The sequence below is a fragment of the Bactrocera oleae genome, chromosome 6 (genome assembly GCF_042242935.1).
Source record: "Bactrocera oleae isolate idBacOlea1 chromosome 6, idBacOlea1, whole genome shotgun sequence".
Taxonomy (NCBI): Eukaryota; Metazoa; Arthropoda; class Insecta; order Diptera; family Tephritidae; genus Bactrocera; species Bactrocera oleae.
Genome location: NC_091540.1, coordinates 5,479,983 through 5,624,161, shown reverse-complemented (window position 1 = coordinate 5,624,161; position 144,179 = coordinate 5,479,983). Strand labels below are relative to the sequence as shown.

At 33.5% G+C, this 144,179-nt stretch overlaps 4 protein-coding genes across 5 annotated transcripts; 1 reads left to right on the top strand and 3 right to left on the bottom strand.

Moving 5' to 3' along the window:
- Positions 1-4,091: 4,091 nt before the first annotated feature.
- Positions 4,092-50,380, bottom strand: sff (sugar-free frosting). Of its 2 annotated transcripts, none has more exons than XM_036358140.2 (16): positions 49,495-50,380; positions 28,259-29,148; positions 27,207-27,301; positions 22,823-23,049; positions 20,553-20,703; positions 11,522-11,737; positions 10,635-10,834; positions 9,264-9,488; positions 8,394-8,941; positions 7,838-7,996; positions 7,613-7,779; positions 7,424-7,528; positions 7,290-7,365; positions 6,999-7,168; positions 6,791-6,927; positions 4,092-6,639 (listed from the first exon to the last, which is right to left on the bottom strand). In XM_036358140.2, the coding sequence occupies exons 2-16, from the start codon at positions 28,344-28,346 to the stop codon at positions 6,555-6,557; spliced, it is 2,649 nt and encodes an 882-aa protein (XP_036214033.2). In that variant the 5' UTR covers positions 28,347-29,148; positions 49,495-50,380; the 3' UTR covers positions 4,092-6,554. The 2 variants fall into 2 exon arrangements, with proteins under 2 accessions (XP_036214033.2, XP_036214034.2); XM_036358141.2 differs by having other exon boundaries at positions 49,786-50,380.
- A 7,007-nt stretch (positions 50,381-57,387) lies between these two features.
- Pka-C3 (Protein kinase, cAMP-dependent, catalytic subunit 3) lies at positions 57,388-107,275 on the bottom strand. The gene is made up of 8 exons (XM_036358204.2): positions 106,949-107,275; positions 92,746-93,371; positions 72,678-72,846; positions 71,143-71,252; positions 70,635-70,880; positions 70,199-70,380; positions 63,235-63,312; positions 57,388-57,641 (listed from the first exon to the last, which is right to left on the bottom strand). Exons 2-8 carry the CDS (start codon positions 93,290-93,292, stop codon positions 57,516-57,518), a joined length of 1,458 nt encoding a protein of 485 aa, XP_036214097.1. The 5' UTR covers positions 93,293-93,371; positions 106,949-107,275; the 3' UTR covers positions 57,388-57,515.
- Positions 107,276-112,978: 5,703 nt separating this feature from the next.
- On the top strand, positions 112,979-114,744 carry GXIVsPLA2 (phospholipase A2 group XII). The gene is made up of 2 exons (XM_014243325.3): positions 112,979-113,338; positions 113,935-114,744. Exons 1-2 carry the CDS (start codon positions 113,089-113,091, stop codon positions 114,396-114,398), a joined length of 714 nt encoding a protein of 237 aa, XP_014098800.2. The 5' UTR covers positions 112,979-113,088; the 3' UTR covers positions 114,399-114,744.
- A 706-nt stretch (positions 114,745-115,450) lies between these two features.
- LOC106623723 (keratin-associated protein 19-3) lies at positions 115,451-116,230 on the bottom strand. Its single transcript, XM_014243326.3, has 2 exons — positions 115,818-116,230; positions 115,451-115,699 (listed from the first exon to the last, which is right to left on the bottom strand). The coding sequence occupies exons 1-2, from the start codon at positions 116,146-116,148 to the stop codon at positions 115,623-115,625; spliced, it is 408 nt and encodes a 135-aa protein (XP_014098801.3). The 5' UTR covers positions 116,149-116,230; the 3' UTR covers positions 115,451-115,622.
- Positions 116,231-144,179: the final 27,949 nt, after the last annotated feature.

The window sequence follows — 144,179 nt, the reverse complement described above, 5'->3', positions numbered from 1 at the left end:
TGCCGTAGGCTTGAAGATCTAATTTTATTTCAGACTTAAATATTTCAAAGTTTTTCAGTTCATTCTGTTCTGCTTATACCCTCCGAGCTGCCTATAACTTTTTGGTTTCTGCTAATATCGCACGCTTTCAAGCCACGAACCTCACCGCACCAAAGCAAAGCGTTTCAATTATTTTATAAATTCTCTGTAGACTAGCAAACGATAACAATTAGTACAATTTCAATTTATAAATAGCTATATATACATATAAATGTGTGTATATATATATATATAATAATAATAATTATATGAGTTTAGACTAAAGGTTTCGGATAAGCTATAACAATGCAATGCTTGATTATGCTGATAATAATGATTGTGTATAATGATTGACAATGACAATGACATTAGCGTAGATGATGATGATAATGAATAAATGGCAATGCTGATATTTCATTATTTGTTTTAATAATTATTATTATATTTTGTTTTTTAATTGTATGCATGATTCGCGTTTGTATATGTATGAATGCATTTATGTATATGGTTATGCTTGTATGTGTATAATTAAATATATATCTTTTATGTATTACAATTTTTATTAGTTGTACGATTGGTTTGCTATATATTATGTATGTATATTTCATATATAAGTAAATATTCTTTAGATGATTTTTTTATTGTTTAATGTTTAATTTTTGGTATAAAGCATAAGATGTGGTCTTTTTTTTGGGTAGCGTTTAGAATGCGGTGAGAGAGAGTTAGTGGAAATTTGTAGCTTTAATACAACAATTTGGTGGCAATTTTCGCAATAACCAAATATTAGTAGAGACGTTAGAATAATAATTTTGTTTTTTGAATTCACAAGGTATATATATTTTTTATTCATATTATATAATACAATTAAATTTGAATTTTATTTTGTATGTTTGTATGCAAATATGTGGTTATGTATAGTCGTTTACAAAATTACACGTATACCAAAATAAAGTGCCAAATTTGCGTACCAAGAATATATATCAAATTTTGCAATTTTTTTTCAATAATTAGTAATAAATATTTCTAGTAATAGTATCTATGTATTTGTATGTTAAATGAATTAAACTATGCTTAAGCGTTAATACTGTACAGTTTAGCTGAATTTTTTTTTAATTTTTATTCCTTTTTTTGTATGTTTTTACATTACAAAACTTTTACAACAAATTTTACGCTTTCATATACAATACAAATTTACTCTCAGATCTCCTACTATTTATGTTAGTGTTGTAAATACTTAATGGACAAATACTGGTATATGTATTTAGTATGTATGTACATGCCTTTTACAATGTTTCGTTTGTGTGTATGAATGAGTATATGACATGACATTGTATATGTAATGTAAATAAAAAATTTATACAATTAGTTTAATGTCATGCAAAACTGTTTGCTTTTATGTATGTATATATGAGTATATGCAAATACCTTTTTTACATGTATTACATTTTTTGTATGTATGTATATGAACACTTACTGCATTTATGTATGAGCATGAACGGTTTGTTTAATGCGAATTAAATATTTATTGCTTAATTATGTAGCATTTGATGCAAGTAAATATGTGAGCTGTTTTGTGACATTCGTTCTTAGACTCGACTATGCATTATGTTTATTATTTGTATGTTTGTAACGCTCTGATCGCTGGGTGAGTTTAATGTAGTTGCACTTTTAGCTTATCGTTGCGGAAATATAAATATAAACATAAATATAAATATAAAAAAGTTTTTGGTAGTAACAAAAGTGTGCTTTATAAAGTTGAGAAGTTTCGAAACACAAAAAATAGGTTTATTTATAATATAGACAAGCTCAAATTTCGAACAAACGTGATCAACTTTCGTTTAATCAGTAACCAGAATGTATCGAATAAATAGCCAAAATTTCATAAAATTCCTACGAGAGGGTCTCAAGTTACCATAGTCGGCTACTCCATAGAAGCGATTTTAGCAAAAAATTTTGCGCAACTATATTGTAATTTTACTACATTTGCATACACAATCGTTTCGAAACCGTTAATGTACATTTAATTTTTTAATTTTGGACAAAAATTCCGAACTACCATTTAATCAATAACAGTATTTTATTGAATAATATGCTTAAATTTGAGGGGCTTCTCGAGTTACCATAGTCAACTTCTCCAAATTGGAAGTTTCGTCAAAAGCTTTTGCACAACTGCGTTATAGTTTTAGTACAGTTAAATAAAAAAATATTTTGTAGGCTGCAAATTAAGAAGAAAGGTTCCGTACTTTCATATAATCAATAAACATAAAATATCGAATACTGTGCTTAAATTTGATACAAGTCCATCGAGGGGTTCTCGAGTTACCACAGTCAGCTACTACAAGGAAGAAATTTCGTCAAAAATTTTTGCACAACTGCAATATTATTTTGCGACAATTGCATACGCAAACGTTTTTGCAACTACATTACATTGCTAAATATTTTCAAGATTTTTTTTTTTCAAAATTAAGAATATTAGAAAGAGACGAACAGCCGAAAGAAAATATGAAAACTTTAAAAATGCTTTCAAATATTCAAAAAGTGTTAAAAAGTATGTATGATAGATTGAGCTGTTAAAATATATGTATATTTTATAGATCTGTGTCGCAATTGAAAAATCATTGCCATATTATTGGAAGATAAATAGAATTAAAAACAGCATAAAGTCGAAAATGTTTTTGGTTTAAAAATAAAAAAAGGAATCATCGCTTGAACGTTTTTGTAAACACTTTACTATCTTGTGCAATTATTTAAAAGTTATTACAATACTATTATGGACACTGCTTAGTTTTTGCTGCATTATTTATTATCATTTGCGTACATTAACTTTATATGTTTTGCAATGATCGCTCACCCAATAGTATTTACATAATATTTTCATTATTATGTATTTTTTTTTATTTCAATATTGGCAATTTGTATTAATTTCTCATTTTTGCAATTGAAATATTTTATTAGTAGTTATTACTTATGATTGTTTATATTAAATTTCATAATTTTCGCAAGCGGATTATCGCTACGCTGACACTCGGCCGCAAAGAATTTTGGCTTGCGCCTTACACTCCGGCATTGCAATCCATATTCGCTTTTGATGGCGTGTTTTCTAATTTTATTTTATGTTTTTTAACTACTTTCTAATTTTTTTGCTGTTTCTATGCATACTTTATGTGGTCTGCTTATAAGATTTTACTTTTGCTTTGCCCTCGCCTCTACTGTTTATACATATTTCGTTTTATTTTTCTGTTTTCCATTCTTAATTGCAAGCGGAAATTCGTAAGTATTGCAGTCTAAAAAATATTTATACCTTCTCGGCAACTGAAATGCTTTTTCGCAATAGATAATTATGTCAATCCATTATTGTTTTTTCTTATGCATTTGGACGGTTTTTTTGTGTTTTTTTGATAATTGGGGGGTTTCAGTTTAGCAGCGCTGAGTTCACAGGTTAAAACATTCACAAATATTAAATTGATAGAAAGCTCTCATTATATAAATAATTGAAGATATACAAAAGATATTTTTATGACGAAAGTTTAAACTATAAATTAGCAAATAAGGCTTTCGTTTTGGTAGACTTAATAACCGACCCGAAAATCCCGCCAATACAAAGCTAGTTGATTTCATTTCGTAATTAATACTGATCTCATTTTTATTCACTAAAGGTGCTAGAAGTAATGTGAGAAAAAGACTACAGTTTTTTTATTTACTAATAAAATATCTAAAACATATTCAAAAAATATATTTTTACCTCCCGTAATCGCTGTTTTTGCTATTCAAATACGTAAAAAAGCTAATAAGTATGTTCGCAGACCGAATGCCGATTTTTCGTTTAATAACTTAAGTAAAAATTGGAGTCTAAAATACGTGAAGAAATATATATGTACGAGGATTTCATTAAAAAAGTTACAGGTTATGATGAGTTCATTTCCTAGAGGTTAAGTATAATCTAGCACTCTAAGAAAGGGATGAAGAACACTTTCGTACTATTAAACTGTCCTGTCCTGTCCTGTCCCCTTTAGAATATTTGATAATAGATCTTCTGGTAGTAGTCTTTCTTATAGTAGGGAACTAGTTTATTCATATAAAGGTAAGAAACATTTAAAATTGCTATTCGAAAATGTTTGTCCAAATTTCTGTTTTTAATGGAATGGTCCATTTAACACCGGCTTCTCTCAATATATATAGTTAGTTGAAAGATAGTTTGTCCAAATTTTGTAAAGCATATTTAAATATGAAATAGGAGCTTCTTTAGAGACATTAGAAATTTCATGAAAATATTTATAAATTTTTATTTTAAATGAAATAATTAAAAGGAAACGAAATTTATATTCACTAGACTAATTTTATTGAAAACTCAGCTCAATTATGCGCTCTTTAATTACACAATCTACAATATGTACGAATTTCGAAAACTATTTCTTAAACAAAAAAAGTTGCCATACAATTTATATGTTTATTTTGTTATTATTTATAGTACAATTTACAAATACATACATGCTTAGGTGGTCTTTAAATTTATTTTGTAAAAAGCTAATCATTTTACATACAACAGTTTGTCGTAAAAATATACATACAATACAGTTTTTTTGTTGCACAAGTCCATACGGAAAGCTCGGAATGAAAATATTTGAACTATCCAAAAATGTTTTGGCAATAAAGCTCTGCAGAGCTTTTGAAATATTTCTTTCGGAATGTAAAAGCTTTTTGGAAATATTATCCATGCGAAATTCGTATACAAAAATTATCACAAGTACGCAAATGAAAAATTAACTGTTTGTAGAGTAAGTGCTTATTTCAAAGTAATACAAGTAGTTCTGTGCTTTTGTCTAATAAAGCTTCACTTGCTTACGTATGCTTTCATCAAAAATATTTTTGTTATTTTTTTATTGACTTGCCTTCGTTTATTTTGAATAACTATGCATTTGGTTTTGGTTTTACTTAATTTATTTTCATCTCAATTTTTCTCTTAAGACTATGTGTAGCTGTATATAAGTACCTACTTTCGTTTGTGTGTGTAACTACTTTGAAGTGTGTTTGCTTGAACTATTTCTAGGCTTCAATCAAGTTTCCTGCTTCAAATAACTTCTACAAAATATCAATTTTTCTTTGCAATTCTTTTAACGCTTTTGTTAGTTTCTCTTTTATGTTGGATTTACCTTTTTCTTATTGCCTTTTAAGCTACAAATTTTACAACAGTTAATGATTTTCTTACGCAATTTGCTTTGAGTTCTCTTCAAATACGATATAGTAAAAATTTTCGGCTCGGCGGCAACAATGTTTGTTTGTGTAACGTTCAGTGTGAAGAAAACGATAAATAAAAGCATACTAACTTAATGGAAGTATTGTTTTTGAGTAAAGCTTTGAGAAGCTTAAAAGACAAAGAAGCTTTTGTGTATTCTCTTTTTTCGGATGACCAGAAATTTTTAAAAAATTTTACTGCTTGAATGCGTAATAAAGCTTAAAATAAGCTTTTGGTGAAAACATATCTTTTTTATTATGGAGCTCTTCTTTATCCACTTTTTTTGAATTACCTAAAATTTTTAAAATTTTTTTTATTATTTTGGTTTAGAGTATAACTTTAAAAAGCTTAAAATGTGAAAGAGCTTCTGTTTTTCCAACTTTTTCGAATTACTTAAATTCAACTAAAGCTTTAAATAAGCTTTTTTGTTTTACTGTGCTTTTCTTTATATTCTGTTGTTCAAATTAACTGCTTTTCTCTTACCAACAAGTAATGCTTTGAAAAAGCTTTTGTTGAAAGCTTACTTTTTTACTACTGCCTTACTTAAGGTGTTTAGTTAGTAACCGAAACTGTTTAAATTAGATTAATTTTCACTTACCACGCAGTAACAGTTATTTACTAGTAAAAGTTTAGTTCTTCTTATAATTTTTGCTGTGGTTAATATTGAAAATATTAAGTTTAGAATATCTCTGAACTCTAATTTTATTAAATTTAATGTGCGCTTTCTCAAAATATTTGAATAAGCAAACAACTTTACTCAAAACTCTCCTGTACATAATTTAAAACAATGAAGGGTTTAGAAAACTAAAAAAATTGTAATTTACTTAAAGGCTTTTTTATGTGAAAGCTTGTCATAACATTTGAAGCTTTTTAAAGTCTTATAACTCATCATAACACATCGATTTGAAACAAGCACACATGAAAGCTTTAAATTATGTAGTGTGCACACATATAATTATGAAAGCTCCAAAAGCTTTAAAGCACATAATAACTCAGTAGTTATTGGTTTACAAGCAACATAATATCATTACAAGCATTCTTTTTTACAACAGAAATTTAATTGATACTTAGCAAATTCTTAGTATTTCTTACACAATTTTTAACCTTATTTATTGTTTACTAAATTTTATAATTTGCTATATGTTACTATTGTTAAGTATAACTCGTAATTGTAAGACTGTAGTTCGATATATTTTTTGTGTATTTTCTTGTTTCTTCTTCTGTTTTTTGTTTTTTTTTTTTGGTTAGTTTTGGAAAAAAATTACTTTTATATAAAAATGTAACTAAATCAGAGAAATAATTCTCATGCTATTGCACTCCCTGACATTGTTGTCGCCTGACGATCACTCTGCAATTCACGATTGCGTTCGTGCTGCTCGGTTTCGGAACTGTGATGAGAGTAGAAAATAGGTATTTACAAATCAAAATATATAATTTGATCGTTTAGGAGAGAAAAAGAGCGCCAAATACACAAAATTTCATAAAGTTATGTTCTCTCTTTCACTCCATCTCTCTTCTATGTAAATTCCTTTTTCTTACTTTGAGCGCACGGCTATTGGACTTGCGGGCACAATATCCGCCGGCGGTGCATTATTATTATTTGTTGTCGATGCACGACGGCCATTGCCCGATTTGAAAACAAATATTGAGTCATTTTCAATTTCATTTTCAATCTGCTGCAGAAATAATAGAAGTTTATATAGTTTGTGAACATAAATATTTTTTATTAAATTTAATTGTAACTTACTTGTCGTTTATAGGATAAACGTTCGCTTGAGACCGAACCACATGACGAACTCTCCGAAACGGCTTGCGTAACGGTAGCCACTGTGGGTGGACTACTCGGTCCGGGGAAACGTTTGGAGCACACTTGTGATTGTATATGCTCACAGATGCGACGGAAACGGCGTATGTTGCCTGAAAAGAAACGAAATTTTTTGGTTAAAGTTTTAGATTTTGTATTTAAGTTCTGCATTTAGCGAAGGTCAGTATTTGAAGTCCCTTATTTTGAGTTTGTTAAAATATAAACTCAGCCTACCTGATAACAAAGTAAATGTCAGTGCAAACAGCATATCCGAGATGTCACCTTGTTTACAAATTGCGCTTATATCCACCTGGAAAAAAAGCCTGATTAGTAAAGGTATTTAAAACAATATATACCGAGTAATATACCTGAAACTTGACATGCCGCTGAAACATGACTGGTCCATTGCCATTGCGTTTGTATTCTACACGGAAGGATGTGGGTGAGACTACGCTATGCGAAAGCTCTGCCATCTGAAAGTGAAGAAAAGCCATAATAAATTAGAAAGTTCTATCCAACTTCTAATTCTATAACACGAAATTTTAACTAAAACTCACCGACAAAAAAGCATGTATCAGATGTGCCTTCACAGTCGCTATTGGCTTGCCTTTCACCAAAATCGTAAAAGTTTCGTCCTTCTCTGTCGTTATTAGATTACCAAACCATGAACGTTTTGTCAACTCGGGCGATGATTCGGGCGTCAAATGCACCTCGTCCGCGGAGACTATTAAAAATTATGACAGATATTAATATTTATTCTGTAAGTGAATTTCTTAACTAACCTTGTAGCTTTCTTCGATGAAAGCGTGGGCTACCCAGAAAACTATTTTTAATATTTGTAAGACGCGTCTTCCACAGCTGACCACCGGGCGCATTACATGGTGAACCGGGCATCACAGGTGAACTGTTGTTCATTAGCGGTGATGTTGTAGGATTCATAACTGTAAGGAGCGATTATAAGTAAATAAATATTCTATTAAAAAGTGGAGGTATAAAATTTCTATTTGGACTCAGCTCTTTCCACTACATTTAACTTAGTTTTTCTAAAAGAATCAAAACTATATTTGGTTGGTTTCAGTTTCATTAAAACTGATTACTGCTTGTTCATAACGGTTTTATGTTTACTCATATTGAAACTGGTTTTTAGCGTTACAAATTCCGGCCAGTCATTTGGTCAAAAACTATAGCTCACATAGGCTCAAAGACCACAATAAAGTGAACTGTAGTATAATTTTAATTATTTGGTCTTAAATCTGACGAAATAGTTCATTTCGATTCCGATTTCTTCTTAAAGCTATCTGACTTGTTATTTTGAACCTCACTCTAACTTCTACTCACCGCTATTCGCTTCCGGATCGTGGAACATGCTAATCGCTATAGTGGGTCCCGAGTTGGCACGATGATGTACTGTTGAGCTACTGCTACCGCCACCGGGACTGCCGGGCACACCACCACAGCCTGCCTGCAGCGCCGCTTGGCGTTCACTGCGTGAGTCTCGACGTTCGCGCGCTTCACGTGCTTCACGCACAGCAACAATATCACTGCTGCCACTACCACCGCCACCTCTATCACCACCACTGCCACCGCTAATAATACCCTCCACGCCGCTTTGCGAAGAATGTGAGGGCGTACGACTTACAGACGGATGATGTTGTGCCGAACCGGAACGCTCGCGGCATTCACTCGAATAGGTAGAGTGACGGGATGAGTGTCCGGCCGATGTGGCCGCTGGCGAGGATGGACGTGAAATGGCATTCACTTGTTGTTGCGCCGAATTGATAGGTGAATTGCAACGTGTGGGACTGTGATATGACGAGGAACGCACCGAGGAAACCGTAGTGGGCGAGCGACGCTGGTGATTACGCGAACTGCTGTAGGACCGGAAGCTGTGGTTGATTCGGTTTTGTTCGAAACGATTTGGAATTTGTAACGAATGAAAGCGCAAGCAATGGTTTGTAATGGATTTTGTCGCATGAAATGTTGCGCAGCGCGTTTATTCGTGGTATTTTTTTTGGTGTTTTTGTGTGTGCGTAGTTAAGCAACGGCAATGCGTAACAGCAAACATGCAAGAAATATATGAATAAGATGACGTAACAATTTAGTAAATGATATAACTTAATATAAGTAATAAATGCAAAATCAGCCGCTAGTTTTGATTGTATATACATATATATGTCTGCAGTTCTGTGGCAACGCGCGAAAACTTACTTGAAAGCTTGCCGTCTAGGCGTTAGTGGTGAACCTTCCGATATCTGTCCATAGCTGGGCGAATTCGTACCATTTATACGACAGGTATCGAGTCGTTTTCTGGGCGGATCCACTGCATCTAATTCACTACGTGATTTTTGAGCGATTTCATCATCATCTTCCAAGGCAGGACGCCTTCGTTTGCGATCCAAGAGTAGAAAATATATAACCTTCTCTGTATTGTGACTGAAAAGCAAAGTGGTTGAAGGAATGCGTGTGTTAGAAAAATGTTCATAATTAAGCAATAATAGTTAGAACTAAAGCAAACAGATGGCAGGAACGAACTGAGCATCTCGAGAACCCAACATTCTTTATGAGAAATATACTAAAACAGCAAACGAATTATATGATATTTTCTGTATGAGATTTGTAATTGAAAGAAGCTGTCTGATTTAAGCTGTAAGGTTCGAACACGAATTCTGAAAAAAACATTCAGTAAAAACTTTAGGTATCAAGAGATTAGAGCCGCGGTATACTGTCTGCTTCTTTTCATTTCCGCTTAATTTATCTACTCGCCTTTTCCCGGTTATTATGGCGCTACAGTGCTTTATTAATCGAAAAAGCGCTACATTTTTTATGAGAACTGATTGCAACGAACCCTGAAAAGTAATAATTACGCAGTAGTTGTAAGACTTTGCTTTTGTCAAATTTGAAGACCTCAGAATTCGAAATAACTGATTTTTTGGTTATCTTCTCGACAGTACAATCACTCGGACTTAAACTTTATTCGACACTTCGGCTACTCGGCTTTGTTTCGGCGTTGGAGCTCTTAGCGTCTCCGGGCAAAAGACCGTACCATGCTATTTGGTTGTCGGTAGACAAAGAGCTCGGCTCAAGGCACGACTGACATAACATAATGACTACCGAAAAAAGTTACAAATAAAGTCATCTGGCGAAATATTGCGAGCGACTAGTTTTACTTTAGTAATTAGATTGCGCTCACTTAACCCTTTATGCCAAAAGCTTGTTGGAGGCTCTTTGTGTTCTACACCTATTCACCTAACAGTTTTCATATACTTGTAATTTCAATGTTTTTAGATTTGCCACCCTTTAGACTCGATATGACGAGTATTATACAAGTATGGAACAATGAGCGCTCCCACACACTGAGGTACATTGTAATTACATTTAATTAATGCGCTTGTATATGCATAAGGAGAACTCCACCGAATGTCTGCGCGAATATGCGCGACGTGGTATCATCATAAACCTAGCTGTCTACAACAAGTACACCGTTAATCACTGTTTACGACGAAGTCCAACAGAGAAGTGTTGTAGCAAGCATAAGAGCGCAAGCTCACATAACCGCACACATACGAATGGAGTACTTACTTCGAACTCAATAGCTCTTGTATGAGTTTATCCTTTTCCTTGAAGCAACCCAGCGAGCAAATCGCATTTAAAACATCCGGATCCACCGCTGAGGCGGACGGTATGACATGCGTTTGCACCACCTCCATCATCGGCAGTTCCAATTCCAATTCACCTTTGCCGCCAGCCGTGACCCATGGATGGCGATTTATTTCCGACAACTGTGTGAGCGAAAACGAGAAAGAATGAGAGGCGGATTAAGAAAAAGAGTATTGTTAGTTGGAGTTCAAATCGAATTCGCATTAGAAAACATTTTTTTTTTATGAGTGTGCAGAAAGTGTGGAAGTGAGAATGTGAAACGAGTGATTTAGGCATGTAAATGCAAATAACGGTAAATCAAATGCACGAACTGTTTGACAAACGAGCGCGTTTTGGGAATTGACTGGTGACACAAACAAACAAAGGGTTCCACAATTTGAGTTGTGTGTATGCAAATTTACACGATGGTGCATATGTACTTGCCAATCGGACGTGAAATTGTCAGCCCAACAAGACAGCAAAAACAACAACACAAAACAGCAAAAATAAGAACACAAACACATATGATTACATGTCACTTGAATAGCTGTAGTAATGCAATCAGTGCTGTTACCGTCAACAATTGTCGCTTTTATGACTGACTGCCTGCAGATTCACTGTTTCTTGTTATTGTTTTTGCATGGTTGGGGATGTGACGGAATGATGTGCCAGAACCACCCTTGGTTATACGCATAACCTTAGAAAGCCATATGCCATTAGACACATACATATGTTTGTGCATATGTATGAGTATACATATGTATAGTTTTGTATGTATATATGTATGCATATGCGTATATTATATGTGTGTGCATTTTTTGATGACTCACCGTCAGTCGTCGATCCGGATTCACCTCAATCATGCCGCGCAATAAACTTTGACAGTCGGGCGGCACAAAGTGCGGTATATGAAACACGCCACGCTTCACTTTCTCCAGCAGCTGGCGTAGGTTGTCGTCATCGAAGGGCAATGCGCCCACCAATAGCGCATACAGTATAACGCCGCAGGACCAAACATCCGCTCTACGTCCATCGTACTTTTCACCCTACAAAAGAAAATCGGTAATGCAATAAAAACTGTGTGACAACGAAATGAAATGAAAATATAAAAAGCAGTTACAAAGATTTGTTGTAAACTCATCACTATTATATAGCTGTCATTGCTGACTGGTAATATATTGCAGCAAAAAGGAAATATATGCGAGTGTATTAGATGGTGGAATTAGATTAGGGCAGAGCGTTTTTTCGACGACAAAAAATTTAATAAATTAAATCAGTAGCCAAACCTTAAATGTTTAAGATGATATACATATAATCATCTAATAATGTGCTTCAATTCAAAAAAACTATAAAAAATATGGTTCAAACCAAACCAGTGAGTTCGAATTCAATTAAAACAGGAAAACACGTTAACTTCTTTAACTTCGAAGCTATAATAACCTTCACTAATAAAAAAGGTTCCTTACAAGCACTTGATTCCGATCGTTCAGTTTCTATGGCAGCTATATGCTATAGTGATTCAATATCGGCGATTAAAACAAATGTGTATGTAATATATTAGCTTGAAATATTAACAGATCTTAGAGATTAATTTCTTGAGAGGCCTTGTCAAGTCGAAGGGTACTTATCTGGAATATGTAAGTTAAAAAGAAAACCAGTCGTTAGTAAAATTATCTTTCTTTCGCTTAAAAATAAATAGAAGGTCAAATTGTCAGTTGAGCTTACAAATTTTACAATACATACGGGATAGCTAACCTGAGTTTCTAAAATTCTTATATCTGAATTTCAGCATAAAACTCAATATCGAAAAACGCAAATATTTTGAACAATTTTCGTCGAAATTTGGTATAACCTCCTTGTATACATTTCTTTTGATATGAAACAATGCGACCCAAGCGTTGAAATTAAAATTGAAGAAGTATTATATCATCGACTTCAAAAAACAAACGTCCTGCTTATTTAACTAAAAGGAGCAACAGACTCTAGTGGGAGCGGGCTCTTCCATTGGTCGCTTTGAGTGGTTATAAGACTCTGAATAAGTTGAAGTTTTAGGCATAGACTATTAAGCCATTAAAGTATCATCATTCGAATATGAGTACCAAGAAAATCAAATAATTTTTTTCCGAATCGGCAAATAAACTTTAACATAATTCTTTAAAAATATGCGAGCTCGCACGCAAACGCAAGACAATTTTCAATAATGGCAATAATTTTCATAAACAGCATCCACAAAAACTATAAATTTTTGAAATGTGTATAAAAATATGCTGCTTGGCAAAAATAATGTATTTATTTAAAAATTCGAAAATTTTCGAATATACGAAAATAACGTAATAGCACTTTAATATATAGTTTTCATTGTTTTTTTTTGTAGGCATAAGCATATTAATCCAAAAGAAAATTCCGCCCCACACTAATGCTCCAAACACTGCGTTGTTGAACTTTATACTATTCCAATTTCGCATTGAACAATAAGATACTTCGCTTTGCTAAATATTATTGTGTGTTGAAATGGACATTAGTAAAGTTTATTCTGTTGTTGATATTTGCAAACGGAATTGCACAAATAATTTCACTATTTCAACTACGCATCGCTGACGTCAGCTATGAGCGACCTTTGGAGCTCAAGTAAATGGCGAGTTTATAATCGAACAAAGAACACAAACATACAAACTGTATGTGAGAAGATGGAGGTATCGCTAATGAAGATGCTTCCGTTTCCAAAAGGCAGCGCTTTCAGCAAATTGGGGGGTTGTTAGCGCTATCAAAGACTTATAACAGTGTATAAATAAATATTTATGTGAGTGGAGTGGGGAATGCATAGGCAGAGACAAATTTGGGGTGCACTACACATCTTCATTTACTGCTTTTACTGGCAAATGTGGTTAGCTTTAAAATACTCGACAATAAATTCTACAAGTTGTTAAAAGCTTTATGTTGTGAGGAGTTTCGGGCAACCCCATTTCGCGCATGACTCATATTTCAAAGCGCATAAAATAAACACAGTTATATGATGCACAATAGTAGTATGTGATTCTTAATTCTCAAAAAATATTTATATGTAAATTTGAGCAAGAATCAGTCTCTCAGTCTGCATTGAAAAACAACTATTCTAAATGAATTTTGTAAAGTCAAGACTATCTGCAATTTTTATAGTTATGTAGCGTCTACCTTTTGTGTTTTCACCTCATAGTTTATAATCTCTAATATAAATCTATACTAAAATACTCTGCTGAAGCAGTTTTTAAACTTCTGTAGAAATTTTATCAGCTTCCAACAGCGCTGCTCAGTTTAACTAGTTCCTTTAGTAATACTAGTGTTATTTAATTTAGCATTAGGACACCATAAAACAAAACTCTCATATCATACAAACCAATAGCAGTTCAGTTGAATTATGTATGTAAAATGAATATAGAAATCTAGGTTTAGACTTCAATTGCTCTAATGAAGAAATATTTTCGCTGTACTGACAAATGTTTTCAAAGTTACTTGGACACTAATAATAACATAGATCGGTAATTAGACTGTTTCCTGAACTTTTTCAACAAAACTAAACTCATTCTATTATCTTTCTGAAATGTGAAATGCCTCTGTCAGTACTTTCGTCTCTGTTTTTTAATACTATGACTAAATGTAGCTATATACTTATACATATTGGGTCTATAACTATATTCGTGTGTTCTCCTTTTTTTATTCGAGCTTTAAAGAAAAAGTTTAATATGTTATTAGTCAAAGTACTACCCATCTGAAAGTATAAAATATTCCTATCTTTCTGGCAATTTGTGGATTCAATCCCGACAGAATAGCGCCGGCTTGGCAGGCATGAATGAATCGAGCCAATTTTTGCTTTGGTGATGGTCAGTGAGAGCCTTCGGGATCGAAAAAAAAATAAGGCAAAACTTCTCAGCCGCTTTGTCCGAATAGTTCTTAAAGGGTCATGCCATTAATTTGACTGGCTGGCTAGGTTTTACATATGATTTTTTACCATTTAGGGTTGTCGTAATGGAATGCTGCTTATTTGTCGGAATCGTCGATATCGGACCACTATAGCATATAGCTGCAATACAAACTAAACGATTGGAATCCAGTTGTTGTATGGGAAACTTTTTTATTTGACGCGATATCGTCACAAAATTGGAATGCCTAATTACCCAAAGCAGCGGTTCAACCCCCAAAAAAATTTTATAGATCGCACAACTATAGCACATAGCTAACATACAAATTGAACGAACGGAATCAAGTTTTTTTTAATTTTGCATTTCATTTTAGACATCAAATCGTTATTTAACATCTGCGATATATGTAATACACAAACTAAACTACATCACTTAAACACTTTATCAACAAAGCTTATATCAATGTCACATAAATTCCATCAATCCTTTCACATATTTCACAATACAGCAATTTTCCCAATTTCGATGTAAATATTCACATTTGAAATGCCATAAATTTATTTCAAATAATTTTAACTGATAAAAATGTCTGTCCTTTATGCCAATCTCCATGCTACAAAGTAAGTTTACGATATTGCCTTGGCATTACCTACATACCATATATCTATCTACATATGCGACTGTCTCCACTTAGTTAGATTGTAGACTCCCATTGCCTCTTCTTATATGCGTGTGTGAAGAATATTTTCTGAACATATTTTGAATACAAAAAAAAAACTTACGCATGTCCTTCAGCATGCTTTAAATGCCCTTGAATACACATAAAATTACATAAAATGACAAAGAGCAGTGAATCTATAGTACAACAACATCAACATTCGACAGCAAGAATGCTTAAGATAGTTTTAAATTTTTATTGCATATCAAAAAACAAAAATGAAAGAGATGAGAGAAAAAATAGTTTTCGGCTGTGATCCTTTTGATTTTCTGCTTGGACAGTGGTAGACATATTTGTAGGTAAAGAGAATGTCACAGCATAAAGTAGAGTTTTAGTTTCTATAGAGTTTTGGTTGGTTGGATTAGTTTAAATCTGACGCTCGCTCGCAAGGGAATTCCCACTTGTGGACACAACTATAGACAGGTACTCTGTGGTACCAGAAACTCGCAAAAGTGAGCAAGACTTGCGTGAATCTACGAAGCGCCTTGGCCTTGTTAATATTCTTTTAAGGTAATTAATTTGGACTTCAACTAGGCCGTCTGAATGTCTGGAAGTATGATTTTGGTTTTGAATATTAATTTTGGGAAAGCTGAACAGTTCAGAAGATCCGGCTGATTGTTAGAGAATAAGCTCTGACAATAAAATAAAAAATTTATTGTACCATGACCTAGCAGTCTGACCGCAGAACTTTCAATAAGAATTCGTAACAATTAACCCAAATCTCGACTTGTAAGCCATTTTAAATAAAATTTCATATAGTTTATTTAATATTGTTCACTTCTCTGTACACGAGTGCATTCTTCGCCGGCTTTCATTATTATTCTGTCATTTGTATTAGAATTTCTCCTGGCAGCAATATGTTCTCGTATGCCAAAAATGCTTTTGATGTTCATCGCTCTACAAACATACATTTACGCTCATTTGTGCATGTTCATACCTCAGCACGCCGCCATCGTCCATCTTTTTCATACAGTTTGAGACTGCCCTAGAATGTCGTTTACATGTTTTGTCCTGGTTGTCAACGCAAGCACAAAATGCAAACCATATGTATGATAACCCAGTAAGCAAACATTTTTTAAACTCGAAACTTTAAGGTTAGGCGGGTTGTCAGGTATTCCGAACCTCGAAGAATATGACTTGTAGCCAAATATTGTCAGATCGAAACGAATACCGATCGATTTTTGTGTCAAAGTAATTCTCGGTGACCAAAAGATCTAAACTCTATTCGAAATTCAATTGTTTAGCATAATTTTAGGCGTCTTCCAATTAGGATTTGAAATCACAGCCTACCGACAGATGGTGCTGATTCTAACAAAGCCGTCTTCGTCTGGAAACCAATGAATGTAATATATGGTTCACATCTTATTCGAAAACGAATAAAGTACTATTTTGTGCTCCGAAAGAAGTAAAAAATTTAGCTTTCTTTAAGCGGCATGTAGCAGTTTTGAAAGCTCTCGAGACTGAACTTTGCCTGGTATATCATAAACGTTTTTGTTTACAATAAGTACGGTAGGCATACTTTAAGAAGAAGATGAACTGATTGAATTCTAGAGATGAAGGCTATGCGGTCACTTTCTTTAGAGACTTGTATGAGTGAGAAGACTTTGGATAATCTAAAAAAAAAAAAAAACCAACAGCTTCAACAAGGACTTCGTATTCGGCTGAATAGCTGGTGTAATTACCTGTAAGAGAGAATCGTTGGTCGAAACATTTTGATTGGGACCACTAATGTACCTTTACCGACTTCGTTAAGATTTGCTTATTTTATCCAAACCTTCGCAATAAGTCTGGATTCTTCAAATATTTCATTTTAATGGCTTAAACCTCACTTTTCGTTGATTGGGTGCATGCATCGCAACAGCATACACAAATCTTGGCAACACCAGCTGCCAACAGCAAGCTAACCAACAACCAACAACCAGCAACCCAACTATTGCTACACTTGTCAGTCGCATGCCATCAATTTGCTATAGAAATACAAGTATGTTGCTATTGCTATTGTAGTTGCTTGCCTGCAGCCGTATTGTCCTCCAGCAGAAATGACCCGCTTGGCCGGCCTCAAAGCATGCGTCTCTGCATGTGTGTGTGTGTGTGTCTGTGCGAACGTGCGTCTTTAGCTCTCAACATATGAAATATGCGCTTGTTGTGTGCCACTTATGTGTCCCCACTTACAACGTTTCGTCGACGACCATGTTTGGCATTTTGCCGTTACACGTCAATGTCAGCGTGGTATACAATACGCTCGTCGCTGGTCCACACTGCCTGCCGCACTTCCTTCCTGCCGGCATGACTTTGTAAATATTTGTGATTTTATACATTTTTTACTCGCAACCGGTGAACAGCGTACGCTATGCTACAAATATTCTGTCGCTTTCGTTTCGCATGCGAATGTCACATGACCACCACACCGCCTGGCTAATGGCGTTCTTTGTCAAAGTTACCCCACTCTTTGCCTCTTGCAAACACATGTTCACTCGCTCCTCAAGTCACAGCTGGCATTCGCGTTTGATTGTTAGTTTTCGATTAGCATATTTTTGTAATTTATAGAGCTATAGGTATATGTATATATGTAGAGTTTTCCTAATATTCCTTCATTTTTTCTTAAATGCCTTGTTTGTGTCAGCTTCAGCTTCTTTTATTTTTCATTTATTTTGAATTTTCTTATCTGCTTATATTTTTTGACATTTATGTAAGATTTATGCGTTCGTCGTATAACTAAGTTATTCAAATCTAAAACGTATTAGGGAACCTGAGAGAAAATGAATATAAAAATGGTATAGTAAGAAAGCCAAAGATGATTTATTAATGTATTTGCAGCAAGCAAGAGTTTTAGTAGTGGTGGACTGCAATCAATTTCTTAATTTTTTTTTACAGCGATTGTTCGCTTGCAAAGTCTCAATCATCTCGTGCTTATCTGCGTACACAAGCGACTTCGTGGGATTTTGTAAGCCCGCAATCCAAGATCCTTTCACAAAATCTTCCATAAAGTGCAGGAAATCTTGCTGCTGCCAGCGTTTGCGTACTTTCTAAGTAGAAATCACCTCATATGGAACTCGCATTACTTACTTAAGCATTACACTAGGCTATATTTTTTCATCTTCAGTCAGGCTTCGTAATAAAAATCTATAGGCAGTGCTCATAGTTTATTCACAAAGCAATATGATTTATTTATGAGGATTATTTTGGGAATTCATACACATACAATTTACTGTGATTCGACCCAGTCAGAGTCAGTGTTATTATGGAGCGGAAGACTATGTAGTCCATCTACTGTAGTCCAACCACTATAAAGTCCAATTACTACATAGTCTTATGCTCTTTCGAAGACATATTCAGCAAAAGAAAGGAAGTGTTTTTTGATACTTCGATTTTCTAGCAGTTAAAATTTTTCTTGTTTATATTATTATCTTCAAAAATATGAGTTAAATATGTATTGCGATATTTTCAATGAAGCCTGAGGTTGTCTAAGATGTCGTATGAAGGTTTTTACATTCTTCTACAATTAAATAGAAATCCCACAAAGTCTTGACAGCGCTGCAGCGAAATTGGAGAAGCCATCACTTTGGCGACACAAATAAAGATGCGCCTCACAAAAAACAAAAAAAAAACAGCACAAGCATGAAATTAAAAAAGGCTGTAGCTCTTAATTTAAGAATAAAGTATGAGTATGAGAGAGACAAGATTGCGACAAGCATTGCTATATACGAGACAAGTTGTCAAGTTTACATAATAATTGTAAATCAGGCCTCCACCTCCTTTCGCTCATGACGTCACACGCCAATGTATTTTTCTGTCAAATACGCGTCAAAGAAACTCAAAAGACAATACTTACATAACCCCAATTTCTATTAATATTTTGTAACTTTAGAGCGAAATTTAATGTTGTCAAGTATTTCCAACCATACGATACAACAATATAACTACTATATATTTAGTTAACATTTACAAAAAAAAAAATTGTTTTTATCATTATTATTGTTATACTCTCAACAGGGTATATTAGGTTTGCCACGAAATTTGTAACACCCAGAGTAAACGCCGGAAAGTCTAATAAAAAAAAAAATATCTATAAATAAAATATATATATATCTAAACAGCGTAACGAGTCGGGTCGGGAGTTAGCGAGCGGAAATTTTACACTTGCCCTTTTATCCCTAAAAAGCTGCTTATTTGGCGGAACTGCTGATATCGGACCACTATAACCTATACCTGCCATATAAGCTGACCGGTTAAAATCAAGTTCTTATATTGATGCTATTTTATTCGTGAAGGGCTATAATACCCGTTTTTTCTTCTTTATTTGATTTTCATTTTAAATTATTATGCAATATCCAACACAAATCCTTTTAAAATTTTAATCGTTTGCGATCTCATTTTTTTATAATATCCGCGTTATGTTACTTTTCCCCATCACCGAGATAATTAACTAATTAACAGCCTAAATAGCAGCATCACACTTCGTAGGTGCACCGTTAGCTAAGTAGGATAGTTGCTTTTGAGCGAACATTGGTAATATTTACCATTAACGTTGATAGGCAGAAGCAGCAGCATGGCATTAGCATCATCACCGGAATTAGTTAGTATGCGAGCATGAAAAACGAAGCTGATTTCAGCTTATATAGGCATATATAGTATATAGCTGACTTCATATATATACAGACATCTCTGTCTCTATATATACGTAGATATGTCAGTATATGCTAAATACATCGTGGCGCTTATTAGCACACATTGAAGCAGGCTGCCATGGCCACTTTTGCTCTCATTTGGCATGCTGCAGTGGCTCCAGCCACTTGTCCTTGCCCAACCAGCACTGCAGTCGCACACATCATAGATATATATATATATATATATATATACAGTTTGTTTCAGCGCCTGGCTGGTGGTAGCTACGTATTTGCACAGCTTTCAGCGCTGTTTTGCCTGCCTGTCCGCCTGCCTGCTTTCAGCAGTTACCAAAAGTGGTGAGCTTATGCGGGACAATATTTGACTTTACATAAAAACGGAAGCTGCAAACAGTACGCATACCCATACCACATACAAACATCAGCGCATCAATTAACACTGCTGCAGAGCTATGTGTGGTTGTTGTTTTTGCTGTGCTTCGCTGGGAAGCTGTTGCTAATCTATATGCCTAAATCTCTGCAGCTTTATGTAGCCAAACACTCAACACGCCGAACTTTGGCGTTGGACACTCGTGTCATCAACCAATCTTTACAGTTAGCTATATAAGTATATTACACTTACCCTTATGACCTCGGGACATGCATAATGCGGCGATCCACATGAGGTTTCCAGCATAGAACCGGCCGGTTGCAGTGAAGCCATACCGAAATCGGCAATTTTGATGTTGTTCTTTTCGTCCAGCAGCAAATTTTCGGGTTTCAAATCTCGATGACTGTAATGTATGAAGTAATAAAAGAGATGATGAAATATTTATGCGCATACATATATTTGAGAGGAAAGATGCAAATGCAGGCATGCATGAGTGTTCACTCTTGTATGTAGATGGTGCTAGAAGATTAGGCGGAAAAGTTATTTAATGTCTGGCGACGCGGCAAATTGGCTAGGCATGAAAGTTTACTTGGCAGCGCCATTAGGCGCTAAAGTTGCACCCGCTTGGGGATTTGTTAGGAAGTAAATTTAAATGAGATTGAAGACAATAAAATGCAATGAAGTCAAAAATTAAATTAAACGACTAAATTTGTGTTCTAAAAAATAAAGGTATTCAAATTGTCTACTAAATAATTCTTAGTTGCCTGATATTTAGAATTAAAAGCATTATCATATATCATATAAATTATAAATTTAGCCCTAAAAATCTGCTATGTTTCATATTTTGTACTAAAACCATTTTTTAAAAGATTCTTAAAAGTAAAAGTACTAAAAAGCTTAGTCTAAACTCTTTAAAATATTACATCATATGTATTATATACATACGAAATTTAGTACTATAAACTTCTATATTTTAATTTTTCGTACCAAAAGTCTTTTTTTTTAAATCATCTAAATAAGAGTACTAAAAATCTTGACCTAAAATATTTAAAATATTATATGAAATGCATTATATGCATACTAAACTAAGTACTAAATTTTTTATATATTTTCCTATTTTGTACTAAAACTAAATCTTATAAAAATTTTCATTTTAAAATCATTTAAACTCTCTTCCAAGCATTTTTTGAGTTGTTTCGAGTAAAGCGAGAATAGTATACTAAACTTTAGTTCTAAAATTATTATACTAAAAATATCATAACTACCTCAAATCCAACATTACAAATAATTTTAGTACAACCATGAAGGTTTTTTGGTTTTAAAATAAACTGTCTTCCAAGCATTTCTTGAGTTGTTTCGAGTACTGTGAGAATTGTGCACTAAAATTTTGTTCTAAAATTATTATACTAAAAATATGATAAACACCTAAAATTTAATATTATTAATATTTTTAGTACAACCATGGGGTTTGCTTGATGTTTAAATGTTTTACTTCACATTTTAAATGTACTAAAAATGTTTATAACGATCTGGTTATTTTAGTATGTTAAAAATATATTATCAAATTAATATTGTTTTGCTGTTTTAATATTTTTTAACTATACTAAAAATATTGTATGAAAATTTGGTTGCTTAGACTATGTAATAGATATGTTAGTTAGTGCTTAAAATTTAGTATCAATGTATGCCAGGGTGAAAATACTGTATATGCGGTTAACTACTAAAAACTATGTGCTTGGAAAACATACAAAAACTAAAACTCTTGAATATTGAAAAACTAAATAACATAAACTGTATATTTTGCTTAATTTGTTATTTATTTCGTACGATAAAACTATAATGCGTAAAAATAGCTACGTTTAATAGGGCATTAAATGTACTAAAAAAGTTAATATTGTATTAAAAATATTTTGACATAAAATGTTTATAAACATTTCGTGCAGGAAACCTTACGACGTTTATAAATGGTACTTTTTCTTATTAAAAATTGCGTACTAAAATTTTTGTTGGTGTAATTGGCTTCTTTAAAATTAGTAAACTAAAATTTGTGATTTTACTTAAGAAAGCTAATATCTAGGACAAAAGATGTTTTAAAGAAATTTAGTACTAAAAACAAAGTAAAATGTAGTACGTTGAACGGAAGTAAAATTTAATGCCAATAATTTACTAAAATTTAGTACAAAAAATTTACTAAAATTTAGGGGTAAAAACTTTACTTAAATTTAGTACAAAGATTTACTTAAATTTTGTACAAAAATTTGTATGAAAATTAGACTAACAGTATTTTGACAAAATGTAGTTAAAAATCTGTCATGAAAGGCTCTGCCAAGAACAACATTTTAATTTATGAATTAAAACTATACAACAAAAGCTAAAAATTTGCAAATAAAAATTCTACTACAATTTATTTAAAGAAGAAAAGCTTTTTCATAATTAAAAAAGATATAATAACACGAAACTATATTTCAATTTTGACCTTACGCTCCAACCGGAGTTAAAGAAAATTTATATATTTCACTTACCATATGGAATGTGAATGACAAAAATCCAGCGCTGATATTATTTGACGGAAAAATTTACGTGCCTCCTTCGGCGTCAGTCGTCCCTTTTTCACCAAGTAATCAAACAATTCACCACCAGAAACATGCTCTAATATTAGATATAAATATTTTTTGTTCTCATAAACATCGCTCAATCCCAGGACATGTGGATGATCAATCAATTTCATAATAGCAATTTCTCGTTCCACCTGAAAAATTGAGAAAGAAAGAAATAAAAAGTGTTATTAGCTACGAAAATTGTTGGCACGGGTAGAAAGTAAGGTATATACTAAAACAATAATAGCTTTAGGCAAACGGCAATTATGTATATTTTTAGAATTAGTTTAGTAAATATATTTGGGTATAATTGCAGGGCCACTAACGGATAAGTTATCTCTGTTGAAATTGATGTACTCTAGTTTATATTATATATACAAAAATTATTGCTCTATGAATAAATACGTTATTTATAGTTTGTCTTTCTATTATACCGCCGGACATTTTACTTTTCTATTTTTGATGATTTATCCGCTATACTTAGGTTATATAATTTTATCATTTTACTCTACCACCATCGAACAACTTTCATTTTATATTGTTATTAAAATATTTTTTCCATAATTTCGTATTTAAAATAGTGATTTTCACCAGGGAGTCATTAAAATGCTTAAACCTCAATTAGCTTCTCGTTTACGTAATTCCACATATCTCTAATGACCAAAAATCCAAATGCTGGTAATTATGAATACTTTTTGCCGCACTTCAGGGAAGCTGCCTATTTTAAGGCTCATTTAAATCAATAGCACTGGCATACAATTGTAATTAAAATGATATTATGTATAACTGTTGTTGTGTTAAAAAACAAACCTAGATTTTTGGTTCATTAGCCTTCTTACATTAAGTTCATTGAACCAGATATCAGTTAATTCAATTATTGAATTAATTTCGTGACGAAAATTAATTGCTACTTATAGTATACATTATAGTATGTCTTTAATTGCATACATTAATTTTAATATATTGATAGGTATTGTAATACGTATAAGTTGTAGGGAGTTGCGAAAATTTTGTTTGTAAAAAACAACATTTAATGGAAAAATTCTAAACAACAGTTTTAAAAATAAATTTATTACAAAGTTATTCGAGTGTTATTTTTCCACAACCTTAAACTACTTAATAATGTTTATGCAGACTGTGTATGGCTAACATATCATAACTGAATACCACTTTCAAACTTGTCATTTACTTGAAACAATTAAGTTGTTAATTAGCTTGTCGATTTTGATGTGCATACAACCTTAATTTAGTTTAAACTATTAGTATATGAGAGCTGTTAAAATAGTCTTTCGAATTTGTTCATAAATATTTAGGCCTAAATAATAGATAAAAATTCAAGCTTTACTTAACAACTAAACTTTGAGTAACAACTCAACTTTGCATAACAATTCAACTTTAACATTACAATGCAACTTTTACATAACAACTCAACTCTTACACAACAACTCAAATTTAACATAATAGTTCAACGTTTAAACAACAACTCAACTTTAACATTACAATGCAACTTTTACACAACAACTCAACTCTTACACAACAACTCAAATTTAACATAATAGTTCAACGTTTAAACAACAACTCAACTTTAACATTACAATGCAACTTTTACATAGCAACTCAACTTAGTATAACAACTCAACTTTTACATAACAATGCAACTTTTACATAACAACTCAACTCTTACACAACAACTCAAATTTAACATTATAGTTCAACGTTTAAATAACAACTCAATTTGGCATACCAACTCAACTTTTATATAGCAACTCAACTTAGTATAACAACTCAACTTAGTATAACAACGCAACTTTGGTTAACCATTCAACTTTCTATAACAACTCAACTTTGAACAAAATAATCGAACTTCTTCGCCAAATACATTTGGATCTGTAATCCAGCAGTATATTGGTCCTTGCAACATTTACCTTTAATGTTGTTTATTCTAGTCACACTTTCATTAAAACCGTGTATTTTTCACTACAGAGACGATTTTCTTTAATAATTGAAGCAATCGAGAGAAATTCTCGAACAGAACTTAACCTAATCTCTGCGGAGATATTTGTCTAAAAAATATATAGACAATTAGCTTTACTGCTGCTTAAGTATATAGCATTTATACACTAAAAATATACTTATTTTCCAGAAAAACTCTTTCAGCGAATATTACTTTATGTTTTGCTTGCTTTCCTTTGCATTCATGTTCAACGTGTAGCTGTGAAAGTAGCTTACGATGTATTTGTTCGTTGTACATACATATATTTTTATATATGCATGCATACAGTCACATATACATATGTACAATGATGCATGCAACTAAATGTAAGGGGTTTCATTAATTTCCAATTTTCCTTACAGTGAAAAGCTTTCAAGTGAAATGAAGTTATCGAAAAGCTGCTTTCGGTTATTGTGTACGCAAAAAAAAAAAATTACGATTCCGTGACCTAAATACTCAATAATCAAAGCGGATAAGGATTTTACGACAAACAAGGTGACATGAAGTTGAACAATGAGTTGAGCAATGTCAATGAAAACCGAAAGAAAATTGCAGCTAGGACAAAAGAATATATAATATTATGATTTCGAATAAATATTTTCAGAATGGATTCGGCTACGAAAGTATTTTACGAGTTTAATTTGCCATTTACTTACTTTCACCGCCAACCAAAATAATTGCATTTAAATTAAAAGTATTAAGCGTGAAGGGTCATTAACCACAAAGCTATGCGCATTACCAGCTGCAAGTAAAAAAGAGCGGTAATAAAGCGCCAACACCCACATATAGTTGTTTGCCGGTGTTTTTTTTAATTTTTTTCCTTGCCCTGCTTTATTATACACAATTTCTGTTAGTCAACTATAGGAAAACACGTGTCACTAATGAAAATTTATATCCGCTTCGCACACAGGCAATCCGCCACAAACAATAGTGTGCGCATTAATAAACAGAAAAAAGAAAAAAACAAAAACAAAAAATGCAGACCGAAAATCGAAAACAAAAGCAAATATTATATAAAAAAACCCAGCGCAAGCAGAAATATATTTATACCCTTGAGAATGGCAACATACGAGTAAGCTCTGGGTTTTCGGCAGCAAATAACAATATCTATATTATATATGTAGTTATACACATATGGCTGTGTGTGTTTGTTGTAAAAAAGGACACAAAAGCGTAGCATACAAGCGATAATCGAAAACTAGCCGAACTAAAAATATTTGTCGAAAGGATTTCACTGCTGAACCGCAGTCAAGCGACTGTGTGTGTGTCTATGTGTACGTATGTGTACGTCAGGGTGTTTGTGTGAACACCAAATATTTAGCTCGCGTGCGGCTGTCGATTTTTCGGCCAACATGCAGGCTAACCATTTAACAGTTAGTAAGCAAACTGGGGGAAGGACACTGCAATTTTATTTTATGTTTTTGTTTTTTTGCTTTTCGTTTTATATAATAGGAAAACATCAAACAATGGAATTGGACATATGTAGTAACCAATTGAATGGATAGTGCTGATGGTTTTGTTATTGTTATTGTTGGTGGCTTGAACCGCTGTAGCGCTTGGCACCAACTTGTGTTTTTATAATTGTAAAGGGTGGCGAGAAAATGTAAAAGTTTATACATGCAGCTCTATGTTGGCGAATTGATTTCAAAAAGTTCTCTATAACGGCAAACAATTTTGAGTTGGTTAGAAAAAATATCGGATAGCTTGCACACTAGGTTTAGCTGATTTGTAGCAGCCTTATTAACTGTAGCAGAAATTTACTATATATTTACGAATTTGCAAGCTCTCATTAGAGTATATACGAGTATAATTATATTTACAAGTATATTACCCTCTAGCATAAATTTAAAAAAATATATATATAAAGAAGAACAAAGAGTCTTCTGATTAATTTCGCAACAATATTATTTCTTAAATAAAAAAAAAACAGTATGCTACTTGTTCGCAGCATGTTTGCAACGTCTTTTGATGTTTCACACTATTATAGCAACCATTGAGCCAACACGGCGTATACGTGACATGAATTTGGCGAACAACGCTCACTATTAAACTACAACGCTAGCACAAAAAAACACAAAAAGCTTTGCTTGCAACTACTTTTGCGTGTCTGGGCTAATGACTTATATCGTTTACACTATCATTCGTGTCGCACACGCTTCCCCGCACGGCGCACATTCAACTTTAAATGAATGCTTACATGTCTGCCTGTCTGCAGCTGTGCTATACATTTGCTAAGAAATTATCTATTTTTTATTACTATTTCTATTTTTTGACTTTTCTTTCACCTCTCTTGCAGTTTTCAAGTTGTGAACTCACCTTCATTAATACCGATTCGCTGAGCTTCTCGCGATTGATTATTTTAATGGCCACCTTACGACCGAGCACACAGTGTACGCCCAACTTAACCAAGCCTAGAAAGAAAGCAATAAACAAAATATAGATAAATTTGCATATCTATATATATATATGTATGGACTTAAGTGCGAGTATAAAGAAAGTGAAGTGCTCGATTTGAAGAAAAATCGAAATATATTCGTGGCTTGTTTATCAAAATGTCACACAAACACACACATACGCACTTGAACATTGTATTGTGGGCAAACCGAATTTATGCAGCAACAACAAACAATTTTTGCCACAATTTTTCAAATACCCGAGCAAACACCAATTCCACACATACGCCGCTGTCTGCGAAGCTCATTCCACAAGCAATTTGCATTCAATGCGCAAGCAGAGTAGCTTGTCTGAAATTGGCATGGTGCTGGGTATTTTTACAGTTCACCGCATAAGTGTTTGCATATGTGCATATTTGTGTGTATTCTTGGATATACATATCCAGAAAAACTTTAGTCTAGCTACACACTCTGCCTACTTGCTGCACTTTTTAACGCTAATTCTGTTTACGCTCACTTCTTATACCCTGCACATGTCGCGAACTAGTCCCTCGGTTTTTGAGATATCGATCTGAAATTTCGCACACCGCCTTTTCTCAACATGAAGCAGATCATTTGTCGGAACCGCTGCTATCGGACCACTATAATATATAGCTGCCATACAAACTGACCGATAAAATTTAAGTCCTTGTATAGAAAACTTTTTTATTTGACAAAATATCTACACGAAATTTGGCATAGACTATTTTCCAAGGCAACGGTACAATTTCGAAAAAAATTGTTCAGCTCGGACCACTATAACATATAGCTACCATACAAACTGAGCGATAAAAATCAAGTGTTTGTATGGAAAGTTTTTATTTGTAAAGCTTATTATAGCTTCGTTGCAACCGAAACTAACGTTTGCTCTTATTTTTTCTTTATTTGTACGTTCGTTTTGTTTTTTTGGTTTTTTTTTTTTGTCAATGAACTCACCCGTCTGTCCTTTGCCCAGCGTCTTCTCCAGACGATATGGCCCCACAAATTGGCAATTTTCCGCTGACGTATTATTTTCCTTCTGCATCTTGTTAGCGTTGCTTGCTGTTGTTGTTGCTGCTGCTGCTGCTGCTCTGCACAGTAAACCAGTTTTCGCTGTTGTTCTTGTTGTTTTTGTTGCTTTTGTGTTCGCTTATGCTGCTTCACTGCCGCTGCTTCTACTACACTACTACACACACAACGATACGCTGCAAGTTCCATACACACACTTATACACTCACAAACACACCGAAAACTACTGCAGCAACTTCTTCAAACACTATAGGCTCTTTCGAAGCACGTTAGCCGCCCTCTAGCGGCTGGTTTCTAGCGCTTTAAGCAAACTCAATGCTTTTCAAAAGTTTGCTAAAACTTTTTTGTTTTTATGTTTTTTTTTTTTTTTGGTTTTGAGTTGTATTTATTTCGCTTTTAAACAAACACTTCTTCGCGTGTGTTCGCTTGTATGTTCGTATGTATGTATATGTGGGTCGTATGTGTGGGCGGTCCGTTTGCGTTGGCGCAGCTGCAGCATAAACACCAACGCTGTAGTTATGTGGGTTAAAGTTCGTTTTTAATTACTTTTTCACTGCAACGCTGATGGCTGTTGTTGCTGTTGTTGTTGTTGTGGATATTGCATATCGTTGGCGCTTTATTGGCTTTTCCTCTTGCGCTTCCGTACTTACAGTTATACAGCAATTGCATTTGTTTTCATCACTTCTTTGAATTCTCGCTTTAGTTGCTGCAGCGTCGAGCGTTCGCAATCGCTGCATTAATTGGTTTTGCGAAAAAAAATTGCTCTCGAATAAAGACTGATTTCGACGCTTTTCATCTCCCCGTTTTCGTTGTTTTATCTGCAAAATATAATTGAAAAATAGTTATTGATTAGCCAAATGGTACAGTCTGTGTACTGTGAGCTTGTTAATTTGATTTTGTGGGGTCGTGAGCGGTTTTATATTTTTTGGTATAAATATTGATATTTTTTGTGGTTTTTCGTTTGAAATTTTCTTTTTATAAAACTACAACTACAACATCTACGATTTTCTGCCGAAACCTTTTCAGTTCTAAAATTTAGGTCGACAATTGTTGGAGTCATAACAAATCTGAGTTATCGATTACATTTCGTCCTTTTTCAGTTTAGATACAAGTTCCACAGTCCAGCACAAAACGCTGCATAGCGGTGGCTCAGAGCCATGGTCGCATTTGAAAAGTATGCCGTCATTTCCCAGAAAAACGACTGCTGTCGATTAAGCCTATGTGAGTCTATAGTGATCTAAAAAATATTAGTCTAAAGTTTGAATCAGTAGGTGGCGCTGTGGGCGGCATTTACGTGCAGTTTAATTTTTACATACCATATGGCTTAACAACTGAAACGTACTTAGTAATACAGAGGAATGTATTGCGTATTAAAAAATGATTTGATGATTTTGTACGCTATAATATACAAAACAAAAATATATTTAAAAAAAAACAGCAAAAAATAAAAGAAATATATATATCTGATATATATATATCAAAGTTAACATAGAATAACTATTTGAAGGTTTTTGGAGTGTATTGAAGATGACATATCTAAGTATAACATATTTGTGAAATTATAACCGTCGCTAAGGCACCAAGGCAGCTCGTTCAATCTTTAGTTATACATACACATTTACCTCCAATTCGCTCATTTTAAAATGATCCATATTGATATACCTTATTTTGTCTCAGAAGCTTATTTTTATGGCGATAATAATGACTTGTTTTAAAATATGTGAAAACTCTTTTTTTTTGACAGTCCGGTTCAAAATTGATCAACTAGTAAGTGAGGTTATAGACGATAAAATTACTTTTCGTTTGGGTAGTCGCCATTTGAAAGGGTATATCTTTTAATAACTATTTAAGTTAATATGTTCGATTCCTTTATAGTATTGAGCCGCTTATCTTAAGAATATACTTCGAGACAATTTTTTTTTTAAGCAACGATATCTATTTGACAGCTTGAAATCATACTTACTTCCTTACCCTAAACAAGAGAACACGTAAAATTCTACTGCACCGAAACCATAATACCCTTAACAAAGTCAAAAATTTTCTTACAAGAATTCTTTCGAGCGGATAGTTTGTATGTCAGCTATATGCTATAGTCACTCGATCTGAAAAATTTCGAACACTTCGGAGATTGCATCATTGACTTAAACAAAAACCTTAACAAATTTTCGTGAAGACATCTCGTCAAATGCAAAAGTTTTCCATACAAGCACTTTATTCCGATCGTTCAGTTAGTATGCTAGCTACCTGTTATAGTAGTCCAGTATCGGCCATTCCGACAAATGAGCAGCTTTTTGGTGAGAAAAGGACGAGTGCCAAATTTTAGATCGATATCGCAGAAACTGAGGGACTAGTTCTTATATATACAGATGGACGGACAGACAAAGGGACATGGCTAAATCGACTCCACTCGCCATGTTGATCATTTAAACATACACATAATTTATATAGTCTCCGACATCTATTTCTAGGTGTTAGAAACTTCATGGCAAACTTTGTATACCCTGTTCTGGGTATAAATATCTTGCAATGTCGTTCTTAAAAAATATTTCTTTTGAAAATTACATCATTTGCCTGAATTCCCACACTCAATTAAATCCACCGAATTACAATCGAAGCAAAAAAAAAAAACAAAAAACAAATGAAAATAATTATAAATGAGCATGCAGAGTGTCAAAACCGTATAATGAATGGCCTTTTTTAATAAATTTAATTAACCGAATTTAATGTGGGACGCCAAATGAACAAGGCCACAAGGAAAGCTATCGAAAATGCGCTAAAACGCTGCAAAAGCTTAAGTGTCTGCTTAAACGATTGGAAGATAAATCAAATACGAATGCAGCAAAGTGAGCTGCCAAGCCAACAAGCGGGCAAAAAATACAGCACGGATTTTGCAAGAAGGACAAAGGAGCATCAAGACGGTATTTTATTTTCATAGAGATTCACTCAACACATGCGCGATTTATACATGTATATGTGTAAGTTATGAAAAACGAGGCGAAGCATAATGATGGCAACGAAATCTGTATGGAAAAACAGCACAAAGCGACGAGTAGCAAATTTAAGATGACGTAGACTTTAAGAAGTTGTGCACAAGTGCGACACAAGTGGCGATAACGGTGAATAAAGAAGCACAAGTGCCAGAAGTGCCCGAGTAGATACCGAAATTGTGTATGGAAATTCATATAATGGCAGAAATTTCGTTTATGAGTAGTAAATAAAAAATGCTTACATGTGTGTGTATGTGTGTGCTTGTTAGTGAGCTGGCGACCATGCGTATGTGTAAGTGTTGCTATTTGTTGGCGCAACTACTTGAAAGAAAGTCAATTTGCGTATATGGAGCAACTAGGTCGCATGTCATAAACATAAGCACACAAACACATACAGGCACACATACACGAGCATACAAACAATTGTAATATATTTATTGCGAGCATATATAAATTCCTTCCACCTCACCAAGCATGTGAGCAGACGCTGACGGCGCACTTCAGCGGAAGGAAGTTGCCAATGGCGGAAGGAAGGCGAAACGTAGCGGTGGTACCTAAAGGCGAGGTGACGGAAATTCGACCGGAAAGACGGAAATAAGAAAGCAGCGCTACGCTGGGAAAAATTAAAAAATACATGCGTGTTTATGTGTGTGCGTGTATACCGTAAATTGAGAGCGAAAATACTGCATACATTAACTGCCAATGAAGGAGTGAAAAATGTAAATTATTGTGGAAGGAGTTGAATGCAGCAATTAAGTTTTGGCGGTGAAAAATTATAGCAAGACAAGTGTGTGGTTGGTTGAAAATTAAAAGAATGTTGGCATAATTGAAAAATAACTATCGGTTGTGTGGATAAGAAAGAAAGAGTGAAGATTAAAGGCGGATTAATTTGTATTTAAAGGAAGTAGTATGTGTGCTAGTAAGGTCAATCAATGTGCTTTTGTGTATGAGTATACAAATCAATATGGATAATCAATATCATATGGTCCGTTGCTTTGGAAAATAATTCATGCCAAGTTTCGTGAAGATATCTATTCGAACAAAAAAGTTTTCCGCACCAGAACTTGATTTTGATAGGTATGTTTATATGACAGCTATAGGCTATAGTGGTCCGATCGAAACAAATACTTTGGTGACTATAGCGTTGCTTTGGAAAATAATGCATGCCCAATTTCATCAAGATATCTTGTCAAATAAAAATGTTTCCATACAATGACTTGATTTTGATCGTTCATTTTGTATGGCAGCAATATGTTAGAGTGAACCGATATCAGCGAATTCAACAAAATAGCAGTTTCTTAGGTAGCAAATCTCGTGCACAAAATTTCAGATTGTTATCTCAAAAACTGTGGGACTATTTGCGTATATACAGACAGACAGACGGCAATCGACTCAGCACGCCACGCTGATCTTTATGTATATATATTTATAGGGTCTTAGTCGTTAACTTCTAGGTGACAAACCTTCTGGCAAACTTAATATTCTTTGTTCAGTCTATAAAAATTAATTTACTTGCATCAACACCTCAACATTTGCCGCCAACTTCAGTGCAAGAAGTTCTAAAGTACCGCTTGGTTTTGAAATATTCCAACATTATCTTGTTAAGAACACATCAACATAAACCAAACATACAAATTCTTATGCCGGTCACTTCACTTCAAAAAGAGAAAAATCAGCAAACAAACGGAATTGCATATTATTAAAAACACCAAAGCAACACACCGCTATCAGCAGTGCAATCAGCGCATAACACGAGAACCAACTCAGCAAATGGCAATCCGACTGAAAAATGAAAAATGTGTTGAGCGCCTAAAACGATGCTTTGAAAAATGTGAAACGGCACATGTGTACAGAAACGCTTACACGACTACAACATGAAGCTCGTGCGCTGTGGTTAGCTTTGAAAATATACTCGTATGCCGCAACGGCACATTCACAATAATAAGTACCTGCCTGCCACACCCCTTTCAACACCATCGCAACGCCGTCGAGTGCGAGCCACACACTGCACATGACATTCAGCAATTTACAACACAGTAGCAACAACAACAACAGTAAGGGTAACGTTAGTGGCAGTGGCAGCATGCCACAAACATTGAAAAGGCAAAATTTCCATTTTCCATTTAGTTAGCTTTAAATGTAAACAGCAACAAAGTAGGCAAGGCTTTGCGTGAGAAAGGAATAAGGACATGCCAGCGCACAACAAGCGAACGCATACATGCATATATACGACTGTATGTGTATGTGTGTGTGTTAAGACAAAGGCGCATGTATGTGCGCTGCATAAATGATGGCGGCTGGTTTGTTGCGAAATTCTCGAAAATTTTCTCAATGCGTAGAAAAGCAAAAGTAAACAACAAAAATGAGCACAAGCAAGCGAGCAGCGATGCAGGCAGCGACGCGCTGACCAGAGGCAGGCGCATAAAATTTTTAATGAAAGAAATTGAGGCAAGTAGACTAAAAGGCTGTGACTGTGGCAGCAACAACAGCAGCAACAGAAGCATTGGCTGCAGCAACAACAACCAACAGCAATAACAACGGCAACAGCAACAACGACGACAACAGCAGTGACGTCCGCAGCGACGCCGGCACAGTGCGGAAGCAAGCCATTACGATTTATGCGAGTCAAGGCAAGTTACTTACGCTCTCGTTTTGCGTAATTTTTCTTTTATCGCTGGCAATCGCCATGCCTTCCCTCCCTTGCAACGTACCAATGCATACTCTAGCACATGCCGTTGCATGTGCGCTGACCTCTTTAAACACATTAATAAGCCATTTTGTTCTAATAAATATACAGTGCTTTATGGTAGGCCAAGCGAGTAATACATGTGCAATTTTTCTTTTTTCAAGCTTCAGCTTTTTGCATGAATTTCAAATTACGAGTTATGTTTATTTGTAGGTGTATGAGTGCCACCATATATGGTATTATATAGCAGTCAGCATATGTTTGTACTCATGTAATTAAAATGTTTTAAATGCAATTAAATTGTGCGTGAATACTTTTAAGTGTGGCGAGCGTACAGTATGCGCTCTACTCTGCACTATTAACTGATGCAATTAGACACACACACACACAGTTTAGCGAGGGTAATACGACCACAAATGCTGCGCTTTTTGATAAACTATTTTGTATAATTGTTATGGATTCTTAAATGACAATTATTTGTGTTGGAAATTGTTTTTATTGAGCTTAAATCATGCGTGCAGGGTTTTTACTACGATAGCAAATACAAATAGATGTTTTAAAATACACTTTTTGCTCTGATGTGCTGATTTTTATAGTATTAAGTGAACCTATATAATTTATTACTAGCACAAAACTACGACAGTAAAAACATTTTTCCAAATAGTCAATAATACCGACAGCTCAAATGCATTGAATGCACTGCTGTCACTCGAAAAAATTTAAATTAATATCTCGATTACTATAAAACTTAAACTATACTATGCATATTATAGGTAAAAACTGTTTAAAATACCGCAGTTTTCCTTTGGCAACCAACTATATTGTATATTTTATGTGAAAAAAATTCAACCAAATATCACTACGTCACTTTTTGACAGCTTAGAACTAAAGTAGATACCACAAATAGTATAAAAAATGAATATTTCAAATCGTTTTGGTTGCCTTTATTTTAGTGGCTTGTCAAAAAATGTAACAGCCTCAATCTGGTACTACTAAAAACTAACTAAATAAACATAGCACATATATATGGATTATCATTATGCTGAAAACCCACTCCACCAGAATCACTATAAACTACCACACTACTTTCATATCAAATTTAAACATCTTAGCATATAAAAATAAAATTAAGCAGCTTTCAAATAGTCACTGACGTATACAACAACTGAGCTTCAATCGTAAACAAAATCATCTATATCAAATACTCATAGTTATACTCCGTTCCACTTGTTCAAAAAGAGTATTTATATCTCGGAAACCGAAAGCAAATATGTAAATTTTTAACAGTTCTTATATATATTTTTTTTTACCATAAACAGGGTAAAAATAGTCGGAGATCCTATTAGGTATGTATATAAAAGTTATGCGTACAACGAGCTTAGTCGATTTGAGCATGTCCGACTGTCTGTCTGCCTGTGCATATATTCTTAGTCCTTCAGTTTTTCAGATATCGATCTGAAATTCTGCACACGTGCTTTAATCTCCAAGCAGGCGGTCATTAGTCGAAAGCGCCGATATTGGACCACTTACAGCTTATAGCTGTCATACAAGCTAAACAATCGAAATCGAGTGCTTGTATGGAAAACTTTTTCGTTTGATGAGATATCTTCACGAAATTTGGCATGGATTATTGTCATAGACAATATGTAATGTACGAAAAAATTTTTCAGATCGAATCACTATAGCATATAGCTGCCATACAAACTGGTCGATCAAAATCAAGTTCCTGTAAGGAATGTTTTGTATTTGTGATGCGTACCGAACTTTTTTTTTCTTGATTTTTGTATGCTTCCGTTAGAAATTTTGACAATCAGCGAAAATGTTCACGTTTCTGAGGTTTTCTAAACACGCATGCAAATTTTCTTGTCCAAAACTCAATATGAGTATAACCGAAGCCCGAGTTACATATACTTGAGTCCAGCTTAGTTAGTGGTCTCATAAACAAAGTGTAAAGATCTGTTTATAGATAATTTTCATTGACTTTTTTGATGGTCGACTAATGGCTAGAAGTCATGTTTGACTAAAGACGAATTGGAAGAATACAACAACTAATCCAAAGCAGTTTCTAAGTCGATATGTGTGTTGCAGAAAGTCAGTTTTTGAATGACGCCACGTCCACAAACAAACCTTTTTCATAGCTCCAACAAGCGCTCAACAAGCTTTTCAAACACATATATAGATATATATAATGCCATAAACGTAGCGAGTATGACGATGAGTAATCAAATTGCGCTACATGCAACATGAGAATGCTATTTTCGCAAGTAACCATCAGAATGGAAGGCACACCTGAGCACCAGTTCTTTCAAATTGATAGCTATATATACTTGTATGTATATATAAGTGGAATATGTGCGCTGCAAAACAATTCAAAAGCGCAATACCGTTATCCAGCGGAGTAGTAACGGTAGCTTGCGGATTCCCAAAATGGTAATCAAACTTTAATGTAATAACGGCGATGAAATGCGAATTTCCATAAAATTTTCTCTTCTTTTTCTCATATTTTTCTCTTATTTTATGAAGGGGACATTACATATTTTTTGCTTACCGCTCGTTTTCGTTCAATTTCAAAATGAGATTGACACGAATTCACGCTAAGTGAACAATAAGTGAGGCGTGAATGTAGGGAGGAGCAAACAGCGGGGCAGCGCTTGTGCTTGAAAATGAGTTGGGAGCCTTGAAACTGTCAATCTATAACAAGCGCTTGCTATTGGCGGCATAGCTTTGATTGCTTCTAACCACGACGACACAGACACGCATAGAAATATGTATGCAAAAGCAATCGTTACATCTGAACTGACAGCTTCTGACAGTTCACAAAGAGCGACCGCCCTCAATGCAGCCATATTTCATGTTAGCAATTTAAATTCTATTTCTTCCTTATCTGCTATGCCAGATCCTCGCTATGCTAAACTTCAAATACCATTTTTTCACAGTGGACAGTTTGAAGTCACATACAACTAACGTGAGTTCACCGCATTCTCAACGCTGCCAATTTCACAGGTCGCTCAACATTAAGCAAATTTACTCGTGTCAGCTGGAAAAAGGGACCAAACACGCTTTAACATTGCATGCTTGCTGCCGCAGTTGCTTTACAATTGTCCATGTACGTGCTCTACGCTGCGTATACGTAACATTTCATTTGCTTTCATACAAACCGGCAAGTGTCTGTGTAGTAATGTGAGTTAATCTTCGGTATAACGTTGAGTACTTTGAAGTTGCTAAAACCCAATTACTGTCGTTGTTGTCTGTTGGTTGACAACAACAACAACAACACCACTTTTATTTACTTGCTGGTTATGCGAAAAATGAAATGGCGGAGAAAAGAATTCATAATCAGCCGTGACTTGTTCAGCGGCTGGGATTTAGAAATATCTTTATTTCTTTAATTTGCTCTTCTTCTTGAATAAAATGCCTTTTTCATACTGTGTTGGAATTCGCACTCAGACATGAGAAGCATTTTTTGAAGGGAGAAAGTGGTGTTTAGTTATTTAAACCTATATAAAATGCGCTAATTTGATTTAATGTATAAGTATTTTGATATTTTTGTACATCATGCTCGTAACTACAGTTAAGAGCTTTTAGCTTAGATATTTAGAGTTGTAAACTTCGAAAAGTGCTAAAAAAAAATTGCCTTTAGCGTTTATTTTAATATATTTCAAGGAAGATTGCCTACATCTAGGCGTATTTTTAGCAATGTCACACTACTATTTTTATTGAAGTTATTTTAAAGCCATCACAATCATAGTGATTGAAAGAATATATAAAGATATAAATAACATATATAATATATTAGAAATACGAGTATATTGTACTTTCCATATCAGTTAAGTTCTATTAGAGTTCTTGTGGGAAAATATTGGCGCTAGTGTCATTATTTTGTTGCCTACCTCTAGGCATATTGAATATATAAGTAATATATATATTTACTATACCAGTAAATTTTAATTTCTACTTCAGTTAAGTTCTGTTACAGTTGTAAGAAACTATTGGCGCTAGTGTCATTATTTTAATGTATTAAAAAATGTTGCCTACCTTTAGGCATATTTTTAGCAAAGTCACACTACTATTTTTATTAAAGTTATTATAAAGTGCTCATAATCATATTAGCTGAATGAAAGAATATTGACAGTAATATATTATCTTCATTTGCCAAAAAGTATACCAAATAAAAACATATGTGTATATTTAAAAATTTATTTACTAAATTTATAAAATTTAAATTGCAAAAGTCCTACAAATTCCAAAAAAAATTGTTATTAGCTACATCCAAAGATGAATATCCTTGAAGTAACCGCATCTTATACTATATGCTTTTCGAAGGTATGTAAATTATTTTGGCTCATAATATCTGCTATGACTTGCTGCCGTTTCGTTTTAATAAGATTCTCTATAATTTTTTCATGATGTAAATAAATGCTTTCATGTTGCATATTCATTCTGCAGAGGCCAGTAGTAGCGTGATATTTATAAAAGCAGTATCAATTCTTAATCTGATATGTCAAATTGTATAGAACTATAGGAGGAAGAGTATTCTTTGAGGAATTCATCGACATTATTTTTACTAAACAACAAGGCATTACATAAGCTTTTCAAGCAAAGGTTGTCTACAGAGGTAGGCTATCTATGGCTTCATAAGCCCAAGCATGAATACAAGAAACTTTTTAAAAGAAAGTTAAAATGATTTAACATAAAATAATTTAAAAATAATAATAAATAATAGTTCAATAAAAGGGAATATGTTTCAAATAGCATATCAATATTCCCAGTTTGGCATACATATATATTCTCTTCAATATTCGCCGCCTCTATACTCCTTGATAAAATCCTACAAATTGTTCGCTGTCGAACCTGCATCTTCTCATTGTTTTAAGTTCTCTGCTTCCACTCTTAAGTAATTCCGCGAGCACAAGCGACTTACTTGTTGTTCGGAATTATTTACTAAAGGAAAGTTAATATATGTTAAAGAGGATTCTGTAGCTGAACTGAAAAGTTTTAGAAACATTTCTTTGTTTGCATTTTAGTAACAAACGCCAATTACGCGCGTAAAATAACGGCTTCTTAAATAATTTCATTACCACATCTCATTCGCATTCATTATTTCACTTATTTAATGGTTTTTTTTTTGCATTTACTGCTGTACTTTTGTTCCATGACGCTCTGGTCTTGTTGTTATTATTGCAAATAAAATTAGTCGTATAATAATTTTGTTTGAAATAAACATATTTGTATACAGTTCAAATGTTAAGTCAGCAAATAATTTCTTTTGACGTGCTCTAACTCAATTAGCTAGTATTTCCTCAACCACAGTCGAGCACAACGGCCCCCAACATGCCGCTTTCATCATTTAGATTTTATTAAATAATGAGTGTACTATATATATATAAATATAGACAAAAATAGTCTACGGCTCTTAGTTAATTAGCACAATATTATTTTTGTTATTAAACATACACACACACACATTTACATATACACACAGTCACAAATTTTTTGAAAAATAATTTCGTACAGGCTGTTTTGTTTCAATATGAAATAGTCGTAAAGCACTAAATTCAACGGATCGTAAAAGTAAGTGAATTGAAAAGGGAAACAAACAGCAGAGTTGTGGTTAACTTTAGGGGAACGAAAGCGACGAGTGGTCAAGGTTATAATGGCGGTAATGACTGCGCTGTTGTGTATATGTGTGTGTTTGTGGGTGCGGTCAGCAGTTAAGTACGAGCGCTGTACGTGTATGTGGCTTCAGGGGGTCACAAAAGCGAATAGATTTAGTTGTTCAATTGGTTGAATGTGCAGCCGTTAGGGTCGTTGAATGCTTTCCGTCGATCGTCGGTTAACTGTGCAGTGCTGGCCAGCTAGTTTACCGGTTCGCTAGTTGGGTAGTTTGTTTTGTGTTGGCTTTTGATTATTATTATTATTTTCAGTTTATGCTTTCAGTTTCTAACCACTATTCCTACATATAAAAAGCCTAAATGAAAACAGGATGGGAAAAGTATATAAAAGGTGTAGTCATATTTATTGATGCTTGCAACTGACGTGCGCCGCATATATTTTGTTAAGCAACTTCTTTTACTCTTACTCTGCAGAAGCCATCAATAAACAGCAGTAAAAAAAGTGGTCTAAAATGATTTTATCGTTTTGAAATGGCGAAAATTTTGTACAGCCACACAGCTGCTAACGGCAGGCCAGCGTGTTAAATCTATATTTTAGCCGAATCATTGCCTAAGTTAAGCATCAGTTTTGCAATCTTACTCGCATGAGCAGACACAATTTTACCGACGTGACGGGTAATCAATAGTTTTATGATAATCGAAAATATGTTTGTATTAGAAGTTCAGTTTGAGCAAAACTTCATAGCCCATTTAAGAAGCAAACACGCATTTCCAGTAGCTGAAGAAATAAGTTAGAAACGACGCCTAAAGTTATACTTTTCTGAGGCATTCTCAAAGTATTCACGTGCCTCTAAAACCAACTGCTCTTGGACACTTCTCATTAACGGAATGTAAAGAAATTACATCACATTATATTTTTGAGTGGCTTAAATTTAACTATTTTCATAGTACGTCAGTTTTTCCTATACCACATAGAAAGAAAATGTATGCCATTTAACATTATAATAAAAAATGTATTGGAAAAATTTATTGAAAAATTTATTTGAAAAATTTGAGAAGTTTTATGAATAATTTTACTAGTATACATGCATTAAAAGTACTGAGGAATAATTATAGTAGTGCTCCTAAAAGTATAATATTCTCAGAAGCTTGTAAAGTGAAATAATTAGGGAATTTAGTAAATGAATTTTTTTGGTTGCTGAAAATTCAGCAATTTAAAAACAATTTTAAGAATTTTCAAACACATTTTTCTTTAAAGTAAAATATGTTGCTCTCTGCGCATTATTAGCAAGTCTTTTAAATAAATTGAAAAGTATACATGCATAACCAGCAACTCAAGAAACAAATATGGAAGTGCGCCTAAAACTATACTTCGCTCAAAAGTTTTCAAAGTTTTAAAACTAATGAATTTTAGCAAAAGATACAATTTCATAACCAAGAATGTTTAAAAAATGAGTAGCAAACTTCTTAATATCATTTAAGCTGCTGCTGAAAGCGCACCTCCAAAAATTTGCTTCATACAATTGGTTATGCATGACATCAGCAAAGACTACAACTGCATTAACTTTATTCGTCTACACTTCTTCAGGTACTTTTTAAGGTCACGTATTTTTGTGACAAGCCAGTATACTAAATATAATTGTTTAATCGATATCAAAGAAGCATCAACATGTCATTAAATATGTGTAGAGTGGTCAAATTGCAGTTACTAAATTATTGCGTAAAACTTTTGGTTTATTATGGATTTTTTTCTTTAGACTTTGGTGTGCTTTAAGTAAAGCGGTGCGGGCTTGCATTATCGTAAACCACTGATCTCCATGATTTATGTATATAAGGATTATAATCAAGTTTAGAACAACTCTTTAATCTAACAAAAGTACTAACATAACCTGATTAATGGCCAAAAATAATAGAAAATTTACTTATCTTTGTAAAATATATAGTTGCCAAGTTGATGTCCAGGTTCCAACTGCAATATTGCTTCAACTCTTTAAAGGTTTTTAATTTGACAGTAGTCATGAAAATTTTTTAAGCAAGGCAGCGCTACAATCTTTAAAATTTTTTTTTAAATGGAAGCACTATATATCTGTCCTCCACGCTAGCTGACTAACATCAAGATAAAGTTCATTTAATACCCTTTTTTGCTATAAAAAATGCACATGTGAATTATAGCTTCGGTGCGCCGAGGTTAAGGTTTTTTTTGCTTATTCAGTAATAAACATATTTTTTCTACCTAAATACTAGCAGAATTCGTAGAAAAATACTATTCAATAATTCGCACAAACACATATATAGGAAAATAACATTAATCGTATATTGGCACATGAATGTCAGGTAATCAATCGCAAATTATAAAAGTCTTGCAAACAGACACTCGTCTGTATGTAGTTATATACATAAATTCGTATCTACAATTGTTTAAAGTTATATATAAATATCTGTGTAAGCAGTTATGTATGTGTCGCTGCGAGCCCATCGATATATCCGTGGCATGTGCAACTTTGCTGTGATGGTCATTAAAACTTGACGACAGCTTTCCTGCCATGTACATCCTGCATGTCCTGTGTTGTACCTGTAATAAGGCAATTAGGCCGCAGGCAAACTGAGACAATTTCATTTTATTTTGCCACACAACATCAACACCAACACAGCTAACATGAGCATGGCTTGCAGTATGTACACACGCTCACACACACATACATACACGCTCAAAGCTTGGTTTTAATGGAGACGCATCGACATCACTCTCATTGTTGCCGCACACTGAGGTCGAAATAAATATTTATGTTATGCAATGAATGCAACTTGCCAGTGGTGTTGGCTAACCAGCGGTTTTAAGGGTATTTGAGGGGCCGCATGGCTTAATACAGCAGTCAAAGTTAAAGTTATAGACGTTAAGATAGCGATAAGTGGCTGCTTAATGTTGGACGCTGTCGCTGATGGCTGTCAAAGTGAAAGCTGACGCGCTGAATTGCGCGCAGTTAAATTGAATTAAAATGTGTCGAATGTGAGGCAACCGCAACAACGCTTACAGCGAACACGTTGCTGTCAGGATGCTGCTGTGTTTGTGGAAAATAACCACAAGTTTGTAAACAGCGCAGAGACCGCAAGCATTTAATTTGCTTACTCGCAGCAGAGACGCTTACACACCTTTGAATTTATAGAAATAATTATATATGCCTTATATGCAATGTTTATACATACATATATATAACGAAAAGATATCTTCAGAAGTTTTATAAATCATATGAGCTGTATATATGCCTCACCAGTAACGGAAGAAACAAATATCGAAATGCGCCTTAAACTATGCTTTCCTCAGCGGATACAAAAGTTTGCAGTTAAAATTTTTTTCGAAAATTGCAAGTTTTTTACGGCCCACCCTAATACCATCGCTAATTGCATCTGCCATACTTGCATGCAATCTGTATGCCAACCTACTATACGTACCATGTGCTCGTGCTACTAAAGGCCTACAATTAATCTGATTTTCCTGCGCGAGCTTGTGGTTATTATATAATATGTGTAATTATGCTTGCCTGCAGTACTGTTTTGAAGAGCAATATGAGTATTTTAAATGCAATTATCTTTGACTATATAAATACATTTGTATTTAAGTATATGTGTGAACATAATCTTATTGATCGGCGCTTTTGACATGATTGCTTTTACTGAATTATGTCAGTATTCCGCTTGTTCAGTTACAACAATATAGTATAATATAATCAAAAATATAATATAATAGAAGCAGAAATCATCGATATCCAGGATGTACAAGATTTTCAGCAACGCGCAAATCCATTTTAAAATACTGGGTAGACTTCTTACCCTATTATTTGGAAATTTCTTCTAGGACATAAAGAAGAGTTAACGTAATTTTGATCGATCCGTTTGTATGGCAGCTATATGTTATAGTAGTCTGATCTGAACAATTCCCTCGGATATTGTACCCTTGCCTAGGACCACAATACTTGCCAAATTTCGTGAAGAAATCTGATCAATTAGAAAACTTTTCAATACAAGGACATGATTTTGATCATTCAGTTTGTATGGCAGCTATATGCTATAATAGTACGATCTGAACAATTTCTTCGAAGAATAATCCATAACAGGTTTCCTTCGTCGGCAAAGTTATAAGCGACAAATTAAAGTGAAATTGCTAAAAATATTGCCACAACGACAAATAAATGGCAACGTCAGCCATTAGAACGTGTTATTAGAAGAAATTCACACAGGATAATAATGTCGTTTACCTTTAAACAACATAAAGAGCAAAAACAAATAATAAATGAACAGCCACAAGACGGCGCGTACGCGAAGGCACAAAGGATAAAGAGAATATATTTATGTACTTGTATGTAAATGTATGTGTGTGTATATGTGTATAAATGCAAATGTCAGCGACTGGGTCGGAATGTTAAGTACTTCAAATAAATATATGTATATATGCATGTAGCATATATTTGTATGTGTTTAGTTGTGCAAATATATTTATATGTTTTTTGTGTGTGTTAATTTTGCCCGCAAGAGTATGCCTCGTTTTCATGTATGTGTAAGTGAGTGCAAAAGCCATTGCATGCAATAATATATGAGCTTGACTGCATGAACCTGAATTTCTATATACTTAACCGCACACACACTTGCATACACAAATGCATACATTTATGCAGAGTTGCATATTTTTAGCTGTGCAACATTTCTATATCGACACTTTTATATAAGCAAATATTTAGAGCATAGTACACCATGTAAATTATGAGCTGAAATTCCCCATTGTACAGCGCAGCTAGACACAATTATTTAGCGCAAAAACGGCAACAGCAACAACAGCAAAATAAATGTGTATAGTCGGTGTGTGGCAAATGTAGTGAACAGACATCAAAGTGCAACAAACTGGAACGTCACAAGTGGCATGCAAACTAGCAAAAATCTAACGCATAAAAGGCATAGACGAGTAGGAGGCGGAAAGCTAGCGGTGAGGCGCGAGGTGGTTGGCATACAGTTGTCACACGTATGCGCTTAATGACAGAGCGAGCATAAGAAGCATTATTGACAAGCCAGCGGCGGCAGAGGGAGCATTGTTGATGCAGTGACAGGAATAAGTGGCGCTGTATGAGTGTGTGTATGCTCGCAAAGACAGCAAAAAGTGCACAATTCTAATGACATTCCGACATATCGTTGCGTGTTTCATACTTAAATGCACGTCAAACATGCCGACAACTACAAAAACAATAACAACAACAGAGGCTGAACAAGTGAGAACTGTGTTGACGTACACATGTATATGAGCTTTGATATGCCTATGAACGGACATATGGTCCGTTTTTGTTACACACATAATATTTTGTTGTTGCCCATACAATTGTTCAACACTTTTTGACTACTGAGGCCAGGCACTTTGCACAAACAAACAAAAACATTTAAAAAGGAATATAAAAAGAAATTGAAATTCACCACTGCGCTTTTCTCCGTCGATTTCTATTAGTTAATGTTGCATATGGCACGCATGCGCGTAGGCGTCACGCCAACAAGCATGCACAAAGAGAAATGTATATTGCTATTGTATGGTAAAAAGAGCAGATGGCATGTCGCAACATGAGAGCGGCGCTAATAAAAAGCAAACACACCCAGTGGGGGATATCATTTACGCTCAAGCGCGTCAAAGTGCAGTCACACACACACACACACGTGCGCGCACTAATAAATGCAATAAAATAATTGCTTGCCACACTCTCTTCGCCTAAGCGATTTTTGCCACAAAAGTTTTCACATGCTCGCACTCACACAGACGCGCGCAAACAAGCAAACCACGACACATGCAGCGCGCCTCGCCCAGCGCTACCTCCCACTATCAACGCCGCCATGAACACACGCTCTCTATCCACAAGCGCTCAAACAATGCGAGCGCGCTTGCTTGTTCACCTTGAAATGGCAGCCAAATAGTTTCAAGACAACGCATACAAACGCAATGCACACCGCTCGCGCCGCTCTTGCGCCAGGCGTCTCCTGCATTCGCGCTATCACAGCCGCTCACATGAAACAGAATTAAATGAAATTAAAGATAACGATGCGTGTATGTGTGTGTGTGTGGGTGTTTGTGTGCGCGCGCGTTTGTTTGCTCTGCTTGGAGAGCAGCTTTTATTTCGCGTTGTGTAGACATTGCACCTTGTGAAGGATTGCAAAGGTGTCTGCGTTGTTTGTACGTGTTGCTGTTGCTATTCGCTGTGGCAGCGCCGCTCTGCTTTGGACTGGGATCATAGTTGAATTGTCTCTATTTATAGTTGCAAATGTTCTTGCTATTGGCAGAGCAATGGTTGGCTATTTATAATTTACAATTTTATTGCTGTTTGTTTTTTGTTTTTGTAAAATTAATATTGAGCAAGTGTTTATTGACATATACTTTATAAAGGAATGTATTGGAAGAATAATTGAAGAGGAGGTGTTATGACGTCGACAGCTTTTCTAGCGTTACAAAAATAATAAACATTCTCGCTCTTAAGATTTCTAACTATATATTAATAGCAATTAATTTTAAGCATTTAAGAGTTATATCCACTTGTGAATTTCAAAAAAAAAACAAAAAAGTTTAAACGCTTATATTTTAGCAAAAAACGACTTTTTTAGGGGTAGCACTCACTTTGTCAAAAATCAAAATTTTGACTAGTCCTTCTAACATTATCTGTATTCAACTATTGTTATAAGTCAATTTTTTTTGGTTTTCTGGTTTTTCGCTTTGAATTAATTTTATGCAAAAAGAAATCGCCCTCACCGCCAAACAGCTATTTTCGGTAATCGTTCTTGAGATCGGCTACGAATTTAAGATTTTAGAAAATTAAACAACGTTTATTGAAATTTAATAAATTCTGTAAATGAACATTACTTTTATTTGAAATCTCTCAACAAAAAAAGAATTAACAAATAACGCGATTTCTGGGACTTGCAAGTGGATATAACTACTTTTTGTAAAGACTTTGTATTTTAGAAACATTTTTAGCATACTTTTAGGCTGTAAGTATAACAATAATACAAAAACAAAGAAAAATGTTAACTTCGGTTGCAGCGATACTATAAAACCCTTCACAAATACAAAAAAATTCCATACAAAAAATTAATTTTGAGCGATCAGTTTGTATGGCAGCTATATGCTAAAGTGATCCGCTATCGGTGGTTCCGACAAATGTGCAGCTTCTTGGGGCGAAAAGGACGTGATTTTGTTAACTTTACGATATGGACAATTGTTCATTTGAACTCTTCGTAATTTTGATGCAAAACTGGTGACAAATGGTTTAAGAAATAATAAGCTAACAACCACGAAATGAAATATAATACTCGGCTTATGTATCTAAGCTGGCAGAGGTAGGGGTTGGACCAAGAGTATAATATTTTTGGGCCAAGTTAACTGGAGATATTTACTAAACAGTTTTGTAGTCTTTAGAACAGAACCTTCCATGCTTCGTATTCTTAATAAAAATTTTATTTTTTGGTGGGCGTGTTTTGTAAATAATCGCTAGATTTTAGATAATGTTTCTTCATTGAATACTATCTATACTCAAACATCCACAAAAGGTCACTGTTTGGTGATAATTTTGTGCTGATAGTTACATTGTTCCATAAGCTTTTAGAATCATTTTGAAAATCATTTTCTGCAAACTCTTTTTTGTCTTTTGGTATCTTGGAACCAAGAACACGTAATAGTAGGCCCTCTAGAAGAGTCGAAATCCTACTCACCGAGCCTTTATCGGCTATTTTTTTTAATGATTTCTGAACTGTAGATGTTGCTTAAAAATCTCTGGTGAGGTTTGCTAACATATTATATAAATGATGACGGTAGGAGCGCAGCTAAACACATGTAGGGTTCGCAATTTTATCTCCCTTTCTGTAACTAAATGTTATCTCAAATTTTGACATTATTCATTATATTTCGAAGCTTCAAATCAAGTGGCAACCCTATAAACTGTTAATTTTTTTTATTCAACTTTTCAAAGTAGCCCTTAATTCATGTCCATATGGCATTTTTTTTAATTTGAAGATTTAGCTCGGTTAAAATTTTAATAGGGGTGGCAACTCTGTTTAAATGTATTTTTAAAATCTAACAAAACTTTTAAGTAAGCATTTCTAATTGTGCTTCGCAGTTCAAAAAGTGGATGGCAAATTTCATAGGTGTGGCAACTCTGTTCAAATGTATACCTAAAAATCGCAAAACTTTTATGTTAGAAATTTTAATATTACTGCTGCAGCTCATTTACTACCTTATTTTATTTTGCTCGTTTGGTAATTAGAAACGGTGGCAACTCTTTTTGAATGTTAGCTTAAGCTCAAGCTTAGCAAACTGTTTAGGCTTTTTTAAATCTATTTTTCCAATTTTTAAACTTAATACTTGAATCTATAAAATATATATGCGGATGGCAACTCCAAAAAATATATTATGTTTAATGATTAATATTACTTTATTACCGATCCTTAGGAGTTTATACTTTATAATTTATCTTATTTCAAACATGCCTTTCTTTTATATTTTTAGCCTTTTAAAACTGAAAATATTAAACGGGTTTGCTTAAAGCTTCATTTAACAAAAATACGTGCCACAATCGATTATTTCATACTCGATACTGATATTTTTATATAAATTGAATACCCAGGTTTTTATATGTATACAATACAATAAAGCATTATTACGTATTAATTATTTTTCATATTGCACATATTAACATTTTTCCAACCAAATTCTGCTAAATCTGCACCCACCCATCACTAAAACAGCAACAAAACTCGAAATAATTAAAAAATTCTCAATCCAAGTGTGAATGCAAGTAACCTAACACCAGCTGTTTCAACCGAATTCAACAAAGCCGATAATAAATCATAATGCAAGCAGCGGAACCGGTATTTTTCAACGCCAACGCCACATAACGCCTGCAGCTATGCTACAAATATGCGAAAAGCGTTTGTGAGAGCAGAGCAGCTAACGCAAATGTAGTTGTAAGCAAAAAAAAAAAGTCAAATTAAGCTGAAGAAGATAAAAATAAATGATTTTTTATTAATTAACATTTTTTTTTAATTAAAAAAATTTTTAAAATTACAATAAATATTTAAAATTAATTAAATAGTTTTTAAAATTGAAAATGATTTAGGGAAATTTCAAAAATAGCTGTAACGACAGCTATTCAAGCTTTTATAAAATGTGGTAGAAGCAAAAAAAAACAATACTTTTTTATGAATCAATAATTTGTTTAATTTAACAGTAAAGGGGAAGAGTGCGAAATGCAACACTGTCACTGCTGAGGCGCTACACACACGATACACACACAAACACTCACGCACATAGCGTAACAGCGGGCGCCGTAAACACCGCTCAATGCATGTGACTTTGCGTTCACGCGTCTGTATTGGTGAACGTGTTCTCTTCTGCTGTCTGTCTGTTTGGCCGCCCATGCACAACAGTTTACAACAACAGTTGGCGCTCACGTTTTGCATTTGTTTGTGTTTGCTGTCTGCTGCTTGCTACTTGCTACTACATTGTGGCAAGCTCACTCTTGTGCTATTGTTGTTATTGATGTTGCCACAGTTAGCGGCAGCGCCACCATATCGTGTTGAGTTTTATACTCGCATACATTTCGGCTTTTGTCTATGAAAGAGGCTGACTAGCTTGGGCCGAAAGGTTGCCTTGCCTCTTTGGCTCGGCCGCTTTGCTTTGCTTTAGTTTGGTTTGGTTTGGCTTGGTTGAAAATCGATATATACAATATGCCGTGTATGTGTGTTAGTATATGTATTTATTTGTAACAGGAGTGCTACTAACTATATTTGTAGCTAGTTAGTTGGCTAGTCAGTTTGGGTTAGTAGTTGAGTATTTAGACGGTTTTTGAGATTTATTGTACCTACTATTTATATATATATATATATTTGCAGAGTAGCTGCTGCAAACGACGGCCACAGCAGTTAAGCGAGTGTTCTTTTGCACACAGTGATCTTATTTTATTATTTTTTTATTTAATACTGTTAAGTAAAATTTTGTTGCACAAGCTGGTGTAATATGTATTTTTGCTTTTGAGTGATTGAAAAAAAAATGTATTTCACCGCACTCGTGCACTTTATGTGTAATATTTTTATACTTTTGCTATTTTTCACTAACCGACATGATGGCTGACCATGTGTAGTATCAGTCGCACTTACCGCACGCACATAGGTATGCAAGCTCAACACGCTTTTGTGTTTGTTGTTGTATATGTGTATGTATGTTTCATATTTTCCTACATTTGCGGCGGCTGGTTATACAATGACTTTTAACTTTTACCCATTGGTGACCGTCAGCGCAACCGTTTTCACATCCGCCGCAAATTGTCGCATAATTTTAAATGCATTTTGTTGTTTTCCGTTTTTTTTTTTTGCTGAAACCACTCGCACTTAATTTCGTTTACGTTACGTTTGCTTTTCACACGCGTAATTGCTTTTACTACAAAGGCTAAGCACAGTGTTTAGCGTAATAATAAAAAAAAATCGCAATTGGAAATTTTCAGCTTTTCCATACAACTTTCTTCGCTTTCTCGCCTCCTTGCGCTGCTGCTATAGCTATCTTTACTTTTTCTGCTTCTTCTTCACACTTCTTGCTACTACACAGCGTTGGCTCGAGCGCAGCAAAAACCACTTCGACACACACACACAGACCCATAAACACTAACACTCCCAGCACTTTCAAGCGTTCGACAGTTGCTTTTTGCTAAACTAAAAACAGCTTTGGCTTAATGCTGATGTCTTGCTCAGCTCGACGCGTAACTGCAACTGGCCAGTGGTGAGCGAGCGCCAATGTGCCAGAGCAAGCAGTCGTGGCAACATATTAAGTTGGCTAAATTGACTCGTGGTAGAAACTAAGCGTACCCACGCACTCTCCGCCCCTTTCGCCTCCACAAACACACTAACTAAGCTGCAAGCATTACCGCTTGTTACTCTCTCATACTCGCTCTCTGCACTTGCGCAGCCATAAGGACACGCTGCAAGCACCAGAAGAGTCACTGATTCACTGAGCGCCCTCGTACTTGGTCGTCTTCACGCTTTGCATTGACATTTCCGTGAAGTGGCTTCACGTCAAAGTCGCGCAATGTTGTTTTTGCAGCAGCTACTGTTGACCGCCTCAAGCGTATTCTGTTGTTGTTGCGTGGTGCGTATGTATGCGTGTTGTTTGTTGCACTTAGTAGCAGGAATTCCCTCAATCAATTCACACACACTTATATGTGAGGTCCGTGCCACCCTCATGCAACCCCTGCCACACGACTGTATTTTCATGAACAGCCCTCAAGTGTGCAAGCGCAACGTAAGCATACGTCACCACCGCGAGCTGCGACGCTCTCGTGCGCTCACCATGCTAAATATAGCAGTTTCAGAAAGGTGCAGTGGCAAAAACCAATTCATTGATGAGTATCGCAGAGCTGAGCAGTTTTGTTAAATGAGAAAGAGAGAGAGAGAGAGAGAGAGAGTATATTAAAAGCAGAATGGCAAATATTGTTGATTAAATGTAATACGAATTAATTCAAAAAAAATTTTTGGTAAACAAAATCACAAAATTTAGTACTAAAAATTCTGTATTATATGTACAAAGTGTCTCTGATACGAAGTATAATTTTAAAAGTGTTTTAAATACTGTCGGAGTACAAAAAATAAAATATATACTTACGGTATTAGAAATAAATAAGACAATTACAAAAAAATGTAGCAGTACTAAAAAAACTAAGCAAGTACTAAACTATATTTTATTATGGAAAACAACGACAAAATGTTTAAAAATATTGAGTACTAAAATTTAAGGGAGTACTAAAATAAAATTTATATATGTACTAAAATTGAGCAATTGTTTGAGTACTAAAAATAAAATTAAATGAGTACTAAAAATTGAGCAAGTGCTCAAAATACTGAGTACTAAAATTATATATTTATATGAGTACTTAGAATTGAGCATGTACTAAAAATAAAATTATTTGAGTACTAAAAATATTTTTATATGAGTACTTAAAATCGAGCGAGTACTAAAAAATAAAGCAGTACTTATAATATGAAAATTGAGAAAAAGTTTCTATAAATTACTAAAACTAATTTAGTACTAATACTGTGAAAAAGAGTTTTAAAAAATATGTGAGTACTGAAAAAAAATATTTTCTAAATTTAATACTGAGGATATAAAAGCACCAAAAATTTCAAAGCTATGTAGAAAGTTTAAAGTGAATTTGAAGATAATATTTTGTTACTAAATTGTTCTGAACGTTGAAGTAAAATTAGCACTTGAATGATACGAAAATTTAATATTATATTATACTCAATGCAAAGTTATGACAAATAATATACTATTGAAACGCGATATAAAAAAGTTAGACTTTCGAATGTTTATGAAACTAGCGGGTAGTACTAAAAATCATTAGAATATAATTCAAAATAGCAGTTAGTACTGAAAATTAGTGGGATTTGTAAATATAATATTAACCCCTTTAAACTAACACTACATAAAAGTTAAACAATAAAATATAAAAGTTTCAAAAATATAAAAATTATATAATATTATAATATATCATAATGTAAATTATTTGCTAAAAAGTACTAAAAAATTATCAATCAAGAATAATACTACCACCCAATAATTTTCGGATCATAAACTGAGAAAAAGAGAAATAAATATGTCAGCAATAAGTCGCTCAGCTAAATCAAATAGGCAATAATGCTGCATTGGCATGCCGAGAGAAATACAGCGTTATAAATTATTAGAATTTCACTTCAAAACTATCATTGTAAAAAGAGGAAGATGATGGTAAATCGTTGAACAATATGCTTATAACATTCAAAGGCTAGAGACTTTCATTTCGCAGGCTTAAGCCAGTAGCATATTCTACAACATCTATGACATATTACTGGCCTCAGATTCCTCGGTTTTCAATAGCCAACTTTGATTGTCCTCTACGCTATTCGTTATATATAAGTCATGCTCAATTGTCAAGAAGAGTTTAGATACATTCAAAAACCATGAAATAGTTATCCAAGGTTATAAATTGGTAGGTAACTCATTAAATTGGTATATTTGCTCAGTTTTCTATCTCAATACGATTATGCCAGTCTTTTATTTTTATGGCAGTTGATTGTTCGATTGGCCATCGTGCAAATTTAGCCAAAATATTCAAATATTAATAATATCTAGGCCCAGATGTTTTTTTGTCACCGGGTTTTTTTTTTTTTAATAGCTGACCTAAAGATGAAATATTGGCAGATAATTACTTGTAATAAGTTTTAATGGATAAGCCTATGAAATCGACTGGAATAAAGGTAGGTAGTAAAAAAGTATTTTAATAATCTAGAAAAAGAATTTTATCGATTAATTTTGCGCAGTTTAAATGGTCCAGTTCGAGTCAAATTTGATCAGATAATATGTTGTAGAAAAGCGATGCTCTCTAAGCTATAACTCTTTTAAAGGCGAGAGATAGTACATAACCACGTTTTGTAAGTTCTGTAAGAGGCGACCGCCATTTAAATAGTAGCATGGTTCTCATGGGATTCAACTTAATTTGGGTTAAGTGAGTGCTGTAAAGCCTGCCACTTTCATTCTGTGCATTTCTATTCACAAAAAAATATTAGCAAAGTGACTAAGCATCCATAAATTTGTACACTTTACTTTAATTTTGTCTTAAAAGCCATACTAACTAACATATGTATGCACTACATTTGCCTTTCCCTTTAACTTTAGCTGTGAATGTCAATTAAGTTTGCAAGAGTAAATAAAATTACAATTAAACTGCGCATCAAAAGTAATTTGCGCTTAAAGGGCGCTTTAAAAGCAAACAATAAACAAAGCATCTACACACACACACAAACACATATAACCCACGTGGCATTACCACAGCCTTCCCCCCACCACGCTTGTCGACGCTGCTAAATTGCCAAAGCATGGACTTGTGGCGGCGACAATTACCGAAAAAAGCCTTGACTTGTGCTTAGCGCTGTCGCCTTACGCCGAAAGATATTTATTACATTTGCACGCCGGTGTAACGGGTCAGACTTCCTCATGTGTTACCTCAATGGCAGTTGTGCCATTTTTATTGTCACCTGCTGGTGCTGCTGCTGACGACAACAACAAACACAGGCAGACACACAAACCTAAATATTGCATGAGCGTTAACGGTACAATACTTTTGCTATGACTACGTAAATATGTATGTATGTATGCATGTGTGCTGGTAGTGAAAATGAAATCAACAACAACAACAATCGACAGCAAAGAACTATTCATATTCACTGTTGTTGTTATTTGTGGTTTCGGTTTGTGTGACAAATAGTGGAAAACCGCAAAAGGTGACAATGTTTGCATTGTGTGCGTGCGTGTATGTAAAGCAAACGAATATATTTGTTTACAAGTAGTAAGCATTTTGGTGACAGTGCCTTACTTTAAGCTTTCGGTTAGTAGAATTTCCTCTTTGCCGCTCAGTCATACACAAAGGGTCCAAAAGTCGACAAAAACATACATATATAAATAATGGTATGTGTGTGTGTGTGTGTGTATGTCTTTACTGCTGCTCGTCAAAGGCAAAAGCATAATTAGTTGCCTGACAGTGCATTAATGAATGAATGCAGTTACAATCAGCAAAGAGAAGAAATAACTAAAAAATATTGTAAGCAATGTATCAGCTAGCACTAGTCCTGTAACTAACTCATGTGAGACTACTCATCAAATTTTTCTCATGATTTGAAATTAATTTACCTTGAGCAGTAATACCGATTTAATAAAGTTAAAGAAGTACATTTTTCACATATCACTAGTCCTGTAACTAGTTCATTAGTATAAGTTACAACATTTTCCTAATGATATGAAATTAACTTACATTAACCAAACACAGTAAGATAACAAAGATTTAAAAGTATATTTTTCATCCATCACTAGTACAGTAGCTAGTTCATTAGTAACTAGTCAACAATTTTTCTCAGGATTCACTTTAACCAGATAAGTGAATTAATATATATAAAGAAGCATATTTTTCACTCACCACTAGTGCTGTAACTAGTTTATAAGTAACTAGTCACACAATTTTTTTACTAATAAATATAATATATATTCATATATTTAAATAAGCGCCCATATTTACACAAAGTACAAAGAATATTTATGCATCTAATTATATTTTATTTTACTACCGCCCTCTCCTACTATTCTACCATTTGTTTACAAAACTCAAATTCAGCTTTAGCCATGCCTCACTTCCTCGTAAGCGGGCATTCCACGGCTGTTTGCGGTTTAGTTCGTGGTTGCTCAAAGTAGCCAATGCGTCAAGATGACGTCAGCAAGCGTCAAAATCACGTTTTTCACACACGCTGTGTTGTTGGCGTTTTGTTTAGCTCTGCGGCATGTAGTAAGTAGCCATCTCCTCCAACCACCGACTCACACATATCGCATTACATGTTGTTTGACTGTGTCGCCGACTTAACGGTTGGCCGCGTGTGTGACGTGGCACGCAGCAAACAACCCCCTTCCAACACAGCGCAAACAAATATTCATTGGTAACAGTAGCCGGCGTTAGCGATGAGCGGTGGATGTTTTTTTGTGCTGTTTACACTTGCAGCGAAACGATTCATTAACAAGATTTTTACTTGCTGAATTATGTTGAGCACATGCTAAGCTTTTGGTGGTTAGTGTCCACTAAACCCTGCTTCAAAGCATTTTTACTCTACCACTGCCCACGAAATGACGTTTTTATAACTAAAAGTATGCAACTTGTCAAAGACACGTTTGCTTTTGTTTGTGGCTGCGAGGAAGCAAACTTTTGTGGATTGTAAAAAGCTTTAAAAGCTTTGTATATGGATGGTATACTTTTTAACGGATAAAAGTTCAAATTTCATACAGAATTTTATACAAGATAGCATAGGCAAATGCCTGCACTTGCACCAATTTTCGAGAATTTTTTTTAATACGTTTATGGTAGCTCCAAAACATACACCTTCTTCAGGAAACTGACACCTTTAGCTATTATTTATTTTTCAAGCTGTGCATAAAAAGAAAATTAGTAGGTGCCAACTCAGTACTTTACTGTTTATACCCAATCAGCTCAAAGCTTTGCTCTAAAAATTTTGTATCAGTACGGGAGTTTGAAAGCTCTGAACATGTTCTTTTCTCTCAAGAAGCTGCTCGTTTGGCGGAACCGTCGATATAGAGTATATAGCTGAAGATCGGTCAAAATAAAAATAACTTCTTTATTTGCAAGATATCTGCACAAAATGTGACATGAATTATTGCCGAAAGCCATCTCCTAATAAATGGTTTTGGTCGGACCACCAGCATATAGAAGCCATCCAAACTGACAGATCAAAATATAGTTTGTTTATGGAAAAGTTTTATATTTGAAAAAATGTCTTCACGAAATATGGTATAGGTTATTGTCCAAGGGAACAACACAATCAGAACAGTATAAAGATTTACATAAAATATCTAGTTTTTTTTATAAAGTAACCTTTGTTTATATCAAACAATTGGACATAAAAAAAAAATAGCAGAAAATGGAAGAGATTGTCAAAGAACGAGATATCTTAAATATCTTTCCAAGTTTTCTTGCAATATTGATTGTATATGCTTTTGAGGAAGTCTGACTATTGATCTTAGCTAATATAAAGATCAGAAGATATTAGTGATCGTCTAACAATCTATCTAATGATTATTAGAACTTTTTTTGTATGTTTCGTAGCAAGAAGTGTTTATTCTTCATGGCAAAGCTATAGTATATTTCTTTAGCAGAAAACGATCAAGCTCATGTAAAGCAAACCTCACCATTATCAAAGATATTATGGTATATAAAATTTTTCGGTAAAATATGGTTTGTTATCAATAACGAGGCTGATCTTTTATACGAGTACGTTTTGTAGAAAAATGTATTACTTCTTCTTCCTAGAGCTATACTATATTTTCTTATGATAAAACTCTTAACCGTGATTCCTCACCAACATCAAATATATTGTGATGCCGCTTATACATATTAAATTTTCGGTAAAATTTTGTTTGTTACATATATTAAAATCGACGGGGTCATTTTTATGATACCTAGTCATCAGAAATTTCTGATTTCGCGAATAGCTGATGACTATAAATATTTATAATAACGCTTTCGGTTTCTTAGCTGCGCGCGTTTTTTATGGTTACAGAGAAGTATGGAGGAAGGAAGGTATAATGATCTACGAAATCGGACATACTGTACTTTGTGCTAAGTAAGTAATATATAGTATTTAAAATAAAAAAGTAATATAAGTATTTAAAACATAGAGCGGTATTAATTAACTGAACAACTCAACCTTGCTGTAGTTGTTTCATTAGAAACAGCAAGCTTCCAAGACCCATAGTTATTCAATCTGTGCAGTTCTATCACAGAACACTGAAAATAAATGTGTTTAAGCCTAGAGTTCTAGCGATTTCACCTATTCCTTTAGATACCTTTAATTAGCGAACACTAAGCACTAACAGAGGTTACTTAGTTTGATGTTTTTTTTTTTAATTTTAAATATGGTATTATATTTGCAAAAGAGAGCATATATTGTACTTAGGTGCAAATTCGCCACAGCTGACGGCAGTCGATCAAAGAAAAAGCACCCATAAATAGTATTATATGGTTGAACTAAAATATATTTTATTTATTTTTAATTTTATTATTATTTTACTTTTTATCTATTTTTTTTATTCATTTCTTTTTAATTCTTTGTTTTATATTACTATTTATTTTTTTTTTTTGGTTTTGGTTTTTTCGATTCGCTGATATTAAAAGAAACTGGTCAGCTGTGATTTATATTTTTATTCTAATTTAATTTTATATATCATTATTTTATTTAATTATATTAATTATCATTAGTAGGTAGGTAATAAATAAATACAGGCTACAAAACTTAAGCAACTAGATATTTTAAAAATCATTAAACAACTGCAAATCTCTTTGGTCTACTGCTCTGGCGGGTTTCCAATCCTTCTCGGGATAATCGTCGAAATTGCTCGTGTCACCATCGGAGCTGACTTCGGGAATTATTGGTGGCTGCAAAGAGGTGAAGAAAAAAAAATAAATTTTATTAGTTGGTAATTTTAGCGTCCGCGTGAAAACTAAAGATAATCGAAATGAAATAAGTATTTTTTCAAAGTGCGAAAAATATACAAACAATGAAATGAGTGCTAACACAAAAAATGTTGCATATGCTGCATTAATTAGGTTATGTACACAGTGTAGGAGCGTTGAAATATTGCAAGCTGTGCGCAATTTCGCAGATCACTTGCGTTCATTTTATACTTTTCGTGAATTTTTTGTTATAATTTTTATTTTATTTTTTCGTTTTTGATAAATGTGTTTATTTTTATTTTTTAATTTTCATGCGTTTTTATTGTAAATTTCATGTATTTAGGTAAGTTTTTGTTTTTGTTGTAATTTTTATGTTTTTTTCTTTTAATTTTAATTGGTTTTGGTTATAATTTTTATGTTTATTATTTGTGTTCGTTATATACTTTTCGTGCTTTTTGTTGTAATTTTTGTGTTTTTTTATTTTTAGTTCTTAGAAATTTCATATTTTTTGTAGTTGTGATTTTAATGTTTTTTTTGGAATTTTCCTTTTGTTTCATGATTTTTTGTTGCAAATTTCATGTTCAGCGTTTTTGTTTTCAATGAAGGTTTTGTGGTGATTTTCATATTTTCTTTGTTTTTTTATATTTTTTGTTGTGATTTTAATGTTTTTTTGTAATTTAATTTTTTTTATTGTAATTTTCATGCTTTTTAATTAAAATTTCTTTATTTCTCTTGTAATTTTCATATTTTTGTTGTCATTTGAATATTTTTAGTTGTAAATTTCATGTTTTATTCGTTGTAATTTTAATTTTTGTTATTGTACATTTTATGTTTTTGTTGTAAATTTAAGTTTTTGTTATAATTTTTATTGTAGTTTTAATGTTTTTTTTTGTTGTTGTTGAAATTCCCATGTTTACTATTTTTGAGATTTTCTTTTGTTGTGATTTTCATGGTTTTTTTGTTGTAATTTTCATTGTATCGCCGACTGTAAAATGCCAACCGACTATGTGCGAACGAGATTTCCCAACTAAAATCGCCATTCATAAAAAAAGCATAACTAGTGTTGACGCACGTGCGCTGCTTCTTCTGACGCCAACAACAACATACAAATTAAACATCAGTTTGTAAGTTTAGCCATACAGTAACAACAATAAAATTCAAAACCATCTATTCTGCGCGCGCCACTCAACAAATTATGGAAATAAATACATTTAATATTTTCTTCAAAAACATTTATTTTTTTTTTTTGAAAACTAATTGTTGCCAAAATTTTACCAAACATTAAATCTACAAAATACATAGAAAGAACAACATTAAGTAGATTTATTTTGCTTTCGCTGCGCCATTGGCAGTGATTTATTGCAGTTGCATTAACAACAGCTTAGCCGCTAATAAACAACAAACAATAGCCAATGCACAGCAGTGAGCAAGTGAGTAGCCGAAAGAGGCGATTAGGTCAAACAGTGCAGCGCCATTTGCCACAACTGTCAAATAGAATAGTAAGAGAGTGATATAGCGTACGCTGTAGTACCCAGTAGGAAAAATTAGAGGCTAGAGAAGATATTGTAGCCAGAGAGCACATACAATATGACAACAGAAGCAACTATATATCACACTCTAGAAAGCCGCACCAAAAATATAGCATTCACGAAAGATATACACAGCATCCAAAAAAAAAAAAATGTATTGCTTATTTTCTTTTTAAAATGTTCACTAATTCATCTTGTATATTTTCATTTGAATTTTATATAATTTTGCAAACTATATTATTGCTCTCTCCGCCATAGAACGCATTGACAAATAGCAAAATTTGAAGAAAACTGCCCGCTGTGCGTGGTGCGTACGAAAAATTACTATTAGCTAACAGATGTTTTCAAAAATATAGGTTTTAAATGTTTATTTATTTTCAAAATGCTATTGAACTTTTAAACTAAGAAGGTTAGTGTCGACTAGAAACAGATTGCAGAAAATATGTACATATTTTTTAGAAATAAAATTGAAACTATAAATGATTTTTATTATCAGCAGTGCTAAAGAGAACATAAGACTAAGCACATAGTGCACCAAAAGTTAAACAATTGAAGTAGGCAGCACTTAATATCAGCTGACTATGATTTGACGAACTTTGACTAGTGGCGAATCAAACAGCTGTTATATATAAAATAGACTGGTATAATCAATTAAGTATAGAAAAACAGGCGTTAAGATCCTTTTTGCAGAGATATATATTTACATACAATCCTGATGATGATGACGAAAACTTCAAGCGCTTTCTTTTATGACATTAATTTGGGCTAACCAAAGGGATCTGTAGATCCCAAGGTTGTCACGTGATTTCTACGGGATCGTTCAATAAAGCACTTGCTAATTGAAACAGGGTTAGATCGCCGATATATAAATACAAACCTTGTATGAATGAGTATGAAGTACGAAGGAACTTGCTAATTTACTACTCTGATCTTTTTGTAAGGGTTTATGAATATACCTAAGTAATAGAACAGTCTATACTTGAGTTAGTTGGTGAAGAAAATACGATTTTTATTCATAACTTATATTTAGCTCTGGGCCTAGCTTAAGTGGGGTCTTTAGGAATATTTGTAACTGTACGCTAGTGTTCCCACGTTGCAATTTTTTGTAGTGACAGAAAATATCAGCCAGGTACATTCCGATTACTTTTCCGACTATCATGGGAACGGTAGTGAGCCCATATGAAAAGATGGTGGTTTCATAAACTCAGTATCTTATAAAGTTCAGAACCTGTAATTATCAGATACCGTTCATAAATCTAAGTGGTAGAAAAATTGAGCTGAAGCTAACATAAGGTTTGGCAGGCTAGTTATGGGAATTCTTAGATCATATATTACATATGTGGTTTGATAATGTTTTCGACAGGATCAGCTGCAAGGCCAGGATAAAGTTTGCAATGGAATCTTATACCGCCTTACTAAAAATTTTTTTTATAAAATTAATTTATAAAAAAATCAGTTCTGACCTTAATTACAACAAAGCAAATTGCTTTTGAAATAAATCTGTTATTTTTTATTTGTTATATATATTTTATTTAAACATAATTCTTTTCTTTTCAAAGCCTGCACATAAATTGAATAAAGATTGATTTCCTAATCGAAGGATTGATTAGTGCTTCGTGAGCAAATTAATCAAAGTGCACACCACCAATGAAGCGTGTGGAAAATTTTTCGAAATACCGCAACAAACCATGAAGAGCGCAACGCGTAAGACACTTAAATGATTTGCAATTAATTAGCGGCACAGCAAGCTGTATTTGTAGAAAAAATATTTTTACTAATTATATATTTAGACGCTTCATGAATTGCGGTACGAATTCGTTTAAATTATGGATTTAGAAAACTGCTATTTTCAATGTCAAATATAGTGATTTATAGCAATTTAATTTGCCTGCATTACGGCTGCAATATAATTCTTATTGAAAATGGGCATGTTGACAACGCAAATGTGAAAATATTTATTATTAGAGGATTGGAAAATTTGCACATTTGTATAGCTAAGTACAGTGGCGTTAAAAGGGATGATAAATTTATTGTTAATAAATGAAAATGAAAAGTGTTGAAAAAAATTTAAGTAATTGTGCTGGGTGATTAAGGGGCGTGATGCTAGATTAATTGTTTACAGTGTAGGCGCCACACTAATATGGAAAGTATTGAAATGTTATTTATCAAATTATGTTTATTGTGTAAATTATACTAATTGACTCAATAAAGAGTGTCTGAAACAGCTGTTGAAATTGAAGTGAAATATATTTTTTGCAGTTAGTGTAGTTCTCTTTAACTCTATCAAAATATTTTCATCAAATTTTTTAGAACCATTTTTATTCAAAATCCTGTAATGGCTTTTTAAAATAATATATTTCTAAGTAGAACATTTATATATAATATAAACTTACACCTATGAAGGCCTTAACCCGAATGATACGATACCCTTCATCTTTTTCTCATACACAACCAGCCTCGGTTCAGTTCTTTAAAACCTTAAGAAAAACCTAACGCTTTACAAATTCTAAAACTTTTGTTCCTCAATCTCTATGTATTATTCCAAGTCTTCAGGAGCTTATCTATCTTGATCTACGTTATTTCATTCAGTATTAATTTTTTCAGACGGATTAGTGTGTATGAAACACCCTTGTATTTGCTAACGCAGTTTTGTTTTTCCTTTTTGACTAAAAATATTTTATATATTTACAAAAACGAATTCCAATTGGAAATGTTAAACTCGGAGTTAATAGTTAAAAACTGATGTGTTGCCGTAAAATTACATAATTTTGTGCTCCTGGAACCTAGAAGGGTTGTAATATCCATAATCGTACATTATCGTTCCGCCATAAACTCGAGTTTATCGATACTTTTGGTGTTTATCACTAAACACGTTTTTGTTTTTTTTGGTGTTTCGCACTAAACACTACTCACGGGCACGAAGTTTTCCACATCACAATTTTTAACTCCCCTTAAACACCATTTTTTTGGCTTGATGGAAAACTTTATATTATTGTACAAAAATAAACCAAATTTTTCAAAGACTTGTTTAACATCATTTGAGTACAAAAAATGTCAAATTATTTAAAAAAAATTTTAACACTGCTATAAGAATACTTTATAGTTGCTTGTAACAGCTCAAACATTAAACTCGAGTTTGTTAACGAAATATAAATCGCTGGGGAAAGCCCAAATTAGCTGCCAATTTTAGTATAGCTGCAAAAACTCGAGTTTATTTAAGTGTTTAGTGCTAGAAATTGTTTGTATACAAAATTTTTTTAACTCGCCTTAAACACCTATTTTTGTGTTGACAGAGTTAGTAACCGAAATTTCAAATCAAATTTTTTTGTACTTCTGAAGTTATAGAACCCAAATTTTAGAGAGAAGTTTTACAAAATTAAACTTTTTTCAAGCTTTACATCCAACACTGTTCATTTCGGCCACTTTAACTGCTGTGACGTCGATTCGTGCAAAAATTATGCAGCACACATACCCGAGTATTTTGTAATGAACTTGGCTAGTGGCGTGTACGTCAGCGCGCTGATTGTGTGGGCAGTTACCGAAAATGAGGTTTTTGTTGTTTAAAAAATTTCTTTTCTGTACTCAACTGCAACATTAGAATTTTATGGTAAAAATTTGCGCTAAAATTTTCAATTTACAAAATTAATTCTTGTTCTTTCCTATATTTATATTTTCCGGGGCCAAATTTGCAAATTTGTATTTAACTGCCTATTTGTGTTTATTTTATATTAAATCTTATAATTAAATGGCACTAAATTTATTTTTCCTTTGCTTTAACAATTTTAACTAGCAGCCTTTCTTTTTTGCTTTTTTTTTTTTGGCGCGACAGATTTATGAAAATTTCATTGCACAGAAAATAGGAAAAAGGTGCAAAAAAAAAGCGCTCGTGTCGTGTAGCTTAAATGAATGAAAATAAAGATTAGGGCGCGTGTGGGTGAAGGTGCCGGTGCGGCAGCAATGAACATGGACTATACACAAGTGAATTTCTTGAGGTTCATATGTATATGTGTTTTTGTTGTAGACGATAATTTGTCGCTTGTGCTTACCTTTAGTTTTTTGTTGTAGACGTCATTCCAATTCAAATTCTTAAACCATCGATGTCGCTTCACGTCATCGGCACCATTCTATTATGCCAGGCAGCGGCAACAAAAGCAACGGGCACATATGGTTAACAGGCGCAACAACAAGCATCATAATAACAGCACGTACCGTTAGCAGCAACAAAAAAGTTTTGAATTTCGTTTTTTTTTTGGATTTTTTCAAAATACATGTGTTTATTTTTAGTTATTTTTTGCATATTGTCAATAAATCGTTTTGAACGCGCATACATTTTGGCAGCCGCATACGCCGTGTCGTACATTGAGCGAAAATCCCATTCGAAGGTGGCACAGATGAAAATAAAAGAAAACAGAATGGATTTATTAAAGCAAATTCACTTTCAATATTAGAAAAATGAAAGAACTATATTTTAGGTAGTTATATACATACACACATATATATATATATATATATATATTTATATATATTTATATGTGTTAAATACAAATATATCTACTTGCAATAGCATAAATGAATGACTAGAAATAAATATAGACACTAATTACTAAATAAATATGCTATGCTTAAAATTACCAGCAATTTGGCACGGAAATGAGCAAAGTAGATGTCTTACAATATTTTTTTATTTACTTAACTGAAATAATTATAAAATGATGTGTTTGTCTTTATTATTATTACTTTTTTTTCTCACTCCACATAATTTTTATTTTTTTGCATTTGCTTTATTTTTAACGGTTTTATGAGATTTTTGCTAAAACAACATAATTTCAAAATCATGTGCTGAAAGAGTAATACTAAAATTATTTAAAAATAATTAAACTTTAAATCAATTAAAACCACACGTGCTCAGCGTGGTGCCAGCAATCACTAATCAGTATCTATACAAATAGTGCCTGTAAAGCTATACATTTTTTAATTTTAGAAAAAAAAATTTTGCAGCCTCTTTGCGTTTAAAAACCAAAAAACTAGTGTTTAATTCGAGTTAAGGATGCATTATTAGAGTGGTAAACTTATTGAGAGAGAAACGATTATAACACGTATGTAAATTTTGCACATTAAACTGGAGTTTAAGTTTTTGCATTTAAAAGACTCTGATCTTAAGTAAAAAATAATCGACATAACTGTAAAAACATAACTATAAAATTATAAATATATGTATGTGTCTAAATTCCTTAATATAACAACAAAATTACTTAATGTTATAATCGAGCTCAATTGAAACCCGATTAATCTCTCGATAAACACGAAAAAAGTAGAGTTTAACGCGTGTTAAAGCAGATTTTCTAATATGATTAATATTCACGCGAAGTTGATAATACTAACCACTAAAATATGCGCTAAACTCGATTTACTGACGCTGCTTGAAGAACTATAAGAGAAGCAGAACTATATATTATATAATTAGTAGATTATATTTACTTTCATTGAGGTTGTACATAAGAAAAGCTGAATCGAGGCAGGTAAACGTGGCATGGATGGAGTATGGGCCGCTTATGACGACTATTAAAATTCAAAAGATATGACATAAGTACACCCTACTAAGTGTGCTAACAGGTCACTGTTAAGTTGGCAGACATGCCAGCAGACATCATACAATGACTATTGTAGAAGCTATTAGAAGCTAGCATAAGAGGAGACTATAAAAGAGCTTTTATGCAAATGTAAGTCTTTGTATAGAAAAAGAATGGGGTGGTGCAGAGAGGACATAATAAAGTGAGAGAATTTTAGTACCGCTGGTTTCACAATACTTGTAGGTCTCCTAAAGGGCTAGGTGCGTTGTCAGACATCCACTCTAATAAGTAGTAAAATTAACTTGTCACACCTTAAACCAGTTACGAACCTTAATTTTACTGAGGCATATGTTTAATTTCACAAAATCTCTATATGAAGACTGATCTATAAAACTAAAAAGAAACTACCATACATACTAATTTCACTTTTGTATGATTTTTGAACACCAATGCTGTGACATTGTTTTAAGCTCATTTTGTATAGCTGAGCTTCATTATAATTAATTATTATTTTTTGATTAATTAAATTTTTTTTTTTTGAATTTTTGCATTTTATAATTTATGTTTTTTTATGTTTTAATTTCATTATTTATTTATTTATTTTTTTTAATTTTTGTATTTCATAATATTTTTTTAATTTAATTTAATTTTTTTAATTTTTTTTTTTTTTTTTTGTATTAAACTTCATATTTTTTCTTTTATTTTTTTAGTACTTTTCTCTAAATAAAATTTTTTTTTTTTATCAATTTTTTTATTAAAATTTTTCATACTCTACTCTTCATTTTTCACATGGTGCATAAAATTCATATCATAACAAAAGTTTTATTGCATGTATATGTGTCTAATGTGCAAATAATTTAAACACATGCATACATAAATATAGTATATTTCTTTTTGCTTGCGCATATTTTTATCGTGTAAACAAATCGGTAGACGATCGGCGATACAGCTTGCCTGGCGGCGGTACAATTTTACGAGTAATTATTATAATAAATATGCACATTTTTTGGTTTTAAATATATTTTTAGTGTTTTTGTCGTGTATTATATTCGAACGTCATGCCTGCTGCTCAACAACTGTTCCTGCTTGTTTGGCGAGCCATGTTTCGCATTATTTTTTTTAAGAGACCACATTGGTGCAGTTCCAAAAGATTTTCGCTTTACATTTTGCACTTAAATATGAGCAGCATGCTTTGGCATATGCATACATAACATACATAACATAGCAGCGCATAAGCGCTTTGTTTATTTGCAAGCGAGTATTTTGAAATTCGAATATTTTTTGCTAATTGTTTGGGGTCAAAAAAATATTTTCATGTTTGTGTGTGGTCTTACAACGTTAGCAATATGTTGCCTATTAATAGCAATTGCTCATAACATAGAAAAAAATTTGCGCTCAAATTTGTTTGCTGCTGCACAGCTTATTTTCGTATAATTGCTTGAACATTGGCAAATAAATTTTGGAATTTTTTTATATTAACCAACGAAAAGCAAATAAAAAAAGTTAAAACCAAATGCAATGCTAATTTTTGTTGCAAATTATTTTCAATATTTATACAAAATTTGTTTACATATAAAAATGAAAAAAGTTGAGTAAACGAAAAAAATTTCAATATTCAAATGTTGATTAAAAATTAAAAAAAACACATAGAAAAATAAATAGCGGCAAGTTATTAAACAATGCAAATGAATTGTATAACTCGTACATGTTTGCTTTGCTGATTGTTCACATAACTTTTTTGAAATTTAAAATAAAAAAAAGTTTTAAAAATATTCTTTTGTCTATATATATAATTGAAAATATAATTAAAAAGTGACGCAAACGCATTTAGATAATTTTTATGATCGATAATATACTTGGAGATTGTGGTTAGGTGTGAAATGTGAGTAAAAGTTTGAAATGTTTACTCGTTTATAATTAAAAAATCTTATAAGCCCATAACTTATTAAAAAAATGTTTGAAAGTTCTGACACAAATGCGTTAGAACAATTAATCCAACTGCGAGAAATATTTGTGGCAATAATTCAACACAATTGCGTTTGAGTAAACGAATCGGATTTGAATTTTGATATATGGTAGCAAAGATATTATGTCATCTCAGCTGAATTCAAATCACATGTCTTTAAAATGGAATATTATAAATAAAATAAAGCTGAGTCGTTTAAAGACCATTTTAAATTCCCGATTAATATATACAAAGCCGATAAAGAACAAGAACAGTCTTCTTTGTTGTGTTTAAGTCAAACAAACATGCCATTTCCCAGCCGGTGGCTGTGGTGACCGAAGAAGCTTTTCCCACAAAAATCAACCAAAAAAACTATAAAATTCATTCAATTTTAGAGATGCATAATTTTATGGAAATGAGCTTTTTCTATAAAAGCACAACACCGAGCTTTCACTTTTATATAAAAAGCGCAACACCGCGCTTTCATTGAAATGACTGAACTTTTAATACATATACATTTTAATTATTTTCGGTTTTTTATTCGTATAAAGATTTTGGAGAAACACATTTCTAGTATTAAATAATGATTTTTATTAAAAGAGTAAAATTAATTGACTCTTTAGAACCCTTTCGAATTAAGTTTGTTCGAAGTTTCAAAAAAAAGTTATGAAAAACATGTTTATGTCTGATTTTATGAATGAAAGTGGTCTACAGAATGTTTCTTAGTGATATTTAACTATATTTTATTAAACTTAAACACTTTTAACTGACACCTTTTCTAAAACATGCGGAAAGAATCATTAAAAACTTAAGATGCTTTTCACAGACAATGAAGCCACTCTGCGTCTGTCTAGAAAAATTCTGGCTGGTTTAAGGTTAGTTAACGTTTAAAGTGTTCGATCTACAACCCTTAGCGCAATTTCTAAAACAAGCCTGCCTATGCCTAGGTTTAATAAACATGCAGAAGTGTAAATCTATAACCTTGAACACAATTTTAAAAATATGTATGCTTTTTTCATTTTGAACTAGAGCATATACGTAAGTATATATAGACTTCTCCTGTACATTATACGCGTGTTTATAAATAAACACTTGGTTGTATTTTTATAAGAAACCATTCAATTGTCCATCAAATGTCAGTCAATTTCGAATAACCATATTACTTTGACAGCAAAATCAAATGGTATTAACAATACCTCAAGCTGAAAGTGAACATTTTCAAAGGTTTTCTTGATGTATATACTGCTGTGTTTATTTTTGTTGTATAGCAGTGAAGAATAGAAGCAGGCAGCAACCATAAATATATGAATGAGATAGAAATATTGAATAATGTGAATTATTGTTGTTAATTTACAAGAGATTTTTGGTATAAGAATTCGTTTAAAAGATATTCAGAATATTTTTATATACTTATATAAGTTTCAGTATATTAATTCCCTTATCCATCTCTAACACATCTATCATAGCGTCAGTATTTAAGTCATGACTAAATAACCGTAAAATTTGGTGTCATTCGCGTTCCCTCATAGTATGAGTATTAAAACAAGTAATTCCTTCCACACCATACATTTAACTTCAGAATTGAGCTTTTTAACCCATTCATTACTCATTCAGGGGTTAAAATTAATGGAGTACACGAAATAGCAATTAAAATGTACGGAAAAATAAATAAGACACGTACAATAAATGTTTGTTGGTGAGTGAGAAAATTAAAGAATTTCTTAAATAATAATAAATAATACAGGAATAGGTTAAAGATGTTTATAAATATATTTGTAATAAGAATACACTTTATAATTAAAAACACGCATAAACAAAACAAATAAAATACATTTTAGTTGCTTTCATTTGGAATTAAAAATCGATAAGCAATTAAAGGTGTAGAGAAAATTTATGAGTTGCTTAGTGGGTCATAAAAGTCATATAGGTATGTATCGAAAGTAAAAAGTAAAAATCAAATATTAAGAATGAAATCTGTAAAAAAGCAAATATTTGCAAACTGATTAATTTCAATTATTTTTTCATTGTATACTAAACATTTTATTTATTATATTTATTTCATTTTGTATCGAATAAATTTTTATAAAAATTAATTGCTGGGAATGCGTGTATAAACTTTTCATTTCTTCAACTAATTTTAAATTTATATTTTTAATTTAAAACAAGTTTTGAAAAAAAAAACAATGTATTTATAATAATTTTTTAATTAACAAATATAAATTTTAAGCAAAATTTTTAATGAAAAAAATTGGTCTATATACAAATTGTGATCATATTTAAATTTTTTTTTAATTTGTATTTAAAAATTTTGTATTAAAAATGTTAAATAGTGGATATTTGTTTAAAGATTAAATGACAAAAAACTTCATTTATGCAAATTTAATTAATTATTTTAGTTTCTAGAAAAATTTTCTTTTTTGATATTTTAATAATAATTTTTTAGATTTTTCAAATAACAGAAAGATAGTTTTAAATAATTAAAAAATTAGTTTTAAATGAATGTTAAATAAAAAAAATTTTGTTTTTAAAATGCATTTTTTAATACATTTTTTTTTATATAAAAAATTTTTAAGTGAAAATATTTGCGTTAAAATTTTTGTATTGTGGACTTTCTACTATTTTTAAATTTTACAATATTTTAAATACTTTTTATTTAATTAATATTTTTCTCTCTCGACTAAATTTATAATTATTCTAAATAAATTATTCAAATAATTAAAAAAGTTATTTAAAAAAATTGTAATTTTAAATAATTTATGATTTAAGCAAATAATTAAAATAATTTTAAATATATTTTTTTAAATTTATTTATAATATTTGAAATACTTTTTAATTTTATATATTTAATTAATTAATAGTTTTTATTGAATTTTTTTCTCTTTCGACTAATTTGATAATTTGTTCAATTTATTTTAATTAAAAAATTAATAGTAATTAAAAAGTGTCTTAAGAATAATCTTAATTAAAATTAGTTTACAAAAGTTAATGGCTTTTATTTTTATTTTTTAAAATTTTTAAAGGTATTTTTAATAATTTATTTTTTTATATACATATGTTTTAAATTTTTTAAATAAAAATTAATATTGATAAAACAAATTTTATTGGCATTAATAATTTTTTTTTGTGTAATTTTTAAATTTCTAAAATATATTTTTTATATATTTTTAATTAAAAAAAAAATTTTTTATTAATGTTTGAGTTTTAATTTTATTATAATCATACACTTAAAAAAAAATTTGGTTGCCAACATTTATTACAAAACCTTTCTTATTCAAAATCCTTTATAAAAATTGCGGAAATCAAACATGTCTTTATACAAACAAATTCATACGCAACATTAGCATCTAAATTTTCTCTCATGCTATCATAAAGGCAATGCAATGCATACTCAAATGTATAAATAAATTGCATTAAACCTAACCTTAGTTTCCTTTTATTATTAATTTTTTTACGACTAATCTCACATAAGTACTTGTAATTTGGCCACGCACTCACCTTCATATTGCCCAAGCGCTTGGTGCGATCATTTGTCAGCAATTTCTTAACTAAGTCTTTCGCAATTGGATCCATATGACGCGGCCAATCAATTTTGCCACTTAGAATTTTCTCATAAATACCAAATGGGTTCTCATCGTAAAACGGCGGATAGCCAACGAGCATCTCATAAATGAGCACACCTGTAAATACAAACACACAAACACCCACACAAGCAGAGAAACATTAAATATAAACATTGGACTTAACAATGAAAGAGCACTAAAAATAATTATGTTTGCTATAGAAATAAAACAAATATTTGGATTGCAACAACAGCAATAAACATTGTTAGCAAGAAAATTTTCCACAATTTGTTGTTTTTTGTGTGTTTGAGAAATTTTCAAACTATAATATACAATGGTTTATTTTCGCTTTATGTTGGGTGTACACCTACCTAACGCCCACCAGTCCACCGCCTTATTGTGACCCTTCGATTGTATGATTTCGGGTGCCAAGTATTCGGGTGTGCCGCACAGCGTCCAAGTGCGATCGCGCAATTTCTTAGCGAAGCCAAAGTCTGTAATCTTCAAATGTCCATCGCGATTTATCAGCAAATTCTCCGGTTTCAGATCACGGTAAACAATTTGCAGCGAATGCAAATATTCTAAGGCGGAGACGATTTCAGCAGCGTAGAAATTGGCTATTAATAAATTATAAAATTAATTGTTTCAGTATTGTTATTGTTTAAATTTGTTTTGTGATTGTTACCATTAATGATTTGTTTATATCTATTTGTTTATGTATATATGGGTGTGTAAGCGCCATAAAAATTGATTATTTACAACACGTGTATTATTTATTGCTCATTTACCTAAGACAATAGGCGCATATCGATATATAATTAATATAATATATAAATATATATATTATATAGTATATAGTATATGCTATCTAATACTTACAAGTTTGACTATTGAAGCGTCCCGCATTTCGCAGATATGTGAACAATTCACCACCACAAACATACTCGAAGATCATATATAGACAACAGTCATCCTTTGTCGACCATTCTCTGAAAAACGATAGAGGAATAAGCTTTATTAGAATCAATATGCATTCTGAAACAATTCAGGGGTTCAAACGTACGAACTTGCTTAGTTCTATACAAAAATACGCAGAAAAATCAAACAATAAAACTCTTAAACGCGTAATATGTTATAAGCAAATCGAGATCTCTTTGTTATGGAGATGATTCGTGAACAGGTTTGAGTATTTATTAGCAAAGATCTTCGGATATAGAGTGCAGTTACCTCGAGATGCTATAATTTCTCCGTACAAAAGTCTCGATCGGGTATTCTAAGTCATATTTTTTAACGCACAGTGATCATTGGCGTACTATCTAGCCACAAGGAGTCTTATCGAGAGCTAAAAGAGTAACTCCTCGGTAAATTTCTAAATTCTGTGATATAAAACTAAAATTAACTTCCTCTATAAGGTCAAACTTCAAAGGTTTTCTTCCTGAATTCAATTGTTCCTTTTTAGACGGAATATCGCTGATGGGTTAACTTCAGCATACATAAGATACTATAAAGCGATGAAAGGTCTAAATCAAGCAGGTCTCCGCGGATACAAATTCTATACATAGACTACAATCTCTTTAGAGATCTTTATAAAAATATTGACTTGGTCCTCGACGAAATGTCACTTTAGTTTCGAAGACAACAATGCAACCGCGGGCATGATATCTTCACTAGCCGAAAGATTTTATTAACACCTCAAGAGATAGAAATCTTTTACGCTAGCGCAATATAAGAGATCGGCCTGCGAACCTATATAAAATCAGAAACAATCTTAGCAAATGCTTTTAAAGTTTAATAAATAACCAGACCGACACGACTTTCATAGACAGGATCTTACTTGACTATATCTAGAGTCTCTAGACGTGGAAAAAAGAAGCGGTAGAGGCTGTTACTCCACAACTTATAGGGGCTTACTACAATATATTCCAAAGTTTTCATCGACAAGTTCAAAATTGAATAACGGTGAGAATTGTGACCCGCAAATTTCCTTCTACAGCCAACAGTCCGCAGCCTAAGAACTTAAAGTGCAGTTATTAAACAGACAGCAACAAAAATATGTTATAACGCTCGTTTTCACGAACAAATAGCTTCAAGGCTTGAAGGCATTAGTATGCAACGAGTCAAACTAAGGAGAATGATTCTACTAAATATAAAAATTTATTTACAACTATCCGTTCTTTTCATATATGCTTATGGAGAAATTTTGAGTTAACAAAATATTTTCTGCATATTTGTTTAAGTAAAAATAAAAAAAAATTATCTATTTAAACACAACAAACGCGGTATGCAGACAACATGGAATCCAAGCAATTTTATAGCAATGGCAACACGTTACGCCCAAACTATTAGACAATCATTTATAAATACTCAAATACTTGATTTTCATTTAAATATTTTCATACTTTTATTGTACTTACAAACTGATCACAAATGGATGTCGAATTTCACGTAAAATATTTCGCTCATTCTTCACATGTTCGGTTTGCTTCAAGCGTATCACATCGGTCATTGCCAATAATTTCATGGCACAGTATTTCTCCGACACGCGATCGCGGCATAAACAAACGCGACCAAATGTGCCAGTACCTGTGAGGAAAATTGAGAAAAACCAAAAATATAAATAATGCTTCATAAATGTATTAAATGCGAGTAATGAATAAACATATACTCGTACAAATATATATAATATAATATTTAAAGGAAGAATCAGGCGAATTCGGGTGTTTCGAACCCAAGCTCATTTACGCAATTTTAATAGAAGAAAACATTGAAACGATAGTGACCTTATTGTGGACAAGATAAGTCAGAACACAGACTAAATACTACAAGCAGCAATTGTGGTTCTTGCCTTAGCCCAACAATCGCCGAATGCTGGGCAACGGTAAAAACTCACCATCATTAGTTAACTGATTTTGTGATTACTTACGGGATTTGAAACCTCATATACCACACACTAAAATACCAACATACAAAATGTTAGAAGAAGTATTATATATACACTATTTTACAAGACTTCTTAAAATGGCAATTGATACGCTGAGCACTTCTTGAAGCAGAGTATATACTATTTATGCATTCAAAACTTTTTAGAGCGACCACAGAAATGTCGAGCTCTTTGAAAGCCCTTTTGTCAACAGTTCGGCCATTGTTTGCCGAGGAATAATCTTAAAATTTGGTTTATTTATTTATAAAATTGATAGTTGCGATATCAACTGACGAGATACGTGCATCTCTATTTTGATAGGAAAATTTACTCATTGAAGATTTTTCTGAGAACTTCTTGGTCGAACTGAGACAACGTGATTATTTGAGATATCGATCTGAAATTTTGCACACGCTCTTTTCTCACCAAAGAACTGCACATTCGTCGAAACCGCCGATGTCGAACAACTACAGCATATAGCTGCCATAGAAACTGGTCGATCCAACACAAGTGCTTGTAAGGAAAACTTTTTTATTTGACAAGATATTTTTACGAAATTCGGCATAGATTATTTTCCGAAACAAGGCTACCATATCCGAAGACGTTGTCTAGATTGGACAACTAAAGCATACAGCTGCCATACAAACTGAGCGATCAAAATTGAGTTAAAAACTTTGTATACGATTTATGCTATAATAAATGCATCTGTGAAAGGAATTGTAGCTTCGGATAGGATGAAGTTAATGTTTTTTCTTGTTTTTTAATATATTCCTACAGAAATTTCTACTCTGCCAGTAAATTAATTACATTTTCCATTTGTGGCGTCAGCATCAGCTTTCATTAACAATTTTTATTTAAATTTTCTTTATTACTCGCTTCAACTTGAAACTTGATATTTAATTGCCTATCAAACGCCACACTTTTGCATATAAAGCGAATGAAGACTAAACGCGATCAACATGAAATTTGAGCAAAAACACGCAAGCAATATGTAGGTGGAGAGGTGAGATTTTTTTTCTTTTTTTTGTTATGTACTTTTTGTTTTGCCTTTAGCACGAGTGATCGCTCACACGATCAACAAACACATCAGACGACTTTGTTTTTGTTATGGTTAAAGGTTGCTGGAAACAGGCGCATATATTTGTTTGTTTTTGTATACGATCACATGTGCTTTGCACTTATGCAGCTCTAAATGGCTTTTAGCGCACAAAAAACAACAAATGCAACCGTGCTGGTAATATGTTGCAAGCTGCGGTGAGTTTGGTGAAATTTCCATTTCGCTTTTGGGCACGTTTTGCGGTCTAGAGTTTAGCATATGTGAATGCCAGTTCAGCAAAGTATATCAGTTATGCACATAAGCCACAACTCTAACACTTTCGAATTCGCACACACACACACACACATATGTATATACACATTTATAATGGCTTGTGTGTAGCAGACGATGAATTTCTCAGCACTCACTGGCCATACTTCATTATAATTGATTTTCTACTTGGGATTTGTTTTGGCACACTTGACTTAACCTTGAGTGAATATACATTAGCGCATATTAATTTGCCGTTATCCAGCTACCGACCGCTACTAAAAGCTTTATTGTGAATAATATGCAGATTTGGGTACAAAGTTTTGCACTTGCCACACGCGCCACGCAAAAAATTTTTTGAAATATTATTACTGATAAAGTGGCAAAAAAATGTAAGCAGACCTACACTCATGTGCATATACAATGTGTTCGCCTAATGTTCACATGACTTTTCGCAGATGAAAGTGCTTAGACATTTGATTACATTCTTCTTCTTCTAAATTCTAATTGCTATTAACTGTGTGCGCTAATTGGCTTTCTCGCATCAACATGATGGCATATGGTTTTTGTTATTTCACATTTTATAAAAAATTTACAAAATAAATATATATTTGAAATTGCGAGTGGCGCGCACTTTGTAACTGAACGTGCGGATTGGTTGTCGGGTGGAAAGTTCTGTAATTCCTAAAGACTCTAGAAGTATAGCTATGCCATAAACTCGAGTTTATTGATTATAACACTACAATTTAAAATATTCCCAAATTTCGAGTTTATTGTTTATTTTGGTTTTTACTCTTGAACACTACACTCAAAAAGGTGCCACAAGCTCGAATTCATTAGTTATTTTGGTATTAACCGTTAAACACTTTATCTAAAAATATGCCACAAACTCTAGCTTAATGGCTATTTTAGTGTTTACCGTTAAACACTAAATTCTAAAACAGTTTATGAAAAAGGATTCTGTAATGAACCTTCATATCGTTATCATTATACCTTATCATACAAAAAGTTGGATTTACTTCAGTTTATCAAACAAAACCGTGTCCTTTAACAATACACTTTTAGTGTTTAAGGAGTTGCAACAATAGTTTGAATTAAATGTGGCGATTCGGTTGAAAAATGTGATCTCAATGTTGAAAAATTTAAAAAATTTACGTGAACAAACAAAATTTATTTCCAAATAAACTCAAGGTTAAATCCAAAACTAAACTCTCATACGAGAACTGATATCAAAAGAAGCTTGCAAACTGTCTCTGCTCAAATAGAAAAAAAGATAAAAATATTGGCGTAAAAAAGTTTGGATTTTGAGAGTTTGATATTCGAATATATGATCAGAAAAAGCTGAGGGCAAAAGAGTTTCAAATTTCTTTGAATGAATGAAAAATTGGTAAGGAGTTTAGAGATACCACCAAAAAAATTGAAGGAGTTAAAAAGTATAATATATATGGTATGTATATTCTATGGGATTTAGATTTCTTCTAACGTATTTATATAGACCCGAGTATTATAAGATGTCGAGTACGACTTTTCGAAATATTTGTGTAATAATTCGTAATGCCACAGCATTCTAAGCCATCGTCGAAACTAGTGCGTTACGTCTCTTCATGCTGACTTATCTAAGAAAATACTTAAGTGCTTTACTGCGACGATAAAGACCTTTTCTATTACAAAAAACTAACTCAAACTTAAAATTGACTCTTGACATCTCCCTTTTCATAGATTGCTGTAATAAATAAAATAACGCAGCCAAGATAGGAAGAGATCTATCTTATATTTTCACACATTTCTTGCTCTCCAAAATGTGCAAAATTTTTGAGTTTGTGGTAAGCTATTATTGCAGATGGTAGAGCATAGTCATGGGCAGCAGCGAACTAAGTAAATTTATTTAAACTGTCAAATAGATGGTTAGAGAAATCCAATAAAAGTTAAGATTAAAGAACCAAATCGAATGAAATTTTCTTGCTCAACCGTTTGTATAGACTGCGATTTCTAAATAAATAAGTTTTGGCATTTTTGTTAACACAAACATTTACGAGCTTTTTAAAATAAAATTTAAAGCTTTTTTCAAGTCTACGTTCATATTATCTGACGCTATAATTGAGCTAAGTTTCAGGTATATTTGTGGTTATATATGAAAACTATTTTTTGCAGTAGGAAATTTTATTGGCCAACCATTTTTATAGACTGTGATTCTTAAGTGTCAGTTTGATAAGTTTTGGTTACGCAGAAAGTCACGAGCTTTTTGCAATAAAATCGAAAGCTTTTTTCAAGACAACATTCAGATTAGCTGACGTTATAGTTGAGTTGAGTTTCAGAAAAAATGTGTGGTTATAAATGAAAATTAGTTGTTATATGTTTTCTACAAAAATGCCGCCGTAAATTAATATTAATTTAAAATTAAGTGAGATTTGCTCGCATTTGATCAAATACCCAATTTCATAATTAATTTATAGTCGTATTAATGTTTATATGGTAAAATGATATTTCCGATTTTACTTTCAAATCGCTTTCTGTTCAATAGTGTAAGCAAGATTACTACAAACACAAACAAAATGACGCTTCTAGCGCTAATTGTGCTCCAATGGTACCTAACTACCTACAACAACCATATTTTTACTACAACTATTAAAAATAAAAATTATTGGAATTTCCTGCAAAACTGTTATTCAAGAATTATTGCAATTTTATGGCGTGATTAAACAATTCGCCTAACGGAACTGCGGTCAAATAACCGGAACACTAAAATGCAAGGCAAATTTCTTAAACACGAACAGATTTATAATATATACCTATATTTTATATATATGTATATAGAAAATCTGTAGGTATGTAATATACTCCTTCGTTTGCATCGCTTGCACTTTATGCAAATAAAGTCTCATTTAGCATTGACCATTCCAGCTGAAAAATTATTGCCGCTATTAAGCGATTTTACTGTCTGCCATAAAACCAAATATGCACTAATTTCGCAGCTGAATGAACTTAAAGCGTTTGCTGCACGCTGAAAAGCTGGAAAACGTATGGAAAATAATACGTTTGCCGTGCGGCGCTGCTTTCGTGCGCGTCAACGGCCAAGTCGCCATTTAATGACCATAATTTAATATTAATTTTATTTTATGCAATAAAAATTAAGGAAATAAATACAAAAACATAAGGAAAATAAATGAGTTTGCAAATATTTGCAGCCATCAAAAGCAATGCACACAAAACAGACATGCAAAAATACTTGTAGACATATAGAGAAATGTAGGTAAATACCAGCTTAATTGTTGCGCGTTGCAGTTGCAAGTAGAATGCGGCCAAATTAATTAATGATTTTCCAGTGAATTTCTGGCGCTCGAAATATTATATCAGTGGGTTTAAAAGCAAATAGCAATGGGTGCATTGAAAATAATTTCGAAATATGCTTGTATATAGAAATGCCTGTATATTATATATATACAAATATATAAGTATGTTTGTTTATTTATGCATTTCGTATTTGTTTGTGCATATTTTTATACTAGAAAAGTAGGCTCTGCCGGAAATACAAGTGCAAAAAGCAGCAAAGTAAAATTCTTTTCATGCAACTAAACCTTTTGAACTCTACATAAGGGGACACCGCAGACTGAGATCTAAACAAAATTTAATTTGTTTGGCTTACTTAAGGTATATTACATAGATTAATTTGGTTTTTTTTTTATTTTGTTTTAGCACGAGGTTCGATAACCAGCTGTCGCCCGTAGAGACTACCTTAAAAGGAGTAATACCAAAACGTCGCTCCGCAGCCGCGATTTCCTATCAAAAGATCAGCAACATTTTTTTTTTGCACTCAAATAGATGTTTACTGCAGCATTAAATTCCTGTTTCCTTTCTCCAAGAATAAATTGTCAATGCTAGCTCTTTTTATGGCTCTTGGCTGAACTAACCGCTTTAATTTTTAAAAACTAATATAATTTTATACAATTTTTTTATCCCTTGAAGAGGGTATATTAAGTTTGCTACGAAGTAATACCTTATTGGAAACGTCGGTGACTCTACAAAGTATACTCGTATACATATGTATAGAAATAATGAGCGTGACAAGCTGAGCAGATTCAGCCATGTTTCCAGGTCTGTCTCTTCGACTGCCATATATACGTAAGTAGTAGTATACTAGTCTCTCACTTCTGGAGTTAACAATCTGAAATTTTACACACGTACTCTTCTACTCAAGTAGCTGCAAATTTGTCGAAACTACCGATATCGAACCACTTTAGCATATAGCTGCCATACAAACTAAACGATCCAAATTAAAAAAAAAAAAACTCTTATAAAAAAAAAATTTTTATTTAACAAGCTATCTTTACGAAATTTTACATCAATTGCAGTGCAAGTCAACCGTATAATATCCAAAAAAATTGTGCAGATCGGACCACTGTAGCACATATAAACTGCTCAGCAGTCAATGACGGGTTATTGCAGCCACAGATATTTATATTTTACTGGCACTTACTTTCCCCGAAAGATGAGCACATTGCCACTGCTTAACTTTTGTTATAGCTAAACATACATACACACAAACACATACAATTAATACATACAACAACGCTTACAAAATCATTTCTTTCAATTACCAACTCACTTTACCTTTATTTGACTTTTCGCTTGCAACTTCGACGACCACGAAGAAAGTTGTCAATATTATGTAAAGTATGCTGAAGCAGTTGTCGCAACTTGTTGGCACTTTTGTGCAAGCAAAAAAAAAAAACACAATATGCCAACGCCAACAACAATGACAAACACAGCTGACCAGTGGGCATCAAGCAAGCGATGCGTCTGGCGAGATGATTTGCCGCCGGCAACAGTTTGTGGCAGATGTAACGTCAACTTGCCGCATGCTTTTAAGTTGAGTCTCGCATTTGTTGTTTGTAGTTGTTGTTGGTGTCTGATAACAGCGGTCTTACTTTTTGCGTGCTACCGCATAACAAGTTTTCGTTTACCCACTAGCTGCAACCGCCTCCCTTCAGCTTCTTCCTAATTTTTTTGTGGTTATAGCCGTTTGCCTGTTGACAATGCAGTAAACATCGCAGACAACTTGTTTTGCTGCTGTTCGTCTGAACTCGCTGCAGACGGCCGATCGTTCAACTGACCGCCAACGAGACATTCGTTCAATACACGTCAATCAAATATCTGTTTATTAATTTCTTTAAACGTTTTAAAATATTTTATGTGTGAATATGTGCATTCCTGCGTTGTGTTTTTGTTATGCTTAACAGTAACTAAAATGCATTATTAATAGTAAATTTTAATTACGTGGGTTAGTTTGAAAGTTTTAAAATTGCTGCCTTTTGTGTTTATAGCTTCTTATCAAAGAGCATAACAGTAACTAAATGCATAGTTAACTGTAAATTGTAACTACGAGGATTAGCTTAATTTTATGTCTAAAATCCAGAAATTTCTATAGATCATCTAAGATTCTTATAATATACATGGGTTGCTATTTATTTATTTAGACCATGGTCATTCTAATATTTGTCAAAATTGATTCTATGTACGGGTCTTCGTTTCCGCTCTCTCACACAATTCAAGACTCTGTTAAGTCGGTACCACTTGCCACGAATATTTTGCGAAATGCGTGGGGAGATTCAAAATAAAACGAGAATTTTTCATAGTCAAATCGGTCCAGAAAATAGGTTACCTATCTTAGACCCTAAATTAAGCAGTCATTTACATCTTATTATTTTTCAATTCACGGTGAGTCTGATGAGTGATGCCAAGAAACAGTACTGAAATATCAGAAATCTAATTTACAAATTTTTTTAACCGTACTAGACGAAATGTATGGTAATCATGTGTTGACAGTTTTGGAAAAGTACGAAGGAGTATATATTTTCTCATTATTAGTTCAGAAATATGAACCACAACGTTCGTACCATCATAGCCGCCGCATATTAATGGCTTGAAAGCACTAAACCGCAGTATGATTTCAAAATATTATATTTAATAGTGTACTTTAATTGTAATACCTTAAAAGAGCACAAACAATAATAGGAGGTTTTCAAAAAATTTCTGAAAACAGTTCCAGCAAGCTCAGTTTATACCACTGCTCTCAAACACCTTAAGTAAAATTTTATACGTGCTAGTTGTTCGTTTGTCAGTCGCTTAAAAAATTTGTCTAAACATTGTTAGCTTTATTACTATCCAAGCAGCTTACAACTTTTGCTTTTCTTAATTCATGTTTTGCCAACCCTCGTGCTATGTGTAAATATATAAATTACGACGCACAATTACTTTTAAACATTTATTTTTCGAAAGAGCTTTAGCTCACTAACTCTTGTGCTGCATTATTTATAAATAGTTTTATCTTTGTAAAATAAATACTCGGAAATATATGCGCAGCGATAAATAATATATGAATGTCAATCAAGTAGTCAACTTGTTAAATGTGAATTTCAAAATGTTTCGGACATTTTCCGTCAAAAAGATTTAAGTCTTTTATTTGCTACACGACTATTGAGCGCTCACATGACAGCTGTGATAGGTAAACTAGTTTTACATATGTATATACATACGATGTGTAAGCAATGTCTATAACATTTGATAATTTCATTCTGCAATCCAAATTATTTATTTATTATAAGAAACTAATGGAAACATACGCAGAGATTTTGATTTATTTATAAAAAATAAGTAAGCTGACGAGTTTTATTCTTCAATTATTTATCTTTATAAACTTTATATATTTGAAAAGCTCTGTTATTCTTGTTTAGCAATAAAATTATGCCATAAAAGCTCCACTTTATCCATGAAGTTCATACGAATAATTGTGCTAAATATAACTGTTCGATTCGCTATTTCTCTCGATCGCTGTATTTGTGCTTTTTGTGCAAAAAGTTTCAACAAAAAGTAACAACATACTTATGTAGCCAAATTTCATAAAAGTGAGTGTGCGCATAACTCATTAATGTGGTATAACTGCTTGTTGTTCCATATTTTTTAATTAGGCCAATCTATTTTATTTATACCAGTTTTATATTTTATTGTTCGCTTCGTCATTCTTCAAAGTTTGGGTAAACGGAGTCAGCTTTTATAAACTCTTTCTAAAGGACATTCTACTTAAATTATACCAGTTGATTGCTCGTTTCGTGAGTAAAAGAGGTATTATATTTATATTTAATTAGAACATTAAAATTTAAATAATACCAGTTGATAGTTCGTTTCACCACTCTTTAAAGTTTGGTGATTCGAAGTCAGCTGTTATAAACTCTTGTCAAGCAAAGAGTGGATTATATTTATGTGTAATTAGGTTACTATATTTAAATAATACCAGTTGATTGTTCGTTTCATTATACTTCAAAGTTTGGTATCTTTTGCTCTGATACTAACTGAGTCAAAGAGTGATTACAGACGAAATAGAATATGTCCTCCTTAGTGGTTTTATGTATAGCGAAAAATTTCGCTTTGAACTTTTTCGAATACACAATTAGATAAACTTGTGAAAAAGCGATCTGAGTCAAACCTAATCATTCAGCCAACACCTTCTTGCAATCAAACCCGCTAAGAATCAACGCTATATGAGAATTTTTCAAGCATGCATGCTCTAAACATAGCACTCACGATGTCAATCTACTATAATTCAAACTAAAAGCATTTATTAAAGTGAAATAATTTTTGGAAGACAAGTCCTCGACATAATATGATTTCATTGACCCAAGGTAGACACATAAATTTATATAGATATATATATATGTATATGTATGCATATATCTGAGCGCCCGCTCAAATTGCGAAATATTATTGACGCACACGCTTAATGCTCTATGACTTCGTGTTAAATGTGCTAGTCGGCTATTTTAGCCGCCACCACTCCACTACACGCACATTTCGGCACTCGCAACACGCTTTCGCGGAAAATGATCAAAGATGACGCGTGAATGGATTAACATTGTTGCGGCCTATAATAAATGTCATATTTATTTATTTATGTACACTTTCAAAAAGCACTCATATCACGCTAGATAAACGCTTATACTTATATTATATTATATGCACTGGCACCGCGGGCGGATGGCAAGACAATATAGTGTCGTCGCAATGTCTGGATGGTGCGACTAAAGATGTGATGGCTGCCGCCAAAATTATATTTTTAGTGAAGATCTAATCACGTTACATATTTACTTATAAATATGTACATAGATGCATATGTAGGTGTGCACACGATGAGCGAATATCAAAGAAAAATAAATATGTAAATGTGTGTGTGCACTGTTCTGCGCAACCCTTGGCAAGCGAATCGATGTTGCAGAATCACTTACCATACAAAAAATAAATAAAAAATCTACTTGCGCGGATACAATTTAATTTAGGTATTAATTATATATTTGTTCATTTTTCTTGACTCATCTAAATCAGGTTTTTAAATTTTTTTTATATTTATTATAAATTTTTTACAGTAATTCAATTCTTGCAGCTAGCATTTTCATGTAATTTTTTGTTGTAATTATATTAATTTTATCGGTGAAATAGAATCTCATGTGCAGATGAAATACTATTCAAGTTCAGAGCCTAAAACCATCAAAATCTGTCGAGTAACATTTGATTTAGATTTCCACGACCGCAGCTTGATTAAGCGTTCTGTTATGACGATTTTCATATACGGGACCTCGGAATCAACTCACAATTTACCTGGATTATCTATTATTATCTTCCTTTAAGCTCGAAAACTCTGTCAATAACACTACGTAATAATTTCTCAACTTCATTCAAAACTGTACGTAAGGTTCGTAGTCCTCATGGTAATTGATGAGACAGTTCTACATACTGTAGTGCCAGCGTTTCGTGGTCTTTACTTTAATTCAGAATTTTTTCGTTTCCAAACAGGTTTGTATTCTTGCCATTTCTGGATGAAAACTAACCTCAGAATAAACTTTTGGCTTTTAAATTCATAACATTCGACAAGAAGAAAGTATTTAGGGTACAAAAGTGTAAATTGGTCTGCATACATACAAAAATATCAATGCGTTTAAAAATGAACAAATCCATTGCGACAGATTTTCACGTTTTTCACTTTTTTCCTTCAAAGCAAAATTTGTTTCCATTTTTCAAAGATCACCGAAACTTTCGTCAGCAGTTGGCGAGTTGCCCATAGCTGCCTTCGCAAACAATGAGCCCTGAGTTGCGGTGTTCTGATTTGGAAATGATCTGATTTTTGCCCCCATGCAGAGTGTAATATATAATATATTAAATATGGTCTTAAATGTAAAATAAAATTGGAAAAATATATAAATATGTGAGAAGCAATAATTAAAAAATATAGAAAGTATAAATAATAATAAAAAAAAATGTATATATAGCAAGTCTGTCTATGAAATTTTTTAAAAATATTTCGACTTCTTGACTTCAAAATTGCAAGCAAATTGAATTATTCACTATATAATTGTAATGGAACTGGAAGACAGCGTGTCAGACAGAAATAAACATATGATGACCCAAAAATGCGTATTTCACTCGCCATAAATAAAGGCGCCTCTTCATATACATATGTACATATGTACAATATATTATTATGAATGCACAATATTAAAAATTATTTTTGTATATGTAACGATCCGCCCACTTGGCAATGATAATTTTTCAAATTAATGTTTTCACGCGAAAACCACCAAACATATGTATCATCAGTGTAATGGCAATGGCGTTGGTGTGTATCAGAAATGTCGCTCAGCTGTGGTTCACGTGAGCACTTTTTGTTTTCGCGCTAGCAAATGGAAATTTTCAAAAAAGAAAGCTATCAGCGGAGAACTTAGAATTGTTGATATACAGACATATGCCTATTAAAAATTCAAAAATTAATAAATAAAAAAATATATAATTTTTTTTCAAATAAACAAATTATTGTTTTTATTACGAGTGGAATATTCCAAATTTTTTTTTTAGGACGTGAGCGCGTTTAGGTTGACAGAAATCTCTAAAAGCCAAAGAGAAAGCTTAATTTAAAAAATGAGATTTTTTATAATAAAACTCTCAAAGTGGAGCTTTCACATAATGGAAAAGCTCTTTTTAATTAAGAAGATTTCACCAAGATTTCAAATAAAAAATATTTAAGTATTGTTTAGGAAATAATTTCTGTTGTAGCCTTTGAGAGGGCTTTCACTAATTGGAAAATCTTTTAATTGATTAAGAACGAAGTATTAGCTGATGAAACGAAACAAAGAGCTTTCACCAAATGAAAAAGCTTACGCCAACTTAAAGGCTTTCACCAATTAAATTAAATTAAAATGGTTTCAAAAATTTTTTACTGCCAAATTGAGCTTTACCCAAATGAGAGAACTTTCACCGATTGGGGCGGCTTTAAAAATTGGTTTCCGAAGGAGGTTTTCAACAACGGACGAGCTTTCGCTAATAGAAAGAACATTTACTAAGCGAAAGCTTTCCGTTTCACAACTATTGAAATCTCGATATCTTAATTCGAAGCTTTCACTAATGCAATTCAAGGAGCTTTTGCTAAATTAAAGCTTTCAATTTCACAACTACTGAAATTTAAATATCTAAATTAGAATCTTTCACTAATTTAATTCAAGAAGTGAAAGCTTTCCATTTCACAACTATGAAATACAAGTTTTTTTTTAACGATAATATAAAGCAATAAAGCACTTTTTAGAAAGCTGCAAAATTAAATCATTCTTGTTTATTTCTAAGTTTGTATTCGCAATATCGTTAAAAATCCCAAAATCCTATTGTAGAAAAATATTTTTTCTTTACAAGCTGTAATATGCACATATCCACTCATCATTTCTTACGCAAGTTCAACTGAAATCTAGTTCATTGACGTCTGATTGCGATCGCAAAGACGCTTTAATGAGCTTTTTTGGCAGACGTCAATTTGAGTAATCGCTTTTGGTGTGCTTTGTGCTGTGCACACGCGTATTTTAAAATTAAATAATAATACTTGTGTACTTGCAGCAAAATTAATTTGTTTGCATATTGATTTCATTGAATTCAAGTCGTAAAATTTTATGATATTTTCTGCACAAAAACAAAACAAATTAAAAACATTAATCGTTTTCCGTTTAATGGAGTGGTTTTTCCTTTGAAAATTTTGATAGTGAGCTAATTACGATATGGCAATAAATCTAGCGGAAATAGTAATATTTTTTTTTCTAAATATAGTAACTACACTGGTGCAAAAAAAAATGAGACTTTTAGTGATTTGTTTTTTCTAACCAATGGAATGATACTTTTCAAGGCTGACACATGACAGGTTTGCTACTGCTGTCATATGCATAATGGAAAATCTTTTTGTTGTTGTTATATTGTTGAAACGATCAGCAAAAAGTTGCTACACCAGAATATAATCTACACAGCTTACAAACTTTTAAAGAACTTTTTCTCAACTTTGAGGCTGATGATTGATCTATATGGCTAATTTAACCAAAGCAATGAGGGAGATCTTGATAATATGAGATCAGCTGACCTTATTTTAGCTTACCAAGGTAGCTTTATAGATCTCCGGAATTGCGGCTTATCAAACATAAAGGAGTAGATTCTAAAAGGTACTTCCAGGGAACAAAGAATTATATCCATTTATCTTATTCTGTGCCAGTCTCCCATCGATATTAAACAGTTTCTTATATACTTCATCTACAGCCACTTACTAATACTGGAAGAAATAATTTCGTAAAGACTAGATACTTAGAGATTGATATTTACTTCAAATATATACGAGATGTATAGGTATATAGATATATACCATATAACTGTATATAGATATATACCATATAACTGTATCAGCGTAATAAAAATATCAAATCGCAATTTGTTTACATTGTGCATTTGTTTTGTTCAAATATTTTGGTTCTTTTTGTTTAATTATATTTTTTGTTTGGTTTAAAAACATTTGTTGATATTGGGCGTTTCGTTGAAAATATTTTTGAAAAAAAGGAAATATGAATATCATTTTAATAAAGGCGCAGAGAGAACGATAATAATTCAAATACTTAGCTAGAATAGCGTGATAGTGATCATGGGGGATAGTGAAGAATTATAGTAATAAAGGATTAGATTCATAATTGTCTACAAATAAATTGCGGTGGAAATGCCAGCAAGCTGAAAAATAACTTTAAGTTGTAGTGATCGTTTCCATGCGAAAGTGCCGCATACATTTGTGTATACGTATAGGGCTGTCTAATCGCTGAGAAACGAGCAACGGTATCACCATCACCGTTATATGTGTAAATATCTCGCGTTAGTTCCGCCACAAACTCGAGTTTAATACTTTTATTTGTGTTTTCATATATTATTTATAGAAAAATAGAGAATAAAAATCGTGTTATCTCCATAAACACCAAAAAATTAGTGTTTAAGCTGAGTTAAAGAAAATAGTTGTGTATGGTAAACTGCATACTTTGGAGTAGAGTTTAATACTAAACACCAAAAATTTTCAACAAACTCGAGTTAATGGTGTATACTAAATATACTGTTATAACTAAAGTTATATAATCAATACTAAACACTGACATTTTCAATAAACTCGAGTTCATGGAGTAAAATGTGCTTTTATGACCTGTAACTTTGGTAACTAATACTCCAAACACCAAAAATTTTCAAGAAACACGAGTTTATGGTGCGAAGTGTGCTATTATAACTAAAGTTTAATACTCAATACTAAAGTGACATAACCAATACTAAACACCGAAATTTTCAATAAACTCGATTTCATGTAGAAAAATGTGCTTTTATAACCAAAGTTACATAACCAATACTTTAAACACCAAAAATTTTCAAGAAACTCGAGTTTATGTTGCGAAATGTATTTTTATAACCAAAGTTATATAATCAATATTAAACGCCAAAATGATTAGCAAAATCGTTTCGATAAGTTTCCGAGTCGTCAAAAATCAGTGTGTGATGAATTGAACAAGCAATTGGTATAAAAGAAATATACTGGCATAACCTAATATTAAAGAATTGTACCACTATCAAGGAGTGTCTATAATTTCTCTTAGTGAATTCCACTCCATACCTTTTTTAATGTTTTTGCATACAATCTTCATGACAAGCCAAGAGATCAAAGCTTTAATATAGCGAATAAGGAAGTGACGAATCGAACGTCGCCATTTTAATTTTTATTGTCATCTAAAAACTGATAAATTTTAATAGAATGTAATGGAGCAGTTATTATAATGTTGTCATGTAATATGGTGCCGTTTTCATCGAGAAAATAAAGACTATATGTTACAATTATTCGAAATTCAGTTCCCTTTTAAAGGATTTCATCATCAAAGCTCTTTTCAACGGAACAACAAATATTGTTTATGATCCCGAAATCAATTATCAGAGCATGTTGAACATTTTGAATGATTTCCTGCTTAAGTTTAACCATAAAGTTGTTTGTTACGTTGGCTTGTTTATCTGACATTATGGCTTGTTTACGCTTCGGGTGTTTGTTTTCAGCATGACTGCATATGATATCTAATAAATCTCGCATACCGACATATGTAGGTATGTGTATGTCTAATGAATTGTATAAACAAAATATCACCAAAACAATTTTATATTATTATTTGTTTGTGCGCTCTTTAACTTCTTGGTGACTGCAATATTTTGGAATTTTTATACGCACTAAGGGGATTTCCTTTTAAATGTTTCGGCCGTGATGTTGTTTTCGAAACATTTTCATTCACTAATACACACACAAGTATACTCGTACGGATGTGTATTGCTTCGAGAAATTTTCTTGTTATTACTGTACTTCAAGTTTGTTCCTGGAAAATGTGAATTTACGATTTGTTTTGCGATTTGTGGCGCTGAAACGCTTGAGGGATACACATGTGTGTAGTAGCTGAAAATACAGATCTACTTGTAAACACACACTTATGTATATAGAATACGACATGTATACAGCAATGCAGCGTAAAATCCACCAGCGCCAACCCAACTCCTAACTAACCGTTCTAAATCTCATTACATTGTCCCATAAATTACACGTAATATGCCATTTTCTGCCGCCGGCTTTGTCAATCATCCCAAAACGCATGCCTCAAAGACATAATTAACATAATAACAACACTACAATGCTTGAGTGCAATTATCGCTGTGACAAATGCGAAAAATAAATTGCTATTAACAACAACAATTTCTGACAACAATCATTTCTAACAACAACAATTTCTAATACTAACAACAGCCGCCGGGCGACAGGCGTCACAGCAATTGAAAAATTAAATGAAATATTTGATTGGCTGCGGCGAAACTTTTAGACTCGATCGCGTATCTTAATGGCATCAAATAAAATAGTTTTGCGCATTTAAAGAAAGTGCAATGCGGAGAAATCAACATGGTGTTGGTTTTGAAGACGAGCGGCTAGACAGCCACGAGTAGCCCTGTCATTGCAATGCACGGCGCTGCTTTATTGCCGCACAACAACTACTTTACTCGGTTATATTTAAGTAAGTTTATGCACATGTATGTACATTAGGGTGCAACACTTGTCGTAACAAAAACCAAAAAGAAATTAAAAATTTGTAAAATCTATTATTATTAAGTGATGCTTAAAAAAAAATTTAAAAATAAAAGTGAATATCTAATAAATAATACCTAAAACTGTCTTCGAATATGAAAAAGTGGGGACTGTGACACAACAACGCATATTTTAGAGGTTAGACCAGTTTAAGATTTTAAAAAAATTTATTTTTTTTTGGCTTAAAGTACACTTTACAGCGCTAAAACCGTTATTCAGTTGGTAGAGTAGCTGAAAGAAATATTTTTCTATCCAATCAAGTGTTATGTCTCAACTTTGATTCAGAAAATTAGCAAGATCCAAGGTAATGCATCTGTAAAGGGTATTTGAACTTCGGTGCAGCTGAAGTGAACGTTTTTTTGTTGTTGCTTTTTCGAATTTTTGCTGTTGCTATTTTTGATATGTACCACCCTAATATATTGCATATATTTTTGCTTATAGATATACAACATCAAAACCCCCAAGTAAGACCCCGTGGCGTCAGTGGCTGACATCAACAGCTGCCACATTCGCAGTTTAACAGCAATACATACACACTAATATACATACATACATACATACTTATATACATATGTATGTTATGTATGTTGTTCGTCAACTGATTGAACGTCTGCCTGTTGCGTTTCCATTTATCTGCAACAGCATCATCACTGAAATGTGGTTATTTATCTGCCATGTGTATGTCTGTGATTGTCTTTCGCAAACTGCTGTCAAAGCTTGGCGCTTGGGTAATAACAAAATACCAACAACAACATGTATAATATTCACCATCAGCTAACTGCATTCGCACAGTTGTCATTTGTGGTCTATTAAAATTGCCCGTCGCAGTGATTGCATTTTATAGTGATTTCATTTCATCTGTAACTTTTTTTCTTTTTGTTGCTAAATGAGTCGACAAATTTTCTCGTTTCTCCTGTTGTGATGAGATCGCAGCTGCATGCGAGTTAATTAAAAGTGTTTAACTGCCGGGCGATTTTAATGGTGATATTTCGCAAGTGAACGCTTGCAATTATAGTGAAGTAAGTACATATACAATACTTTCATTAGACTTGGTGAGTTAAAAATGGGTCACATTTAACGGCCTCCAAATACCAAATAATACATTATGTTCAACAGATATCAGGATTAAAGTTGGGACCGACCTCAATAGAGATCACCAATTTCAGTTCCTTCCATGAAGATCTGGCAAACCATTATATTTCACGGATCTGAGCGGTAAAGGTAAGACCAATTTCAAAGAAGAGGTGAAAGTAGAGGTACCTCTCAATGCAAGCTTACCCTTCACAAAATTTCGAAAACTAGTTCTCGTGAAAAGTTGTAAAAACTCACTCTTAAAACTAAGGACGGCAAGTGACCTTTAGTTTACTTATACAGAACTTGTTCTGATGGACCTTCTTTTGTATTCTGGTATTAGTCTAATTATTCGGAACACAATAGCTGTAAATATTATTATGCTTCGGTACTGCTGTAGCATGGATCTCTGGTCGGAATAAAGCGATAGTTAAGCCAGTATATTTGTTCCAAGGTAACACCAAAGTGACCAAATGATTTGAATCAACCTTTTGGTTTTGGAATAAATATTTTAGTTTAATAAAACCAACTTTTTTGTAGCTGTAACCTCAGTTTGAAGAGCCTTGCAATGCTCAAAATCTTAGTTTTAGGCTTAGAGAGTCACCAGACAGCTTCTTTAGCCCTTTACTAAAGCACAACATATAGCTTCGTCGAAGACTATATGGCAGCTTTCAGTGTCAGAATAGAGACCTATTGAATTCTGTATGTTTCTACGAGCTGCAACGAGAGATTACGAACTTCTGAGTTTTTTCTTGTATGAAACGAAATTCTCCGCTTCAATTAAACAATTATTTTCACATAAAAACCCGTTATTTATGCATTCATAGGCAATACTTCATCCATATAGTAGTGCATTTAATTGTTTACGCTTTTCATTTATCAACGAATTTCACAATAAACACGTGTACATACATATGTATGCCAACAAACCGCCAGTAGGTCAGTGCCCAAGCGCTACGTGACGGTCAAAAAAGCCACAATGACCGCAATACGATTGCGCCTGCTGCGTCGGCCACGGATGTTGCGCCGCCAAACGACCGTACAATCAATGAGACGTATCGCTAGCCGGCGGGCCTAAGCAAACGACCGACTAACTAACTGTCCAGCAGAACCAAAACACTACGAAAAAGAAAATTATGTAAACAAAACTACTGCCACCACAAATATTTACAAATTCTGCTAGAAGCGGTTTTTCCCAGCAAAAAAGACAAAAAAAAAAAAAACGAAGAATATTGGCTTAAAAACTCGGAGAGCAAGGGAGGTAAGACAAAGGCGACTCTAGCGGCGTTTCTTGCAACACTGTTTATATATGTTTGTGGAGTGCCGCTGTATTATCAGCGTTGTGTATTTCATAAATTCACTAGCGTCGATTGATAAAAATCAGCCAGCGCCTGTTGCCGAAACATAAACGTTCTCCAGATTACCGTAAAGGAAACAACAGCAAACACACGCAAAACAACAAAAGCGTAACACGCCATGAGCCACGCGCCCGTCAGCTATGCCTTGCTGATCAATGAACGAGTGAGCCGAGGCAACAGCATGGCGGCGAAGACGGGAAAGACAGGAAAGGCGTGCAATGAGTTAGTAGACTAACAAATCGTATAATTCAACGGTTAAAATAACAAAAAATAGATCGTTTGTTTGGCTAAACTCAGCACTGAATTTCGGTTATTTGAAAAAAATGATTTATTGGATTATATGTTGGCTATTTCATTTTTTTTTTTGTTTCTTTTTGTTTTTATACACTGAACAGGGTATGTTAAGTTTACCATAAAGTTGAAAAAATATCGGAAACACTATGAAGTATAAAGGGTACATATACAAATTATCAGCCTGACGAGCTGAGTGGACTTAGCCATATTCGTCTGTCAGTATATGCTCAAACTAAACGCACAGTTTTTGAAATATCGATCTGCAATTTTGACAACTCCCTTTCCTCCCATCAAGCAGCAACTTGTCGCAACCGCCAATATCGGAGCACTACGGCATATAGCATATGTTGTATGGAATCAAACATTTTTATTTCAGAAGTTATCTTCACGAAATTTGGCATGTGTGATTAACCAAAGCAACGGTATAATTCGCAAACAAATTTTTCAGATCAGATCACTTTAGCATAGCTATCAATCCTACCCGAAATTGAAGCGTGTTCGATTTGCTTTTTTTCTTACTAACAGCTATACAGCGCAAATGAACTTCACTCCCGCGTTGATCGCCGCGCGATCTCCGACACATGTCAGTCGCAAACGCAACATGAGTCATGTTGCGTTTAGAAATCGTTCATTATTAGATAGACCAATCAGCGGGTTCAACACACGCCACCAACGAGATTCAAATAAACAATATAAAATGTTTAAAAAAAGCGCACACGAAATGGAATAAAAATTATGAAGAAAAAGAAAAGGAAAACATTTTGTTGTTGCTACTTGCGAACTAGCAGCAAAGGCGCAGCGTCCGTAGCGTGCGCCCGCTGTGAATAAGTCGATTATTTTCTTTCATCTTCGGCCACAATGATTCATGCTAATTTGCGGTAACAAAAAAATTAAATTTGTTGTCTGACGCTACCAATAAATATTGCCGTTAAATGGCAGCAACACACGTTTGGCGCTGGCGCAGGCAAATCATATCAGTCAGTTCTTAAATTGGCTTTTATAGGCGACAATAATCACATACAACCAATACTCAAATTATATTTTATTTACTTACCCACAGTCTTGATTATTTGAAAATCATCCAGATGATATTTGCGTACACCTTTCGCGGTTTCCACGCTGCTGCTGTCATCTGTCTCATCATCATCACCCTCATCGTCAGTCTCATTGCCATCATCTTCCTCATCTGGCTCATCCTCTTCCTCCTCTTCGGGATCATCGTCCTCCTCATCGAGCTCTTCATCATCATCATCCTCCTGCTCGTCGTCATCTTCCTCCTCGTGTATGGCGTTATTTGTGCGCGCTTTACGTCGCGCTTCATCGTCCACCACACGTTGTGGCGCCTCCTCCTCCTCCTCCTCTTCACTGCAATCAGATTCTAGTGGATCTGAGGATTCGCTGGACCCGACGCTGTGACTGCCATTTGTTTTACTGTTGTTTGTGCCGTTGTGGCGTGCACCACCACCAGCAAGTTTCAATGTGTATGTGGCATCATTACTGCTGGAGTTTTTATCGAAGAATAATGAAGTGTTGGGCGCCATTTTGTTGCTTGTGCTCGGGCCCAAGTTGCGCAGGCGTGTGTATGTGGTAGCCGCGGACATTCTGCGGTGATTGTGCGAGCCTTTTTATTAGATGTGGAAATTGAGATTTTCAATTGGGTATGTGTGAAACGTTCAGTACCTGGAATAGATAAAATAGTGTAATTAATTATCTTATATATACAAACTGAAAATTTTCTTTATACATTTTACAAAATGAATTTAGAAAAACTTGGACTTCAAATTCAAAATAATCTTTTGTCTCAAGCATATGCTGGCTTTATTAGTCGCCTTAGCAGACTTGTAATTATTTCAAGACACTTTGTCGATGCACAGTATTTTTCTAGCTTCACAAAGGACTGTTTATAGCAGTACAATATTGGGTATCAGCCGTGGACGTTAATCTACCCTAACCTATGCTAAATTTCTCATTTAATCTATTCACTATCTCCTTCTGTTCAATAGCTCTCAGCTGGAGATTGCATAGGGATAAGAAATTGTACTTGGACGAAAGATAAAACTTAATATTACAATGTACTGAACTAGGTGGAAGTCAGTATGAAGTTTGCATAGCCATCCGCACCTATTTATACGATGTCCACCGAAGGCAAATACAAAAGTTTTTCTTTCGAACGCTTTAAAAGCTGTCTGACCAGTCGATGTAGTCACCACCCCGATTTTAGACACAAAAATATTAAAAATTATACTGCTGAGGCATGTCGAATTGTTGAAGTATGCTCACAAAGAGAGAGAGTGAGAGAGAGATAGAGACAGTGATTGTTTCGATGTTTCTTTGTCGGGTTTACTGTCGAGGACTATTTAATTTTACAGTTATAGGTACACAAATACAAACAGTTGTCTAACAAGGCTCTCAAAAAGATAGAGCGTGAGAGAAAGAAAGAGTGATTATAAGTTTCGAGGTCAGGTGCACTGTTTAATTTTACAAAAATGTAGAGGAATTTTTCGATGAACTTTCGTTAAAGCATTTCTAGGCTTACGTATATTACAATACCTATCGGCGAGGTCTCTCTTCTACCACATATTAGACAATTATCATTTTGTTACACTTCGCTCTTTAGTCCTTACCTTCGTATGACCAACACTCAAAACTAAGCCACTATTGAAAAGCTATAACAAAATCACGAAAACAATCACAATTTCCATTTGTTATTTCCAATTTGAATTTCTATTTTCGATAACGGTATACTTGTAACAAAGAAATTTCAAACTAAATTTAGGTTACATTGAGAGGCATTAAGGACAAAAGCCTGCCAAGCCTACAATTGTGTGTATTTGACAAGCTATTCTACATTGCAGACACATTGATAGCTCGTGCAATATGATTTCGACACTTTCAATGAGCAACCGAGCAGATGGTTTTTATGCCACACAATCTCAGGCATTGTGCAGGCAGAAGGAGCACGCTCTTATTGACACTCAGCACATTACAATTTTAATTTCTTTTTATATATCAACATCGGTTCTAAATTTCCAATTGTCTGCATATGACCTATTGACATAATAATTTCGTTTTCAATTAACCCCAGCGATGGCACTTAACGGTCCAAGGCACACACAAACGCTCCCCTCTTGCTTGCCAACCCGTTCATGCCAATAACATACATATGTCTACTTCATTGTCGCCATTTTTCATGCTCCAAATTAATTTTCTTTTCTTTCTTTTGCTTATGTAGACAATATTGCAAGTATGTATGGCTTAAGTATGTGTGCGTATAATTTGCATATGAGAGTGCATATGTGTTGGCTTGTGGATGATTTGTGTCAGTAGCACTTGAATGTTGCCACCATTGTTGCCACCCACATCAGTCAAATTGCATGGACGACCGAGGAAATTGCCAATGCACATTACAGTTGGTTGAGATTAAAATGTAGAAATTAGCAGAGAATTGCAGAAACTAAAGAATTAAAGAGAGATGTGGGCGGTAAGAATTACTTTTTCTGAAACTGAGTTTGAAATATGTGCTTTATACTTGAAGCCTAGAAATCGAAAATCTTTCGAAACTTTTTCTACACAAATATGTATGTTTTAGGTAGTTTAGAGTGACATGCCACAGCAAAATCGCAGTTAACTATAAAGCTGATGAGCTGATAAGTAAAGGCACCCTAGCTCCGCTATCAGAAGAATGAGAAGGCGTCGGTGTTCCATTCTCCTCGTGTGTTCTACTACTGTATAGCTGGATTCCCCCTGCGGGTAGGGGTAAGAATTTACCCGCGGTAAGGCATGCTTGTCGTAAAAGGCGACTAAAAGCCAAATGCACTATGACTGTTATTATGCACCTTGCTCAGTAATATCAGCATAGTATGTCAGAAATAGTGCTATAATACTCAGCTTAAACTGATATTATAGACTTTAAATGAAAAAGCAAATAAAAAGACATTTGAAGTTTAAGCGACAAATGTCACCAGTCATTGAGTAATGGGTTGCTCAACTGGCAGTAGTTTCGGCTACACAGTCTTACCGGAGACTTTCTGGTACCACGGCGAGCAGAAAGCCCTTGGACTTCGGTCCAATCTGCTCATTGGGTTATGGCCCCTTTAGGGAGATTCGTGGTGGCTGTGGTTGAAACCTAAAAGCAGGAAGAACTGAAAATTAAGCCTAACTGTTTTTTCAGTTCTAAAAAGAAGTTGCGAAAAGCAACTGGGTTCCGTCCCGAAAACGGAAGAGGTTTTAGGTCGGCCTCGAATCATACCAAGATGGTAGTGTGGACCCAGACACACTGCCACTGGTATCAAAATAAATACTTGTAAATAGCTCGTATTGTTTGGGGCGCTTATCAACGCATTGTATTGATACGCTGTGTTTTAAAACACCGTGAGGTAAGGCCGTCGCCGGCAGGTTATCACGTAAATCAACAACGAAAGTTGTATAGCTGGGTTTTGCAGAAGCTTCGCCAGCGCTGGGCTATCATCGGTTCATTTGTGGTCGCAAGATACTTTTGGCACAATATCGATAGTAAGCAAGCCAGTAAGCTCTTTGTCCTCAGTAAGGGTTGTCTTTTTCCAGTTGTGGAGGTTCTAACAGGGTCTTGCCTTATCGGTGTCCACGCCAAAAGGTTACCAGCTGCAGAAGCTCTATGGAAAAAGACGAGGCTGAAACATGAATTTCCTTCCTGAGTGTTTGCGAGATAAAAGTTTAAACACTTGGGAGCTCGCACTTTCAGATATCGCACCGCGCTGGTTGTAATAGAAATTAATGCCTAAGCAAAATTGTATTGTCCACAAGCCGCTTTGCCGACTTATGTATAATATACGGATGCAGGAGTTCAATTTTTTATAGATGCACAAAACATTCCCTCTGAGAACTCTAACCCAGATTTTAAATATGAGTGAAGCTTAGTTGAGTGAGTGCATACAGACAGGGGGTTTTAGTTTTTAAGCCCATATCATCGCAATAAGCGATTACTTATCGGCGAGTGGTTGTAAAACTCAGAACTAATAATCAGTCAGCTTTTCAAGGCAAGTACAAGGGTCGAAGCTTACTCTAACTCTCAAACCGATTCGATTATTTTTCTTATATACTTCATGAACCGAACTCATTTAAAAATATTGTTGTCTACTTTATTTACTATGTCGTAAAAAAACTGACCACGGTAATTCAATACCCAAAGCATATTTAGAAATAAATGCATTTATATAATTGCTCGATTGGTCATCACTGGCCTATTTAATAAACAAGTAAGCTGTAATAAATTTCTCAGCTGTCGGCAAACATCCTATTTATTTCATTGCCTTTCCACATAGTCAACAAATGCCGAGTGTAGCATGAGCGCCATTTTTTGCCCTTACCAACAACGCCCTCATAAAAGTGGGCTATGGGATAATGCAGTTTTCTAGTTAATTGGTACAAGAGCAACTATGTCAACATTAAAAAGAAATAAAATAAAAATGCGATGTAATAAAAATCGATAAATGAATAAAACAAATGTGGGGGCATGCGAATTGGTGGCAAATGAAGTGCAAAAAACATAATGAAATTATATGAAGTGGAAGTGAGCGCATTCATACTGGCCATGAGTATGAAAATATAGAACTAAATGTGTGAAAACCGAGGTTTAAATGTGTGTTTTTATATGAAAATCAATCAGTGCAAATATTTTTATTAAAATTTATTACGCTTCACAACTCAATTTAAGAATTTTGAAAGCAAAATGAAAATAACTATTTTGTTTTGTGCTTACTTTTCAACTTTTGCTTTTCATTTCACTTATATTTGCAGCACTTTACTATTTATTAACTGCAATTTCACGCATTATTTCATCATTTCTATATTTATTTCATTAAATAATAGCAATTTCAATATATATTTTCCTTAAGTGAAATTCAAAATCCACTTCATACATATACTTAAATAAATTTTCTTTGCTTTCATTTCACTATTTCGATTTCAAATTTGATTTATTTTGCATTATTGTACTTTCACTTATCCACGCGCAATCACCAATTTCATGCGATTTGCAACACTGTTGCGGCATTTCAACTGTTTTCTACGTTTTCTATTGCCTTTTTTTTTTATTCGCGGCTAACGCAAATGTAAAGGGTGCAAAAAATTCTAAATTCAAAAATCAAGCACAATTCAAGAGTTATGAACCACTACGTACAACAACGCTTACATTCGTCAGCGGAACTCACTCTCACTGGCGCAGCATCAACGCTCGCTACTTATACACTTATGATTGACGTGAGTTTTGCGATCAGCACTAGAAAATTCTAAACGCATTGCTAATGCTTAAAGTGGGCGTGTATTTGAATGGTTATCAATTTTCACCTCACAAATATATCGACACCATTTCGCTTTCGCACAACGTTGCGCACAATAAAAGCAAGGGCAAAGAGCAGTGTGGATTAGCAAGTAGAGAGAAAGAGAGAGCGCAAAGAGATGTGTATGGAAGATGTGGAAATAATACGAAATTTGGGTTTAATTATAGATTTTTACGTATGTACGTGCGTATATAAACACTGTAAAATAGAATGTTTACGATTGAAATCTAAAATAAAACGAAATGAATGAAAAAATGTCGAAACGGAAGAAAAGCTGCACGCTGCCGGTTTAAGAAGGAGGTTGAAATAGTTTAGTAGGACGGTGATATAGGGAAACAACACTCCAGGTGATTCACATGAATGTTTTGTTAATCGGTTTGTAAGCCATAACTAAATATATTTACAACAACACCAATAATATAGTGAAACAAGCCCGCTCACATTTAACTTAGAAGACACTTAGTAGTAACATTTGTATGATCTTGTATTACTGAAAATTACTGCAATTCTGTAAAAAGGTACGATCACTTACAGAAGTTTGCAATGCCATTATAAATTGCTATAGCAACAGCAAAAATAATCTGATAACTGAAGTTCTGAACAGACTTAATTTCTGAAAGTTACACAACTTTTCTATGATGATCTGAAATGTCTGTTTAATTCATAGCAGTAAATTATGAGTGCAAAAAAAAGTGGGTTCTCAAAAAAACTATAAAATACTCGAACCGCAAAAAGGCTCTGTGGGCAGTGTTGCCTTCATTTTTCTCATATTACGAGCTAAATATAATTACAAGTATTATTATTATCTATGAATGTTGAACCCTACATAGTACATATGTAACGCTTATTCTTAAGAAACTGATTTCGGACGTTTTGAAATTGTCTAGTTCTGTGATAAATCACAATTCTATCTGAAGAATAATAATATTTAGTTTGTAGAGTATTTATTATATCTGCCAGTAAATATAGGTGAAATTATTACTTAGACTGATAACTGAGAGAGATCGGAATTACTGCTAATCATAGTAGAAGAAATCGGCGTCTTTGCATAGATAGCTTAAAAAGAAGTTAATTATTCGATTTGGCAGACTTCACTTAAGCCACTTTATAGTAGCAGTTACAGAAGTAGAACTTTTTCGCTCTGAGGAAAAGTAGTGTCGATTAAAGTATAGAACACTTAATGGCTCTTAAAGTGAAGAGAGAGAGAGAGAATTTTCAATTATTTTCTTTTTTTTCTCTCTTTATTATTGTATTATTATATGAATATATATTTTTTATAATTATTTATATTTCTTAATTTATAATTATTAATTTATAATGATTACTTTTGATGATTGAGTCATCAGATCACAGGTGGTAGCAGTAGCCGTTGTGTGCGTAATTTTATGCAAAAATATTAACCCGCTGTGAAATAATTAATGCGTCTAGCAGTGGTCCTCATTTTTATAAACATAAACGGGCGTTTAAATATCGTGTATTTAATCTATTCATATTCAAATATAAATTATAGATAAACAGATTGAAATTGTATTTAAAGTAATTAGATCAGCTGTCATTAACACTTCAACACATTTGCTTATGGCTTGATGCACTCGGAGAAATTTTTATTTTTATTTATTTATTTATATATTTTTTTTGTTAAGTTGGTTGTATATTTCGCTTATTTAGGGCGTCCATTGAGCGTATTATGACATAATAAAGAGTGTCTTTGAAGAAAAATTTGTATTTTTTTAATTCATATATTTTTATATTTATATATTAATTTTTTGATTAATTTTAATAAGGCATCATTTAAAATAAAAAAATTTAATGGGAAAACATATATACAATAGTAAGCACCGCTAACAATTTTTACGCATTTTGAATTATCAAACAAGCAATTTGATTGAATTTTGAAAAAAGCTTATGAGTGAAATAACAATTTCAATATTTTTGACGTAAATAATTTGAAATTTTGAGGTCAATTGCATTATATTGTCATTTTTACAATCTTGGCAAACGTTTCATTATTCTTGGAAATAAAAAAATTTAATACTCAATACTCAAATACTCATACAAAAATAGAATTTTCGTAAATTAAAAAAAAAAATTATTTTGAAGTCAGTTGCAAATATTTGAGTTATTTGACTTCATTTATTCATATACTGCTTTCATGAGCTTTGAACAATGAAAGTAACTTAGTTTGCTCAGATGAGAACATTTCTTTAGAAATCGACGACCAAAAAAGGGTACTAATATTAAAAGCTGAGCAAAAACGCTGAAATAGATAAACATACTGGTTCTAAATATATGTTTCAAGAGCATTCAAAATTTCAAAAAGCTCCTCTGACACAGAAAGTGTCAAAGTAGTGAACTTCTACTCTGAAAAACGGACATAATAGAACTAACTGCCAACTCTATTTTGAATATACGGTTCTTGGGTTATGCTCCTTAAAATGTTTCTCTGTTTCAGAAGTTCAATAGTAACAAATTTTAATCGAAGGGGTCAACACTGCAACCGAAAACTTTTTGAGACCTGCAAAAGATATTTTTCGAAACAGATGCCGCAAAAACTTGAAAGTTTAATTTTTTTGCCAATTTTTCGTCAGAAAAAATTATTTATTTCCAGATTTTTAAATTGTGAAAAATACTCGCCTGGCTTACTACAAAAATGTATGAAACGCAAATGGACATGATAAAACTAACAGTCAACTTCAGTTTTGGTTTGGAATTAGGCATATGTTCCTTGGAGTTTTCCGCTTAGAATGGTTCTTCTTTGAGATCTAGAAAACACATACTTCGAAACCTATACCAAAACAAGCTTTAAAGTATAACTTGCTTTGGAAAAATTTGGTAAGAAATTTAATTTATTTACAATTTTTCACTTTCGCTTGACTTCGTCTGCTAAAAGTTGCGCACATTTCGCATTGATTTATAATATTATTTTGATATTTAGTGTTGTATTTTATGCTTTATTGTTATGCTTGTATTTTTATTAGTAAATTTATAGTGTTTGATAATTAGATTGTTATTATTCAGTCATAAAACACATGAATCGTTTTCTTTTTTGCTGTCGTCTGATCCTCCCACGCATTCTTTATGTATTCCAAGTTTATTTTTGTCATAAACATGTCATGGTTCCAGTGAATATTTCACAAATAAGTTTTTGATAGATATTTGTTTTGATGTGACGGAATAAAAAACAAATATAGAAAAGTTTTGAAAAGTGCAGAAAGATTTGGATTGGAAAGGCTATTTTTTCTGCAAATAACTTTGAACCACTTTTTTGTTGAGATTTGGATAAATTTTATTTAAAAAAAAAAGTTTTGAGAATAAAAATCATAATTTAATTTAATAAACTATGCTTACAGAGTTTGCTACAAGATCTCGATATTTTGATTTTAGTAGTTCCTACTACTCAAAAAATCTTGATGATTTTAATGATGATTAGAATGTCGTTTATACCAGTCTCCAGACTATGTAACACTACAATCTTCATTGCTTATTTGCGATAAGCTAAATATTTGAAGTGTTGAATCGAACAAACAACTGGTATAGACTGGTATAATCAAATATATCTAGATTATAAAGAGTTTATACCACTTTTACAGTAATACCACTTTATTTCCATGCTGAGATAACATAATCAAATTGAGCAGAAGATTGGTTATTGCTTTTACATTTGAATTTTTTGACAAGCTAGCAGCGCTCGCTTGGCCAACCGACAACTAATTTAGCTTTTCTGCCAATAATGTTCTAAACGAACTCAAAAAATCTTGCCTAAACAAGATTTAATTGTCTTTTCTTTATATTTTATTGTCTGTATGTATGTTTTATTGCACATTGACCTAATTTTTCCGACAGAATTCTCAAGCTAAAGAAAAATATAAAAGGTCTGTTAATAAATATTATTTTATGAAGAACATTAATTATTGAGAGAATCAAATTTTTCATTAGAAAAAAATATATATTTTCAGATTGAAGTCATAAAAAAATAAAAAGTGATACATAACAGTGCGTAAAATCAAGAAATGTGAACTTATAATTTTTAATTTAGCGTAGAGATTTCTAAAGACACAAAATATTAAAAAATAAAAATAAAAATGTAAACAAAACAATATTCTAAGAAACTGTAAAGTATAGCAAAAAATTATTCCTCGAAGTACAATTAAAATTTTTCATTATCATATTCAATAAAAAATATATTTAATATATAAAAAATATATTTAATATATAAAAAATATATTTAATTAATTTTCTATAAAATGGCTAATGGGAAAATGCGAAAAATCAATTTAATGTATATTTAACGAATCACGAAAGGAGGCTATAATATGCACATAAAAATATTATACATATATATAAAACATTATACATACAAACCATACACAATGCCACACGAAATAAAATTTTCGAATAAAACTAACCAAAAGTTATTCGAAAAGCCAAAAAGACACGTATTCGAAAAACCGCCGTGAAATGTGAAAAAAACGACGAGTCACTGCTGGAGTAAGAGTCTACGAATTAGCCAATGTTTGGCTCACCAATTTTTAATAGTTTTTTTTAATTTATATTTTTTATTTTATTTTTTTAAATATGTTTTCCGCACTTTTTTTTAATTGTGCGATATTAGCAAATGTTTGGTTTTCCAATTTTATATGTTTATTTTTGGTTTTTTTTTATTATTTTTCCAAAATTTGTTTTTCAATATTTGTTTTCCAAACTTTTTTTTTTAATTTTTTTTAAATTCTGCTTGTGATTTTAAATAAATCTAATTTTCTAACGTAATTTCTGCTGCCACAATATTCTCTTTTCTATTTTGTGTGTTATTTCTTCTGCTACTTTGCTTATTAGCAAATTTTGTTGTTGCTTGCTGTTTTATTAATATATCATTATATATTTTTATGTATTTTTTCAAATCTTATGTACACTTTACACGCTTCTTTTGTTAGTTTTGTTGTTGTATACTTTTTCTGGTTTTTGTATTATTTGCTCTCGTTTCTCAGTTCTGTAGCGATGCGCTTGCGAAATTTTTAAAAATAAAATTTTTGTTCGAAAATTTTCACAATTTTCAAAAATCAAAAGCAACAATTTTCCCCAAGACAAGGCGTTTGCATGTATATGTATGTATTTGTGTATATTTACAGCTATGTAAGTCGTGCCGTTCGGCAGACGTTGCGTCTATATATTTGGAAAAATGCATAGTTGTGGTTGTTGTTACTCTTATGAAATAGCTTCTGCTTTTGCTTTGACTTATAGTTGAAGAATTTATCACTTCGGGTGGGATGTGATAATGATTTCTTCCTCACCTAATATACAAGTACTTCTGCCTTTGCTCTCAATCATCCTTTTCCTCTGCTTCTGCTTATCTAGCCGGTGCGCAAAATTTCATTATATACTCTAAAGTACTTCAATAGCTATCTTGTGGTTTTCAAACTTTTTCTTTTAACTTTTTTCGACTTTCTTCACTTTTTTGCTTTCAAAATGAGCAACAAAAGCAAAAAATGAAAATTGAAAATTTGTTTCAGCTGATTTGCCTTTCATTGTGGTTTTGCAATAAAAGTTCAAGCGAAAAATTCGAAAATTTCAAAATCTCACACGCTCTGCATTTATAATTTGCTAGCGCTAATAGCGCGATAATGTTGGAACATGGCGAAAAACATAAAGTGGAAAATGTAAGAAAAAACTAGTAAAAACAAAAAAACGCAAAACAGCAAAAATAAAGAAAAAATTTTTAACTCTTTTGCTTCTGCAAATTTTTTCTATTATTTAGTTATTTTAATTTTTATTTTATTTAGTTGTTGTTATTAATTTTCTTTTTTATTTATTTTGTTTTACCTTTTTATTCTGTTATTTTTATTTTTTTTTAATTCTATTATTATTTTTTGCTTGCCAGCACAATTATCACTTTTTTTCAATTTTCCACAAAGCCAAAAGGTAGCAAATCTTTTCGAGCACAAAAAGTGCGCTTAATGATCTAGAATTTCCGGTTTATTTATTTTTCTTATTTTACATGGATAAAAGGCATGTTTTTGTTTGTGGTCCAAAGATTTTGCGCAACTAACAATATGTATGCATGTATGGCAACACTGACATACAAATCTACATATGAGCTTGAAAATTTAACTATTGCATCTAACTTCGGCAAACACTCAACACAAGCAGTAAGTGTCAGCTAAAAAACTGCAGCACAAGTTAATTACAGTAGTGATTTAAGGCAGGAGCGGTTTCACTGCGCTGCAGTGTGGCCAGTAGTAGCATATAAACTTTAACGGCAGAGCGCAAAAAGCAAAATAAGTTTTTTTTTTCAGTGTATTGAAGGATCACTCGAGTGGTATAGAACGCCATAAAATACTTCTTATACCCTACACCAGCTTTTGAGAAATCTCGATATATTAAGACTAGCAGCGTGAAGAAGAAACAAAAAATACCGAACAAGACAATGCTATAGGTCGACTTGTAGTGTTAATCATATTGTCGTGATTTCTAACAAACCTAGAAAATTATTAAGGTTAATGTCGAGTCACTGACTAGAAACTTCAATGCTCTTAAGACACACTTGATCTCGACTAAAATCAATTTTTTTTGAGTCTAAGCAAAATATTGAATACATTATTCAAAACATCATAAACTAATGCTGCTAAATATAACAAATGGATTGAATAATTCGTAGTTGAAATAAAATTAAAGGTTTTCTTTTACGACAAATCCCTGGCAGAATTGTAAGAAAATTTATTAGTATTATCAATGTAATGAAAGATATTTCCCTTATAGGTGATAAATACAATTTGCTTTGGCTTAGGTATTCCACTAAAAACTAGAATAGAGCTGGAATGCTGAATTGTCAAGATATAGAAAAACTTAAACTTTAAATAAATGATCGAGATATTTTAGCTCGAAAAAATTTTACTAAATTATATACCACTATAGCTGAATTTCGCAGTTCTGTGGATTTTTTATTTAAAATAAAAATTTAAAGGCTTCCTCGGTTCTTCCCGAGAATATATTTAATAAGGAGAGTACAACAACAAATTTCCTGTACAAAATCAATATTAAGCAGTGGACATTTTGAGTTTTGAAATATTGTACATTATACAATTTTTGTTGCGATACTTAATTTGACTGTTCGAGTCTCGAACGATTTCCTAACTGATAAACTCCAACGTGAAAGACAACCTTGTTTTATTGTAGATAATGTAATGAGAATGACAAAGCCATTTATAATAATCTTCTACCAAATTTTTAGCTGCTGGCCTCTCATTTAAACAGTTCAAGTCTCGAAGGAGCATACTGTCACAAGCGAAAATCTCGAAATTTCAACCACATTTTATTTATTTTATAAACTTTGTGGCATTTTACTTATGATTTAAGTATGAAAAAGGCATCCACAATTTTTTCTACCAAATTTTTCGCTGCTGGTCTCGCATTTTAACTGTACGAGTCTCGAAAGAGAACACTGCTATATTCGAAAACCTTGATACTGATACCTTGCTAAAAAATGTGATTTTTTGCTTATTTTTTAAACCTACTAAGGATTTTTTTATGATTTCGCTCCTAGATTGTCTGGAAATGATCAAAAAACCAAAATATTTTAAATTTTGCACAACTATTGGTAACTTATTTCAGCAAAAGAACCATATTTTGGCGAAAATATATTTAAAATATTTATGTAAACTTTTCTTGGAACACACCCACTTGAATAAGTATGTCCCTGCAAATTTAACTAAATAACAAAAATAATAATATTTTTTTCAAAACTTTTTCGCGAATAAAGAAAATTTGTTTCAAGACAAAATATATTTTAATGAAATTTATACTCTACTCATTTTTATATTTCCATAAATAAAATTCTGTAAATTTAATGTTTAAATTCAAATGTTGCGGCCAAAATATGTATTGCTTCCTAATTTAATAATTTTTTATTAACATCAACCTTTTTTCCTCTTTATAAAAAAAAAATTTAATACCAACTTTAGCGGCCAAAATATTGCTTCATAATTAAATAATATAAATATAAAAAATTATTTATTATTGTTAATTACTTATGTAGGTACATTACAATATATTTGCTGCCAAACAAAGGGAGAAAAAAAATTATATTAAAAATTTTGAAAAACTATTTTTTAACTTTGTTTTTGAATGTTCCAAACTACTTATTTATTTATATGTGTAATTAATATATCTTATGTAAATTTTAAAATATTTTTTTAATTAAAAAACTAATATGGAACATTATCATAATATAACAATACAATATTTTTTCCAAACAAATATTTAAAATTTAAATTTTCATATATACCATTTTTTTGAAAACTTTTTTTATGTTTTTGAAAATTCTGCGCTCTTTTTTATACAAATTTTTTATTAAAATTTCAAAAATCTAAAGAAATTATTTCTAAAAATTAAATTTTAGTATCTAACAATTATTTGAAATTTTGATTTTTTTTTTTAATTCAAATGATTTAGCTATAATTTTTATATTAACAATTTTGAATATAATAGTTCTAAAAAGCACATTATAAAAAAATATTTTAATATTATTGAAGACATAAAAGTTTCAAAATTTTAAAATTTTTCCAAAATTTTTAATATAAGTATTTTAATATTATTAAAGAAATAAGTGTCCGAAATTTAAAATTTTTCCAAAATTTAAAATTTATCTGAGTATTTCTAATGAAAATTTGTCAACAATGTCACTCCACACTTCTTTTTCCTAAAACATTTCAATATCTCGAGTTTTACGATGCACTGAAATTTTCTTTGCATATAGTATGTTCATATATGTATGTATGTATGTAAACACAAATAAATATAGGCATAATGTTGAAACTAGTCACGTAGCTAAATAGTAAACATACATATGCTAGAACTAAGGCAACTGCACCGCAGAAGAAAAAGCAAATCTTCAGTTTTTTAAGAAACTTACAAAAATTTGTATTACAAGTAACTTATTGTATTTACCTCTTCAATTATTTTTCAAAAACTCATATTAATTATAATTTATTTTTTAACAGTTTTTTTTTTAAATTCTTCACTTTGTTGTTTTTAAAAGTTTGCAATTCACTTTCAGAAATTTTTTTTCAATTCACTACAACTACACAGTTTTTGAAGTACTTCTGCACTCTCAGTTCTACTTTCAAAAATTATTATTATTTTTTTCAAAAATATGCTTTTTCTTTGCTTCACTTGCTTGTTCAGCCGCTATTGCGAACCGTTTGCCTCCAAGTCTTGTACGTAACTGAATCTAAAAGATACGCGAAGGCGTATAATAAACACACAGCAGCCAAACAAACTGCAGACGTTCGACTAGCCGCTAAAGAGTCAGTTAGCTCGTATACTGCGCGCTAATGCTGAAGATTGGCAGACAACAGTCGTGCGGTCAGTCGGTTAGTCAACAAGCAAGCCGGCAGCACGATACTCATACGCCCCGCAAGCCGCTTACGTATGCAGAACTAGTCGCTGATGTACTACACTAGCGGTCAAAAAAATGGTAGCAACTTATTATATCTCAACTTTTCCTAAACAAAAAACTTGCTTTGAAAACCCTGTCCAGTAGGTTTATGTGTTGGAGAAATATGTATCTCAATAGCCATAACCGAAATTTTTTACTAAAAGGGCTAGGTTTTTATTACAATTATTAAAGTCGATTAGATATGTGATTTCACACCCTGGACATAACTAAAAAAATACCGTTACATTACTTGGCTTTTACATAGACGGTTAATCTTAAGTTCTGCTATGATTTTCGGCAACTTTTTATACCACGCTGTTATAAACTACTACTTATAGCGAGTGAGTTTGTATCGCAATCAGTTTTTTCTATAAGTTTTTGTTTGCAGAATACTTACTAGGTACTATAACCTCTCATTTGCCCTGAAATTATGCTTTTAGCAAACTTTCTGAGCTTTATATAAAAATTTCTTTAGATTTTGAACTGCTTAAATTCCCATTATTAGTGATATTAAATAAACATAACCTTAAAAATTTTATGAATTTTTTTTCTACCTCCTAAATCAGTTGAATTTCATGAAATTATACTCTTGGCACACTTTCTAAACTTTAAACAAGCCTTTTTGACCGCTTGAAGTGCCGGGAGTATGAGCATTGCATGTCATTACTGATATTAATATTCATAACCTAAAAATTCAAAATTGAAAGCATCTCCTAAATCTCTTGAATGCCATGAAATTATGTCTTCAGCACACTTCTAGAATATTAAAAAACAAACTTCTTGCCCCCTTAAAGTGCTTAAACTCCCGACAATGTTGTCATCAGAGCTTTATAGCCTAAAAATTTCTTTATAACCTGAAAATTCGTCTTTTAAACTCCAAAATCACTTGAATTCCATTAAATTTTGTTTTTAGCACACTTCCTAACCTTTAAGCAAAGCTTTTTTATACTTGAATTGCTAAAACTCTCGTCAATACTGCTATAAAAATTTTATAACCTCACATTTTTGTATGATAACTTTTATATAACGCTCCCAACGGACTTCAAACTCAACACAGCCGAAAATTAAACTTTCTTCAAGTATTGCCATACTCATGAACGCCAGTGTATGCATACTCCACGTCTGCGCCTACAATCGGCAAGCTTTATAAGTGGCAGCAGCAACAGCAGCCACAAGCATGCTTTGCCGATTGTGTTTGTGTTTTGATGCCGCTTCACGTTGCCGCTAATATTTTTTTCTTTTTATTTCTCGTATTTTGTTTATTTTTGCTCGTGTTTAGTGCTGCACTTATATACATATGTATATGTACTTTTGTATTTGTTGCTCTTCTTTCCTCTACTTTATTTGCCAACGCTGACTTTGTTGCCGGCGCCTTGTTTCAAATGCATCAGCTGTGCGTGCAACGTTAAGCGAAGTGCTGCCAGCTCATTGCAACTTGAAATTTACAAAACTTAAGAAATATATTATATATATATATACTGGTATACATATATTCTATATGGTCATGTGTTTTTGTTTAGTTTCTGCCGTTGCGCGCTTGTCGAGTTTACCTGCTTCATTGTTTGCTTAGCTGGAAAGTGCCATTTGCCACAAATAGCGTGTACGTCAAGCTCAAGTACAAGTATTTATTTTACAAGTACCCGCTTGCTACTGTTACCGTTAGCGTTGTACAAATTGTACGCTCCGCAGATGTGCAGCACTTGTACGCAATGCCGCTGCACTACCACTTGCTGTGGCATCCACTGACGCTTGCTCTGCAGCATGTAAATGGGCTTGCTAATTGTCTGCTGTCGTCTTGTTTACTCTTATTATTATTATTTTATTCTTGTTTAAATATAATGTTGAGCAAGGTCGAGGACCACAGCATTTTCTAGATGCGAACAAAATTTTTGTTATTGTTGTTGGATTATGATGTCAAGTGTTTGCTAGTGATTCCTACTGGGTCTAATCGTATGAGATCAGTTAATGAGTTAATTACGTCGAGTCGTAATTTTGAACTAATATTTGTTTTGTGAATATTTAGCATTAAGAGTTGGGGTCAATATGGGAACTGGTTTTCGCTGGTATGATGTCATTTAAATATTTTGTTTTGACCCAAAATTTGATTTGTATAAAGATTTGGGGTTAATTTTGAAACCGAGAATACCGACTTTATCTCCACTATCCCTGATAATACACTATTAGGTGGTTAGCGTCTCGTCAGTATTCCAGCTTAAAAATCCGGCTGTTTTTTTGTCGAGAAAAGTACTTTAGGTTCAAAGTCCTCCGGAGTTGGTTTAAGTTTTTCACGGTCCCCGAACTGCTGTATAATTTGAAAACTCGGTATTTCATATGCCCTGTATGTTTGTTCCCAGACCTTTCAAAATTTATACATGGTTAGCTGAGTCGATTTAGCCCTTTTCCGGTTGTCTGTCTGTATATACGCATATTAGTCCCTTAATTTTTGACATATCGATCTGAAATTTTGCAAATTTCCTTCTCTTCCCAAGAAGCTGCTTTTTTCTTGGAACAACCGATATCGGCTTACTAAAACATATAGCTGCCATAAAAATTGGCGAAACAAACTGAATTTTTTTTTTATTTGTAAAAGAATGCTTCGGTGCATTCGAATTTAACGTTTTCTCTTGTTTTCTCATGATCTTGCCTTATAAAGAACACACCAAAAATATTTCTCCAAAAAGTAAGTTGTTTTAACTCTTAGTTTTTGCAATATGGTAGTCTATTTATTCTAGTAATAAAGTTCATACTGCGACAAGAGCTACACTTCCTGCTTAACTCTTTTAAGAAGTTTTAGGACGCCACTTAAAGATTTATGGCTATTATGAGAAATTGTCTTAATAGAAATAAAACACTCAGAGGCTTGGCATTGTAACTCGAAAGGCGACCGCTATTAGAAAAGCTTCATTTAAAAGTGATCGAAATCTGAGATCGGAACTAAGTTCTGTGGAGTGGGTTACCATAGCCTAGTCAGCATTTTTATAAATATATATACCATATTTAGCGTAAATTATCTGATGAGTTGAGAGAAAAAGTATATATATAATAGATCGCAACGTTTTAAAATAAATTATTTCTAAAAATACAATATATAAATAATTATATTTTCTTAAACATATTGATAGCTTTCTAGAAAATGTACAGCTTTTCCACTACGACCTAGATAATTGCATACAAACATGCTACTACTACTAAATAGTTTGCTTCCTTGTAGTTTTTCTATAGGTTACGCCTCTCCCTCCGGTACTAAGCAAATCATTTCAGCAGGTCGTAATGTTTATTCGCCTCAATCGTATATATACATATATCTTCAATTTCCCAATAAAAACGATCGTAAAATGCGTGAATCACCGCAAACGCAACCGGCGGCTAGTTGGCTGCACCAGAACGCGTAATTTGTACAAAAACAATTGCTCATGCTATGGATAAACAACATATATACATATAAGTGCATGTGTACTTTTTATAGAGGAATAGTTTTGCGACGCCAGGAACTTGACCAGCTGTTTTTCGATCGATATTTATAAATGGGGTGCGCTCATTGCAAATGTGCGAAAGGATTATTTATTAATGATGACCTTATTGTTGTTGGTAGCATACTATTTACTAAAAATATTTGTAAGTTGAACCAAACAAGAAAAACCATTAACTTTGGTGGCACCGAAGCTATAATATCCTTCACAAATACAAATGTTCCTTACAAAAACTTGATACCGATCGTTCAGTTTGCATGGCAGCTATATGTTATGGTAATCCGATCTGAATTATTTCTTCGGAGAATGCAACACTGTCTTAGATAATAACTTGTACAAAATTTCGTGCAAATATCTCGTCAAATGGAAAAGCTATCCGTACAAGCACTTGATTCCAATCGTTCAGTTTGTATGGCAGCTACGTGCTATAGTGTTCCAATATAGACGGTTCCAACAAATAATTATCTTTTTGGATAGAAATGGACGTGTGCAAAATTTCCGATGGATATTTCAAAAACTGAGGGACTAGCTCGCGTATATACAAACGGCGGGACGGACATGCCGAATTCGATTCGGTTCGACCATTAATATATATGTACATATTTCGATGCGAATTTATTAAAAATTAAACAGTCATTACCAAACAAATTTTAAAAAAAATTTCCTGCGGCTATTTATGCTTAAAATGTGAGATGATGATGTCAAGGTAATACCAGGTATTTTTACAAAAAAAAATTCCTATTAAAAGAAGTGCTGATTGTTTCTGTCTGAGAGTTCGTTAATTTACAATCTACTTCTAAAGAAATGCCGGCTGTTGTCGATTGACAGTAATGTTTATAAGTCAGCTGATTAATGCCTTCATTTACGAGTATATATATATTTACAAGCATTACATATGTAAATATTTATATTTTGATTACGATTTCATATATGTTTGTATATATATTTACGATACTATATACATATATATGTATAAAGAAACAAATAAGTATATCTGTATAAATGCGTAACGCAATATCTTTTAATTGTGTTGTTGTAATCATTCAACAGCTTATGTGCTATATTGTAAACTTTAACAAGGCTTCAGTCTCTCACCCATATCGTGGATGGATGCGATCAATCGAAGGCTAAATAAATACGTTGCTTTTGATTTAAACACTTGCGTTTAAATTTGTTTATTTATACATTAATAACCTCCAATAAACTCTTAGGCGGCTGCCGCTGGTGGTCAATAAAGTTCTGTGTATCGTATATTGGAAATAATGACTTTAATTGGATTTAATACTTCATTACGCGATAAATATGTGATTTTTGTTTGCGATAGTCAAAACGGACAACTATTGGATATGTCTGCCATTCAAACTGATCGTTCAAAATCCAGCTCCTTTAGAGAAAACTATTTCATTTGAGAAGATATCTTCACAATATTTTATATGGATTATTTTCCAAGGTAACACTACAATTTCTGAACCAACTGTTCAGAGAGGACCACTATAGGCTATACCTGCCATATAAGCTGACCGATCGCAAGCAAGATAAAGACATTTTTTACCCTCTTATTTATGCTATAAACTGTGAAGTGCTACTTTGTTAGACAATCAATACAAATTTAGTTTGGTGCAATTAATTTTCACGAATTAACAACTAAAATCAAATTTTATTGACACTTGCTTCCGGCGTTACTGAATTTTAAATGACAAAAAGTTTTGAGGCCAATGAGAAAACTAACAAGAAGCATACCAAACTGTTAGAATCATGAACAGCTGTGCGGAAAGCGATGCCACCTAGCGTGTATAAAATGCAGGCGGTGTACAATAGACAGAGAACGTAATTATAATATACGTTCTCTGTTATAGATCAACACAGAATATCGTAATAGAAATAGAAGCAGCGGTTTTATTAGAATTGTGTAGAATTAATTACGATAGTTAATTATTATTATATATATAAATAATTATTATTGTAGTTATATGCAAAATGTACGCAATATATATATTAAATTTGTTGGTAGCATCACGAACAAGAATTGTACAATTATTTTATATATATACGTAGTATGGCAACATTATAGTTTGCTTTCATCAGTATTTTTGGACGCATTTGAAGAATTTTATGCTACAAGTTGTAACAATAAAATTTCAAGTTTGAAAACAAATTCGAGAAGTTTTCCAGCCCTCAAGATGCATTTTCCGTACATGAAAATAGCCATTTACGTGCTGACGTTTCTCACATATGCCTATTCTGGCTATGGCTCCAGCACTTTAGTGCATCTGCGAGACGCCATCATCGCGGCGGAGGCAATATTCGGTGATGTATTTAAGAATTTAGTGACGGTTGTTAAAAAATTTCGTACTGTGCATGAGGTATTCGATGCAGCAGTGGATGAGAATTGCATATACAAATGTCTGGGAGCAGACGGCACACCAACAGGTTAGTGGCGCATTGGTCATATAAAACGATGGATGCCGGCTAGCTAGCTGGTCAAAGCAGGAAATTACGTAAAAGTATTGTTTTTGCAATATGAAAAGTGGGAAAAGCATAAGGCATACATTTAAGTGCTTTGTTCTTAATAATTGGTGGAGTCAGTTATGCTTATAAAACAGTATATGCGAAATATTTTTGCTTTGTTTTGATTATAACTTTTATGCATGCAAACAGCTGTTAAGAAAAGCTGAGGACTGGAGATTTCCAGTTGATGAAAAGTTAGTGTGTGTAATTGTGAAAGCGTCAGTTTTTTGGAATAGTGTGTCTTCTCGTTCTGCTGATAACTTGCCGGTACACGTGTACCAATCCTATCGTAGACATTCATATTTTCTATTAGCCAGCTCGTGTAGCATTTGTAGCTTAATGTGTTTGTAAAATCATTCTTGCTTCTAATACACAAAGAATAATGAGCTTTTTGGATACTATTCCAACCACTCACCAACAGATAGCGCTGCGAAACGATGTAAATTTTCAGCTAGCTTTTGATTTACTTTTTAAATGCACTTCCTTGAAACATATTTTTTCCCACAATCTACTTTCAGACGTGCGTCCGGTACAGAACAAACTCTATACACCCACCGCCAATGGCTGTGGCTCACTTGGTCTGCACATCAACACCGAATACTTGCCTGCGGTCGAAATGGAGAACTGCTGTAATGAGCATGATATATGCTATGATACTTGCAACAGCAACAAAGATCTTTGCGATTTGGATTTCAAGCGCTGCCTTTACAAATACTGCGAAACCATTGAGAAATCTATTGGCAGTGAATATCTCATAACCGGCTGTAAAGCAGCAGCTAAAGTGCTATTCACGGGCACTTTAACGCTGGGTTGCAAGTCGTACTTGGACTCACAGAAACGTTCGTGCTACTGTGCGCCACCGAAGCAATCTAAGGAGGAAGAGCGACGTAGTCATAATGGTTATAAAAATGGCAACGGCGATAAATATTACAAGCAGGGCAAAAAGCAGAAATATGGTTGGAAGGAGACGGGCGATATGTAGTGTGAATTTTATTATTAATTATCGGCTTAAGTTATTTGTTTTCGTGTTAATTATCGAACGCACAGTTTGAAAAATATTCATGTATATATTTATCAGCAATATTATTTAATAGTATTTTGAATGTAGAGCTTTAAAAGGTAGATGATGAGAGAGAGACATCCCTGGCCAAATGCAGTTTTTAGATTTATAAGATTTCGAAGAATTTATTTTTGATCAGTATAAAGTTGCTTGTGCATACACACATACATACATATATATGTTAACTGTTTTAACCAACGAACTTGTTCAAAGCGAAGATTTTGTAGATTTTATTACAAAATAAATGTAAAATGAAATAAAATGGAAATTTTACTTTTTTTCTTATTTCTTTATTTGAATAGGTACTAGCAGTGATTTTTTCAAATATGCGACAATTTGAATCACAATTTTTGCACATCTGCACATCACATTATCTGCTTATACAGCTGTGTGTGTGCTCACTTCCTACTTATTATCATCTTATCATCCGCAAAATAGCCGCTTAGTCTGAGCATTGTACATTATTTTTTCAACTTTATTTAAATTACTTTTAAATAAGTGCTATTTTGTTATTATATTAATTGTATAGTGTGAGTGTCAAACAATTAGCTCCGAAAAATCTCAGAGAATAATAACAGTAATTGTGTGTGGAGAACAATTTTAGTATTTCTTTTCAAATACAGTCATTGCTACGTTAATAGAAAGGGTCAAGTATTTATATCCGGCAAAAAATTTATATCCGGTCAAGAACTTACAACACGACAGCATTTTTTAAATCTTTCAATTCTGCCGCGACAGCAACAAAAACAACAGCATAGAACACTTAATGTAAACAATCTACCAATAAAGATTGTTTGTATTTTTTTTACGCCCACTCTGTCATTGCAGCCATAGCTTGTTTTTATTTACTGAGAAGTTTGACAATTGGAAGGCGAAATTGAAATTTAAATATTTAAATTATTATTAAAATATATAATTCACTTTAAATGCGCGTAGAGTTAAGCAACGACGTGTGCGGCACAAAAAACACGCTATGAGAATAAGAAAACAACATAGTTTAATACACAATAACCACAACAGCAACAATATTTACAAACTAATTAAACTTCACTTATACTAAATTATAACGTAAACAATTTTAAGTGTGTATTTTGTACTTCTGCAATGCAGCTAGTGTTATACGCGTCTCTGCTGCCACTCCGCACATTAGCCAAAGAAGCCGCCACCACTGCTAGCCGATGCGCTGGCCATGCCACCACCGCTACTACTGGCGAATGCAGTATCTGTAAGAAATCAAATAAAGAGACACGTCCAAAACACTATATAATTTTGTTTTTTGTGGTAGAATTATGCTATGACTCAAAATTTGCTAAATTTGCCAACGACTGCGTATAGACTCACTCATGCCATTGCCGTAAGATGGATAACCTCCAAAACTAGGATAGCCACCGAGACAATAGTAGCTACCATAACACGGATACGTTTTGCCATAACCGCCACCATAGTAGGCGGGATATTGCTGATAGCCGCCATAGCCGGGGTAGCCACCATAAATGTTACCGCCACCAAGGCCATAGCCACTTCCAAAGCCAAGACCACCGTAACCACCGCCAAAACCACCCGGATAGAAACCGTATTGTGCGTTTGTACAACCAGTGTACGTTAAAGCGAGGATGAGCAGCAATAGAATGCGCGAGTTGTTGTACCAGTGAGCGACGCGTGCGTTGTGCATAATTCAAACTTAAAATCGATTTTTTTTATTATTAAATAATTTAATTTTCAATTCTTTTATAAATATTTTGTATAAAATAATTTTTTTTTTCCTCACAACTTTTTCACAACCGTCAAAATTTACAACTGAATTTATAATTGCCATGCTTTTAACTTTTATACAAATTTCGTTGAGTGCCCAAATGCGAACAAAATTATTTCGTTTAGTTCCAAAAATCCCACTACATTAAATATCAATTAAAACATTGATGATATTTTGGTAGCATTGAGTAGTTTATTTACCTTTTTTGTGTGGCCACCAAATTTTCCACTAATAAATGGGTTATCATTTTTTATTGTTATTTTAAATTCTTTTTTTTTTGTGATTATTATTATTTTTTTTTAAATAAAAATTTTATTAATACAAAAGCTTTACCAAAAATGTTAACTAATTACTGGAAAATGGTCTTGTTAGTGCGGCAGCATCAATGATATTTGAAATTCATTGAAAGTTCTGCATTTATTCTACTATAAATTAGATAATGGTTAGCAGTGTAGGTATAAAAAAAACCACCAAATCTTATGGTAATATTTAGTAGTGTTTAAGAATTTAAGAATGCTTAATTATACATGCAGGCTGCAGCCAAATGTGGAAACAACAATAATAAGTTATGTTGTATATTAAGGTTTGGTTAGTCCGGTAGGGTCTAATAAGCTACGCATAGGCCAGTTTTACTCCACAGCGTTGCCAGATGGAGTGTCGTTGCGTAGTGTCCAGGAGGAGTCCTGTGGCCATACTAGCAATACTTTTTCCAAGGTCTCATACGGTGGGGTCCCCAAATGCTTCAAGCGTTGCTTTGTCAATGTGGGACATATGCACAAGAGATATTCCATTGTTGCTCTGCTGCCTGACTCTTGACATTTCTTGTAGTCTTCTCGATCTGTCAGCCCCATTTATTAGACGTGCGCCGCCAGCAGACTGCGACCAGTGAGTATGCCAAGCATATTCCTACAGTCCCCTCTATCGAGTGCTAGTAGGAACTATGTATTTCTGACCTACTGCTTTACACATGACTTCCTTGCCATGCTTCTGTCCAAATCGTCGTATGACAATGCATGGCTTTAACAAAGTCGGTTATGTTTTCGGTTGTCAGCCATAAACCACCCTTGTCAATCTCTTCCACTATCTCATTGCTCTCGATGCCTTTGTGACCTGGATCTCATTTTTCAAAATTGAAAAATGAGTTCATCTAGTCGAGGTTTAGTACTATATATTTCATATATATATATAAGCTTCCGGTCGGTAGATTTCCATATACCTGTACACCACACTTCAGCAGCATAGAAATGAATTAGTCTTACTTGTTTCGCGCCAGTGCATGAGAGTCACAGAAAGCCCACAGGTTGTAGCGAGCGTCTGCCTACATGCATAAAAGGCATTGCTGACCTTTCTTACACTTTCTTCCACATTGTGCTTACACAGGTGCGTTCCATGAGAGAGAGTTCTGAGCCATTTATCGAGCGAAGATCTTTTCTAAAACATTAGGCATCAGCAGACCCCGGAAGTCAAAACTTAAACTTAACTCAGCTAAATGTGCGCCACCGGATTCCTATATTATAATAACCGTTAGAGTTCATGGGGAATCGCATCAAGCAATCAAGTGATATCATTAAATTATCTGGCTCAATAGCAACCGCTATAAATGCGATTTACTATCATTGTTATTGTTGTATGACCATTAGACCCAGAGTGCACAACGCGGCGTGCTGACGTGCTACTGTCGTTACCGTTGTTTCAATGTGTCGCCATTGGCGTTTTCGGGTGACTATTATAGATTTCGTTTATTGTTAGATCCACATACCCACTACAAGTATACAGCAATGCAAATAAGTATGCATGAACTCGCGCAATAAATTTGTTATTGTAGGCTATTAAAATGATGGCTGCATGCTGATTTCGACTGTTCGCTAGAACAACAATAATGATGTTGACTAGCAGTGACGCGATGGCAATGAAATAAATGGGAGAGCACAAGGCAATTGGCTTATGAGCTACAACTTTACAAGCATATATACATATGTACTAAAAGTATGTAATAGGTAGGTATATATAGGTAGGTATGTACATATATACGTATGTACAAAGGTAAAGGTCATATATTAAAAAAAGTCTTAAAAAAAACCGTAACATATCAATATATACTAACAGCATATTCGAGTATGTACGAGTATATATGTGTATACCTTGATTAATAAACATAAAAATGTAGATAGTATGTACGTATGACTTTCCATTGAAAAAAATGTAGATGCAATTGCAGTGATAAGCAATGTCAAATGTTCAGCAGCTGGCAGTTAGTTAGCCCTTTGGGAAATTTTTCTTGTCAATGAAGCAATAACCTAAAATAAAATTTTCAAGGTCGCGAATTGAAATTTAATTTAGGAGACTAAAAAAAGATTATATTCACTTGTGAATTACATAAAATATATTACAAACAAATCAATATATCGTATGTACATATATCAGAAAATATTCTTCGAAAATTTAAAGTTGATCCGGAAAATAGTTTTAGAGTTATGAGCGAACTAGAACTCTACTAGTTTAAGTAAGATTTCGCCATACAAAAATGACACTTGTTAATCTCATCAACGAGGAGATTTGAAGCTAATCTATCCGAAATCTCTTCATGCGTCTCTTATTTAACGCCTACTGTTTCTCAGTAACGAAATTTATCACGTTTTCACAGCTGATTTGGACACTACAAACTGTCAAAGTGAAACAAATTAAACAAACAAATAAAATAAAAGTTAAAATAGCAAAAAAATATCAAGTGAATAAGAAAAAATGGCAGTAAATAATATTCAAAAAAGGAGAGAAATGTGCCGAAGCCGATCTAATAAAGTTGTGACCAGAAAAAATGCCACAGCTTTGATCAGCTAGTCAAAATCAGCTGTTTTATAAATCTCCAACTACATTGAGGACAGTCTAGATTTGTGAAATGATTAAATGTAATCTAGTCACTTCAAATTTTTGGTAGGAAGACGGTATAAACGAGCACTACTCTATTTAGAAGAAGTTTGAAAAATTGGAGTTGGTTCGGCTAAAATTGGAGATACACGGTACTGTCATACCTTAGACTCTTCTAAAACATTTCAAAAACAGTCAGATAGTTGTTGTACTACAGGCAAAAATCTACTCTCCCAATCAGAAAAGGAGAATAGAGTGAAACATATATGTGTTTACTATGTTAAAGCAATCCTCTATCAAATCAATATTTTATAAGGCGCTATCCGCTCAAGTTACAATATTCAGCTCTAATGGAAGGTATGGCCTTACCTCTTACTTACATCTGCTTAGTAACTGTGAAGAATATTCACAACTCTTAAGCTTTCCATTTTCCATTTTCACGCAGAATTTTCCTATAGGATATGACTGAGCAGCAATAATATTTTATAAATAATCATATTTTCAGCTGAGCAACGATCGGCTTCTGTTGACTTCCGTAGCCTTCGTGTGAGGTCAATCGTTGGCTAATTTGTATACCCATAAATGTGGTCATAAATATAATAATTATGAATACAATAGCCATAAATTAATGATATCACAAAAATTCTACGTGTTTATTTTAAATTTTCCAATAACAATATGTGTTTTCGAAAAAATTTCAAATATACTAACTCTTTTCACAGTTCATTGAATTCAAAGCAAGTTTTGTTACTGCTTACATAATTTAGCTGTAAAATATTTTTATTGCTTGTTTTTTGATTACTTGCGCTCATTGTCACTAATAAAACGCCAACTTACGGAAAGTGTTTACAATTGCAAAACAAAAAAATTTAAAAATGGTAAATGATTGAAGCGAGTTTTCGAAATCGACATAAAGAGAAAAGCAGCATGAATTCTCAACTTTAAAAATTTTTTATGCAATCTGAAGCATCATATTTTATAAATTAAAGAAATACTTGTTCAACAAACTTGTTGAAGCCGAAGAAAGAAAGTTAGAACAGTAAATAATATTTTAAAGATTCTTGGGTTGTTTTCTAGTTTTACTATAAAAGATCAAAAAAAAAATGCATGAACTCTCAATAAATGGCTTTGTAAAGCAATCTTGGTAAATTTAAAAAGCTCATCTGGCATTGAAAGGAACCAAACTAATGTTCAATAGGACCATCCCGCTTATACAAGGTTTGATCTACAATGACTACCTGGAGAAGAATAGAACGATCACAGAAGAAAAAAAAGTACACACTGCTCTACAAGTATTATCTAAATACAACACCAAATTTCAGAAAAAAACGATTCGACTTGAGTAAGAAAGAAGTGAACTTCCAACATGGCAATGCTCGCAGCTCTAAGCCAACTGGAATGAACAAATTTCGGCAAATTCAGGTTCTCTTGGTCTACTTGGGGCTTTCATAGATGACTATAACAAGTAATACTACATTCCTACCTTACCCACTTAAACCAATCTAAAATACATAAGCTCTAAAAATAGTAAAAATAATATCAAACAATAAAACAAAACCTTGGAATTTTCACATATTTATCAAAAGCAAAAAGCGTGCTTGCACTTAAAATGCCAAGAGAAATTTTTCAACTTCACTGACCCCAAAAAATGCAGTTATATTTTATGTCAGAGAGAGAGGGAGAGAGTGAGAAAAATCTAAAATATGTCCAATATTTTTTGTCGACAAATTCACACTTGCACACACAGACATACACTGACAGCCAAAAGTGCAGGCACATATGCAGCATATGCGAGTATAGTGTTTTCCCTTGTCTGCGTCCATTTCCATTTACGCTGACACATTTCGTATGTTCGCTCGTTTGAAATTTGCATAACACTTGAAATTGTTTTACCTCTGCGCCGAAATCGAAATGTAAAATGTTTATCGAATTTGACACAACATTTTCGCATAACGGCAAACAGAAATTATAAAAACAACAATAAACAAGAAAAACCAATAACTTCTGCTGTATCGTAGCTATATTATCCTTCACAGTTGCATTTTTGTTTTAGAGCATTAAGGGGTGGAAAAATATATTTAACTTGATTTTGATCAATCATTTGGTATGGCAGCTATATGCTATAGTAGTTCGATCTGCATAATTTGTTGGAATTGTATAATAAGTTGTCTTGAATAATAATTCATGTCAGATCTTTTGAAGCTATCTCATCAAATAAAAAAAAATTTCCATACAAAAACTTGATTCCTATCGTTCAGTTTGTATGACAGCTATATGCTATAGTGGTTCGATATCGGCGGTCGCCACAAATGAACAGCTTCTTGAGTAGGAAAGGCCATGAGCAAAATATCAGATCGATGTCTCAAAAGCTGCGGGACTAGTGCGCTCATATACAAACAGACGGACATAACTAAATCGACACAGCTCGTCATGCTGATCATTTATATATAGAATTTATAAGGTCTCCGACGTCTCTTATTGTTATGTTCAAACTTTGTGGCAAACTTAATATACGCTGTTCAGGGTATAAATTAAAAAAAATGCAACAACAAAGTGTCTATATGTATATGTATGGTATATAGGTTACAGTTACATATGCGATGGCATCTTGACAATGGTGACTCAATAAAGATGAGTTCAAAAACAAAAGTGTTGCAGAGTAAAAATTTACAATTTCATATGCACAGGCATAACGGTATCTACACAGCAGCGTATAATGTAATATATGTGATACCAAAAAAAAATATATATATATATTTCTATGCAGCGAAAATATACTATTAAACTGGCCGAAAATGTGTCCGAAACACACAGACACAATTTGTATATATTTATACAAAAACACATTTGACAGAAACACATATGTATGTGACAAATATGCATAATGTGTAAGGTAGTTAGCCATGTCGGCCGCAAGCGCCACCACCAACAACAGCAGCGAGCAACCTTCAAAGCGGATAACGTCAACATTAAGCCATTTCAGCCCAACAAGCAACGAGCCGAGCAAGCCATGAAGCCAGCAACCCAACAACCAACCGACCCACCAACCAACCAACCAACCAAGCAGCCGACCGGCCGACCGACTTGCCTTATGGCCCGCCGCGGTGGCAGTCAGTCAAAGAGTCAAAATAATGTGTTGGCCAACAGCTCAGCAAAGCCTATTTGTTGCATTGTATAATCATACACATATACATACATACATACATACAGTGTATGTGTGTACATGCAACAAGGACGATCGTTGTGGCAGCGCAACTTTTCATTCATAAATATTTAATCGTTCAATGTGGCGCACGATAATTCAAATGGTAACGGCTGTCACCTACAACTGGCATTGTGACCGAAAGCCACCCACACACCGACACATACAACTACAAGCTCACACAGCAATATGTGCACTCAGAAACCTATACTCACACATAAGCAATTTCACTCCTCACCACAAATGCACTCACTCATTTGCGCGGCTACCCGCCGCCCCACTTGTCATGCATACTTTTTCATGTATCCACCAACTCGCCACATTCGCCTTCCAGCGTTATTTTAGCCTCACACCCATTTATACCGTTTATGTCCATCTGTTTTACCATTCATCACTCAGCCACTCACTCGCGCGCGCATTAACTCACTCACTCATTCACCAGCACGCGCGCGCTCATGTGTTGAGCGCCAGGTGTGCAGCGGCGCACAGGTGTGCGTTGGCGCAACAATCTGACAGCTTTTGTGGTCGCCACTGCATGCAGTCAGCCATCAAACCCTCTCAGCTTCCGGCGCCCGCCGCTTCTGTTACCTTTGCTGTATGTCGCTGAGCGGCATTTTGTTGCGCATGCGTTGTGTTTGATTGAGCCAGTTTGCTAGTCACTCATTCGTACTTTGTTGCGGTCAAAGTGCAGTTATAGTTTAAATTACAAATACTGTTCGTTTTGAGTTGATTTGGCAAATGGTTTTTGTATTGTCGCAATTATTATTGGCGAATTGCTGGATACTGCTGTAGTAATGCAAAAAAAATCTGAGTTTTTATGTGGCAAGCTTACGGTTGAATTGCTGTGCGCGTTGTGTTGTTGTGGTGAGAGCGAAATATGCATAATTAGGTCAGTCATGTGACGTGTCATTTAAGCAAAAAATACATTTCGTATTTATTTATTATTTATGGCACTTAAATATTCTTCATAGTGACATGTTATTTATATTGCAAGTTTTCCGAGTCAGCTTTGTTGCCTGGCGACTCTTTTTCTTACATGCTTCCCTCTAAAAATCGCTCTGAACTACTCTTCGATCTTTGGTACACTTGCTCAAAGCTCAAAAAGCTCGTTAGTTTTGATCGTTCGCTTTTATCTACGGTTCAGCGCGGTAGCAATTAGGAATAGGTAGCGTAACCCTCGTCAAAAAACATCTACATGTTTTAAATCACCACCTCCATTCACCTTAAACCTCTACCTTTCCTCGAATCAATTTTTTCAATCTTCCGATTTATAATACTTGTTAATTGCAAAATTTTCTGCCTCAAAAATATCCCTAGTCAACTAAGCTTAAAGCTTTTAAAGCTTTCGTTGCTATTCAACAGCTTTTGGTATTCAAAAGTATACATTAACTTTATTTACCAATAATCATAACACTTGTAAAATTGGTCTTTGAAGCAATAAACCTAGAAATATTTGGTACTTTTAAATCTATGATGATAACGGGTTGTAGACAAGGGCGGACTCATAGCTCTGGAATAACCAATATATAGAGTGAATTGAAACTTTTGTCGGCAAATATTTATTTCAGATATATAGGAAGGTATATTTAAGTTAAGCTTTCTTGATCGCAGAAACGTGAGATTCTTGGAGATCAATAAAATGGCGAAATCTATTAAGTCACACGGCACAATCATTACCACCTCTTGTTGAGATACACATCACTGACGTAGGAATAACAATATCTTTTCGGAGTGTAATTCGGACTAGCCAAAATTTTGGCTTTGACATGCATGTATGAACTTATCTACACTTGAAAAAAACCTTTCAGGACAGCTTTGAGCTCTGATACTGCTAACAATACATGGTGGAACCATCAATTTGAAGATGGGCGCCATGCAATTCTACAATATGAAGAAAGACAGCGGCTTTTGAAAGGTAACTAATAGTTAGAACCAACCTACATATATAATTAAGAAATTACAATTTCTTCTACTTCTTTGAATAAAATGAAAATTTTTGACTTGAGTCGCTTTCGTGAATCCCTCGAATCGATCGCTTTCGTCGCCACAATAAAGTGAATTGCTTAGATCGCTACATTCTGCACCAGCAAACTTTTCTTATGGAAGTTTTTGTAAAGTTTCAGGCCTTTATAAGAAGTTGATCATTCCTAATTTGATCTGTTTTAGTCCTACTATTTATTTAGTAGTCATTTTAGAGAGTAGATACACTTGCTGTCATGCTCTTACTTACTGTTATACTTCCAGCAAATTTCGGAGCTCACAAATGCCACTTATTTTACCACCGAGTTTAATTGCAGTTTTTAAACTGTTTTGGATAACAGTTGCACTTCGGCAGGCCCTTACAAATCACTGAGTGTATTGTTTTTCCTTCTGGAAACTTTGAGTCATTCGGAATCGGCTTAAAATTTATGGGATGCTCCATCTGTGGCTTATAAACTGTTCACACAACGCAAATGGAATGTGAAATTCGCTTAAAAATCTAACAACACATCACTTTTTAAATAATTTATACTTTCCAATTATAATTTTAAATTAAATACATACAAGCTATAGAATTAATCGAGACCGCTGTCAAAATTGTATATTTACACACAAATCTCGAGCAGCTGACCTAAAAAAGTCACATGTAAATAATTAACATTATAAAAGCGTATAAAAGTCCATTAGCAAACAAATAAATAAAAAACGAATAATTAAAACTGCCTATGACAAAAAAGCGCTCAAAAATATTCACTCATTTCCAAATAGTCTACCAAAGACACACATGCTCACTCGTCAAACGGCAAATGGAAATTCAAAATAACCGCAAAATTTCACGCTCAAAACAAACGAAAATGTTGCGTATACGTGCTGAGCGCCGGCTGCGCAAGCTAGTCGTCTCGCTTCGACGACGCCACCAAAAATTGAGAGCGCCAAAATTGCGCTCAAACAGCCAGCCGAAGAGCGCACAGAATAGGGAATAAAATCAATGCACTCGAGTGCATTCACAGCGAAACCGAAACCAAAAACGACGTCAACGAATGAACGACTAATGGCTAAGGACAGACGATTTATGATGAATTGCCGAAAACGATGAAGGAAGGCTGCTGTGCGCCGATGGCAGAGCAGCGGAAGAGAAAAAAGCGACAAAAACATAACGTCTACCTGATAATACACCCACTTGGTGCGAAAGAGTTGGGCGTGCAACAAAAACAAATGCCGACCGGCCACCAACATCGCACCACACACACACACACCACAGTGTAGCACATATTGCAAGCAGCCAATGCATAGACCAACCAAAATGGAGCATTACCAAAATACAACGGTACATGGCAGTACATAAGTATTTTAAGAATTGCCGGCCATTCGTCGAAATACTCAGTCACTTGTGTAATTCCGTTGGGTTCACAGTCGAGCATAAATAAAAAGAAATCGAGTGAAAAGTTAAAAAAATTGAGCATTCACACTTTTGCAACACGCGAAAACGTTACACCGTTACGAGCATAACTGTTGAAATAGCGCAACTCAATTCGAGCGTAAAGAGTACTGAGAAAGTTAGACGTTAACGGTGTTTGAATTGAACTACGAAATTCAATAAATCAATTCAACTGTCACGCTGACACTTCATTAGTTAGCTGACAGCGAGCGCAGAGCGGTTAAATGCTCATCAAACAAACACTCGCACACTCATAATGATTGCTTACTGTTTTTGTCATGCTATTTGTGTCTATTAAGCGCCTAAAAGTGCGCTGCACTTTTTTTTGTAGCTTGCAAGGAAAACCAGTACATATGGGAAATAGTGTTGCCATTGCGTTGAATTGGAATAGCACTCAACCATTTTCTTAATCATTTGCTGTATTTTCTTACAGCTCAGCAATATTTCTTTCGGCTCTCTTTTGCTCTTTTCAAGCTAATCAAAGCAAGTGCGTTGCAAAAGCGATCGTGTTCATCACGTAAGATTTTCTAAATACAATTAAATGTCGCTTACTGTTGTCGGCTGATGTGATGTAAGCATTTTTCATAGTAATTACGAGCTTTAGCTTTCAAGGGTCTTAGTGAAGTCGTCAGCTTAATGAACTTGTAGTCGAGTGTAGTTTCTCCACTCCGTATATTCAAATAATATATGTTGTCTCCATGCAATTGGCACGCCTACAACCGTATCAATCTCACGATTTTTTCTCTAACTGTCTGGCAATATTATTCCAAGATTTTCTCAGTATTTTCTAGTGTTAGAATTGCTTGTACTAAATCGTTTCTTCGAGTTGTCTTCTTTTCCGTTTTGCGTTAAAATTCTATTTTTTCATATAATATACCGCTATGAATTTCATCATCCTCAGATGATTTGATTCTCATTGGTGGCTTTTTTTTGCTGCTTTTGTCGAAAATATGCCAAAAATTAGACAAATTTGTCTGCGTCAAATATACACATAACTAACTACTTAAGTCTTGAAGTCGCCACATTGAAGCTTCGGTAAGTATTATTTAAAGCTATACATGTGTATTACAACATTTTCTCGCCTTTATTGTATCTGCCAATCATTAAAAGAAAATTGGTTTAATAGTTTTGGATATCACACAATATATTTAGGGTACCGATTTCAAGACAACTGTAGTCAATGGTTTAAAGGTCCTATACGACATTAAAGCAAAACCGAAATGTATTTACAACATAACATGTTAGACTAAAGATCTTCCAGCTATCCTCTTCTGTTCGATGAAACACTTTATGTCGAATTCACATAGAATTTTTCCTTCGCTTTGCGTCCCATATTTGTTTTGACAGATAACTGTTCAAGTACAATGAAGACTGAAACGGAGCGCGTTGCTGATCGTAATGAAGAGACTTCTCTGTCAAAACTAGATTTTTGGAATGGATAACAAATCGGGCTAGGTTTGAAGGCTTGTTTCTGACTAAAGCACCTACGAGTTCTGCTAAATTTATATAATATAAACTAGAGACAAAGCGTAAACTTCTAAAAGAGGCAAAGAGACTCGCAATGCGTAATATAGACAAATAAGCTTGGTGAAAATTCAAAATCTCATTAATGTGAGCAAGCTTAGAGCAGCATAGCATTAAATTTGATCAGAAAAGTGTAGAAAGTCAAAGAAGACATCGTTACTAGTTAAATATGCTGAGATATTTAGACGGATTGATATTGCAATGAAGGCTAATGTTAGAATTATTCTTGTTTGCCAAAGTATGGACGGTTTAGTTAACTTTGGGAATCGCTTCGGCTCAAGTTCTTGTATGGAAAACTTTCTTCATTGAGAACATATCTTCACAAAGTTTGGCAGAAATTATTTTACAAGCCAGCGCAATAATCTTCAAATACATTATTCAGATTGCAGCACTATAGCATATAGCTGCCATACAAACAAATATTTATCTTCAAAAAGCAATAAATTGATTAGATAGATTTACTATAGTTGCTTGTATGAAAACTTTTGTATTTGTTAACGATATTTTAGCTTCGTTGAGAGCGAAGTTAACGTGTTTGCTTGTTTTGTTATATTTTTGTGTCAATGAATTAATTCGCTCGCTCTTTGAGTTCTCTTAGCACAAATTAATAATTTTTGGCGTTATAAAATCGATTGCATGAACTTACATAACTATTGTGCTACTTTCAATATGTACAATCCATTTATCGATAATAAAAATGTTCGAAAATGCAAATTAACGAAAAATCTATAATAGCGACTGCTAATTAAAGTAAAAATGAATAAATTTAGAAAACAATCCAGTGAGTGTTGGTCATGTGCTCAATGCAATCGATAACGCTGATTGCTTAGTTACATATATTCAGAGCACATCTATTTGTAATTGGCAATACGAATAAGATTTTTTAAGAAATTTTTTAAAAACTACAAAATTATATAATATTTTTGTTGTGAAACCTTAAAAGTACTTTTAATTAACTCAAAACTCCAGTTTAGTCAATTTATTTACTCGAAAGTATGTTTACCTCTTTCTAAGTGCATGCTATATCAACATGTAACTATGTACGTATGTATGTATTACTCTTCACTGCCGTGCTTTTTCGCAGCACTTTCGTTTATTTTGTGGTACAAGGCGAATCGTAGAAAAAGTTGTTGAACCCCAGCGTAAAAAGTGGCCCAAATGTCAAACTAAGACCACCATGCACATACATACAAGTATAAATTATATAAGTACAAGTAAACATACAAATTATAGACGCCAGTACAAGCAAAACGCGCGACAAACAAGCGCAATAAAGCACAGAACACATAAACTAAGTACTCGTATATCTAGTGGTACAAACGGTGTAGGCATAAGCGGCCAACGAATTGAGAGCGACCAGCCAATAATGCCACATCTAATTAGATATAAAATAAGCACTCGAAGAAGCACTTCAACACAGCCGTAGAGAGCGACAAACATTAATGAGGTAGATAAAGTGTTGCTGTACGCATTTATATATATATATATATATATATATGTGTGTGTGTGTGTGTGGGTGTGTTGCCGTTGGTCTAAAGCAAGCAAACGTCGATTTTTTTCATAAACTTCTGGCGACTGTACAAATTACATGCTCTAGTGTAGCGAAAGCAAATAATTTTATAACAGAAATAAATAAATAAATGTTTGCTAAAACTCAAAGGTAAATAAATACATGAAAATCGACAGGCGCTGACATTTCGCTGAAGTTCTTTTGAACTTTTGCATTTAATGCGGCGCGTGCATAAACGAGGCAATAAAAGTAGCAGCTAGCCAAACTGGCAGCCAGATATTCCAATGCTTGAATGGCTGATCAAACAGCTAAACAGCACATAGAGTGGATCAATGAGAGCAAGTGATAAGCGGACAAAATTTGACATCAACAATCTTTGGCAATTATTTCCTACTTACACATCTATTCAATATTTGAAAATAGCTTAAGTCGACTTAATCTATTGTAGTCATTTTTTGGTTATATTTTGAACAGCGTAAATTAAGTTTGACACGATGTTTGTAATACGAAAAAGGAAACGTCGGAGACCATATGAAATTTATAAAGTAGGGTGGGTCAAAATACAGGAATGTTTTTTTTTTCGCTTCGTACTCTGAAAAATTAGTTGATAAACACTAGGGTGGAGCGAAAAATTTTTTTTTTTTGGTTTAGCCTGGATATAAAATTTGTAGATTATAAAAAAAAAAATTTTTTTGCTTAACACCTAGAAGCGGCGCAGTCAGTTTTAAAGTAAATTTCGAGTTAAAATTTTTTTTTGTCCAAAAAAAAAAATTTTTTTTAAACTCCAACTCCGTAAACATTTTTGGAACAGTAGAACACTTAACAAAAATTTTTTACGAAATTAAAATTTTAACTCGAAAAATTATTTTAAAACTGAGTCTCTACCGGGGACCGTTTGTGTTGGCACATCGTGATTTGCCTACGACCCTTTTCGCTTGAGTTTGTTATAAGTTACCCAATTTACATCGACAGTTATCATCCGCTTCAGCAAAGTAATGAGTTTATTGGGATGCAGCAGTCATACATAGATAGAAATTCGGTCCATGAAAAGGCCCGTTCTTATCTATTTCCGTGCCAGAACTGCAAGTATGAAAAATATGAGGTTATGCTTTTATATATATATATTTACTATTTTATATATATTTACTAAAGTTGACATAAATGGTTTGCAAAGTTCTTTAATTTTGCGCTTACTTTCGTGACGCTTAGCCATATAACAGTAAGTGTAGTCATAAGCTTAATCAAAATCATTCGACACCGTTGCAAGATTCATTGAAAATTTAAGCGCTAGTTTGTCTTGCATCACTTCAATACCTAACAGCTCATTTTGTTTGTAAATGGTCACCCAAAATAACGGAAGTATGCATATTTAAATATTTCTTATTCTTACCTCCGATTACCTTTGAGTTCTGAGACGGCTCATTAAGACCCAAATGGACACTTAACACTAATAAAATGTTTCAAATTGCACCATAATGCGATTGCAACCAATCTTTTGAGTTCCTTTCGTAACACACATTTCGTTGTACTTTATTTTGTACATACCTATTTATATATACTTACTGTAACCCTTGCACTGACAATGTGCATAATTGCACCGCACTGCAGGTGACTGCCAGATCACCATGTCGAGGACGTCCGGCGTAAGGAAGACAACAGAGCGCGGCATGAGAAACTCTGTCACATGTAAGCATTTACAGTTGCTCGTGATGAAATTTTCTTATGTCAAGGTATGCAAATGACAACCGAAAACAAGGATGCAGTCGAGTGAAAAGCGGAAAAAGCAAAATAATAATCATGAAAAAAAAAGCAAAGGTGTTGCAGCAGCAAAGAGCGGCTTGAATGAGTGAGTGACTATTGTGTAGGTGTGTGCGAAGCAACAAAGTGTTTGTGGATGTGAGATGGTGTGACAGTAACTTTGTGTGTGTATGTGTGTGTGTGTTTTAAATCAACACAAAAAGCAAACAGACGTGAGCATAGTAATTAATAGCTGCAAGCGGAATAACTTTTTTAAACTACTGCATACGTTTTGTATAAATATTTTCATTATTTTAGCAAATGCAAGCGAAACAAATAAACATTCTGTGTGTTGCCAGCAACAACAATAATGTTCATATTATATATGTATATAAGCCATAATTATTGTTGCAAAAGTGTAACAAAACGTTGCAGCTAAATAGTAAATTTTTAACAACTCGAGCAAACACATACATACACATATGTATATAGATAACTGATTAAATACATATATACTGTTATGGAAGTATAACAAGCAAACACGTTAACTGCGATTGCACCGAAGCTGTTATACCCTACACAAATACTAAAGCTTCCTCACAAGAAGTTGATTTTGAGCGTTCAGTTTGTATGGCAGCTACATGCTATAGTATTTCGATCTGAACAATTTTTTCGTGGATTGCACCATTACCTTAGACAATAACGCATGCCAAATTTCTTGAAGATAATTCGTTAAATGAAAAAGTTTTCTATACAAGAACTTGATTCCGATCGTTCAGTTTGTATGGCAGCTATATGCTATAGTGGCCCGATATTGACGGTTTCCACAAATGAGCAGCTTCTTGGGGCAGCAAATGTGTTTGCAAAATTTCAGAACGATATCTGAGAAACTGAGTGACTAGTTCACGTGTAAGTATACAGGCAGCGAAGTATACAGACAGCTGGGCGAACATGGTTTAATCAAGGAGAATTTTTGGGTCGTCAACGTTTTCTTCTGACTGTTACAAACTTCGTGGCAAACTTAATATACCCTGTTGACTATACAGGGTACAAAAACCTATTTCTCTTCTTATTTATATGCATAACACTCACTTTAACTCGACCGTCCGCTACAGTTTACCGGCATATTGCAACACTTTACATTGCTGCCGTGTTACAATGTTGCACATCGTTAGTTTGTATGCGCTGCAAGCATAACATAATCATCGTCAACATTAAATGAATAGAAAATTTCTATGAATATAAAGGCAAAATTGTTTGCTAAGACTTTAATAATGTGAGTGAACGAGGCGTTGCACTTGTAAGCGCACTCGTCTGCGGCTGTGTGTGTGTGTGTGTGTCGCTTTGTGTCTGCTTGGGTCTGCATACAGCCGCATATTGTTGCCACAATTGCACCTAAAGCAGTACACGAGACGCCGTGCATAGCTGGCACAGAACACAAGCAGATTTAAGCAGTTGAACAGCAAGCAGGCAACAGTAAAAGTTAAGTAAAAACCAGAAGAACTGTAAACTTTGGTTGCATCGCCACTATAATACCCTTTACAGGTGCATTACATATAGCTTAAAAGGGTATATAAAGATCTATGACTTGATTTTGATCGGTCAGTTTGTATGGCAACTATAAGCTATAGTAGTCCGATATCGATGATTCTAATAAATGAGTAATTTCTTATAGAAAATTTCAGTTATATAACTCAAAACTAAGAGTCAAGTTTGCGTATAAAAGACAGGCATATATACATATACATATATTAGGGTGGTTCAAAAACGAGTTTTTTTGTTCGCTTCTTTTAGTTATAACATTTATAAGAAAAAAAAATTTCCTTAAAATAATCAATCTTCAATCGTTAATATCTTTTAAACGGTTAGGTTTAAGAGATTATTTTGTGGAGCATTCAATTTTCTACAAAATCTAAGAAACGAATATGATAATGAATTTTTCTATTTAATAAGGAAAAAATTGAAAACTGTAAGGCGGAGGATTTTCCCGTTACAATAAAAAGTTCATAATTGGAATGACTTTCTTAGAGGTGACTAAGAACCTATTTTCCAGAGTACCAATCGAAAAAATATATTAGTTTTTTGCACCCACCCTAACATGTATATATACTTTATAGGGTCTATAACTGGGTATTGAAAACTTCGTGGCAAATTTTATATACCCCGTTCAGGGTATAATGTTGAACAATAAAAGTGTAAAGCAAATTGTAAGAGGATGTTGTAGGAAGAAGTAAGACGTCGTTGCCGTCGGAAATGTATAAACGTTAGACAACAATAGAAAAAACATGTAGCAAGTAGTATACACCGAGGTGTCAACAGTTTGGCTGGCACCGTAATTTATATAACCAGTGCATTATTTTTAAAGGATTCATGAGCTTCGTTATACATAACATACGTTTTGCTATTAGCAGTTGTACTTTTGATGCTTGTCTTCAAAATTTTCAGAAGGAATTCTAAGTTAAGCTGCGTCTGCATGAGATTATAATAACCTAAAATAATTCGTGAAGAACTTCCATGCTGTTATTTTTATTGTTGTTGTAGCGGCAGAAATCCTTCCGTCAGCAGTTTTGAAGAATACTGTCAGTATGAGAATCCTGGTCTATATGAAAATCGGACCGAGTTGGGGAGATGACGGCAAAGATGAGTTTAGATCTCAGGAGCTTGGTAGTCGCTGCAGAATGGGTAAGCTCATCAGCCATTTCGTTCCGGACTATACCTTTTTGTTCAGGCACCCAGATGTGGTGGACTCGGTTACAGCGAGATAAACAGTTAAATCGTTGCCGGTTTCGGGCCGGTTTTTATATGTATTTTCCTGTCCTTTTTTCAAAGCTATGATTATGGCGGCTTAAGAGGTTTTAAGATTCCTTAAGTCAGCTCAATCAAGATTGATTTTCAGAAACTTTTTCTTCCGGACCTCAAGTCAGTTCTACCTTTGCTATCATGTTGGATCAAGTTGGCAACTGCAACGAATATGTATACATCGCTTGCTTCCTCACTGACCTCCCTCACGGACTGCAATGCCTACTTAGGCACCAAGTATACCTGCAACAACCGCTTCATTGCACCGCTACAAACATGCTGTCCACATTGCTTAACTGGCGCAGCAATTCTTACTCTTTGCCGCTACACGCCGTCCGTCTGGCTGCAGGCGCCATTGACGTCAAATACTCCGCACATTTGCTGCGTCTATCCACTTTTGATTGCTGCTACTCTCGCCACTGTTGCTTCGGTTCTTGCTGGCGCAAGAATTACATTTTCATAAATAAAGCAGCAGACAAAAGCTACAACAACATTAAATAACAAAAGAAAGTAAACAACAACAAGTTCAAAAATTCGCCAACAGTATGAAAAGTATGTTGCACAAAAACGAGCAAGTTGTATGAAAAGTAGAAGAAGAAGAAGAAGAAGAAGAAGAAGAAGAAGAAGAAAATTTTCATAACAAAAGATTTGCTTAGCTTTCTAGGCAAGCGTAAAATACAAACAATTATGCTCGCCGAGTGCTTGAATGAAGGACAGGTTAGCTAACGGACTACATGGTTGGCTGACTGGCGCGCTGACAGACTGGCTAAATTGCTGCTTGACTAGCTGACGCACTTACTAATTAGTTCGGAAAATGTGAGAACGGGCTAAACGCATTCGCAGCGTGGCAGGGAAAGCTGTCTCATTGTGGCAGTCATTTTAAATTTGTAAAGGCTAATGTTTCTCTTATAATGTTCCTTATTATTAGCAACAAAGTGCGGAACTATATAGAAGAGTATAGTTTTCGGGCTGAAGATTTTGTTTTCCGGTAGTGTTTATAATGGGCGCTCAAAACCTTGGGTTTTCAAATTATCTGTAATATCATGGCTCTTGAAATCGTTAACTTCAAGTCGGATGGATTTTTCTTAGAAACACCAAACCACACACAGATTTTGAAAGAAGCAGTGTGCGAGCTCGCTCGGCTTCATAATATAATGATATTGTATATAGTTTGTAGTTGAAGACATCGGTTGTCTGTAATATAATGTTTCTTGATGTTTCGCTATCTTCAAATTATATAGCTTTATCCTAAAAACTCTTCACACAGAGAAACAAGCTCTCAACTTTTGCTTCAAGTCTCTTTTGTTGATGGAAATCTTGCTTATTTTATTCAGCTGGACCACCGTAATCCGAAATTCTGAAATTATAGTTTATCAAACTTAACTGGATCTGGGTCTATTTGAATATTTTTATGAAAAATTGGCGCTTTTACTCTGGTCCAGAAGGCCTTAAAAACTCATAGTAACGTCTACATTTTCAAATAAAACTAGTTAATCCTGTTTCCTACCATTAAAGTGTAGAGCTCTTTAAGTTTAGCCAGCTATTTTGTACTTCAGACAGCTCCTTTGCTTTTCATCCGACGCTTTCATCTGTTCTGCAGTACTTTCAACTCTTCTTCTTTCAACACTCACGCAACCCAATCTCCAGCCATGAGTGCCCCTACTTGTGCGACACATTCTTTGGCATTTACCGTGCTTGTTCGTCGACTTTTCATTCACTTCCATTGCAAGCATATTCATATCACTGCTGCAAACGTATTGTCTAAGCTAGAAGTATAACTAAGACGGTCTGTGACTCTCGATGTCGGCACTGTCTACTACGTCGCAAACGCACATTCCGCCGGTATGGCTTTTGTTGCTTTTATTCCCTTTCCCTTGGTTCGCGTGCGCTCTGCTTTATTTGCTCTCTGTATCCTTCTGCTCTGTTTATCCCTCTATGTCATTCGTTTCGTATGCAAGCCTTTTAGGCCTTATTTGCCGCGAATACCGTTTGTCGGTGTATACTTTTTGTTTTTTTTTTTGCATATATTTTTCTTGTGTTTTATATCTTTCAAATGAGTTCCGACTACGCTGACGCTGTGACTTTCATAAGCGCCGCCTATCTTGCCTGGTTTTTTGAAATATTTATATTTTTTACCACCTACATTGCGTACCCCTATTCTGTGAGGCAAGTTCGTGTGCAAGTATTTAAATATGTAACAGCGCCAGCCTCATTCGCCGGAGCCGACTTTGTTTGTACGAGGCCTGCTTTTGCATTCATAATTTTCTCATTACAAATAAGCTTTGATGTCAAGTATGTATAGCGAGCGCAAAAAAATATATGTGTATCTATATGCATACATATATATTTATTAATATAAAGGACCTAACAGTAGGGGCGCTCAACAGTTTTTTCGCCGAAATTTTGATGACAAATTCTTTCTCCAGTTTTATTAGGCTATGTTTCCATAGTACTACTTTGAAGACACTTGGTAATGCTGTATTAGGTACCAACCAACTTCGTATGATTTCTATGAGGAGGCGCCATTATAATTCCATATGTATGTTTTGTAGTTAGACCCAACCCAATCATGTATAAATGCCACAACTGTTGGCTAATTGGCTCGTAAGCTACCGATATTCTAAGCAGAATGTTACGAAGTTAAGAAAATTGGTGGTAACGAGAATGTAATCGCCGAGACTGACGGTAATTTCGCAGCAAATATATCTTAAAGGTTCCTTGTATTCTCATCGTCCCTACTTAGTAGGTCCTGGCAGCTGATAGTTGTTATTGTAGCGGAAGCAAACACTGCACAATTAGTTTTGATAAATGTTTGCGAGTTGACAGTCCTGGGATGAATATAAAATCGGGTGAGTTCCTTTCGGTCGGTCGACTGTCGTATGATTGTTTCTTAATTATAATTTCTCAACAAATCAAGCAGCTGACGCCAATGACCAATTAAGGTGTCTTTGTTGTAGTAAGCCATATCTCAATCGAATTAGGAACCAAGCAAATGGATTTAATTCATCCCAACTTATATCACATTTTTTATACCGATTTTCTTTTAAACTCTCTATAGCACTTATTGAACACCCTATAATCATTATTTCTTTAATTTTGCTTCACTTATTTCTATTGACTTATCACTTCTACGCTTCACATACGCAAAACCAAAACTGTTGTTACGTCAGCGCTCTTTCTTACCGCTTTCCCTGCATTTCCATTGACAGTACCTTTGTATGTGTTGTTGTCGAATCTTGTTGCCGGGTCTATAAAATAAATCAACTCTGCTACAACGTTGTTGTTGTTTCCACACTTCGGCATATCATACTATCTGCCAACAAATACTTACGCATTTTCGTGCTCATTATCTAACTGTACTCAAAAAAATGCTACCATATTTTACTTACTCTCCGCCACTTCTCCAGTCAATCGCCGACTAGACGCCAAATCGAAAGAAATCTCTGCTTAGGCCTTCAATTTCAGTCATATTTCATTTTTACCATTTATGTTTTCTTCCTTGATTTTTGTGGTTTTTTTTTTTTATTGTGCAACGCAATTGTCTGTCGGTCAGACTTTTCGCTCGCTAAGCCGTCGCTCGTCATCTTTTGCACACAAAGCCCATACGTTTGCATTCATATTCATGGAACGGCAGCTGCGTAGCGTGGAAAGCCGAGCGGCAGCATATCCCATAGGCAAACACGTCGTAATCATGAGTAAGGTCATAATTATTAATTAACAAACATATAAAATAATGATTGCGAGCATTAGTTCAACTGCAGATATATAGGTATATGGTACATCATCATTATCATAATATACCGCTATAAACTCACTTAAAAAGCAGTAAATGTAAGCCTCTACAATTTTTCAATTTTTGTTGTAGTGGTTGGTGGACCGCATTTTTGGTTTATTTTATTTATTTAATATGTTTATTTTTTATTTTCTTTCATTTTATTTATTTATTTTTAGTTTATTATTTTTTATTATTTTTTTTTATAATTTTTTTATTATTTTTTTACTAATTTTTTACTATTTTTTATTGATAAACACATTCTTGTCTAGCCTGTTTCGTCCTGCTTCGTTTCACTCGTTCTGTCTTCCATTCATTCGTCGCTATCATCGGCATAGATTTCTGTTGGTTGGCTTGTAGCTCGTTTATACGAAGCTACGTGCTCGTCAACTTCACCCGCAGCATATGCCCGATTTATATTTGCAATATTTTGGCACATTATTTGCTTGAGCCACAAAGTTGCGACGTGCTCGTGCAGCGTACTTTCACATTTCGTGGCACTGTGAGCTTAGGATCGCCCACCCACACGCAGCATATCCGCACTTAACATCTCGTAATGGCTGGCCATTAGATTATATTTAACATAAATATGGAACAGGTAGAACGCATACCGTTATTTTGTATACATACCTATGGTACATATATATACAATTCCTTTGGTATTCAAGTTGCATATTTACAAGCGTGCCACAAAGCAAATCACCATTGCACACACCCAGTGGCATTATATTTAGAAGACTACATAAATTTATAGTGGGCAAACTTACACATTAGTGACTTGAATATGTTAGACATTTGCCCCTTACGTCTATGACTTGTGTGCTTATAATTTATTATTTGGGGAATATCTAATTCTCCTACATTTAATGTTGCATAAATTTATCGCAGCAATAACTGAAACGTGTGTGTTATTAGGACATTTAGATTATTTGATTAGGAGATTTGAGGTTATGTGCTGTAATCTATTTGTTTAGCCTGTTTCAATATACGTGAGTATCTGAATTGCCTTGGGATTGCATATTTAAGGCAAATAGGAAGTCAAACTCTTATGTTTATTCCTATAACAAACAAACAGACATATATGGTATTTTTATACAAATATTTACCGTTATTGATTTTTAACCACAATATTTAGTAATAAAGAGACTTGCACCTAAGCAAAGCATCTTCCAAGTTCCGTAGGCCATTGGTATCCCCAAATTATACCAGATATATTCACACTAACCGAAAATATGCCGCTATACTAAGCAATGCAGTAGTCATAAAGATTTCTTATTTGAAGAAATCGAATACATATATTGAACGCCATTTATATGAGTGTCGGGGAAAATAAAAAAAAAAAAATATTTTCGATTTTTATAAACAAATTTTCAAAATCATCGCAGAAAAACTTCACTAACGTGTTAAAAATAATTAGGTTTCTCAGGAAACTCTGAATCGTAAACAACGAAAATTTTGTACCGTTTTAATATTATATTTGGTAATAAGAGAACTCCGTTGATCCATCCACTCGAAAATCCAAAAAAAAAAAAAGAACTTCGTTTGCATCGAAGCTATAATACATAGAAGAGCTTAAAATTTGTTGTTCAGTTTGTATGACAGCTATATGCTATAGTTGTCCGATCCTAAAAATTTTCTTCGAATAATAAAGATTTGACTGGGACAATAAACCACTTGAAATTTTGTGATGATATCAGAACATAGTCAGTCGAACATTTAGTAAAGGAAAAGTTCGAGTCGAGTTTCATATAGGAAAATATTAGCTTTTAGTATAACTTTCGTATGAGTTTTCAAGCAATATATGACTTGTAATTACCTTTGCCAACTTTTGATACTTTCAACTGTTATTTAAGCTGTCTCAGCTGTTCTAACCCATAAGTCAATTATATGAGTATTTCGCTCATTTATTTTCGAAAATATTGCATACAAATTTCTGCACATATGCTATGTATGCCACATGACAGCTTTAATTACCCTTTAAATATTAGATACTAAATCCCTAATTTGCAACGCATCAATGAGAGCAAACAAATTTACCCTTTCAGGTGAGCATACAAGTACATAAAATTTCATAGAAAAGCTTTCATGGTGTTTAAGTAAGTAAATGTTTGCATAGGTGAAAGTTAAGTACTGCGAGTGGTAGGGTTATAGCGACGGCAGCAGCTGTATGTCAACTCAAGTCAGACAGTCAAACTCGATGGAGAATTTAAATGAGTGTCTTCAACGCAATCTTACAGACACACTTATTTATCGGTTTACATTAGACATACATACATACATAAGTGTGTGTTCGCTAGGGTGAGCTCTTCGGTAAATTTGCATGCAACGAAAGGAAAGACTTAGAATTTAGATAGTAGAAATTTTCAAAAAACGGCCAAATTGAGTATAAACGACGAAAAAAAAACAAATAAAATTATTTCAGTCATTTGGTAGTAGGTTATGTTTTATGCTAAGTTGTTTAAACCAAAGATATCCAGTTTTGTTAAACCAAATCTAAATCTAACCTAGAGTAATTAAGAACCGGTAGTATGCTTATGTCAAAAGCTGCATTCGATTCTCCAACACTTGAAGACTAACGAGTCGAACACACAACTGATATAATATTAATTGCATAAACAGTATTTTTCTTGTAAAAGTACAAGAGCAGTCAATGTTTAATAAGCTCAGTTCTTTTTTTTTTTTGGGTATGAAAGCTCAGGCGTTTTTGGAAGTATAAAGCGTGTGCTGTACTGACTTCGCGGAAAGCACAACGAAAGCTCTTCAGGCATTCGCCGGTTTGAGCAAAAATATATTTACTTATAGGTAGAATAAGTCAGTCTGAATTATGTATTATTATTTTCGAGACATTTCGCAAAACTTAATTTGGCTTAAAAAGTTTTAAATATTCTTTCTAAACATATACATATACTATCCATATGAAGATGATTTTGTAGCTTTATAAATAATTTTCTCGAAAATAAATGTTGAGTACTGCAGGCACTTATACCAACATTTAATATATAACTATTTACTTGTACAAAGTGATACCAAAACACTTAAATGCAACCCTGAAACCTATATACCTTTATGCTTTGTAGTGCTCATCTGCCGCCAGCTTTCTTCTTTATACACTTCATTTGTGCCCAACACAGCCATCTCAATACGACTCAGCTTACATTTATGCGTAAATAATAGATCTTTTTGTGCTAAAAATACAAAAAAATCAATAAAATATTAAATATTCCAACAAAGCTTTGCGTTTGCTTTTCTATGTGGAGACGCTAGCAGCTATACAGCGCCACTCCGTTGTATTTGTATATACATATATGTGTGTATGTATATGTGTGACTGGGGGGTTGCGCATAGCTCGAAGAACATGAAATCCCAGCTTATGCATACAAAAGCCATCAATAAATTTGGAATTTTTCGGTTGGTTTATTTTGCGCTATTTTATGCTTTTTACTTTCATTTCGAGTTTTATTTTTTATATTTTCTTTTATCTTTTTATACCCGCATCAAGGTATATTAAGTTTGCCACAACGTTTGTAACACCTAAAAGGAAACGTTTGAGATCCGATAAAGTATAACATATACGTTATATATGTATTATATATAAAAAATCAGCGTGATGAGCTGAGTCGTTTTAGTAATGTTCGTTTGACTTACCGCCCGTTTGTAGATACGCGTACTAGTCCCTCAGTTTTTGAGATATCGTTCTTAAAATCTGCACACCACATTTGCTCCTGGAGAAGCTGCTTATTTGGCCGAATCCCCAATAACGGACGACTTTACCATATAGCTGTCATACAAACTGATTGATCAAAATCAATTTTTTGTATGAAAACCTTTTTTACCTGACAAGAAATCTGCAGGAAATTTTTCCTAGGTTATTCTTCTAAGCAAAAATAGTTTGACCGAAGGAATTGTTCAGTTTGGAGTACTATAGCATATAGATTTCATGTGACCGACTAAAATCAAGAAAAAAACCTTTTTATACCCTTTTTATGCTATAAGAAATACAGCTGTGAAGGGTATTATAGCTTTGATTCAACCTAAGCTCACATTTTTTTCTTGTTTCTTTTGTGCTTTGCAATTGCTTTGCCAAAAATGTGGCAAAGAAGTGCAGAAACAATATAATAGAGATACACATGCGTGTACAAGCATGCTTACACATGTAGTGTCTATGTATATGATTATTATTAGCTATGTATATATGTGTATATGTGTGCGTGAAGTTCGAATATTTATTGATGTGTGCTTAAGTAGGTATGAAATGAGCGTACAAGCGAAAGGTGATGTAAACGCCATTGAAGCACAAATGTGTGTGGCTGAAGCACTTTCCGCACACACACACATACACACTTCTAAAAATTATATTTACTCTTATGTGTTTGTGTGCGTGGGTCATGCCATAGAAGTGCTAAAATTTTGTCTGACGAGACAACGCTCCACTTCGCCACGAAGCGCAGGCACAAAGTCGGTAAAGCAAAGTGTCGAACAACTAAGTGCTTTACAGCAATAACTCAATTATTGGAAGTATTTATTTTATAGACAAGCTAAATGCGGACAACCGGCAAGGAGGCCGCAAAAACGATAGAGAGAGAGAGAGTGAGCGAGAGTGGGTGGTAAAATAGTCAAAGCTGGGCAGCGGAAGTGCTAGTGGCAGTGACGCGGTTGTCAGTTATGAAAAAGGAGGTTACGGCGACGCCGAGTTGATTGTTCATGGCTGAAGCTGCTGCTGTGAAATTAAAAACTTTTTCGAAGAAATCGCAAGAAAGCGGCAAAAGTGGAAGGGGAATATTTGGAAAAGTGACAGTGAAAAGTGACGCAATGACATGAATGTTGTACACACTCTTATCTACATGTACATATGTACAAGTATATTCTCATAATTATATATTTATATGCTTATACTTTGCCTTGTTGTTGCTTGTGTTGAGTTGTCAGCAGCAGGATATATTGGCATGCAGTCCCTTGAGTGCGAACCAGTGAAATATTGTGGCATGAAGTTGTTAAATTAATTGGAGTAATGTGAACCGCAGCCTCTGGGGAGTAGTGTGTATATGCTATGTTTATTACACAGCAATTGTGCTTGGAGCAAAGAAAAAATGCAGTCTTTTTGCAGAATTTATAATTTTTGAGATTGAAAAATGTTTCTTTTTGGTGAACTAATTAATTTTTTTGTTTTCTTTGCTACATTTTTAATGAGCCTTTTTAAATTCGCAAACAAGTTTACACATTCTTCATGCACAAAATTCCAGCTTTAAAGAAACAATTTTTTTTTAAATGATCATATTGTAACTGTGAAGCCATATAAGATCCAGCTGTAATAATGAGTTAAAAAATAATTAGAATAATGAAGGTGGAGTTGGCTGGAATAGATACATTAAAAGCAGTATTCTGATTTACTAAATCTTGAAGTATGATGAATCGAACATAAAAATGGTATAATTTATATAAACTGGTATAAATAAATAGTGATGAAATAGTAAGCACTTTTGTTACTTCAGTGAGATATTATACTATTAATATATATGAGTATATGTTACTCTATTTTCTATACTAAAACTCTGTATAATATATATACAAACGATCAGCGCGTCGAGCTGGTTCGATTTAGCCATGTCCATCCGTTCGTAATACGCGCACTAGTTCTTCAGTTTTGAAAATATCGCTCTGAAGTTGTGCACACGACCTTTTCTCACACCGAAGCTGTTTATTTGCCGGAACCACCGATATCGGACTACTGTAAAAGTTAGCTGCCATACAAACAGACCGTACGGAATCAAGTTCTTGTGGGGAAAACTTTTTTATTTCAGAAAATTATCTTCACGAAAATTTGCAACGATTACTATCTTAGCCAACGCTACAATTTCTGAGCAAATTCTCCAGATCAGATCACTGTAGCATATAGCTGCCATACAAACTGACCTTTAAAAATTAAGTCCTTGTATGGAAAATTTTTTTATTTGACAAGATATCTCCGCGAAATTTGCTACATATTATTACCCTAGGCAAGGCTACAAACTTCGAAGAAATTGTTCGGATCGGATTACTATAGCATATGGCTGTCAGAAAAATTTACCGACAAAATCGAGATAAAGTTCTTTATATAACCTTTTATGCTATAAGCAATGCAACTGAGAAGCTTATTATAGTTTCGGTGTTGTCGTTGTTTTATTTAATTTAAATTTTATTACAATTTTTGTTTTATTTTATTTTTTTTTTTATTTTTTAAATTTTATGTTGTATTAATTTTGAATTAAAATTTCCAATTCCAAATTTCGCGCTGTTTCTCCTTTTCACTCATTGTTTATGCATTGCTTTTTATTGACTTCGGGAATACATAAACTATTGGTTTCACCTTAAAAATTTACACATCCGCTTGGCTTCACCACTCGCCAATGCGCTCGCACTTACTTCCCATAAATACTTGGCAAAATATTTAGATGTGTGTGTGTGTATGTTTACGTACGTAATGCGAAATGCAAAGAAAGCAAAAAGTACGGAAAATTGTAGCAATCTTAACTCGTTGCGTTCGCATTAGAACCGCTCAATGCACTTCACTGGTTTCGCGGTTGCCAAAGTGTCAACTTCGTCCCACCAACCGCCACCAATCAGCGCTATTAAAGTTGCCAGTGTTGTTGTTGTTGTTACTGCTAATGTAGTTGTCTTATGCTGTTGCCAATACGAAATTCTCCCTTACAACGAATACTTTTTTTTTGCGTTTGCATCGCTTTTCGCATGCTGCTGCTGCTGCTTCTCGTTCGCATTTTTATTTTTATTTAGTTTTCAGTTTTTTTTTTTTGTATTTTTATATTTATTTTTTGCACTTTTTCTGCATTTTTTATTTTCATTTTCGCTACATACACGCTGAAATTCCCCAACGACAAGTTATTTAGATGTACGCTGTTGCACTTAGAAGCCCAACAACATCGCTCCGCACCCAATAACTCGTCTAGAAAAGTGGGTGATTGCACGCTGAAGTACTACGAGTAGAAAACAAAAACAGCAACGGTATTGGCAGCGTTGCATTTCACCGTATATGTATGTGTATGCGTGTGTGTGTGACGCATAAATATTTACTATACGCCGCATATAAATCAAATGACAGTGTGAATTGGCGCGATTGGAAAAATATTTA

What these genes read in the sequence shown, in the direction of transcription:
- sff (XM_036358140.2), bottom strand. Translation starts at nt 28,346, where the DNA reads ATGCAGAAGGAAAATAATACGTCAGCGGAAAATTGCCAATTTGTGGGG. An exon ending in TGTCATTCACATTCCATATG is followed by an intron (nt 20,704 to 22,822) that starts GTAAGTGAAATA and finishes CATACATTACAG; the next exon opens with TCATCGAGATTTGAAACCCG. An exon ending in CAAGAGCTATTGAGTTCGAA is followed by an intron (nt 9,489 to 10,634) that starts GTAAGTACTCCA and finishes TTTGCTTTTCAG; the next exon opens with TCACAATACAGAGAAGGTTA.
- Pka-C3 (XM_036358204.2), bottom strand. Translation starts at nt 93,292, where the DNA reads ATGTCCGCGGCTACCACATACACACGCCTGCGCAACTTGGGCCCGAGC. An exon ending in TCAAATAATCAAGACTGTGG is followed by an intron (nt 72,847 to 92,745) that starts GTAAGTAAATAA and finishes TTTTCCTCACAG; the next exon opens with GTACTGGCACATTTGGTCGC. An exon ending in ACGCTTCAATAGTCAAACTT is followed by an intron (nt 70,881 to 71,142) that starts GTAAGTATTAGA and finishes ATTTATTAATAG; the next exon opens with CCAATTTCTACGCTGCTGAA.
- GXIVsPLA2 (XM_014243325.3), top strand. Translation starts at nt 113,089, where the DNA reads ATGCATTTTCCGTACATGAAAATAGCCATTTACGTGCTGACGTTTCTC. An exon ending in AGCAGACGGCACACCAACAG is followed by an intron (nt 113,339 to 113,934) that starts GTTAGTGGCGCA and finishes ATCTACTTTCAG; the next exon opens with ACGTGCGTCCGGTACAGAAC.
- LOC106623723 (XM_014243326.3), bottom strand. Translation starts at nt 116,148, where the DNA reads ATGCACAACGCACGCGTCGCTCACTGGTACAACAACTCGCGCATTCTA. An exon ending in ATCTTACGGCAATGGCATGA is followed by an intron (nt 115,700 to 115,817) that starts GTGAGTCTATAC and finishes GATTTCTTACAG; the next exon opens with ATACTGCATTCGCCAGTAGT.